This window comes from Cololabis saira, chromosome 18 (genome assembly GCF_033807715.1).
Source record: "Cololabis saira isolate AMF1-May2022 chromosome 18, fColSai1.1, whole genome shotgun sequence".
In the NCBI taxonomy this organism is placed as follows: Eukaryota; Metazoa; Chordata; class Actinopteri; order Beloniformes; family Belonidae; genus Cololabis; species Cololabis saira.
The window spans coordinates 19,033,334-19,156,427 of record NC_084604.1 but is presented as its reverse complement, the minus strand read 5'-3'; the positions used below and the strand labels follow the sequence as shown (position 1 = coordinate 19,156,427).

Here is a 123,094-nt window from a genome sequence, read left to right as displayed (position 1 = left end):
CAGATAATTTGTGCTGATTACAAATAATATAATATATTACAAATAATAGCACTGACCAAAACACCAGCAGAAATACTGCAGGAATGACATAGCAGCAGTTAAATGCAGCCTTCTGTAAGCTTTAAATATCCACTGGGCTTACATCAAATACATCAAAACACAACAATAAAAAACAGTTTTCTGAACTTATCAATATGACTCTGTCCTTCACAGGATAAGTAAAATGGATCACTGCAAAAACTCAAAATCTTAACAAGAATATTTGTCTTATTTCTAGTTAAAATGTCTAATTTTAGTAAAAAAAACTCATTACACTTAAAACAAGACTCATCACTGGAAAAAACAATTTTCACCTGTTTCAAGTAGATTTTCACTTAAAATAAGTACAAAAATCTGCCAGTGGAACAAGATTTATTTGCTTGTAATAAGAAGATAAATCTTGTCCCACTGGCAGATTTTTCTACTTATTTCAAGTGAAAATTTACTTGAAACACGTGAAAATTGTCAAATAAGTTATTTTTCTGGTGATGACTCTAAATGTTGAAATAGCAGTAAAACCACATTCATTGATGGAATGACATAAGGGATGGAAAGGGGGGATGATTTTGACCGTTTTTATTTCAGGGGGGATGCCATCCCCCCTCATCCCCCCTCAACTCGAGTACTGGTTATAGATCCTCCAGCACAAAAGCCATCAGTGCCCCAGAAAACCCACAACCATGAATCAGTTTATGTTTGGAATGAGGCATTTTTATGTCAAGATTAGGCGGATGGTTTGTGTTTTTTTGCTCTTCAGAAAATGAGTTTACATAAACAAACCTGTACATATTGGAGGTTTTTGTAATGTGATCACAATCAGTTATGATAACTATTGTATGTTCCTTAAATATGAACCAATAAAGGAAAGATAAGACAAGTTTGTATAGCACAATTCAACACAAGGTAATTCAAAGTGCTTTACATCAACATTAAAAGCGGCAAGACATAATTAAACAGTAAATAACAAATAAAATTAAATAAAATGATAAGAAAGGAGGTAAAATAATAAAAAGCACAAGTTGTTAAAAAGTAAGCGGCAGTAGTACAGCAGGTAAGTATTTAATTTAAGAGTAGGCTTCAGTAAACAGTAATGTTTTAGGCCTGATTTAAAGGAACTGACAGTTGGAGCAGACCTCAGGTCTACAGGAAGTTTGTTCCACCGGTGAGGAGCAGAATAACTGAACGCTGCCTCACCTTGCTTGGTTCTTGTTCTTGGAACCACAACAAACCAGATCCAGATGAACCTCAGGGGTCTGGGAGCTTCATAGGAACTAACAGATCAACCATGTATTTTGGTCCAAGACCATCCAGTGCTTTGTAGACCAGCAGTAAGATTTTAAACTCTATCCTTTGACTCACTGGAAGCCAGTGTAGTGATTTCATGACCGGTGTTTGTAAGGACTCAGATATAGCCAACTGTTGCCACTCACAAGCATGCAAAGGCGTCTTTTCAAGTTATTTGTTTTATGAACATCTTCAACTTCGTAACTTCAATCCGCATCAATGGGCATCCCCTCTCTTATCAACCAGCAGTTGTTCACCTCTCCTCAATCAAGACTTGATTTACCCCCCACTGTCAAATGTTTAATAACTTGAATTTTCAGCTCTATGGCAGCACTAACAGCTAAGAAGTCATGTGGCTTTTTAAGTCCCGTTGCTGTGTCATTGTGGTTTGACCTTCAGCTGAGGGGTGTGCTGCCTTTTCAACTTTATCACATGAAGCACATGTCTCTTTTTTATTTTTGCTTAAATCTGATAAAGTTGACTTTTAATGAAGAGGCTAAATAATGTCTTTAACAAAAGGAGGCATGTATCTCACCCTGCACAAAAATCCTGTAAATATTCTAGTATCCTCATTCAGGTCCTTGCAGGGCACTAACTTTTAATTAAAGGCCCCCCCTAAAAAAATGCTAATTTATAGTGCATTATTTATTCACCAGGATCATTACACAGCGTAGAAACATGCATGCATGCACATTTAACAGTAAGGAGCTTTTGAGCCTTTGGTGATTAACAATCACGTTCAATTTCAAGCATAGCTGCTGGATAAACTTGGAATCTTCTGGTTTATCATATTATAGCACAGATACGTTAGCCACACGCTGACCAACAGGGCAATTGGCTCATAATGTTTTATGCGAAACAGAAAATACATCAAAATATTAAGGAACAACAAAACAAAAACAAGTAAAGAACATTTCAGAAAAAATAGAATAACATTTTGGAAAACTCCACATTTCACAAAAAATCTACAAAAGAGAATAAGAAAAGGTTTAACATAATTGGCTTATATTTTGTGAAATGCTGGACTTTATGTTCTGGTTTGTTTTTCTAAAATGTAAATAGAGCCACACGTATCGTCTGTGACACCAGGGTTTGCACAGGTATGGTTTTGAAGCCCAAATGGGAAAATGATGGTCAGTGTTGTCTTGTAAGGGGCTCCACTCAACTCCCAGTCAATCCGAAGTAGAAGAAGCCTGGGAGTTGGTTGCAATGGGCCTTTTTACCACAAGCTGGTTATTTTATCTTGGCTCTTGCCAACCTATGACGCTAACTAATGTTACATCATTCATTGTCAACTAACCGAGCACGAGTAATGATGGAGCATGTGGCTAACTTAGCCTGGTTTTATCATGCTACTACAACTATATACCGTGACATTTAAAATGTACCTCACGGCTACGCTTCAAGTTGGACATGATAGAAGTTCAAAACAATTACAAGCTCCGCCGATCCACATTGAAAGTGGCTGGAAACTTGAAGTACGTTACCATGTCGACTTCGACCCTGTCGGGTCTTTTTACCTTTCATGAAATCGATTGTTTTACATATGAAATTGATTTCACATCCACAAAAAGAGGGGTGAAAAAATACTTAGATGGTGTGGAAGTTGGCAGCACGGAGGGTTAGTGGTTAGCACTGTTGCCTCACAGCAAGAAGGTTCCTGGTTCAACTCCCTGGCCCGGTGAGAGTCTTTCTGTGTGGAGTTTGCATGTTCTCCCCGTGCTTGCGTGGGTTCCCTCCAGGTACTCCGGCTTCCTCCCACAGTCCAAAAATATGCATACTAGTTTAATTGATGATTTTAGATTGCCGCAGGTGTGAGTGTGCCTGGTTGTCTGTCTGTATATGTGTCCCTGTGATGGACTGGTGACCTGTCCAGGGTCAACCTGCCTCTCGCCTGTGATGAGCTGGGATAGGCTCCAGCAGACCCCTGTGACCCTGCACAGGATAAAACGGGTATAGAAAATGGATGGATGGATAGTGTGCAAGTTTAAAATCTTTCAACTTAAAAGAAATACCGTATTTTCTGGGATGCTGTGTTGAAACAGCATATTGGCAAAATTTCCTCAACAATAACGGGAATACAAATCAGCAAGCAATTTAGCAGTAGTGCTATCTACCGCCATCAGTTGGTTTGCTCACTGATTCGGCTTGCAGCCAGTAGAAAAAAAGTAGATGAATGCACATGTGTCTGTAGACCCGCATACTGACATTAGTGTTTTGTTTTGTTTTATTTTTTACATTATACACAGGAGTATCTCTTTCCTGTTTGACACATTTGAAGTATCCGTTTCAAGACTGAAGAAATAACAGTTGTAATAAAACACAAGCAAATGATTTACAACCTAAAATGTGGTTTATTTGGTTTTTGACATTAACAAATACCTAAAAATATAGTTGAGATTACCTGTTATTTTCCAAGATAAAGTTGTTTTTAGGTTAAATGAACACTGACACATAAATCATAACAGTAGAAGGTGAGGTTTGTCGTCCTCTACGCAAGCACATCCTCTTCACTCTGAAAATAACTCGAATAAATTACCTAGTAGGCTCCGTCCAGTTAAATCTGTCACATTTTTTGACATTTTGAGATTTCTTTCTTTATGCATTTTCTTGCAAAATAATAGAAATATATTTTTTCAAGAGTGGACATATTTTCATGGGAGGCACAAAGCTGAAGCTGAAGATGTCTCACTTTTTGTTGTTGGTGGAAATAGACACTGTTAAAGTGTGTGGTATGTGTCGAGGTAGCGCCTCCACATGCTATAAAATGCTTCCAGAACACTCTGTTGGTCAAAAATGAGGCGGCTATCTGCTTCGTTCATTTAGTCCGAATACACCTTAAGCTAACCTGCTGCATGTAGTAACATATTGGCTGTGCAAGTATAACAGGGGTAATAATCTCTTCAGTGCCAGAGGAAAATGTCAAACCACTCATTGAACAGTTGACTGCAACCTTGGCTTGAGATTAAAAAGAACACACCAGTGCTGGAAGACCTGTGAGACTACAGAGCTGCAGAGCACAAGCTGTCCCTGCTGCTTCCAGGCCTGCTGCAGGTCCCCTCTTCTCCCTGGATAACAGACAGGAAAGCACAGTTTGGCAAAGCTGAAACTTCATCTTGACTGTGTACCACTGCCACTTCTCTCCACTTAAGCAAAAGCAGCATGTAAGGGTCAAAACCCTGACAATCTTCTGCAGACCAAGGTTATGTAGGATCAGTACCGTCCCTGCCAGTACAGTACAAGGCAGCCCTCCAAAATCATTAACTGTCATTTCCAAGAAGCATCCAAGATACTGTGTGAGGGGTGAGTGTGGAGGGCATTGCAGGTCATTAGTTGGGGCTTTCTGAATCTGTCGCCAGGTCTCATCTTTATCCTCCAGATTGTGTCTTCTGCATGCACACATACACATCACCGTGTGTGACTCATGCCCCTGCTAAGGGATTAGTCCCCTCCAGGCCTCAACCCATACAGCAGGCAGGCAATCGGGGAGCAGTGCCAGGGCCTGCTTACAGAGATTTAGCCACTGCTTTAGACTTGCTGTCTCCATCAAACTTACGCAGCCTTTCTTTGCCTTCCTCCAGTGAACGACAGCGGATCTGCAGCAGAGACGGCGAGGGGTGTTTTCATGTTGGCAGATGTCAAAATGAGCAGCCGGAGAAATGTTAATATGTGTTTTGATGTAAATGCCAAATATGTATCATGTCCTTCCAGTGGAGATCACTAATTACCTGATGTCAAGTGCCGTAAAAATGATTGTTACACAACAATTGGCAGTGCTCACTTCAGCTTCAACATCATGATTATTCCTGGTTTAATGCAATAGTTAAGATCCAGTCTGAACAAGCATGACGGCAAAACTATGGCTCATTCTACATAATGTTCTTGTGATTGTGAAGAGAATTAGGGAATTTCTTTTTGTTAGATTGCCTGGTTATGCGTCAATTTAACCAGCGTACTTGATGCATTTTCTTTTTAAAACCTCCAGAGTTTCATATCTAAGCTATGGTGCTTAGAAGTAATTGATTAAAAAGAGCTTCTATTAATATTGGTGTATTGTAAAGTTTTAAAATTCAAGTTCTATTAGGTTATTCATATAAACTCATATGTGAACAACTTAACTTTAAGATTAAACTGTTTTCATGTTCAAAGTTGACCTCATTAATGCAAAATCCATCAAGTTACTGTATTAAATCTTTTGATCATACTTCATTGATCTTCATCAGCAGCTGGAGTTTACCCACTTTTTTACATGCCATGTACTTTTGCTTTTGAAATAGTAAGAAAAACATTAAATGTAAGCAATTAGATGTAAGTAAACATGCCTAGATACTCCTGTGTGACAAGCATCACTGAGTCAAACGTACTGTCTTTACAAGTCTTCTCTGTTTGTGTGAAGAGTTTGTGTTTTTAACTAAAGAAGATGCAAAAAATTCTGAGGGCAGACCAAAAGCACAATTCTGATAGTTAGGATCCTTAAATAATTCTGTTTGAGGATTTCTGCACCATTTGTAATTCAGCTCTGCTGATGAAGATCTGGTGATGCAATATTTTTAATAAAAGTCTCTGATCCAGTGGTTGTGGGGATGAGAACTGGATGGATGGATGGATGGATGGATGGATGGATGGATGGATGGATGGATGGATGGATGGATGGATGGATGGATGGATGGATGGATGGATGGATGGATGGATGGATGGATGGATGGATGGATGGATGGATGGATGGATGGATGCAAGTTTGCACGGATGGGCGGATGGGTGGATGGGCGGCAGACGGATGGATGGATCCTTTTTGCTATTACCCAGAGTTTGGAACAGAATTTGTAAGATTGATCATGAATTCTTTGTCATGTGTATCATGTGAGGACTTCCTCACTCCACTGACTCATAATCCCGCTCCTCAACATGTGACCGTGGTTATAAAAGAATACCTAGGAAGTGCTGCTCGTCATATGACTGAATATATTCACATCCCCGTCCTCTCATCAGGACTGTGATCTTTAAAGAACAACTAAAACGCTATGTTAATCCCACGGCCGACTGTATGGGAATCCCCTCTCCTGCCTTACACTTGCTCATTAGCACTTTGGTCGTATTGCCACAGAACCACAGCTTAAATCCATTTAAGGTCAGTCTGTTTTGTCTTATTCAAACAATAAAAAGGGAACAAATATGAGCTAGATTACTGCATGTCTTTTAAAAGTTTGCACACAATACTATAGGATATCCTATGTATAAATTATGTTTTTGATCAATTGTCATTATACTGAGCCATGAATAGAAATGACTTTACATTGTTGCTCTGTAAGCATATAATTAATGTTCACAGAAACCTATTATTTTCCTCAGCCTGCCAACCGCGATGGAGCCGGTTTGAGTGATCAGTCTGAACCAATGGTACAGTACAAACTTTGTATGCACACGCACACACACACACACACACACACACACACACAAAATTGCTGATTTTACTCCTTGCAAAAGCATCTCAGTCGAGTGCAGTAAATAATAAAATATTCATCGTGAGTGTTGAGCGTTCTTTGGCAGCTCTGCAGCTTTATTTGTGTGCCTGCTCAGGTGTGAAGAGTAAACAGGGCAGAATCAAGCAACACAAAGTTCTATCCGTGTTTTCTGGAGGAAACAGTCACCTCTCCTGCTCATTTCATCTACCGGGACATGAAAACTCATCGGCATAGTCGTCAACAGCAAAAAGTAAGGCAGCCATCCCCTGACATACATTGTTTTGTAATGCATGCAATAAGGGCTTATATGCTCCAGAAAGCCCCAAATTGATCATTTATGTGTGTTTCATGCTTGCTGAGTTCAATTTATTGCCTTGCCTCTTGAAAAATGAGTTACATAATCCATAATAGGTGTTTAAGTAGAGGATAGGTACTGCCTGACTTATTCCTAATAAAGAGGGAAAGCTGCCTCTAAATATTTGGTTTTTAACCTCTGTGACAATGTTAGGGGCTTCTCCATCTTCTGTGGAACCCCATGAACTGTCACTGAAAACTCCAGAAACACTTCTGAAGTCACGTTTAAACTAAGTTCTAGGATGGAATTTCATTCCCACAGGGTGTTCATGTTCTTTTGTCCACCCACTTTACATGTTATATAACATTAAACCTGCTTTCTCCATTGTAGAGAAAATATCTTCTGAGTATTAATGCAACATTTCACTCAGTCATTTGATGGTAATCACGCTATATCCTAATCTTTTTCAATTTTCTCAGACAAACAGATTTATCAGTTTTAATTACTTCGGAAAATTTGTTGTTTATTTATCATCACACTAGTATTCAGATATCAATTGAACTTTTTTGGATGCTTTTTTTTCAAAGCATCAGAGCAGTGTGAAACAGAATTACATTAAATTATATACACAGAAAGCAAGGGGGTTATTTCAGACAGAGACTTAACCTTTTGTAATATGCTGCACATAAATATCTTCATTATTCTTTTGTCTTCAGGGCAGAAAAGAAACAGCAGACAGGCAAAGAGCAACCTTTTCCCCCTTGAAAAGCAGAGGGAGAGTCCCATTCAGACTGACTGCAATGGCTGTCCCAGCAGAAACATGCAGCACATCATTCTGGGAGATAGCGTCAGAGCTGTAGAGGCAGGCCGTGAAGTCTGTATCAATGCGGGCAGCAGTGCTCTGAAACAAGTGGGGCTGATTCTCTTAGTCAATTATTCACCTGAAGATGGGGTAGGAGGGAAGCTGCAATGAAGTCAGCCCACCAGCACATTTCCCTGCTGTGTGATTTCATCATCCTGCTCACCTCCTTACTGGACACCAAAATTACAGGCACTGAGTGGGAGGTTCAGGAGTAGGAGTTGTTAATGTTATAGCCGAGGCGTGGAATGTCCTTTGGATGAAACCTCTCAGAAATGTTCTCCATCACTTTTCATCAGCCTACTAGTCATGAAGAGAGCTCAGTTTGCATGCATGTGGCTCCGCTTGGCATTTATGCATGTTACACTGAGATCTTTACAGCAGAGAAATTAGAATAAGCCTAGGCTTGTGGTCAAAGCCTGGGCAAGTTGTAGACATTAACAAATCTGACTTGTATAACAACAGCAGTTAAAGCTGCGATTCCTTTTACAGGTAAGAACATAACATAGTATGTTCAATTTGATATGACAGAACACATATCAAAATTCTTGATTTATTCAATTGAAACCAGACGATTTCTATTCATCTCATTTTTGCTCTGCTTCTTTTAAAAAGGGCCTCCTGTGAATCCAACAACCTGCGTTAAGAGCAACTAAAGTGCCAGTTAAGATCTGAAGCCTTGAATTCAAACTGAGCCCAGGTCAACAGCGTAAGGACATTTCAAATCACAGCACAAGGCTCACTAATAATATGACGCAACATTCAAATATGTTCCTCTCAAAGAAACAGTGCACAGTTTATGAGTTTATGCACATCTCGCAGTTTCTTAATAGGTTCATCAAGTAACTCTAGGTCAGGGCTATTCAATTGGCGGCCCGCGGGCCACATGCGGCCCGCCAGGAGCTTTTATGTGGCCCCTGGTCATTTTTCAAAAAAGGGGGTGTTTGTTGAAATTTATTTATTTATTTATTTTTTTTTTTTTAATAATAGTGATGCACCGAATGTTCGGCCGAAAATAGCAAAAAAAAACACTTTCGGTGTTCGATGGAATAAGTGGGTCAAAAACCGAACAGTTAATAACAGCTAACAGATACAGGCAGACACACAGGCAGACAGACATGCCAGGAATGCGTTCACACAAGGTGCGATTTTTATTACTTTGCATTTCAGATGGAACTTCTAAGCCTCCTATAATTCGTGATTGTTTTGTTTTGCTGATATAATGCACAGATGTGTCATTAATAAAGGAGCTTATGGTTAATATTTTGGTTGCTTATTTATAACATCAAACTGGCTACTATGGACTAAAATGGCTGTGCTCAATGCTTAATATAATATTCAAATAAGGAAATCTTGGTGGAAAGTGGTGCTTTGTCATTATGGCGTGTTTTATTAAAAGTAGGTCAATATCAATTTCATTAAGTTTGCACAATGCATGGTTTCAAAATGAACTTGCATTCAAAATAATATTTCTTTATCTGAATATTATATTTAACATTCACAATTACTAAATCTGGAGACAATTAATACATAATTCATATGTAAACTAGATATATTCAAATGTATAATACAAATGTATTATATATACATAAGTCTTCGTCTTTGAGTGCAAAATACATTTTGAAAACCCCCACATTTTCAAATTGTGCGGCCCTCTCCATACAGTCCTTTTGCAGATGTGGCCCCCGGCCGAATCTAGTTGAATACCCCTGCTCTAGGTGGACGTAAGGCTGCAGCACAAACCAGGCCAGTGTAGCAGCAAAAAGCGACCTGATCAGGGCACATCAACCTTGCAAGGAGGTAAAATCCCTGTGAGAGTTTGATTGATTGCATTTCTTTTCAGCAGTGCCAACTGCATTTCCAATTAGTTGCATGCTTATTATTATATTTGTGAGTAATTTTATTTAGGAAGTTATGTGCAGTGTGAAAGTACACTTTTACACTGCACAATGCGTAGTCAGCAAGCTTTTTTTTTTCTTTTATAAGTAATATTAGTTACAAAATGAAAGAATGGTGGGCCCAACAGAGGTCCCATTGTCTGCAAACTTCTTTGGTTGTTAGGTTACCACCTCCGGGCATTGCTTTTTTTAACCGTAAGTCTTACATTGAAGGGAAAAATAAAAGAACCTGCTTTGTTTCTCGGTTCTGTTCTGTTGTGAGTTCTATTGAGTCCTTTTGCAACTGAAAACTGTCTTTTGTGTTTCTCAACCAGCTAAAATGTAGTTATTTAATTATAGGTTCAAAACATGGATGAGAGGGAGTTTTTCTCCAAGGTATTACTACCTAACACGGACACTCACTACTTTATTAGGTATACCAAGTGTACATTATAAAGTGACGGATGAGTGTAAATTTAGATCTAATTTAAATGTATTAATATTTCATATAATATGTGTTAATTATGGAACTATACTCACCGGCCACTTTATTAGGTACACCTGTCCAACTGCTCGTTTACGCAAATTTCTAATCAGCCAATCACATGGCAGCAACTCAAGGCATTTAGGCATGTATTCATGGTCAAGACGATCTGCTGCAGATCAAACCAGCATCAGAATGGGGAAAAAGGTGATTTAAGTGACTTTGAATGTGGCATGGTTGTTGGTGCAAGACGGGCTGGTCTGAGTATTTCAGAAACTGCTGATCTACTGGAATTTTCACGCAACCATCTCTAGGGGTTGACAGAGAATGGTCCCAAAAAGAAAAATATCCAGTGAGCGGCACTTCTGTGGGCACAAATGCCTTGTTGATGCCAGAGGTCAGAGGAGAATGGCCAGACTGGTTGGAGCTGATAGAAAGGCAACAGTAACTCAGATAACCACTCGTTACAACCGAGGTTTGCAGAAGAGCATCTCTGAACACACAACACGTCGAATCTTGAGGTGGATGGTCTACAGCAGCAGAAGACCACACCGGGTGCCACTCCTGTCAGCTAAGAACAGGAAACTGAGGCTACAATTCACACAGGCTCAACAAAACTGGACAACAGAGGATTGGAAAAATGTTGCCTGGTCTGATGAGTCTCGATTTCTACTGCGACATTCGGATGGTCGGGTCAGAATTGGGTGTCAACAACATGAAAACATGAATCCATCCTGCCTTGTGTCAACGGTTCAGGCTGGTGCTGGTGGTGTGATGGTGTGGGGGATATTTTCCTGGCACACTTTGGGTCCATTAATACCAACTGAGCATCGTGTCAACGCCACAGCCTACCTGAGTATTGTTGCTGACCATGTCCTTCCATTTATGACCACAGTGAACCATCTTCTGATGCTACATCCAGCAGGATAACGTGCCATGTCATAAAGAATCATCTCAGACTGGTTTCTTGAACATGACAATGAGTTCACTACTCAAATGGCCTCCACAGTCACCAGATCTCAACCCAATAGAGCACTTTTGGGATGTGGTAGAACAGGAGATTCACATCATGGATGTGCAGCCGACAAATCTGCAGCAACTCCGTGATGCATCATGTCAATATGGACCAAACTCTCTGAGGAATGTTTCCAGTACTTTGTTGAATCAATGCCACGTAGGATTAAGGCAGTTTTGAAGGAAAAAGGGGGTCCAACCCGGTACTAGCAAGGTGTATATAATAAAGTGACCATTAAGTGTTTGTTGGTTGTGTGCTGCCAACAAGGAGCTATTAGGACATAATACTTGTGGCCGCTTGGATGGATGTCTGTAAACAGAACTGTGCCTACTCGCCTAAGTCTACACAGAAGTACTTCACATTAACTCCCTTACTCTGGAGGAGGATATGTCACTTGCTCCTATATTGACAAAACTATTAGCCTGTTGTTTGGTAATCAAATCTATTTCAAATAACAGAATGGATCACGGGATCCATGTTTGGACCATCTTTTTTCAAATCTTGGTGACATTTAAAGCACAAGTTGAAAAAGAAATTATAACAAAACATATTGTGAACATCTTTTCACCAGTTATAATCGTTTTTTTTAAATCCTTATCAACAGAAAAATGCTTGCAAGCATGTTAAGTCTTAAGCCAGTCAGGCCTGAGGTATTTCTCACAACTTAAACATTTTTGTGACCTAAATCTGGCTAAAGTCTCACGTCTAAAGCAAAACATAATGTGTGAGAAGGCTTTAGGGCTATTTAAGATCTAATATCGACTTATTTCCCATAGTTTGGCAATATATGGATTAGATTTTTCTTTAATCTGTGCTACAAGCTAAAGCAAAGAGGAAAATCTGGTCTGCCTGACACCACTCATAGAATTACCTTCTGAACTCAACTGGTTTATGATAAACTGTTATAAGTCACTTCTGTGAATTCACACTTCTCAGCATGACTGCTGCTTGTTTTTATGTCAACATCATTCCCTGGAGATGATTCATGAACTTATCACATGGACCTATGGCATGCCCGAGCCGTCCTGAGTTGAGCGGAGAGGTCTGCAGGGGTAAACACGGGGAGCTAATCTTCATTTTGTTGTCTGGGCTTGAATTAATCACTGGCAGGGTCGCCTCACAGCTCTCAAGGTGGTGTCAGCCGTGTCACGTCCGATAATGCCGGGTCTTTCTGATGTGCTGAGTGGGGAGAGCGGGCCAGCCAGGATGCTTTCTGCTGACTGGCTGCAGCCTGTGTGCAGTGTGCTAACAGGCTGATATAGTGCCCCCGTCCGAGGGCTTGTTTCCTGATCCCGCTGCATGCATTGCCTCCAGTTACCGACAGCTAACTGGTCAGGTTTGTTTTGCTCTGGGAGAAGAATGTGCCGTTTGTACTGGAGCCAAGCAAAACAATCTCATGTGATCTGTCTTAAGAAAACAGTCACACGCACATGATCATTAAGACGTCCACATGTCTCAGTGAGGGACTCAACCAGGATCAGCTCGAACCATGAATGTGCCCAACAAAAAGCATTGTTTCATCAAATAGGCAACATGGCAGCTGCTGTTTTGTGGACTGTGGATAATCTGGCAGCAAGTGCCTTCATGGATTTGTGCTACTGAGCATTCCTGCTTTGTGGATGAGTGTGAAGAGCAAGTTGCATAAGAGGATCACCTCTGTAATGGTGTAATTCAGGATTCCAGCTCAGCAGGGTCTTTCTATGTGAGTCTTGAAAAGTGGGTATATAGACACAAGTGGTTCCTATACTGACAGACCATTACCGCAAGAGCATGCATTAGGAGTTATCTGAGGTATTCACAAACTTAAAAACTGTAATTCTGCACATACTTTTATTCTAAATGAATGGTGCAACATTTCTTGAAAAAAAACCCATCTATCTCTTAACACACACACACACACACACACACACACACACACACACACACACACACACACACACACACACACGCACACACACACACTCTTATATTAAAGAAGCTTCCAAATGCAATATACTCAAGTGTGGGATCACTTTCCTGCTCATATGTGCTGTGACTGGCAAGTAACGGTGCATGCCAGTGAAAATAGGCCAAACCTGTAAACATTAAGTTCATGGAAATTAAAATGGTTTTCACGGAGCCCCTGGGATAAGCATTGCTTCATAGTTAAATGAAAACAGCACTAGAGCATCTGCAGTCCACCTCTCCCTCCATTCTCACCAATAACTTCCTCTAAGACATTAGAATCCCCACCCTGAAAACATTTCTTCTTTCACGTTCTTTTTATCTTATCTTTGTTTTTCTTTATGTACCATTCTTCAATACATTTCTTCTTTCACGTTCTTTTTATTTTATCTTTGTTTTTCTTTATGTACCATTCTTCATGCAATTGTGAGCTCGGTGTGGAGATGGGGCTGTTGATTTGTTTTTGTGGGTACTATGTATGCTGTTTGAGTCCTGGCAGCTCCAGGGTTTGTTTTTCTCCCCAAAAAGGGCCATGGTTCTGAACATCAGCTGGGAGGGACTCATTTTCCCTCGTCTTATGTAGGTGTCTGCTACAATTCATGTCATTTCACTTGTTGGTAAATCCTGCTTAACACTACCTTGATCTATCTTGATTGTAACATTGTTTTCATAGTGTTTAAGTTTAACATTTTTGAATTTGAATTTTTAGCTTGTTTGAATGGTGGAAATGTTGCTCCTTAAACACTTCATGACTGATCACATTGAAAGTATCGGTTGCTCAAACCATGGCGATCATATCAGCAAGTTACATCTCAAAAATGATGAGAACTAATTCAGACTGAGTTATGTTAAGTTGGCCTGAAATTTTATGTAGACTACAAATACATCACTGAGGAGCCCTGTATCAACAAAAACCTTAAACACATGCATATGTTCCCTGTGATCATGCACAAGATGCAAAATGGTCAGGTTTTTTATTGTGAGAGTGGGCACTGCAAACTTTTATCACCTTTAGGAGCACTGGGGCTCTAGTTTGAAGATACCAGAGTATTTACCTTTACGACAGACTGGACTGGAGATGCAACACTGACGCTCTGCACGAAGGCGGAGAGCAGACTGCACTGATCAGCTGCAGATCTTACTTCAAGTCTGAGATGGAGAGTGTACATTTATCCGTAGTCATCTGTGCAGTTCAACTGCACAAAAGAAGAAACACACTCTGAAAATGCCTTCCAGCTTCATTTCCAGCAGCGATGTTTTTACAATGCAGTCAAGCACACACAAATTGGCAAGAGGAGTCAAATGCATGCTGTCTTACAAGCTCCCAAAACAGGACGAACCTTTGTCTGACCGTGAGTTTCCCAAAGAGAGGACAATTGAAGTAGCCGGTAAACTGTGCCTATATGTTTTAATTAAATAATTCAGTGTCTGGCCCTTTGTTTTCTTTAACTGTGTGGAAAAACAAACGTTTCTTCTGAAATGGAAGGAGAAGACAGCTGCGCTTCCTCTGATTGCTGCCAATAAAGTAGGCAGTGGGTGCTGGACTTGAAAGAAACTAAACTTGAAGATTCCACAAAGCGGTGAAAGCAGCACGCCAAAAAATGTCGATGCAAGACAGGCTCAGTTACAAATTACCATCTTTTATTGTGAACGCTGACGCGTTTTGGCCGGAGCCTTCTTCAGAGCAAATTACAATGACACAAACAATGTGAGTCAGTCTTTTCTAGACAACAGATAACTGTCACCACCAGTTTCCCAAAGAGAGGACAATTGAAGTAGCCGTTAAACTGTGCCTATATGTTTTAATTAAATAATTCAGTGTGTGGCCCTTTGTCTTCTTTAACTGTGTGAAAAACAAATGTTTCTTCTGAAACCTCTGTTATAAAATCAAAGCAATGTGTTCAAATTCAAGTGTGTTATTAATTTACCACAATAGAATCACATGTTATAACTGTAAATTATAAATATATAGCTGATGTATAACTAAGATATCTGTGTTTTCTTCAGATAGATCATTTGTAAATGTACATGTGCCAGGTGGAAAGTATGGCTTTCAGTCTGCTTTACTTTTAGCCTTTTCCCCTAATAAACTGAGTCAAAACAGAAGCAGGTTTATTTTTCAACCATATCATTTGAAAGAATGACAATAACAGAAGATTGGTTAAAAACTTAATCTGAGCTACTTTGAATTGTGTGTTTTTTTTTGTTTTATATCATTTACTTTTCTTCTTGCTCTTCAGAATTAGACAACTGGTTACACCAATGGATTTTGGGTTTTATTACTTTTTGTTGACAGTCTTGTAATTGGGATCATTTTGATGGTACCAACAACAGGATGACACTTCTTTTTGCAAAAAAAAAGCTTTATTTGTAATTGGCTCTGCAAATACATTTCCAGTATTATTTTTATTTCAATAACGTCCACATAGCAGCAACGGCTCTATGAACTTTCACATTAATAGACAAGATGATTCTGAAGCAAATTTCATCCCCTCAAAACTAAAACTGCACCAAAAAATGCAGCATAAGATCTACATCTGTTGCATCCACTTGTTGACATCTTAAGGGAATCATTTTCCACATTACCAACAGATAGTGGCGGGTTCCAAGGGGAAGTATCTTCATTTCAATATCAAATCTTTTAAAATCAGCCTTAGGATTTCATTGTTGTTTCAAACACTAAGTTAAGAAGATGCGGGTCATGCGGATCGTGTGATTTAATGTTATTTTTTCAAGCTGTCGACCAATTGTCATGACGTCAAAGGGTTTGTTATTTATTTGCAACCTGTGCTTAATCTCAGAAACAGTTAAAAAAAAACATCAACATGATGTCCATTTGGGCAAAGTGACAGGTCCATTTATAGAGCAGGACATTATGGGATCTTTGTGCCTTGCGCTATGTTTGAATATTGTGCGGTTTCATAGAAATTTGTCCCCTTTTCACATTATTACTCTGATGTCACTGGCATTAAATGGTCTGCTTAGTGAAGGGACCAGGAATTCAAAAGGGATTAAATTCATTCATCCTCCAATCCACAGAGATGAATGGATATGCACAGCTAAGATGCTCTCTCTTTGAGTGCAGCCTTGTGCCAGTGAGTACAGTGTGAAAGGCACACGGTGGTCACCCTGGAGCCAGGTTATGGAATTATGATGTGGCGTAGTCCGACAGGCTGGCAGGAGCCGACACTTGTGGAGTTGAAAGCAGGTCTCTCGGTGGCCTCGAGGGGGCAGAGTGGCCCCTTTGCCCTCAGGGTGGTTCTGCCCTGCGCCATGGGCTTAGCTGCTCGTTACATTAAAACAGGAGCTTCTGTGACAGAGTCAGCATTATGAAAGCTAAGAGGATTAGCTGATGGACATTTCTGGCGTTGCCGCTCAATTATCAAAATGAAAAGCAGTGACTGGGCAGAGCTGGCATGCTCTGTGGCACAGAAGAGCTCCTCCTCATCTACACTAACTCCCTCTCTCATCTTCTGTCACTGGTTACTTAAGTTCAAGGGGGGGGAGGGGGTGGACATATAAATAAGGGCATCACTAGTATGTTCCTGAACATCAGTGTTTGTGTGTGAGGGAGAGAGTGAGTCATGGATTAAAAAAGAGCATTTAAATTTTAATGTTTCTTAAGTGCAAAACTGTACGTTATGCAACGTTATAGAAGCAGGCCCGCACGTCATCCAGCCAACCGTGTTCAAGCCTAATTCCTCAAACCATCTCCATGGCATACACGCACACACCCTTACATTTGATGTCACTACTCGAGAGACCCCCCCCCTCCACCTCAACTTGGCTTCACATGCCATCACAGTGGGAGGAGCCTCCACAACAATCACAGCAGGCTCTGGGATCGTGTGATGTTGCAGAAGATGGGGGTGATGAGGTTTGCTTTGCTGTATCGGTAGAAGGGGCATTCCAAAGCTGCCCGTGTTAAGGATCTGCCCCAGGGATTCACACAACATTGCAAAGGTAATCAGCCGGGGCAGAGTGCCACCACGGCTACGGCGGAGGCACCACGCCAGCCAGGACAGCCTGATTCCCCCCATCCGTCCCCAACACTCCCCTCTTATCAACCAACTTCCTAAGACAGCAGTTCAGCAGCATTTGGGCACAGCAGAGGTGAGACGTTACGCCCTTGTGTGCCCGGGAAAAATAAGGAAAGCTGCTACAGTGGTTGACCGAGTCCTAAATCAACACCCAGGGAGGCAAACCTTTTTTTAAAATGTTCTTTGAAAGAGAGCTTTGCTTAAATTATTATGAGTGCTTTCGTCTTATTTTAGTACAGCACGCCGAGTTCCGTCAATCCCAGTCGTCACTTCAGGGACTGTGGCATCTCATCTCTGTATTACAGATGGCCCAGCTGCATGTGCAGATTTGATACAGGTATTCAGAGGCTTAGGGTGCATCTGAAAAATGTCTCCATCTGGTGTCACCGCAGTAACCGCTTCACACAGTAGGACATTTGCATTGAAATACAAGAACACACGCAACACATATTCTAATATAAACAGGGGTAGAACCTGAGATTACATATCACACTCTGTCAAAAGGATTTACTTTTCCACTCAGTTACTTAGCTTCAGGCCTCCATCTCCTTTGACTGTTGATTTGACAGTGTTGAATAAGCTGGTTTCTCTCCATTCAGATTCTCCTCTCCAAATCGCATGCTATTCTGTTTCAAATGCAGGTGGACCGCTGAGTTTTGACCTGAGGAACTGGTCCTTCTGTTGTCCCATGTGCTTGTGGAGGAGTCGTTTAGCGTCTCCTGTACTACAATATTAGAGGTTTGTGCACACTTAACTGGACCGGACTATGGATTCAACACAGCTCATGTTGTGTTTAAGTGTTCTGTCCTCCTACTATGAAGCGGTTTTTCTTGAGGGTGTTAGGATTGAAGTGCACCAGGGGATTGTGTTTAAAGATGAAGAATCAAACCCCCAAATTCAATGCTTAAATCTAAAGCCAAAAAATAGTGTTCAAATTCATTAAGGATCAGTAAGTGTGGACAAGCCGAGAGAAAGACATGACGCACCAAATCTGGAAAAAAAAAAAAGGTTTTAATGACATAAGGAAGGGCAAAAGGCATTCCTAAACAATACAGCCATACGAGTGGGACTTTCAGAAATGAGAACCTCATGGATGTCGTCTGCTCACATGGGGGAGGTCTGCTCAGGTGAAGCAGCTGCCTTTCACTTTACGGAGGGTAAACTAACAATTAAAAAACGTTGCGTGGAAAAAAGGGAAAATGTACAGAGGTGGCGGTGGAACAGCTGGGGCAGAGGCACACTCTTTCTCCTGGGTAAAGTTTGTCTCCTTGTAAAAAACTGTCTCTGTGTAGCTGTGGTGTGCTCTGCATTGTCGTCTGCTGCTGCTGCTGCTGCTATACAACAGCGTACTGCTGATACAGCAGCTCGCGGATCTTATAGTAGTCATCACACAGGCAGCCTTCCAGACCGATGCGTCCAGCCTCCGTCTGGACAGAAAGCACAAAGATGCACAGGTCATCTACATCCTCGAGCAACAAGACTGCACCTTTAAACAAAGACAAATAAGCCGTGTGCAGCCTCATGCAGAATACTGGTCTGCAGACTAAGTGCAGTATTTTCTCTCTTCCTTCCTGCAGACTTTGTTTTGTGCATCTGACGAATCCATTTAAAGCAATTCCATTTAAATAGCACACAAACACACATGCTCTTCTTTAACAGCATCCTCTCTCTTTGATATCAGTTTCTGTCTTTTTTGGAGGGTTGCATCTATTTTAAGTTCTTGTCAATTATGCAAGTTGTTGTTGGTGTCCTTGCTGGCTGCACCTTTACTCAAGTGTACCCTCTGATTATTCTCTTTTTCTTGTTTTGTCTTTTATCAGAGGTGAAATGTTTTCATTTGCCACTGTTTTTTTTAAATATCCTGCTTCAGCAGGCTGTTTGTTTCTCCGTGTGCAGAAATTTAAGCCTTATAAAATAGACTGAATTTTTTATTATTATTATTATTATTATTATTAAATATTTTTGGGGGTTCTAGTGGCCCTTTATTCAAGTTGCAGACAGGAAGGGGGTAGAGAGAGAATGGGGATGACATGCAGCAAAGGTGCGCAGGCTGGGATTCAAACCTGCGACCGCTGCAGGAGGACTGTAGCCTCAGTACATGAGCCGCTTGCTTAACCCACTACGCCACCGAGCGGCTCGAGACTGAATTTTTAAATTACAACACTACCAAGTTCTTTTTATGAACTATGGAAAATATTTAAGTAATTATTCCACCACATCACGCAAATTCCACATAGAGGACAATTAAAACAATCTCTCTTAAGAGAGGAAAATTCCCATTTCTAAAGTGTGTTGCTGCAAGCTGCGTTGTCTTTGACTCTTCACTGAGCTGCTGTGGTTTTTATGGCATCTATAATAATTTACTCACTTTTATGAGAGGTATCGCATCCTCAGGATGCACAATCCATCACAAAACCAAGGGAGAAGCTCACTAAGTGGCAATGCTTTACAGCATGTCTCATGGGGGCAGTTTTCTGCCGTGCATCTCAACATCTGTCGCACTCTGGGAAGGAACATTCAGTGTGGCTGTTACTTTGACACATGACTTGAACTGTAAAGCTTTGGAAGGTGTCGTAGGGATATATGCATTTGATTTAAGTCTTTTACCTCAAACACGTCCTATACACATACAGTTTATCAACTATTCTTCTCTATCTTTTGTTTTTGATATAAATAAATATGATACAAAGGCAGAAGCTCCACAGTCAACATTTTTAATTTTAGTTGGGAGGAAAAAAGAAAAAACAAGAAAAAAAACTCAGTTTTTTCTTCTTTTTTTTTATTTAAAGCACTATTTTATTTTTATTCGACCACTGTTGAAAATGTGTTTTATATTAAAACAAAAGGGACTGGTCTTTGTTGACATGTGATGCACAGCAGCTTTAATTGGCTTCTTTTTACCTCCTGGTTGGAATGCAGCAGTTCTCAGTCCATTTTAAATGAGCTTTGACCCAGAGAAGACGGTGGATTTCTGGGATAATTTCAACATATGGTTTCTGCTATGCATGACAGAGCTTTAACCTGGATTTGCGGATGGCACAGTTTTTGAAACCTATGCCCATCTTTCTTTCTTTTTTATTTAAATTTGTATAACTTTTTTTAAAAACAACAACTATGTTGGTGCATATGTTTTGTGATGGCCACAGAAGGAAGGACACTCACCCTGCGGACGGCCACCAAGTTGTTGCACACCAGCACTCCTCCCACAAACTCGGCCTGGATTCCCTCTCTCAGCAAGACCTGCTTGAAGTCCGACAGCCGAGGCTCGTTGATGAACACGGCCTGATGCCCCGTAATCTGCACAGAGAGAGGAGAGTGGCTATGGATGGACTGTCTGACCTGTTGGAGCTGTTTGGACAATGAGAATCACATCCAAATCTTCTCTCAAGAATCAGAGTCTCATTAGAGCCATTTCCACCAGAACAAAGGGAGATTGGTTCTGGATCGGTCTCAGATAGTGTTCTTGACATGATGACTAAACTTAAAACATTGGAAATCTTAACAACACCTAAACCATAAGTGAGAGGTTTACTAACATTAAACAGAATAGAGAATAAGTAGTCATTAAGATAATCGTCTAACACTTCTGCTGAATTCCTAAAGAAGTCTGAAGGTTCAATTTGGAAAGGTTTGGAGAACTTAAGGAGAATATTTTAATGTTGTGTCAAAAATGTGAAACGAGAAAATTGGTTTCATGATCATCTAAATCGAGAAAATTAAAAAGAAAGACATTTTTAGAGCTCATTATTAAGCTGTAATGGTGAAACAATTAGTTTTAAACCAGCTGAGATCTTGTATGCAACTTACAATACTGCTAATGACCCTAAAATAAAAAAAAGATATACTTTTAAGTGTATCAAATAATCCCAGTTAGCGATTAAATGAATAATTGGGCAAATTTGTAGTTTTCTGTATAAGTAATAGAGCAGAAAAATGTATTAATATGGGGGAAAAAAATAACACATTAGAAAGAGTGGAGTGAATATTTAATCTTACTGTGGACAAATGTTTAAGCTGAAAAATGACTCCAGTTTCTAATCTAAAAAAACTGTCAGGCAATCATTTATCACTGCAACACATCCTCATAACCCACCTCATTTGAAGGCAGTGGCTCCAGCGTGGGAGTGACATCGCTCTCATCGGACACCTCCTTCTCATCTTCTCCGAACAGATTCTTCATGGCGCGCTGTGCTGCCACCGCTGTGGCGCTGTGGTCGATGCCAAGATCGGGAGCCACCTCCATGGGCACTTCGCCGTCTTCCTCCTCGTCTTTCACACCCTCCTCCAGCATCACGCCGGTATCCACCTTCACTACGCGCATGTCGAGCACACCGTCAATCCAGGCGAGCTCCGTGTCTTTGGCCTTGCAGAACTGCAGAGAGCTCACCAACGAGTCTTTCAGCCGCACCTTTAACACAGAGAGATGGGACAGAATGAAGACAACGAGTCTGAAAATAAATCAAGCTATTATTGTTCGTACACTTTACTGAAAAGAGATACTCTACTAAACTACACCAAGCAGCAGGCTTCAGTGAGGCTGACCTGGTAGATATGTGTCTCACTGGTGGCGTCAATAGTTTCCTGCAGTTTGGGTGTGTAGACTTTAATGTCTTTGCTGAAAGCTTTGCAGGATTCAGCCAAGTCCAGACTGGCTTCAGGTGGGCCATGGACCACTACAAGCTGCCTGGGTTTCATCTGATTAATAATCTTCTTTATGGAGTCGCCATCAGAGCGACCTTCATAGTCTATGTACATTATCCTTGCTCTGTAAAAAAAGAAAATGGTGAAATGGTAAACGGTAGGCAATCGATGCACTGCACTTCCAAGTTAGAAGGCAACGACTTCCACCCGGATGTTGCAGACATTTAAATATGATGTACTCTAATTATAAAAGCTTAAATGTCATGATTACTGACTTTATTTCCAGACTTTCTACACTTGAAATGCATTTGGTGGGGAGTACAGACAGATCCTGGTCCATGGGTTCATCTCCGTTGGTCAACCCAGCTTCCAGTTTACTCTTCTCATCTTCAGTGGCTTGCAGTTCAGGAACCAGAAAGTCCTCGAGCCTTTGAAAGCACCATATGAGTTAAGTGATAATGATGGGAGACGATTCTTGGCCTCTACAATCTCATGTTCACACTTCAGTACCTGATTACTTCTCCGTACTCGTCCCATTTGATTCTCTCCTCGTGTGTGGGGAACATGGGATATGACTTTTTGGCTTGTTTGAAGAAGCTGCCTTTGCGGCTGCCCTCTCCCTTCATCATCAAGTCGTGATGCTTGGTTTTCACCACAGCTGGCTGATCCAGATCGTCGTCTATGTCGCTCTCATCACTGGAATCCACATCCACCCTGTAAATCCATAAAATAAATCTTAACTGTATGGAGCAGATTCATTTATCCAAGAGAAAGCACATTTTTGCTCAACAACAGAGGTAAGCAGTTATCACTCATCTACATTCCCATTCACACATTTACATTTCAATAAGACGTTCCTGATTTTCAATCAGGAATCATAATTAATCAATGTAGTTCTTTGCAGTTTCAGTTAACTGACCATGATGAACATAACTGAAAAGAAAGTTTCCCCATTAAAAACAAATAAATACAAAAAAAAAATCAAAAAAATCTGAGCCCCAAATCCCCATTTTCTGGGTCTCAATTATTAACAGTGACAAGAATCTTGGTAACTGGGACAAAGTTAAAGACAATCAACTACTGCAAAAGGAGTACATTGTAATCCCTTGTTTTACTGCAAGGTGAAAGGAAGCAGGGGGCGTTGGTTTTGCAAATGACGCACTCAGGTTGTTCTGAGCCTAGAAGTGAACATAGATATTACTTTGTGGATTATTATATGGATGTTAAGGCGTCATCTCTATGTGACGTTCACATGTATTGATTCAAATTAAAGAGGTACTCAAGGAACTCAAATACAGTAAAGCTATGAGTCGAAGCAGAGGAAGACCAGCGTTCAAAGACTGAACCAGAACAGTATTTCTTCTTTTTTGTTAACCTTTCTTTCAGGCACAGCACATTTTTCAGCACAGGAAAAGATCTTACGCCACACCACCCAAAAATGCCTGTTTGTCACTGCCACCTCTTTTATGCACTACTATCGTGTTAAACTAATAAGGTGATTAGGATGCAGCGCACTGACAGAAGAACATTGAACTCTTCTGCTTGTAGAAGTCTAAATTCAGGATAATAAGTTCATGGTTAAACATAAAAATATGTGTACAGGATGATATACTTAAACGCTAAGAACTCTCACCTGTAAGGATTTGTCATATTAGAGACTGTACTAAAGCTTTCAAGCAAATCTCCATATTTAACTGCTCATTAGAGTTTGGGTTTCGGGGTGTGGTAGTCAAAGTAGTCAGTGGGGCGAGTGGAGCCATTCAAATTGATCCTTTTGTTTTTATTATTTGCAGATAATTCGTGTCTGTATGTTTTTTTTTTTTTTTTTGGGGTCAACTGTTGAACTTAACTGAGAGGATCCAGTTTTTTTCGCCATTAAGTGGATTGTAGGAGGAAAAGGGGAGTGTCAAGCTTATGGCTTCATTACTAAGGAATCTACCGGTACACTGCTAGTCACTATATGTTAATACATACCGTATGTATTTTTAATGTATTGAGTGAAAATGAATACATTTTACATGGCACACTAGTGTGTCACAGTGGTCAAAAACAGTGCACTTAAAGACACCTCTGGTGTTCCTGCACCCCTGCTCACTGATAAAACTTTAACATAACATGCGACAATGTCACATGGTATGTTAATATGCAACATATTTATCAAGACTTTGAAAAATGTCCATATTAGCGTGGATGAAATTGATTCCAAAGGTGAGTTTAATTATCATATAATCAATTATCAGCTGCCCCTTCAACAATACTACAATAGTGACAAATGAACTAAATTAGTTGGATGACCTGCTGCACCCCTAATGGTACGTCAGCTGTAATGTGTGTGTCAGGTCAAAATAGAAACCATTTTATCTGCTTTACTTCCTCTTTAATATAAACAAACCTCCCACATGAAGTCATCAACAGCCTCAAGAGAAAAAAATAAACTAGCATGAGAGGAAAAATGTCAGCTTTTAGATTAGTCAGTAAGGATGGATATCCCAAATGCAGTTTCCATAATTGTAAAGCCAGGACTCTAATTTGTGTTTAAACCTCAAGTTATAAAACATTTGAGTCTTATGAAGAAAGAAAAACTTACTTTGCCTCATACTGGCACCCTGTGGAATTAAACTGGGACTGTCTTTTTGTTTGTTTGTCCCAATTAATATTTTATACCACCAATTAAGGAGAAGTAGAGCACTTATTTTTTTTATCTTTTTTTTAATCTCAGCATTCAGTCTTTGTCCATTTCTATTTGCACTTACTCTTTTGCTTGTTCCATTTTTTTAGCAGCTTCTTTCTTGATTTTGTCCTTTTCGAGATATTCCTCCAGTTCCTTGCCTTCCAGCTTCACTCTCTTCCTGACCTGTTACAGTAAGGAGACAAAAGCATGAATATGGGTCAAATGATCCTATGACAAATTCACAAGTGTGGCATGGAAGCAAGACATGGGAGTTTCCTTTCGGAAAAATGTTTTAAAATAAATGAAGAAATGGGTTTCAGCTCTTGGTTAGCGCAAAATGAATTTGCAATTGCAGGTCTTACCTCCAGATCCAGCATCTTTTCTCCAGGATTGTCGATGAGGTAGCGGCCCAAGGTCCCAGGTGTTGTGCGGTAAGTTAGGATGATGGAATTCTTGCCATTTTGACACCACTGGATAAAAAGTTCTCTGGAAAATCCAGACTCAAGGTCTGGCTGGCTGCACAGAACCACTTTGGGACTAGGAACCCGGGACAGGTCCGCCAGACTGTGGCACAAGGTCAAATGTCGAAACTGGAAGGGATTGTTTCTTTTGTCCTCAAAGCACCTCATGAGTTTGTCACTCATCCACTCCACCTACAGATAATCGGTAATGTATTGGTCATTATGCCTGCATGTAGCACAGCACTTAATTTTCTACTATTGGAAAGTAAAACAAGTTTTAAGAAAACAGTGACTGATACCTGTGACTTGGAAAATTCAACCACGTTGTAGCTGACGTTGTTGAGCAGAGCGAGCGGGTAAGCCCCCAGCCCAGCATCCTTTGTTCTCCAAATTTGGTCCAGGAGCTGCGCCAACTCCAGTACACGCCCAGCCGTATCCACGGCAATAAGGACGTTTCCATCACCACGCAGGGTCTCCATTACATTGGCTGTGAGAGGAAAAAGGAGAAATGTATGTGTAAATAATTCAACACATTTTCATTTCCTGTTTTAAGGAAGACCTGCACGTAGCCTTTAGCAGCAGAGGAAATGTGGTTATGCTCTACAATATCTGATTTTTTTGTTTTATTATTTAAACTATCATTATCTTAACTGCATATGCTATCTACATTTACATGGTTGTGTACTTTTTTTACTCACTCAGCAGCTGCTCATCTCTTTGTTTGCGACGTGGCTGCACATATGTGGCATTGAAGGAATCAGTAATAAGTAAGGATGGACGACTAATGCTCTCCAAAATGCAGCCGTTGAGGTGACTAAAAGAGATTTAAGCAAATTCACAATCTAAGACGTAAACCACAAACATGTTACCTTTTTAAATGTATGTTTTTAATCTATTTACATTTCTCTTTTGTGGTTGAAGTCCACAGCATATATAATCTCCTCCTCGCCATCCTTGACAATTTTCCAAATGGTGCCGCCAATCATATGTCCAGCTGGAAGGGGAGTGATGGAAAGGCCGTGCCCTTTTCCTGTTAGGTAAAATGGAAAGATAAAAACAACAACACATCATTTTTATGTACCCTTCATAAATCCATGAGTCTCCTCTCCTGAGCTGTGACAGACGTCAGAAAACTCACCTTTCAAATTGACAATCTGAGAGTATTTCAGCTGCTGGATTTTATCAAAAGCACTGTCCACATCATCGAGCGTGAAGAGTTTGAAATCTTCACTGTTGTTTCGAGACTTGAGTGAATGGAAAGAAAGGGGGGTTGAGAAAGCACTAGCATTATTGTGAAAAAACAAAGAAAGAAAAAGCTGTTAACAGAAATAACATCTGCATGCATTACCATACCTGGTATAAATCATACATGAACATCTGCCCCATCTTGTAGACAGGAATCGTGGCATAGATTGTACAGTTTAAACCTAATTTGCCCACAGCATAAGGCAGGGCTCCCAGGTGTATGGGGTCAGGGTGGGAAAGAAGAACTGCATCCACCTGATGAACGTATCTGGAAAAGAAAAATGAAAGCAACACTTGTTTAACACAGGACAAACTCTTAGAAAACAACAATAAACAAGGTAATGTCATCTACACAATTCACAACATATTTGTGAGAGAAAACATGTGGATTGTTGAATTGTATGTAACGCAAAGGTGATTCAAATTGTTGATCCCTTTTGGGGGACATTTGTGATGAGAAGATCTTAGAAGATAGTGTTTTTACATGTAAAAGCCCCATTACCAATCAAGTTGGGATGTCGTGTGGAATTTAAATAAGAACAGAATGCAATCATTTGAAAATCACAGCACTCCGTTCAAAGTCTCTGACAGTATGGGCATGCATTGGTGACTATACACCAATGCATGCCAAAGGGTACATCAATGCAGAAATGCATGTAAAGGTTTTGGAGCAACTTTCTTTCCCACCCAGACAATATTGTATTCAGGGAGGGCATTGCATCTTTCAGCAACACAATACCCATCGCAAAAGCATAGCAATACAGTGGAACAGTTCAAGTGAAAGACCAAATAAGATAATGAAAACCCCAGAATTGTTGAGCAACTTTAATCCTATAAATGAGGCCAAATTACTCTGCAAAACTGGCCAGTTCTTAAACATCTATATATAGTCCATGGGCCAGACCAGATATCAGTACCACTCAAAGTCACAAAACTTGCTTATCATTTTTGAAAATATCCATGTCTGTAGATGCTATTGTGGTATGATAACCCTTCCTGAGTGGCAGCTGGATCATCCTGTATTTGCATAATAAAGACCAGTTTGTGACATCAGCCTAGTGGCTGTTATAGTTTCATAGGAGCCTAATGATGATCTTCTAGTTTAAGGCTCACAATGACCTGTAACAATGATATAGTATGGGGTATATTATACATTTCCTGAATCCGTATGGTCCTGTGAGTATTCCAGTTTTTGTATTTTGTGTCTCTGTTGTTCCTAGATGACACAGGGCTAAAAGATAGTATATCATTTAGGCTAAAACTGTGTGTTGTTTATAGTTGAAAGAGCTGCAGTGACCTCTATGTTGGTCAGAAAGATTCACATCTTAGCTTGAATGAATGCTTAGAAGGTCCCCTTTGAAATGATACCAAAGACAATATTGTGAAACATTGACAGATAACCTGTACATGAGTCTAAACCAGGATATGCACCAGCATCTAAAATGTAATTTTCTGAAGGGGGTGGGTAACTTCATGAGCTGATAACTATGATCCAGCTGCCACTCAGGAAGGGTTATCATACCAAAATATCAGCTATAGACACGGCCGATTATCTAATTCGATATTCATAATTTTATTAATAATCGGTATCGAGCATGTTGAAGGATGTTCAACATGCTCAAACTTAAGTAAACTTAAGTAAATATTTGCACTTAAAAAAACAACCTGTGCAGCCATTTTCACAACCTGTACTGTTTGGTTGTTTGTCATGTGTACTAGTTAGCTTACTGTTACTACCTCCAAGTAGGCACTTGCTGTGGTTTGGGTCTGGGAATTGGGAGTATTGTGCCTGACTGTTCTAAAATTGAGGCTGTTATTCCTCTTAATTTGTAATTTTTTATAGGCAGCTTTTTTATTTTATGTAAAGAGAAAATTCACTTAATGTTATTTTTAATAACTGAAATGCTGCTTGTTTTGTTTGATGTTCCATAATTTGCACTTTTGATGTGTGAGCCGTGCGAAGTGAATATGACTGTCCTTCCTAGTTAAAGCAATAAATTGCTCACCATTCATTTAAATTAATTCTTGTATTGAAATGTGTTTTCTCCCAAAAAGGTAAAAAAGGGTAATAATCGTATCGGCTGATATCGGCTATCGGTCTTTTTGATTTCCCCCTAATCGGTGATCGAAATAATCGAAAAAAAGGCTGATCGGTCGGACACTAATAGACATGGATCTTTTCAAAAATCACAAGTAAGTTTGGTCACCTTGAGTGGTACTGACAAGTGAAATTTTGGGTTCTGGCCCCTGGACTACTGTTGTAAAAGAAGAGAGGGTCAGCTTGCCCTCTGCCACAACGTTGAGACTGTAGCTGCCACACATTAAAATAAAGAAGACATTAAAACAATCAGAAGACAGTGATCAGTCCTACCGCTTCATGGCATCGATGACGTCCATGGAGAAGTTCTCGTCCCAGCCGCAGTCCAGCAGGAAGCGGAACTCATCCACCTGCAGCAGGTAACACAGGGCGGACTCCTCATGGACCCCTGACACGGCTGTTAACTTGATAATGGACGTCATGTTTTTCTTCAGGTGTCACGCTGAAGGCACAGTTGGAGTTGGTGTTATTTTCAGCATATAAACAAACAACCCACTTTAGCGTTGACTTCTCTCATTCATTTAAATTTAACACGTATGCCATCACATGTATAGTTTAAGAGTACATTACATGGACCACTGAAAAAGCACCTGTATAATACTGATCTTTAACTGGGTTATCGTTGCTAAATCGAACAATAACTCAAGATAAACTAATTGTGTTTCCAGCCACAGCTCGCTGTTAGCGAGTTACCCGAGCAACATGTCTATTTAACACGCCACAAGCGGTTTGGCTGGTAAAGATAATAGGCAATGTAACGTGGCACATACCATTTAATACACAACAATGCAAAGTATCCTTCAGTGGAATAAAATAGCAGCAGAATGGAATATTTATGCGTCTATTGGCAAAACATGTTGGTTAGCCACTTCGAGCACAACACACTGGATGAGCAGACATGTCTGCCGCGCGTCACGGGTCAAAGGTCACCGGGATGTACCACGTGGTGGGATCAGCTAATATCAGCTAACTACCTAATGTCTAAAACGCCAAATAAAATATATTTTACGATATTTTCTGAATAATAATACTTGTAAAAATATTTTGTTACTATATACAATAACCAACTGCGTATGGGAAGATAATAATAGTGTTGTTTGGTTCATAAACCGACACCTCTTCTTTCTGCAGTTGGTATGTTCCTACGTCCTTTACTTGCTTGTGTGAGGAGCTAAAGGTGCGCAGCTCGGTGGAAACATCAGGTACGTATTTAGATATCCCAGAGAGTTTCTGTCTTTTTTGTTTTATTTCGAGTGCTTTAAAATGTTTAGTCTGTTAAAACAAAAAAAGAGGCACCTAATCAGCAAGGTTTCTAAGCAAAGCTCTGCACTAGTCGCTAATGCTCGTTAGCTGCCAGGCTGGTAGGTTTGTCTTTTACAAAGAGTGACAATGACTTTCTGCTGCATTTAGCTTGATTTGTTGGTATTCTCATTTTATTTGGAGTGTCAATGCTATTGCTTGGTAGAGCTGAACATGCCAACAATATTGTCCCCTATATAGTTCATCTGTGGCAACAAGGACGTGACTGGAGAACTGTTCATTTGGTTTTCCTGTCAATTACAGTTCATTGCATCCAAACGATAAGTTCAGAAAGCCAATCAATAATGTTAAATATTAACTGTCATGCAACCAATCAACTTCAGCTGAAAACGTTGAAAAAGTTTTTAACCTAAAAGTGGGCTAAAGAGTATACAGGACTGTCTCATAAAATTAGAATATTGTGATTAAGTTCTTTATTTTCTGTAATGCAATTTAAAAAAAAAAAAAAAAAAACTAAAATGTCATACATTTTGGATTCATTACAAATTAACTGAAATATTGCAAGCCTTTTACTATTTTAATATTGCTGATTATGGCTTAAAGTTTAAAATTAAGATTCCCAGAATATTCTAATTTTTTTAGATAGGATATTTGAGTTTTCTTAAGTTGTAAGCCATGATCAGCAATATTAAAATAATAAAAGGCTTGCAATATTTCAGTTGATTTGTAATGAATCCAGAATGGATGACATTTTTGCATTACAGAAAATAAAGGACTTTATCACAATATTCTAATTTTCTGAGACAGTCCTGTAGATCGGAGTCGGTGTAATCGACTGATATTTGGTGGATGATTTCAAACAAGATTAGATTAGATTCATTTATTGTACCCTTGGGTAAATCTGGTTTACAGTGAGTGATTCATCTCAGATTCCACATTTTGTTAAGTCCCTTTCTAATGACTTAATGCTCATTGACTTAATTGCAGTTCTGTCAATGGAAATCCTACCTCAGAACCCAGCTAGAAAACAAATGACAGACTTTTGCTTCTTTCTGCAGGAACAATGGTCAACTTTGCAGCAGCTGCCCGCCAGTACTGGGTACACTTATTTGTTCCAACGGGCTTCGTGATCGGGTGGTACCTTGACAAACTTAATGATCAGAAGTTGACAGCTTTCAGAAACAAGAGCCTATTGTATAAAAGGTGAGAAATCATAATCACCCCTCGATTTGAAAAAGCTAACTTAAATCTCTTTATGGGGTCACGTTTGCTACAGTGTTCCCACTTTCCCACAGTTTGAGCAAACCGTCATGCTTTAAAGGCATCACAAAGTTTACTTATACAGAGAATGCATGCAAAGGTGCAACGCCGTAAAGAATTATGCAATTTGATTGCAGCCACAAAAAAGAAACAGTTACAAATCTTTGAAATACTTTTTTTGTGTAGCCTTAAAGGAACATTCAGGAATTACATCAACCCTCGGTTTATTAATAGACTGCATTGAGCGTAAACTGTGTAGGGACCAAAATTACATGAATTGATGTGGTTTTGAGTTATACTTCATATAAGGCAAGTAGTGACAGAAGAATAAATAGCTATTTTGAGCCTTGGTAAAAACGCGACATTGTTACAACACTTGAGTGATGGTGTGGACAGGGTCACTACAGATCAACTACGGTCATTTTAACAAGCAGGCCTTTTTTAAAGACGTGTCTGGTATTGTTGTCAACTGGGCAACGATCAGCTAAACTATTTGTACAAGTCACAAATTTAAATACACTTCAATAATCTTTTTAAGATTCAAATTCCATTCGTGTCAATTTTCACAGTGAACAATGAACACCAAAAAACATCACTGTTAAGAATCTTGTTTTTGATAATGATCATAAACATTCCACCCAGAATCTGAACACCGTTTTTAAATTCCTTTTACCAAAATGCACACAATTCATTGAAGACATCTCTATAATATCTAAACTTATGTCTGGACACAATTTCATGAAACCTCAACTTTTTTTTTTTTTTTTTTTCTGTAGGGAGCTGAAGCCTGGTGAGGAAGTCACCTGGAGCTAGACGTTTCCCTGGTTTGGAAGTCCTGTCACCTGTGGTGTGAATGAAAGATGGATGGTCCTCAAATCACATTTTTAAGGAGAATCCTGTACCTCTTCCTTTGAGTTGTATCAACCAATAATAAATATGCCCTTTGTCATCAAAACGACCTGGCATTTACTTCTTTTCAACTTAACTTTTAATGACAAACAAGGTCAATTGAAAGGTGTCCAAGAACTATAGTCATGAATTCAGTTCCAGAAAAGCCAATTAAGACCACCTACGTGAATTTCCCCACTGAGGGATGAATAAAGGAATATCTAATCTAATCTAGTTGAAATAAACCAAGAAACTTGCTCTGAAAAGAATTTTTGCATTAAAGATCTTGTTTTATACGAAAGTTCAGTTTGTGTCACAGAAGAATTGAATGATTACAAAGTGTCTTCAGTGTGGATAATCCCCTTCTCAAAAAGTAGTTCAGCCAAAGCGATCTGGGGAGAAAAAGAAAAGTCAATTTAAACTCAGAACTTCATTAATGCAGAGGCTCCCTGACTGTTGGTGTGCAGTTTTACAAACATAGTTGGATTGTCCTGTTAACTAAAGTATTGCATATAAAACGGAGCAGCACTGAGTGAATGTGGAACCTACCCTGTCCTGGGAAGAGTCGCACGGCAAACTTCCTACCGTCACAAAGTTGGGATACGAGTGAATCAGAAACTCGATGGCGTCTGTGTGCTAAAAGAACACGCAAAGCAGACTCAATCAGTGGGAAGAAGACAAACCGTGAGACCTGAAGCACAAATCTCCAAATCTTTACCTCTGTTTGCATTTCCACGCTCTTGGGCTCCTCTTTGTGGTACACTCTGGAGTTGCCTGTTGTGTAATACAGATGAACGGCATCTCCACTACTGCATAACCTGCAAGACAGAAATGCTGTGAGCCAAATCATTTGCGTTAATGCTTCGACTGGTTATTGAAGCATAAACACAATGTTAAACTAAGCTAATATCCATCTTACCTGGCACAACCTGCTCGAATAATTCTGATTCGAGTCTGAGTGGTAATGTGAATACCCACATCCTTCATTTTTCCACCTTTCCACCTCACTGGTGCTCCTAGAACACTGCTGGCCTGCTCATCTGGGGGTGATGGCGTATACTAATTAGCATTCACAGATGAAAATCTCACGCTGTCATTTCAAGCAATACTTTCTTCTTCCCACCACATACCTGGGGTGAGCATGGGAGGCAGGCAGTCGTGGAGGAAATCTTTGGCTTTCTGATCCACAGCAGCATCCACTGGGGCGTAATTTGGTAGTTTTTTCATCAGCTTCTCGATGCGGGAAAAGAATTTGACCCTACGCGAGTCCTCCTACATGGACATAGTTTCAGTCGTTAGAAGGTAAGTGACCACTAGTGATCAATAAATGAACACTACTTGAGTAATAATTACGCTGTCAGAATGCTGCACTCCCATGTATGTCAAGTAGTCCAGAGGTAAACCCTGCCTGTACTCCACGTCCTCCTCCATCGCGATTTCTAAAGCTGCAGACACAACCTGGAAAATGAGGCAGTAAAAGTGTGACGACCTTTTTGACCAGATATCCTCAACTTCAGGAGAACGTGTTTATGAACCCCCCCCACAAAAAACACCGGAAACGTGACTGTTTTCTAGGGAATGTAAACTAAAACACTCTATTTTTCTTCCTAAAAATAAACAAAAAACGAAATTAAATGAATTAATATCTGAGGACAAAAAAAGCCCCATTTTCTTCATACATTCTTGAATTAGGAGTCATGGTTACTCAGAAGATGTGTACCTGAAAGATGAAAGCATTCAGGTTTAAATGGGTTAAAAAGATAAAAACCAGGGTTTTATGAATCACTCATATAAGACTGCAATAAATGAAGGTCAAGCACCCAGATAAACCATTTCTGTAAAGTCCCTCAGGTGTTTAACTCAAGTACTGCAGCATCTGCTACAACTCTGCCATGGATGTTCAGCTTTTTAGGAATTATGGAAGTCCTGACTTTAAACCAGGAGTTCCTACAATTTTAGCTTTTCATCTTTGAATGGATGAAGTTAGGCATTCTCTGTCAAAGCGATGCAACTGTATAACATGCTTGAGCTGAGTTAGAGTATGAAATCAGCTGAAGATAAGGCTGAGTTTCCCGCTTTTCAGTATTGACTCCCGACTCTGGAAGTAAACTCAAGGATCTTCTATGCATCGTCAGATTCAAACAGTTTCTGAACATCTGCCCATCGTTACACACTGAACATCCAAACAACATCCTTATTTACATCAAGACGTCATCCATACGGAAGCCTAAAAAGAATCAGTTCCTTATCTTAAAAACTAAGAAGCATTCCCTATGTATCACCTTATGGAGCAGATCTCCCCAGCTGTTCTTCTGGTACGAGGAGATGGTGACGTGCAGAGAGTGTGCGTCTGGTAAGCAGTTGCCCTGATGGATGAATCCGCGAGGAAAGTAGAGGAGATCCCCAGCTTCCACCACCACATCCAGGACTGGCTTCCCGATGTCCGACTGCTTGAAGTTTGCTGGAGAGGGACAGGGAGGAGTTACGTCGGACAAATGTCTGCTATGATGTTTGTACACAAGAGTTGTACAATCAAAATTATAGGTTTTTAAGTAAAAATCTGTTAAAAATAAAAAACATTTAAGCAAACTGCAGCAACATTTTCAGTACAAGAGCATTATAATCAATCATAAATTTTACTCACGGCTTGAAAACACAGGCAAGACCTCCTCGTCTGACCTAAGAAAGGAAAAAAAAAAAATGGATTTAATTTTTAAAGTTTTTTCTTTAGTAACAGTTTTGTCCAACAGTGGGTTTTACTGAGAGTTACAAGTCAGTTACATTTAATTACCTTTTCTTACACTGTATATATTTTCCACAGAATAAAATACACTCCTACATGTGTGACATGTTGATACAGTCTGGGAAGATTTGGACTTCTTCCTCAGACTTTCTAATGTAACCAATTTATGCTCATGATTTGATGTCTAAAATTAAACTGTTGAATAAATCAGGCGAGCGTCATTAGTTTTATGAGGTTAATGCATCAAAAAAAGTGAATCTGGTGCTTTTCGACAAGAGCCCCTCCATCAGCGTTTCACCTTGGGTTGTACACTCGCCAGTGTTTCTTTCCCTCCAGCTGGACCACAAAGGCCTCGATGTCGTCGTAATGCGGAGCAAAGCCTTGTGTTCCAGGTGGCGTCAGGTATCTGGGTAACAGAAATCAAAACATTTAATCGTAAATACTTTTGTTGGCAGAATGTCATCCCCAACACTCACACGTTGGCTCCTGCCATACTGCCAAACTGCTCCTGGAGGATGGACAGCACGTTCCACACGGTGGAGGAGAAGGCCTGAGGATTCAGCATGCGGAGGGAGCAGCCACTCTGGAAAAGAGATTGAAAAAAAAAAATACAGATGTTATACGAGTTAATTACAGGCTTATATACACAAGCATACATGGATATTACACCCCCCCCCCCCCAAAAAAAGACCCCTCACACACTAACTGTTATATTTTAAACGAGCTCTGTAGGTTCACGCCAAACTGCCATTAATTAAAATGTGACTGATTAAAACCAGATAAAAGTCAGTTGCTATTGATTTAATTTCCTTGAATGTTTGAGGTTGCCGAAGAAGTGAGCAAAGAAACTTAAATTACTGAGTACTAATCAGGTGAGGGGTAGAAAATAATATCAAAGGCACTCGGAACACTATCAAAACCATCATCAGTCAGTGGAGATATTGGAGCACCAGAGACTTTGCAAAGATCAGCATGACTCTCCCAAGGAACTGTGATTCCTTGGGTGCGACTCCTGAACCATCTCCTGTGATCTGGTCTGATGAGACAAAGGTGGAGTTTTTTGAGGGGTTTCTTTTGGACCTTAATTATAAGAAGGTACGTTTGGTGTAATGCCAAAACAGAGCATCATCCAAGGAACATCATACTGACAGTGAAGCACGGTGGAGGTAGCATCCTGCTTTAAGGCTGTGTGTCTTGAGGTAGGTTAGCAGTGTTGTGCATGAACGAGTTCAAATGAACGCGTTCATTTGAACGTTGAACTGAAAGCAACACATTTGCAAATAAAGAACTTGAACGTGAACTTGTTCATTCTGCAGATCACAAACTGGAATTTGAACTGTTCAGATTATGTGAGTTTCAGCTTCACTGTTTAGGTTCAATTATTACGGAATACATTTCACCAGCGGGCAGCGCACACATTTAAAATACTCGACGAGACGACGACTTCACACTACATTACCCACAATGCAGTGCACACTAGCATAACAACGGGCACCAGCTCCATGGCAACAGTGGCCCGAGCCCGGTGCAGTGTTTACATGACCAGTGAAGAGAGGGACGTTGCGGACTAGATGTGTGAAGTTAATAGAGACTTATTCACAAAGACTCAATGCTTTTATAAAAACGAAAGAGAGCTTCCAGAAAGTGTTAATTGGAAGGAGTGTTTGGATTTCTGCACCCAGGCTGTGGTACAGTTTCTTTAAAGCATTCAGAGTAAATACTTATTTATACTCTCTCCCTCCATCAACATCAATTGAACATTTGAAAGGACGATGAATGCATGATGTTTGTTATTTTAATAAAAAAATGTCCGCTGCACACATGCTTATAAATCTGAAACCTACTTTCATACACTTGGTCTTTGTCTCGACCTTTCTTGTTCAGCTAAGTGCTAAATAATACATTAGTCTCTAATTTGACATGCTCAGAATGCATATTTATTTCTGCTTTAATGGGACTTTAATGACCCCGGCAGAAAAAGTGAATGCAGTTAATTTGCTGCAAAGGGCCCAATTATTTTGAATGTATTCAGGATTCAAAATATCAGTGCAGTCTTAATTAGGAATAACGACACACAAGTCTGTAAAACAGAGGCTGCACCCTCACCTCATAGAAGTCCCACACAGTAAACGGCAGCGCTCTGCCAGGAGGATTTTGCGTTTCCCTCTTGCCATTAGTGTAGCTTGTGACATCCAGGTTTACCCCAAACTGAACATCCTCCTGTTAGAAACCCCCCGAGAAAACAACATACTCTGTATGAATCATTTGTTATGGAGTTAAATTTCAAACAGCTTTTATGAAATAATTCACAAAAAAATATATAATCTCAAATCTATGAAATTAGAGGCTTAAAAAAGTTGATATTCTCAGTCAGTGATAAACCCATCATCAGAATAACGCTTTACCAACCTTGTAATAACAAGAGTGAATCTGAACTGCTAAAAAGTGTTAAGCAGAGAGCATTTCTTGTAATAAAAACAGGTAGAATTCATTTATTCAAATGATTTACAAAATTAAATTGTTTAAAAGACACAGGGAAACAACAATAACAATAATACCTCTCTCAATATGCGATCAAACTCTTCCGTGGAGAACAGTCCTTTGTAGTAATTTGGATCATTGCGTTGAACAAAGATGGGCTTCTTTTCCCATGTATCCCTTTGGGAAGGGGGAGATAAGACATTACCCAGTTAATTAATAGTTTAGCAACAAGGAAAGGGAATCAAATCAAGCAGATCAAGCAGTGGATTATACGTTTGTTTTTTTTCTAAGATAGCATGGACAGTTTATACAATCAACAGTTTGCACATGTCAATTTTAGATTAAAAGCTTGTGTTTGGATTTGTCTTTGTGTCCTGACGCACAACACAAGGTGCTCAGGGATGGCTTGAGAGGCATCTGTGAGTACAGCTGGGAAATCAACTCTGACCTGTGCAGGTCTCACCAAGGGTGTGCAGTTTTGCTCACCGATGATTGAACACACAGAAGGGGACAATTACCTGAAAAAGGGCTTGGCAGGAATGGGACTGATGAGCCACTGAAACAGCTTGCTGGCTCTGTCCCTGCTGTTGTTGACTGTTGCCAGCTCAGCCAGTGCAGCATGCAAAGACTCTCCCTCTTCACAATCTTCCACCTCCTGCTTGTAAACACAGAAGAACACAACAGGGTTTTTTAAGGCTTGAAAAAACTAAACAACTGCGTTTATGGTACACACACATAAGCAGGTACACACGTTTCCATTCGTCTCTGCGTTCATCGTCTCCTCTTTCACAGTATCAGCTCTTTGTGCAGCCTTGAGAAGCTTCTTTCGCGTCTTCTTTTTCTGGGCTTTATTTTTGGCTTTGGATACATTGGCGTTAACAGCTGTAACTTCTTTCTCCCTTTTCTGCTTCACTGCAACCTGACGAAAAAAACACGAGAACATGAACTCAAACAGGAAAGAGGTCAGATAGAAGAGCATGCTGTGTTCAAAATAAGCTTTCACAGGAAGACAATAAGTCCGCTTCTACCGAATCATGTGAAAACCTTGTACCTGTGGAGGGGGCTTCTTAACGGGAGGAGGCAGGGCAGGCTGGAAACTCTGATAAAGCTCAAAAGCAGACATGTGTTTTCTCTCCATTTTTGTTTTAAGCTGAAACGACACCAGCATGCAAGTGCTGAGCTTTCTTCTTCTTCTACGGCTAGTTGGGTACATTCCTTCTCTCACAGATTCACTAGCGCCCCCTACAGTGCTACGCTGTCAGCTGCAGCCCAAGGACGTCCTCCTTTATGCATTCACTGAATGTTTCAAAGTAGCTACATTTACGCGAAAAAAAGAAAAACGGCACTTTGTGTAAAATCAAATTAAATTAAATTAAATTAAATTAAATTAAATTAAATTAAATTAAATTAAATTTAAAACAACTATTTAATAGAAAATAATGGCACTTTTACAAAAAAATTAGGGCATTAAGGCAAGGAGTCTTGGTTTTATTTGAAGCCTAAATGCTTTCAGATTATTAGAAATATATATAATTATTTTCCAAGAACATAACAATACAAATTATTTTAATGTATGTATTTTCCCCATGTGTTTCAAAACCAAAATAGTTCAACCAAAAATAAAATAAAACTGAATAAAAAGGATGCCAGTGTGAAATCTGGAAATATTGTATTGGTTTACTGTAGGTCAGGGGTTCAAGGTGACCTTTTCCATTTCAACTCCTAAATTGTGGAATTTGTTGCTGTTGCATAAGACAGGCTTTTTCCTTGGCCTCTATATTTTCATGTTGATTTAATTTTTCTAACTTGTGTTTTTGTCTTGTACTTTTATTCATGCTTTTATTTGTGGGTTTTGCTTTAAAAAAAATATTATTCTTTTATTTAGTTTATTCTTATGTATTTTAGTCCTATGTTCAGCACTTTGATCAGTAGTTGCTGTTTTTTAAAATACTTTATAAATAAAGTTCACTTTGACTACCGTGGTGAAGTGTACAAGAAACCAAATAAATCAATACATAAAAAACACATATTTGACAAATGTTCTTTCTTTTCCATGAACATAACAATACCAATTATTTTAATGTATGTATTTTACCCATGTGTTTCAAAACCAAAATAGTTAAACCAAAAATAAAATAAAACTAAATAAAAAGGATGCCAGTGTGAAATCTGGAAATATTGTATTGGTTTACTGTAGGTCAGGGGTTCAAGGTGACCTTTTCCATTTCAACTCCTAAATTGTGGAATTTGTTGCTGTTGCATAAGACAGGCTTTTTCCTTGGCCTCTATATTTTCATGTTGATTTAATTTTTCTAACTTGTGTTTTTGTCTTGTACTTTTATTCGTGCTTTTATTTGTGGGTCTTGCTTTATTTGTTTTATTTCGTTTATTCTTATGTATTTTAGTCCTATGTTCAGCACTTTGATCAGTAGTTGCTGTTTTTTAAAATACTTTATAAATAAAGTTCACTTTGACTACCGTGGTGAAGTGTACAAGAAACCAAATAAATCAATACATAAAAACATACATATTTGACATTTTATTTAGTTTATTCTTATGTATTTTAGTCCTATGTTCAGCACTTTGATCAGTAGTTGCTGTTTTTTAAAATACTTTATAAATAATGTTCACTTTGACTACCGTGATTAAGTGTACAAGAAACCAAATAAATCAATACATAAAAAAACATACATATTTGACAGATTTTCTTTCTTTAAGAAAAATATATAAATTAGGTTTCTGTTTACAGCACTGTCTCAGAAAATTAGAATATTGTGATACAGTTCTTTATTTTCTTTAATGCAATTTAAAAACAAAAATGTCATACATTCGGGATTCATTACAAATCAACTGAAATATTGCAAGCCTTTTATTATTTTAATATTGCTGATTATGGTTTACAGTTTAAGATTAAGATTCCCAGAATATTCTAATTTTTTGAGATAGGATATTTGAGTTTTCTTAAGCTGTAAGCCATGATCATCAATATTAAAATAATAAAAGGCTTGCAATATTTCCGTTGATTTGTAATGAATCCAGAATGTATGACATTTTTGTTTTTGTAATTGCATTAGCCTACAGAAAATCACAATATTCTAATTTTCTGAGACAGTCCTGTATATCTCTTTGCTCAGATACGTAAACATTACCCACACTGAACAGCAGGGGGCGCCGTTTCACCATTTTCCGCAGTGTGTTTTAAACGGCGACATGGTTTCCCACAATGCTTTGCAGTGTGCAGTCGCTGATGTTTGTGCAGCTCCAACAATGCAGCTTTTAATGGTGCTGTGAGCATTGCAACAGCGCAGGCTTGTCGGGACACGAGCAGTCCTTCACATTGGACACCCGACACACCGCTTGACGTCCGTCCAGCCTCCCGGGCGGCTCCGCCGCGGACACCGGGACGTCTCCAGCCTCCCGCCGGGGTGAGTAGCCCCGTCTTGTTGTGGCCACCGCTGGTTAGCCAGCTGGCTAACTTAAGGCTGATTTATGGTTCCGCGTTAAATCGACGCAGAGCCTACGCCGTAGGCTCTGCGTCGATTTAACGCAGAAGCATAATTCAGGCTTTATACCCCCGTGTGTCCCCCCCACCTCCTGCTCTCACTTCCCACCGCCACATTATGACCTGCCGCCGTGATTCTGTGCGAGGAGATGGACTTGGAGACAGTTTGGTGAATTTCTGCAGGTTGCTTTGCATTGATTCCCAGCAGCTGTGGTTGGTGCTGCTGTGCCGTGACGTGTCTGGAGATCAGTGCAAGGAAATGCAGCATGCACCCCTACAAACTACCCTATTTCAGTATTGGTCACTCTCATTTCCCCCCAAAACCTGTCCTTGTAGCTGAAAGATCCTTGTGTTGGTTTGTCTGGTGCGCCATAAGAAAACCAGTGAACAGAATCAAATGTTAATACAAGCTTTTATTATATCATGCACAAGGTTTTCCAGCCGGAGGTACACTTTTCTCAAACCACATCGGTAGGAGAGAAATGCACCTTGTGGTCATCAAACCAGTTATATTTATTTTGAAAAAGGGAGGTGTTTTGTAGTTTAATTTAGTTTATTTCGGTCATGACATCACTAAAAAAAAAAGAATAAAAATGACAACAAGAAAACTAATACTGTTCAAAGAAAACATTACAAAAAAATTCCAATATACAAATACCGTCTAGACCGAAAAAGGTGTAGGCTGAAGCAAAGCTTATTTGCCTACCCTCAAAAAGATTAATTAAAGTAATGAAATGAAAGCAAGAAGTAAGAGAAAAGACTGACAGTAAAACACATTGCCTATCTGGGGATAACCAAATTTCCTCAAGAAATAAAAACAATTAAAAATAAAGGTGCAGTCTACATGTTACCTTCATCCTTAAAAAATCAAATCACTAATTGAATAAATACCCAACTCAACATAGCAAGCATCACCACTCATTAATTTGATATAAAGAAATCATCCTTCTTTTCAAAGTTTTTTTTGAGGTGTTTTGTACGTTATAGGAGCCGATGTTGAACCTTATCTGGGAGGTCAACTGCAGTGAAAGAAACTTAAACATGTCACACTTTCAGCCATATATTTTCTGTTGTCTATCTCTAATCCGACTTGCCAACCCAGAAAAGACCTACGACAACCAAAACCCAGAGAAAAACAGGAGGGGACCCATCAATATTAAACATCCGTTCCTCTTCACCTAAAGAAGAACTCAGCTAATCAGTCTGGTCATAAAAACAGGAGGTGGTTCTGCACTGAGAGCAACCATCAGTGTGGAATCTTATAGAAAAAACCCTCATACTTTTAACATTTTCATAAAATGCCTAACGTAGCGATAGACTGTTTTAAAACAAACAAAAACCTGACACTTGAATGTCGACCTGCAACATGCTGGTTGTCAAATACACATGAATCAGAGAGAGGTTGTATTTGGTGTTTCACATTAGACTCGGTGAATGTGTGTTTACAAAAAAAGACCCCTACGTAATTACGAGGTGGTGAACTAATGATAGTGCAACCTTCTGTAAATATGTGTCACAAAACCAAGAATGCAAGTTTAATCAAGTGATCAGATGTGAGGCTGAAGATGCCACCAGGTGTTGAGCTTTTAAGAAGACGTGTCAGTAAGCAGCAGACCTGTTTCTGTTCACATTTTAAGATCACGGTTAGCCACTTCATCACTGCTTGGGTTGTAGTCCTGAAACTGGGAGGTCACTTCATTTGAAATTATACATAAATTGACTTTTGTTTTAGTTGTCAGGAATCACTTCTAATGAAAAGTGTGGCGCTGTGGTTAAAATGACAGGCATACATGTCTTTATTACTGTTTATACTGCAAGATTTAGGGTCCAGGTCAATCCCACTTTCCTGTTCTGCAAGATATCTTCTTTTGAAATCAGCATTAAAGGTTTGAGTTGCTTGCTTCGAAGGCACAAAAAATAAAAATGCAGCATGTTGTGTGGGAACAACATGACAGGTTGTATTATATTTGAGTTTTTTTGTTGCACCAGTGGCTTTAAGCACCTAAATAAGTGCTTTCAAGCATTTTTGTGATATGTCTCCCTTTAAGGCTTAGCACCCCACCGTTCTTTTATGTACATGACACAAGGGTGATTTAGTTAAATCAGTTGGAAACTTATACATAGTGGGCTGAGAATGTCAGAGATTATAGTTGATTACAGGTTATACTCTCTGATTCAGTATCTGGAACAAAGCTGCTGAGCACTTGTATATGCAGTCTCGTATCTGATGAGAAAGCAGCAAAGTTAGTGTGTCAAGCACAAATGATAGTTTCAATTTGATAGCAGCTTTTATTTCCATTTATTGTTAGAGTTTGTGTGTGTGTGTGTGAATAAATAACAGCAGTATGGAATTTCAGGGTTTCTACATTGACCAAAATGGGTTTGTGATAATCATAATAGGTGAGAAACTAAGACAGATTTTATATTTGGACATCTGGGTAAAATTAAAAAAATATATGAAAAAGTTACCAAGGTGCTGTTTTTGTAACTAGAACATATTATTTTTTATGATTCAGCTGGACATTGGTGTGAATTATCAAACACTGCACAGAGCAGCCTGTACTCCTCTATGGACAGGAGTATTGATCGTTTTCCTCAGGAGAGTCACTGCCACACTTTCCCTGAACGATTTCTTTTCCTTGTGGTCACATTTGGTAGCAATCACCATCTGCAATGACACGCATCAATGGTCAAATCAACATTTCATTATGGGAGAAGTTGCTTTTGATATGGTGCACATGTTAAACATTTGACTGATGTGTTTTTATTTGCCTGCCTTTAGAAGCTGTTCTTGTAGCAGGATTTTGTCAGCACAGAAAAGACAGCTTTTAGGGATTTGGAGTTTGTATGTGCTTTCTGATTTAAAACCTCAAAGTTGGGTACTTTTGACTAAAATCAGAAGGCTAGTTTGAGTCCAGCAGGACAGCAGGTTGGATTTATGTGAAGCCTCTTTTGTAAACTATAATTAGCCATAAGCTCACCTGGTTTGATGAATAAGGACGGGATCACAATTTCACTTCAACATTATTGAATAGTAGTTTTACATTTGGACATGTGTTTAATTAGAGCCTGGCAGATATAGGTGTTTGCAGCAGAGATAGTTAGACATAATGGTATAATATATATACGGTATTCATATAAAGAAAATAAGTCTGTGTGTTTTCAAAGACATCATATTAAGAGATATTTCTCTCGTGTTTTTTACCTGTTTAGTTGTTGTATATGCATACATGTATGGTGAGATGAACTAGTCATTACAGCTTCATGATAAATGACGAAAATTATTAGTTGCTGAAATTGTTGCGTCAACATGTCTCATAAAACAACACAAATGTCAAGGACAAACGTGTCTCTACCCCTCGGAGGGGGATCCTAATTTGTCATTGTAATGCACTGTAGGAAGTGCAGGGGACAGTATAGTTTGCATTTAATCTGCTGCAATGATCCATAATCATACTTTCGGACTATATAATTACTAGCCAAAATCCAGGACATCCCCCATACGTTCCCTGAAGTGTGGTTTTGAAGCCTCCTTTTCCTTCTACTTTGCTGCTAGATGTTGCAAACGGGGGAACTGGCTAACCGCAAGTAGCCGGTAGAGGAACTGGCCCTTTTCTCTCTCTTTTTTTTTTTTTTGTGTTTGCTTCAATCCAGAAGTCCAATTTTTAGCGCTTGGTTGAACTCCTACTAGAGATGCAACAATTTCTATTTTCTTGGTCGATACTGATATCCGATTTTCTTTATGGTCTTGGGATTCCAATTTTGGCCAATTTTGATTTTTTTTTTTTGTTTAATCCATGAACTGTAATTAACGAAAATAGCAGAGGCTATAGGACAAGTTTTGTTTTTAGTCTTTGTAAGCTTTATAACACTTAACCCTTTTGATGCAGTGATGTTTTCAGCACTTGATTTGGTTAATTCTCCCGATTGTTTGGGTTATTGATTATTCCATGGATTATTTTCTAGCTTTTAAGATGTAAAAATTGCTATTTTTCTGTGTATGATTTCCAAACTTTTACATCAAATACAGACTTTGTTCTAAGTCATTATAAAAACAAAAAAGAGGTTTTTGCTTTTACTGTATTCTGATGTTTTTAGTGATACCATCCTTTAAAAAACTAAACAAGAAAGCCCCACAGATTTCTCAGGGCTGTGCATGTATTGCATTTACTGGTTAAAAAAGAAAACTGATCACCTATAGCGAAATATTCCAATTCCAATCACCTGCTGATCAGTCTGTGCATCTTTACTCATACAAGTTGTGGTAGAATAAGCACAGCAGATTTACCGTAACAGTATTGATATTTTTCTAGCATTTTTACCCACCTCAAGTCAAGTATCAATGATGTTATTATCATTTATCAATGAAGTAAGCTGCCACTTTGATATGATGACATTTGATTCAACTGTCAGAGGTAATTGTACTAATATGCACTTTTTAAAGAAAATCAGCCTGAAGTGGGTCCATCACAAAGGCTGTTGCCACGATGAGAACCTGGCAGGTGGGAGATGCATCTGCTAATATCACATGAGGCACATGTGACTTGCAGTGCTCCTGTAAATCGGTGGCTTGACATGATGCATGAAGGTCTTGAAGCCATGTCTGCTGGTTGCTTTCCTCCCTCTGCGTGAGCTGAGAACAACATCTGTGACAAACCAATTTTCCTCACAACTCCACTGACACGCACCTGATGTGATAGATTTTTGTTTTGGGAATTTAAGATCTGCTATCCTTTGTTATATTTCACATTGGGGTTGTAATTTATTAGTTCTCTCCTTACAGTTTTTTTCTGAACACGTGAGCCCCATATATTCTAGTTCCCTTTCTGGCAGGAAAGCTGTGGAAACAAGGACATTGAAGAGTTACTGGCTTGCTCCTGTAAGAAGTAATGACCTTGAGGATCACATCTTTCTCCCTTTACATTTATTTTTGGCGGCATTTCCACAGAGTACACCACCTCACACGCACTGACAGCTGCGATAGGCTCTAGGCCCTCTGGGATCCTGAAGAAAATGAAGCGAATTTAGAAAATGTTTGGATAGATTTATTTTTGTCACCCTCCAATACAACCCAACAGATGTATGTCCTGCAATGTGGAAAATCCCTGCACACATTTATAGCTGTTTATAAAGCTAATTTGATGATAATCAGCCAACACTGGCGTTGTTGCAGACTGCACAAAGAATGAGTCCACACTGCAAGATGAAGTGAATTTCATCCAGATTAGCAAGCTTGGTGTGCTTGCTTTCCCTTTTCTGTAAAAAGTTATGATCTCTTGCTGGTATTGTAGCATCTCTCCGTTCAATGTGGTAAGGTTTGAATGACTTGAACTTGGAGACTTAAGCATTGTTAGACATGCACACTAACCTTGTAGCTAGGGCTGGGCGATATGGCCTTTTATTAACATTGTGATATTTTTAGGCCATTTCACGATACACGATATATATCTCGATATTTTGCCTTAGCCTTGAATTAACACTTTGATGCCTACAATCACACTAGTATCATGATTCTATATGTCTACATTAAAACATTCTTGTTCATACTGAATGTTTATACTGAATGTTAATATATGCTAATTTTAAACTTTCACGCAAAAAGGGGGAATAAGTCAAATTTACCAAAACTGTATTTATTAAACAGTTACTAAGCAGTGAGTGGCACAAACATAAAAAGTGTAATTTCAAAACAGAACGAGCATGTTGCATCTCTCTGACTCCCCGCCTGAAGATCATCTGCTAAGAACATGTTCTGGTCCTGGTTTTACCAGGATGAGCTGCTCTCGAGCAGGAGGGGCCCCTTAGAGCACCTTTTATATTAAGACTAATGTAGGTGTGGGGACTGCAATGTTTCATCCTCTCCTCCTTTACTTTGCATCACTTTCACTTACTTTTAGAAATATGTCGTCGTATAGTATTGTTTGACTTTGTTTCTATGATAGTGAATGATTTCATGTGGTCATATTTAAGCAACACTAGGTGACGTTTCTCAGCTCTGGAAGAGAAAGGCTCGGCACTGAGCAGATAGTTGGAGCTGCGGAGGGTGGTGACGTCAGAAATAGTCCCGGCTCAGCCCGGTTAGAACCTCGCCAGAATGTTTACAGAAAAAGTATCTGCTTGGAGCTGCTCTACCCGCCTCAGCCCCTAGTGCAAAAGCGCAAGACAGGGCCGTGGCGGGTAGAAGCGAGCTGAGGTGGGACTAGTGCAAAAGTGCCATTATAGTTCTTGTTTCAGTTGTTTCCATAGCGACATCTCAAGCAGAATGGATGGACTGATTTGATCAGAGTGAATGTAAGGCAAAATAATTGGCATCATAGCTTAATTTAACATGAGTAACTAACTTTTGGAGACTGAGGTTAGGTGGGATTGATCCAGTCAGTTGTCTGGTTAACACTGGCTATGTTTACTGGCCTAGCAAAGGTTCAGGACAGGTGCCCATGACACAGGTTTCTGTCTCCGGAAAGGGGCAGTTGAATGTCAGATCAACAGATATGTCACAGTGCTGGAGTGACACCCCTTGAATTGCAAAAGTTTACCTGAATTGCTTTTTTTTTGCTGATGAAAACTCAGAAAACGTAGGGGGAAATGGGGAGGATCAGTTGTGCTATTGATTGAATCAAAAGCCTTTGCAAGAAGCCAGGGTCACCTTGAAACAAACTGTGTGAAGATAAAATGAGGGGGAAAAAAAGCAGAGAAGAGAGCCAAATGGATAGCTGTAATTCAGGCAACTGCAGATGAGATCTAGAAATGCAGATTTGCAGTTTTGTGTCTGGTGTGTTACTTTTATTCGGTAATTTTTGTCCAATATGATTAAGCAATATGATTATGCCCTGGATCTTAGCACATCAGAATCTGTATTTAAATACACTTATTTCTGATGCAAAGTTGTACATTTTAATATGGAATTAAATAGGGGTGAATTTATATAAAGCACAAAAAAAAATTTAAATCCACCTGCCGTGGTACAAAATGATCAGTTAAAGTCATCAACATTGGAAGTGGATTGAAAACACACGTTATGAAAAACATTTCAGTCAATCAATCAAAACTTTATTTATGAAGCGCTTTAACATGCCATAAGACAACCACAGTGCTTTACATTTGGATGAAAATACAACTTAATAAAACCATAAAATACAAATAAAAGCTGTAAGCAAAGTCACTAAAAATAAACTATACAATAAACAATTGAAGTTGTTGACGTCTGTATATCGCTAAAACCACTCGGCTGCATGTCCTTAAGAGGAGGTTCATGGACACTGAAGAGAAGCTGCAGTTCACTCCAGCCGGAGTTGTTGACCCCAAGCAAGTTATAAACTCCACGTTTATAACCTACATTTTCTATAATAGGGAAAAAAGTTATGCATAGCAGCAAATAACTATTCGAATTTTTTACAGTGACAATTAAAAAAAAAAAAAAAAATTTTAAAAAAGCAAAAAAAGTTTTGTGTATTGAAACAATCGGATAATTAAAGTTCTTCCAAAAAATTGGAACTGACAAAAGTGTTATCAGCAGGTCATACTCACTGAAAAAAATCAGAATGTCAAGGAAATTAAAGCTTGTTTGCCATTTGGGGATAACAATATTCAGGATGACATTAACCTTTTGATTGCAGTCCTAATCTCTGAATTTAGTCAGATAAAAAGGTCACAGATGCTTGATTGTTAATTGGTGCATGTTGGTGATGAGGTTTTGGATGAATCATGGAATGTTACAGGTTTTTTCTGTGAACTTGAATTCTATTTAGAAAGTAACATCTTGTACTGAATGTTTATTGCATAACAGAACATTGTTTTGTTTTGATTTGTTGTGCACAAAGCAAGCTAAATCAATGGCGTGAGTGAAATTACTGTCAAGAACAGAAGCAGATGCACCAGATTGTAGTTGCGTGAGAGAACCAAATATTGAGAAAACAGAGCAATTGCAGGACTGGCATTATAGATGCACCAATCCTAGGAATTCTCAGCTCATTCATTTCCAGGGAACAATCTTTTCTTTCATAGAAACATCATACCATACCCTGTTGAATTTTATTTGTCATCCATCACCACCACCCTCAAGTTAAGAACCATAATTGACTTTGTTTTGGTACATTCGATTTCCTGTCTCTCCTTTTTACCTCAAAAATGACATCAAAAAATTGCACTGTTGCTAAGGCATCACTTTTCCTTTTTCTACATTTGATTTATCCATGGGTCAGTGTTCCCTGGACATTTCCACTGCTTGTTGTCATTAACACACTAAGTTCAAACCCAGTGCATTTGAAAAAGTGAAAGGCCTTTAACAACGTGAGTTAAAGTTTGAGAGTACCTAACAATGACACTCAGATAGAATCATTTTTGGGGTGTTTCACTCCAATAATTCTTTCACATCAAGGGCTAATCACTTTGGCCCTCTTCCCACAATCCATCAGTGTCTGGAGGACGAAGCTTGCAGGGTTCCAACAGCTGTTGTCAGGCCGAGTTAATCTGTTATGGTTTATGCCAGCCTGTGCGCGAGGGAGAGAAGAACAACTCTCAGGAGGACGCAGCGAGCAGGCATGCTGCTGCTGCTATAGTGAGATAACAAGAGGATTTGGAAGTTAGTGGAACTGGATTTTAGCGCTTTCCTGTTAGTTTGGTTGTTTTCCACACATGTTCTTTTATTTGTAAAGAAGGGGAAATCAGATTTCACTATGCATGTTTTGAAGGATTTTATGAATTTAATATATTGTCATGTTAATGAAGGGAAAAGGACAAAGTCAAAGACAAAAAATCGGGGATGAATTTTCATGTATAATTCACACTTTTATTAAATAAAATACATTTCTAAATCTACATAATATTTGAGATAAGGACTCGTTCTTTGTCTCAGTTTCATTTTTTTTTAGCTCAGTGTATATATATTTCTTTATCCTCTGATTTTAACACACAGAGATCGTGTGATTATAAAAATGAATATAACTTTGACAAAAATACTTTTAAAGGCATAAGACATGTAAGTGCAGTTATCTCCAGCTGAATCTGGTCACATGATTGACTTCAGTTTTAGTGGCATTTAATTGCTTGTTTTTGAAATTGAAACCACAGTCTCTTCAAAGCTATCACAAATATCTTCAAATATACCGACAATCCTTTCAAAATATCAGACAGCCGACATCATCAAAGAGCTATTGTCTGTGTTGACAATCATCGTATTCAGGGGGCAAAGACAGTACCCGATGGATTTACTTCAGCCGGATGTTGTTTTCTGTGCCATCATTGTGGTTTACTAACTAGTCCTACTTCTCTGGTTTGACCCAATTGCTGATACCGAGCGGCTGGCACAGAGTGGTGTTGATGCTGGGAGAGACCTCACAATTGCACTCAGTCACCAAAGCAAATATTTGGAGTCACACTTCCATTTGCAGCCTGCTAGGAGCTCACAACTTTCTGAGGGCAGATGGAGGGGAAAGGCACGCCAAATCACTTCCTCTGGCATTTAGGGTTGAAATTCCATGCAGAGAAAGGGGGTCGAACCCACCAGGAATCCTTAAAAAGTATACTTAAGTTGCAAATTTCCCAAGTATGGTTGGGGATACGAGCAGTGGCTTTATTCCTTTAAGCTCTGTTACAGCAAAGGGCACTCACATGAAACCTCAACTAATGTCTGACAAACCTCTGTTTGCAGTGGAAACAGATTTGAAACATTTGTTCAGTCACAGAACTTTGGATGTGTGTGTGTAATAACAAATGGCAGCAGCTGCTGGTGGTACCAAAGTGTCAACACAACTGCTGAAGTCTCACATGTTGACAGATGATCACCATCTCACGCTGCTACAGTGGCTTTGTGATTCAGGGAAACATTCTCATTATATTTTTGATTATAATAATCAGTGTTGCAAATGACTACAATCTACACTGCATATTGTTAATGATGCGCAAAATTAGTTCAGTCTTACGGATCATGATTATGCTGCATGTAGGCATCAACATATTTGAAATAAAAATATGTAGTGAAATAATGCGAAGTTCAGTCGTTTTCTCAGGATAAGGTTGAAAGTGAAATGAAGGTTTATGGTGTGATTGTACTCTTGACTCTGACCTTGTATTTTCATATTTTAATTACTAAGGATAATCCAAATCAGAGCAAATCTTAATTCCCCGTTTTTGAATAATTGTACTCATCCGCACAGTAAAAGTACAAGTACTTTTTCTGTAGTTGTGTATATAGTTTTGGTGCCTGGACTCACATTTACTTTAAAAAACTGAAAATATATATATATATATATTTTTTTTTTTTTTAAAGTTCTGATCAAAACCCGTCACTTTACTTGACATTTTTCTGTCTGAGCAGATTTGCAGATTGATGTTACATCAGAGCTCCAGCACATGGAGCAGAACAGAAATTCCTCATCTTTAAATCCAGTCAACCAAGTCATGCAGCATTCCCTGTATCTCAGATATGGAAAATTAGGTATTTTAGCCATACTTAACTATTAACGCCAAATATCCACCAGCTCTTACACATTTAACCAAAGAAGAAAATTAGCTAGTGATGCTCTAATAGTACTTTCTCTTCACAGTTGGAGTCAGAAACTCCGATTTCCTGCTTGTCTGTGAATCCTATACCATTTCTACATTACAGAAACAAGACATAACTCTGTTCCCCGTATGAGTGACGGTTCTTATCGTTAGCTTCTGGAGGCTCAACTAAGCACAGAAAAATGGCCTGGCAGTGAAGTCCGAGGCTTATCCAGCCCAAATGTGACAGAAACATTCTGATGCGATGTGGCCAGCTGGCTTGTCGTTACATATATTTGTTATAAGAACAAACGGGGCCAGTTCAACACATGAGCAGAGGTGATGGCTGAAATATAGATCAGTACTGGCTGCCTGTGGCCAAACTGTAGACAAGAGAAATGCAGCTTTGTTGGAATTAAATTGTTTGAAGTATTACTGAACTAAGACAAGGCACTTCCTGTACGAGGACAGGCGTGGACCAGAGTTGAGGGGCTACAAAAAGAGGATTCAATTCATAGTTGAAAAGGGAGTAGTTGGGCTGAATGTCACTGACATTTCATCAAGACCCCAGGAAACTTGTGAACAAAGGGGACCATTTCTTATTTAAATTGCATTTTTCTGTTTTTATAGGCTCCAGTAGACCTCTGTGACCCTGAATAAGATGAAGCGGGAATTAAAAATGGATGGATATAAGCTTTTATTAAAGAGATGATGACAGCAAAGACGAGATAAAGATTCATGACATTTAAATCTTTTGTTTATTCAGATCCAGGCCAGCAAAGTGGTGCATAAAGGTTGTAAAGCAGAATAAAGAGTAGATGTCATGTGTAGGCAGAAGAGAACAGCAAAAGTTCTTATACACAGCCGTTTCAAGGCAAGACTTCATTCGTCATTTAGGTGTCTCCAAACCTGATGTGTGTATGTAACCCCCGATGGCAGCCTAAAATCAGATCTTTTGAGTCTTCATGAAGTTCCAGAGGAAAACACCAGTGGCTTCCTAAGGAGATTTCTTTTTTTTTTTTTTATTTTGTTTTGCACTGATATGACACATGACTATTATGTCCACCAGAGGTTACAACAAGAGTGCAAAATATAAAAACGCCTTGGACTTTAGAACATGTCGTGCAGCAAAAAGTGGAAGGGATTTGTGGAGAAGGGACTGATCACACAGGTGGTTGGCAGAGAGGTTGCTTGTACTCAACAGTGACATTAACATTTGAATGGCAAAAATAATTTTGAATCCTGGATTAGTAAAATCAAATCACCAGTAAGGGCACGTCTCTTTTTATAAAACTGAATTTCTACTCATTGGCACCAAATCCATCCTACAAAAATTTGTAATTTCTCTATTTCTATTGACAGGTCCTCAGTTTACCCCTCTCCCAGTGTAACCTCATATCAATAATGTCACCCGTTCAGCCTATTTCCACCTATGCAAAACCTCCCGTCTCTGTTCATCCCTTTTCCCTACAAGTACTGCCGTTCTGGTTCATAGCCTAGTCACGTCTCATCTTGATTATTGTAACTTTCTTCTGTTTGGTCTACCCGTCAAGTCCATCCATAAACTGCAACTGATTCAGAAATCTGCCCTCCGCATCGTTGCCAGAACCCCCCCCCCCCTTGAGTCGTATAACACCTGTCTCAGCTCCACTAGCGTCCTGTCAAATTCTGTATCATGTTTAAGATCCTGCTCCTCACCTTCATGGTCACCAACCCCCTCCACCTCAACACACCCACCCATACTCCCAGGTCTTTCTCTGCCATCCAGCTCACTCAACCATTCGCTCATTTGACCACCATGGTTGGAGAGCCTCAATTCACCCCATCTATGCTTATGAGTCCGGTCACTTTTCTCACAGTTCTGCATCATTCACTTTCTAATGTAATAGAGTATGTTCAGTTTCCACATTGTTAACAAAACTGACATTTGGAAGTAAATATCAGCTTTTATAATTAATAACCCACATTATTTTGTGTGAAGTATGAACATAGGTGATAATTGTGAGGCATGGAAGGATCATATAGGTTAACTGACAAAAAAAAAAAAAAAAAAGACCCAACGCTCTTTAGAAACCATCAGGGTGTCACAAGTACAAGTCTGATTTGACCACATTAACATCTACTCAGATCAGTGATATACTTTTCTGACACAAATGCGACATGTTTTTATTCAGACGTTTCTAAAATGTATGTTATAAGATCAGTTGTCTGAAGAAATTGAACTCGTTTCAGTTTTATGAAGTGCGAAAGACACAAGGACCCGGGGCCTCATGTACAAAGACTTGCATGGATTTCCTACTGAAACATGGCTTACGCTTAAATTCAGAAAACGTCCTACGCACAAAAAAATCCAGATGTATGAAACTGTGCGTAGGCATGAATCCAAGCACATTTCCTTTGTACATCCCAATCAACGTGGAATTGAGCGCACATGTAGGAGTACCAGACTCCTCCCTGTCCACGCCTCCATTTAAATATGCAAATGTATTTAAATAGGCCCTCGAGGGCCGGTTTCCCTGTTTAATTGCACCATGATACAAGGAGCTGTGTCATCAACAGAACTATCCAGACTTTGATGACAAGCTGCTGACGATCATTAATTAGAATCAGGTGTGTTAAAGCAGTGAAACATCTAAACATGCAGGACACCGGTCCTTCTGGGATTCAGTTTGACACCTGTGACATATTTTTATTTTTTTTTTATATTCTTTATTTCATTCAAAAAAATAAAATAATTCAATACAAATACAAATGTTCTTAACTCGTGAATGAAAAGCAAGCAGAAAGAAGAAGAATCTTATCTGATCTGCCCCTTTTTCCAAGAAATAACTTCACAAATAACATAAATTAATCGTATAATCTGTACATTAATGGAATGAAAATGCTTCCTGTTAACGTACACATATTCATCCAGTGATGGTGCTTTTATAGCAATGTGTGTGCAGTCGATAGCTCCGATTACATTAGGAAAACCGGCTAAATATTCTTTCTTTTCTTACTGCGCCATTTGCGATATCTTCTAACACTGCCAAAGCTGCCATTGTTGTTAACGGTATTTCTGCACCACTTTGCACATGGTTTTATATCCACTCGTCTAATTGCAGACAGTTGAATGTGTTAATTGTTCATCAGTGTGTCTCTGATGTGCACATCACTCTGAGAGGTAATTGTTTTCACATTATTAACAGTTTCCCAGCATCACCACTAAGTGTCGCCAACGGACCAATAGCTGTGGAAACGTGCGTACGCCAGCCATGAAGTTGGTGTCGGGCACCGCACATTTCCACGGTCATTTCACTCTTGATTCATCTGAACGTTTGCGTGGAAAAGGGCGTACGCCATGTTTTTGTGCGTACGCACCCTTTGTACATGAGGCCCCCGGTGTATGTTGGAGTAAACCTACGGTACTCTTGACCAGGTTTACTTCCGTCAGTTACTAGTGATGGACCGAATGTTTGGTAACCGAAATTGTTCGGCCGAAAATAGCAAAAAAACACTTTCGGTGTTTGGTGGAATAAGTGAAGAAAAAAAAAACGAATAATTAATAACGACGTGTTTAGATGATGCAATCGAACAGCGTGGAGTGAGGGGCGAGCGGTGTTAAATGCAGCAAACATGTCAGCATGTCAGAACTTGGATGTGGGGAAAAAGCAGAGGACACGAGAAATGATCCAGGCTGAGTTGGATTTGGGAAAGCCGCTTGGTGATGGAGACGGTCATGGGACGCACCGCGCAGGAGATCGGGGAGAGAGCGCAGAGAAAAGGGCCCGTACTACAGATGCGGTGCGCGAACCCTCACTGTCTGATATGTTTGAGATCCTCCAAGAAAATAACCCAGATGCCAGGCAGATGACAAGCGCAACCGCTCAACAGTTAGATGGTTATCTGTCAGAAGTCCCCATCCCCAGGAGCGATAACCCTTGGAGGACCAATCAAGGCCGCTTGAAAGGGATTGAGATTTTTGATTTATGCAATGGTGGAAAAATTGGCAAAATAAATGAAAAACTGCAAAGAACCATTGTTCGGTATTTTATTCGGCCAAGTGTTTATTATTATTTTCGGTTTCAGCCACAAATTTTCATTTCGGTGCATCACTATCAGTTACCACGGTAACAAATTCCGAGTATGAGTTACCTCGGTCTTAAATCGGCTCGATGAACCCTCTTGCTCAGGGTTAAATAAAGCTGACCCAGTACTATTCTCTAAATACGGAGTCGGGGTTTGCTGGATGCTGTGACTTACTGTACGTATTGTAATTCTTTCGTTCTGTGAGTGAGATGTATTTTGACGAGTTGACAGTATTACATCCTGGTGCAACAGCTGTGTACGAAATCTATTGATGGAAGTGTAATTTCTTTGGATATTAGTTATTTAAAAATTCGGACCTGCTGACTCCAAAGTTTTCATGGCCCATATCCTAATTATTTTATGTAACATTTTGAAACAAGCCTTCACCCCTTTTTAATCGACCTACAGTACTCAAGCTGAGATGACTTTGACAATAGCCCATGGAAACTTTGACCTGTCATTGATAATTTTGGGATAATGCCAGGATTCCTTTTTAATATGAATTGAATGTATTGTCTATATCAACATGCATACTGTACAGCAATGCGTGAACACACATTGTCATATTCCCATCTAGAAGGCAGAGTATTGTCTTTTGTTTTTCCCCTGTCTTATTGTATAACACTGAGCTGCCATAAGTCTCGTAGTAGTTTTACGGCTGGATTCACTTTTTCCCAGATAAAGTGTGATTGTATCACATGCAACTAATTAAGGTCGGGAGTTTTCTTTAAAACTGTGATATCTCTGGCGGTGAAATGTCCTGAGCGCTTAATTAATTTAAATCTGGAGAGCTGTTACAAGACCATGCATCTGGGTGGACAAATGGAGTCAACATTTTTTCAAGCTATTTTTTTTGCGTAACTGTAACGACTGATTTGAGAGCATTAACATAACAGATTGCTGTGTAAGCCACAGAGAAAAATGAGAGGTAGATATCCTACGGCTGGTTTCAGTTTGTAGTTCTGTGAGCAGCATGATGGTCTGTAATTAGGTTTTTGGTGGTGAACAGTTCAGTTAAGTTACATGCATTCAAGTTTTTTCAATATAGGTTACTTTTTCAAGTTTTCATTCTCCCCTCAGTCATGTAGAAGACCAAGAAATCCCCTTTTTTACAGATGAGTGAGGTTTGGCCTGACCACAGCTTGGTCTTGAACATACAAACCATTGACTTTGCCCCACATGTGCACAAAGCGAAAATTTTAGTTGATTTAACTTTCCTCTGAAATTCAACTTGAAGTAATATTGTCTGAAAAGATGCAATTTCTTCAGCTCAGATAAAAGCTTCCACATCCCTGATAAACCTCTAAATAAATCTAGATAAGCTGGTGAGATCAGTTATTTCTAGGTTTAGAAAGCAACTTTCAGGTCATGAACAATGAATGCACCCAGAAATATCACATAGCTTTATGTTTGTGATTACGTGTTCCACTCCTGAAACAATTTTCTTTTATCTCCATGAAAGAGGAATTTCATCAGTCTGTCACAACTGATGACAGACTGTTTGCCTTGTTGTTAAAGTCAAAACAGCTCAAATCCAATTCACTTGTGTGTACACAGACAAGTTTTAGTGTGACACCATGACATGCAAGAGAATATTAGAGAAAATAATGGAAATGCTCTCCAGACTGACTTTTTAGGAAGACCTTTAGTAATTGAGACATTCGTCCTAAGAATGCATATCGCACTGCACAGCACGTCATTAACAATGCAGCTCGTAAGTAGATACAGCTATAAAATCTACACGCATGACCGGGCCATTGAGAAAAAGGAAATACCAGGGAAAATTGTCAAATGCTGCTTTTTATACTGCATCAAGAAGTATTAGTTTTACATCTTGCCTGACGTCCCCTCAGAGGAAAATCTATCTTAGGCATCTGTTTCTCAGCAATGCAACATCAGAGCTTGACATGAACACATTTATTTCTTCTTATTCCTGTCCTCCATTGACTGGCAAATTCTGACTATAGGGGGGTTTATTTATTTTTCAGTACATTTTGGTACATAGAGAATCCGACTCTGGCTTTCTGGTGGAACTATAATCAAGAGAAAATGGCAAAACTAGCTGCATGTTTTCCCTCTTTGTTCTCTTATTTTGTTTTTTTTAAATATTTTTGGGAAAATCAATCATACAGTACTCTTTCTGGTAAATAAGGGTCAAATGTAAAAGAAAAGTCTTAACATATGTCCTAAGAGATTTTTGGAAGCCGAGGCTCTTTAGAAAGTAAATGACCTGTGTGCCGAACAGCGAGGCGGTCTCGTCTGTCCGTATGTCCGCTCTGACTCTAATTGGCTGTCACATTGTCAATTCTCACTAACCCAGCGAGGCACTTTCCTCCTCTCTACCCTGCGGGGCAACTCGTGCTGCGGCAGCTGAGGCGCCATTTACAGATTAGGACTTCAGTTCCTACAAAGCTAGTCTGATGCATTTTGTTTATCCAAGCCCTTGCGGACACATTGCTGAAGATCTTCACAGATTGTAGGACATTATCAGTGCTGTAATGCATACATTTGTCGGTTGATTTAACCTCAACTGACTCTGGGAAGATGAACTTGTGTGATCCTGTGTGCACAAAGGCGCATGTTTTTGAATTTCTCTCCTGTGTAATCTGTCATATTGCAGGAGCTTTGGAAGTTGGAAGGCACCCAGGCCCATCTGTCATTATGAACTCATTCCTTCCCCCCTCTCTTTCCATGGTTATCGCTCTGTCTCTTTTTTGCGTTTATCTACATCTTTGTCTTTTTCTGTGTGTGTAAAACGGTATTTTGCAGAGTAATAAATATACACCTGTGTGATGTTTGTTTGCAAACAAGATTTTCCGTCTACCTCGGCACATCTTTTTTCAACTTTTTTTTTTTCTTAACATACCCATGCTACTATAAAGGTCAGTACGCCTACATGTTTTTTTTAACAGAGTAGGAGAGGATTGTTATGAAGGGCAGACCTAATTCTTCCTGCTCTGAGTCATCATCGCCCCAGTGCTCCTTATATTCATAACGACCCCATTGTCATAAGTTAAGTTTTATCGGCTCATAAAAAAAGGAGCAGGAAGCCCCCGTTGGGCTCTTTTCCGAGCAACTGATGTGAAGTGTTATTCAAACATTACTTAACAAAAATGGTAAATCTGAATCAGGAAGGGAAAGTATTTTAGCCGTTTCGAGATTTATTCTTTGTGGATAATTTTAAAGTATTTCGCCTGAAAAGTCTGCGACGTACATTACTTGGTTAAAAAAATAAAACAAAAAACATCACCATGTGGATTTAACAAAGCAAATGTGTAAGAGCTTCACAGTAATGTTTAAAAGTAAGAGCTTTTCCACGTATACAATGCAAAGATGTCTTAAGGTATTTGGACTAAACAGCTGTGGAGCCCCAAGAAAGTCCCTCATTAGTGAGATCAACTGAAGAAAAAATGCTTTAGTTTGCCAGGATACATAAAGATTGAACTCTGGAGCAATTAAAAAAAGATTATGTGGTCTGATTATTGCAGATTTACCCTGTTCCAGAGTGATGTGCAAATGGGGGTAAGAAGAACAGTGGAAGAATTGATGCTCCATAACTAATGCCATTATACATAGTGCGTGTCATGCAAGCCTCTGGGGGCCGTGTTATACTATAGGTTTCTTCAGTTGGTCAAGTGTAAATTCAGCAAAAAATATGGTCAGTTGATTACCTGAATGCTGAATGACCAGGTTTTTTCATCCTCCTCCCTCATGGTGCAGCAATACTCCAGGATGACATTGCCCAGATTCATTAGGATCAAATAATAAAAGAGACATTCAGGGAGTGTGAGACACCATTTTCATGCACCTTAGAGTCCAGCCCTTAACCCCTTACGAGTCTTTGGGATGTTCTGGAGCGAACTTTACATAGTAGACTTTACACAGCAAGAGTAATGATTGCAACACAACGCAGAAATACATAGATTTGACACTGTGAAAGATTATCAAAATATTATCTTAAATGTGTGCTGTGATCAAAGCTATAGGTTCTCCAACAGAATATTAGTATCCTGGACTTTTTTTTTTTTTTTTTTTTTTTTTTAAGCCTAGGCAGCGTATGGAAGACTATAATTTGCCAAAATTAAGTGTGTGTGTGTGTGTGTGTGTGTGTGTGTGTGTGTGTGTGTGTGTGTGTGTGTGTGTGTGTGTGTGTGTGTGTGTGTGTGTGTGTGTGTGTGTGTGTGTGTGTGTGTGTGTGTGTGTGTGTGTGTGTGTGTGTGTGTGTGTGTGTGTGTGTGTGTGTGTGTGTGTGTGTGTAAAATCTATCCGATACCTGAGCTTTGGGTATCTGCTGATGCTGAGTTGTGTTCCGATACTGGTTTAGTTTATTTTTTGTAATAGAGATTTTTTCAGTTAATATTAGATTAATTAAAAAAAAGTATCTAAATGTTGTCTCTGTTTAAATAAAGAGCAGTACGAGTTGCATTACCCACCTGAGAAACCGTACTACAGCTCCAGATGTTATGGTTATGCAGTGAAATCCAACATCTATGACCAACAGGGGCCCATCATCCAAGACACAGTTTTGTCCATCACTGCTCTGGTTTCAGTCTGGAAACTGCAGCCTGGCACAACGAGTGTGTCTGCTTTAGTGGTATGATATATCCAACCTAAAATAGCAATATTGCTTATATAATGGTAATGCTAGACTGCTATCCCAGTCTAACGACTCATGTGCTGCTTCAGAATTTCCAAGACTGGATAGAATAACTACCTGTTCTGGATTTTAGAGCAACAAAGGATAATTGGATTTCTAATTTACAAAGTGACGTGGTATTGGATGGTGTATACACGTAAATACTCACAGATACTGAGAAACTTATTTTTGTCAGTATCTGTGCGTATTTCTGATACTAGTATCAGAACAACTCTACATCAAACTGAAAGTATTACATCCTGGTGCAACAGCTGTGTAAGAAATCTATTGATGGAAGTGTAATTTCTTCTTTGCATATTAGTTATTTAAAAATTCGGAACTGCTGACTCCAAAGTTTTCATGGCCCATATCCTAATTATTTTATGTTTTGAAACAAGCCTTCACCCTGTTTTACTCGACCTACTCAAGCTGAGATGACTTTGACAATAGCCCCGACCATGGAAACTTTGACCTGTCATTGATAATTTTGGTATAGTGCCAGGATTCCTTTTTAATATGAATTGAATGTATTGTCTATATCACCATGCATACTGAAGATGAGCTGTAGTTGTTCCCAATAACATATAAGATAGCATAAGCGGCTGGTTTGTTGCTCAGGTCTTTTACATATGATTTACCTGCATCCCTAGTCAGCGCATCTTCACATTGAATCTGCTCAACAGAGGGATGGGGTTTTTATTACCTGATAAAAATTTGTCATCCATTCTTTGATGGCTGTTCTACTGTTGCTTATTCTGGCCTCACAGGAATAACGGGAGGCAGACTTTGCCATCACCTTCATTTACACTGAAGAACTTCATGGGGCCAACATGTTAGTACGTATGTGTCCTGGCATCTGTGATGCTGCTGTCTGTGTCCCCGCGCCTCTGACATTGTGTCACCTTGTGTAAATTTAATTGAAATGGAGTTGTAAATATCTGACAAAGTCCTAATCAGTCACTGGCTGATGGAGCTGTAAATAGTCTCTGTGACTGTTGTCAATGGTTACTGACCAATCTGTGAGTAAGCATGCCTTTTTTTTATATAGGTTACTAAATTAGACTTTCCTTGCACGGTTCCAAAAATATTAAATTATGTTGTATTGGTATTTTCAATATTGTTCATTAAACAGATGACATTTCCTATCATTAAGCCTAACCTCTCTCGATGGAGATTAAATATATCAGGAACTTTTGGTTTCTTGGTCCACATATTGTTTGATCAGATGTTTCACACTAGGGCTGGATGATGGTAGCAAAGAAGAAAAGTACTTGAAATAGTTTAAGATTACGAAAATGATCTGAGTTGTGATATAAATGCACACAAAAACACTGTATATAAACAAATACTTAAGCATATGCTTTACTCTTAACATCGGCCCCAGACACTGATCAGAATAAAAGAGAAAAAATCATGGCATTATTACTTAAAAACAATTCACCTGACTATAACTTCTGTTTTAGCAATAAACCAGTTTAGTTGCATGGCTAAACAGTTAATTGATCATCTTAGCAACACCCCTCCCTGCCTTTGAAATGGATTCATACAAATCCAAAAACAAGTGCAATATTTTAAGTTCATCTACATGCACTTGTCTCACCTTTTTTCTATTTGCCTAATGTGTGGACAGAACATCTTTGCAGAATTAGGGGTTAAATGAATGTAATATAAAATAACCACCAATGTAAAGCACAAGGAACAATTTACAACAATGAACTTTAACTCAACTAGAAGTGAAGAACAGCACGCTTTGCAATGCCCTATATTGTATGTTAATACATACCATAATGGTGTGCGTGCGCTGCTGGCCATCAGTTCTTCTTTTCCCATGTTTTCCTCTCCTCTCTTTACCCTTAATCAGGCGAGAACATCTAAGGTAGTGAAGGTCCATCTGATTGTCGACACACTTTTGTTGACCTTTAGTTAGAATGTCGATGGCACATGGTTTTACAGGACAAGCCACTTTGAAATACAAAGTCTACCATTAACTGCAGTTCACACAAACTCTTGATTATTGATTTTCCACATGTTGATGTTGTGATAACGATACATTTTCAATATGCATTGCTGTCCACAAAGTTGGAATAAAATATATTTCACGTTTTGTCATGAAATGATTGCGAATTAAAAGTGGAAAGAGAAAAGTCATGTTTCTGAAGACAAACTTCCAACTTTATGGGCCACAGTGTGTTTTGATTTCTCATTTAATGCTGAGACAAAAAAGTAATTCTGATACTTTTTCTTTTACGTGGTTGTCACCGAATCTGTTCTCAGTCAAGTTGCATTCAGCTTAGATTGTTTATGTGAGTGTATTTTTCATCATATCACTCATCGTTTTTCCAGGTTTGTTTTGACTCACTCAGGTTTCTCAAAGCAAATATTTGCATAAGATTTTCATGTCTCTGTGGAAACATGCATATATATATATATATATATATATATATATATATATATATATATATATATACCCACACACTATTTCCGTTCTAATTCCATATCAAGTTTATGAAACAAAAAAGTTTGTAATTTCTGTGCATTGTTTTTTTTAACCTCTGTATTAAACTTGTGAAGTAGCCAGTCTTATTTACTGACTACACTTTTTTCTGACAGTTTTTTTTTTTTTTAAAGGGAACCCTGCATATTAAGACATGTAGGTCTTAAAAGATAAATGTTGGTATCAATTATAACAATGTGATATAAAAAACCTTGTTGATGTCTTCGTTTTTATAAAATTTGAAAATATAATTTAACATGTAGGTCGCCATTGTTTTTTACATTCTGGGTAGTACGTCACACGGTGGCCCCTGCTGGCCCCCGTCCACTGTTCTGACACCCAGAAACAGATGAAAACACAGCTAAACAGATGACGGCGCACCAGAAACACAGATGAAAACACAGCTGAACATTAAGGTGACGGCGCACCTACAAAAAAGTTAAATAAAATTTAAAAAAAGTGCAGCCCCATACAGCATGAACTATAAAAACACCATAAAACTCAGATAGACTAACAGACCACACGTTTCAATTAGCAGATAACCGATGCTACAATAAAAACCCCAGCCAGATCTGGCGTCATTAAATTAAATAAAGATGTTCTTGCCTATTTGAAGCGAAGTCTGCCCCTCCCGTTTCGTCAAAGTCCCGGGCCAGTTCCCTCAGCGTCGGGTCTGTCATCACCCAGCACCGAGGCCGGTTTTAGGGGGGAGAGGGGGGGGCTATGCCCACTCAAACGTGCATATTGCCCACCGGCGTCTCCATCCCGGCGGCAGTAGCGAGAGCGGAGAGCGGGTGGCGGAGCGCTGCGGGCTGTAGAGCCCCGGCTACGCAGGCTACGGCGTAGGCTACGCCGTCTACGCCGTAGGCTACGCCGTCTACGCCGTAGGCTACGCCGTCTACGCCGTAGGCTACGCCGTCTACGCCGTAGCCTAATGCACTGGTAAGATGCGCACAACATTGATCATTTTTGCAGATCTCCCGTGCATCACAGAACTTTGATCCAGTTTGCCTGAACCGAGACGTCTTATGGGCTCCCTCGTCAGCCTCCACGGCCGGGAGAGTGCTGCTCAACTATGTTTTAGATACCTGTCCCAGTTAAACTAATGGGGCTTATCTTCCCAGAGCCACCATCGTACGTCATCGCCCCCAGAATACATTGCGCAGGTAAAACATGGCGCCTCCCGCAGGTCAAAATATGTAATAAACATTGTAGATTTTTAAAGCAATTAGATTATTTTATGTGTTTCTAACAACATATTTTAGTACAAGAGAACAATTGTGGCTAATTAGGGACTACATGTCTTAATATGCAGGGTTCCCTTTAAATAAACTGATTGCCACAAAAACGGAGAGAGGGAGTGAATAAATGTTTCAAGTTTAGATTTTATCAGAATATTAGAAATTACTCAAATACTTGTTTCAGCACTGTAAATCTTTTTTTTTTTTTTTGTATATTTTATCTCAAAGTGCTCAGTATTAGCTTTGGTGGTTTTTTTATATTTTTTATCACAGATTTGTATTACAGTCACCTCTGCAGCTCCTCGGTTGAAAAAGTCCTTGAGATGCTCAGCCAGCCATCTGCAGATGAGCAGTGATCCATGGCTGCAACAGCTGCTCCCTTCACACAGCTCTCTGACCGTACCTTCCCCTGCTGATGCATGCATCTTTTTTTCCCCCATCACTTCCTCAGGGAATGCTGTTCTTCAATCTCTTCCAAGACTTCCCAGTTAATTATGGGAAGGATAGTCTGTAGGCACAACAAGGCTCTTTAATAGGAGTATTGCATCGGAGTAACCTCGAGTCCTCGGAGACATGGCGATTATTTAACTCTGCAGCATCTTCTCCAGAGGGCAGTCTTCATGCTGCAGCATGCAGGAACTGTGTACACTGAAATAATGTTGAGGCTTATTCATTTCACCTGTTATTAGTCATATCATTATTCAAGTGATTATCAGAACAAATGACTTTACTTGTTCTCTTACAAAAGGTGAGCAATTTTGTTTCAAGGGAAAAGATCTTGACAGCTGCATTGAGGGTTTCCAGGAAACGCTTCATGGTCATTTGGGGTTCATGAAATTTTTTTTTTTGTACTAATAGCAGCACAACTATGGCTCTGGTTTTCTCCTCCACCAGTCTGAAGATCGGTGGTTCTGTCCCAAAGCTTTTCACAGGCTGAAGTAAATTTAAATGGACATTTTTAACCTTTTTATTTAGGTTCCTAAAAGCACTTAATGTGTCAACTCAGTTCAGTTTATTTATATACAACCAAAACTCAAGAAAACAATGATATCAGGGCATTTTATTTAGACGTCAGTGTTCAAATCCAAGTCCAAAAAATACAGTCTAATTTAATGAATGACCGCCCTACTCGCTACAGTTATAATGTAAATGAATGTCAATTTGATCAATTTCTAAGTTATTCCAGTGCACTTCTGATGTATTTTAGAATTGGCTTTTACTTTATGCTTTTTGAATCAGGCGAATTCCACCTAATGTAATCTAAATGGAGCAAAATGCCTAAAAGGTTGTTGTTAGCTGACAGACTTTCAGTAACAGCATTTTATAGCTCTACATATTGCTTCAACCAAGCAACTATATCGTTGATATAAATATACCGTAAACCTACACATAAATATGTGAAGTTTGAGTCTACAGTCACCTCAATACACATTTTGCATATTTTTTTTGTTTTTTACTCTTTAATTTATGTTTGGCAATTATCTCTCACTGGGAGAGTCACTTGGCATCTGGACTGATGTTTTATTTACTATAATGATCTTTTTTGTGATTCATGTGGAATAACAACAGAAAATCACAGTTGTCGCCATGTTTATGCTGGAGGATTTACAGCCGTTCTCTCCAGTGCAGCCAAGTCGGTGCATGTACGCTGTGTAGCCAGTTGTTAATAATCGGTAATGAATTGCTAAGAGCTAGGTCGTTGGCACATCTTTAAACATTATGGGGCAGCTGTAATGCTTGTAATGCATCGTTACGCTTTATGTTGAGGCCAGATATTTGGTCCTTGTACGACAGAAATATTCTACATGTCTGTAATTTTACATTTATATTCTCTTAAACTGGAGCCGGTGAGGATGTGTTGACCGCTCTCAGGTCTTCAAATGGTGGCAGCAGTTTACCTACTGGTACTAGTATGGTACAAACTTTTATTCATATGCTCCCCATAATCAGAAAGGTCTGTTAAGGATAAGATATAAATCCGCATGTGGACTGTGACATGGATAAAGGATAAAGTCTTCCTTACATTAAATCATCAGTCTTTTTGGTAAACGATGGCAAGGAAGAAAAACGTGGTGTACGTCACCTATTTGACCATACGGTCCAAAAATAGCCAGAAAAGTGCCAACTCAACCACAAACTTGTCACATTAAGCATGAAATGCATCACCTGCAACATGCAGTTACTATAATTTCCCCCATAACATTAACTTCAAGTAGTGCATTAAAATCAGTTTAAATAGTGCTCCTGCCATGGGTGGAAAAAGTTAGCCCTGAGACCTGAAGCTGCTACAGCTGCTCCCCTCATACGAGTCTCAGACTCGTACACAGACCTTGAATTTATCAACTCCTGTTACGGCTGGATGTTATTTCTGTCTGAGCTCCATGTCTCTTCATAATTTCAAAGATGTGTCTGAAAGTGCTTCCAGTAAGCAGGGGGACTGTTCAAAGGTTTATTCACGCGCTCACGCTCTAACGTCTAGTAATCTGAAGGCAGCACCCCCCCATCCGTCAGGCTCTGCAGCTCAACACCTGCTGCTGCCATTCTTCTACTTCATGTGAATATATTGGTCTTGATGTTAATTACTTACCCATGCATCAGTCTATCTGCAAACATTAATAAACACATTCTTTTCCTTATCTTGAACAAGCTGTGGACTGGATCTTGATTGAAATTAATTCCGGTGTTGACTGCATCAGGTTTTATTCCTACAAATCTAATTAAAAGTGTGCTTAAGCGACACCACCTGGGTTATTCACAGGCCTCGGTATCGGTGAGTTGTCGTTGTTTGTTCCCTACTCTGAGTGGAGCAAAGGGTTTTCTCTTATCTGGGGCATCAGCTGCAGGCTTCTGCTTTTCCTTTCCCTCCGAGAAGACTACCGTATTTGTACATAACCCGTGAAATAATTGACAATGCCTGCAGCCATGCAGGTAAAGTTGCAAAGTGGACTCTGATAATACTGAGAGTGCAGGCTGTTTTTATAAGGTGAAGGCGAGGACAGGCATGCCAATATGTCTGAGTGCAAATCTTGTGTGTGGCTTACTCTTAGTGCCAGCTTAATCTTACAAGCGAGATGGCCCCATCAGCTGCCCTTTAACGTGCTTAACACCAAACCGTCCCGCAGCTCAGCGGTAGGTAATGACGGCATTATCGTCCATCCCCACAAAGTGAGTGTGGAGCGATCAATGCTTGCCCGTGTGTGTTCTCCGTGCAGACGGCAGCCAGATTAAAAGGACTGGCGGAGAGAAGACATTTTGCAGATTAGAAAACTGAAACTGAGGGATTGAGATTCATGTTTATCATCGTGTTTTTGCTCACTTTCCCAGAGGCAGCCACAGGCGAAGCTTTGAGCCAGTATGTTTTTGGCTCTAGATTAGGACTAGAGAACACATTTGCCAACATCTGTTTGCCATTACGGCTGCGACTCTGCCGGTCATGTGGTAATTAATCAGACTGCCATGATAGTTGCCCCTCAGTTGCATTTCTGCAAAACAGGATTTCTTTTAAATTTCTTTTTATGGATTTATATATTTATTTAGTGAAATCAGGCCTGTAGTTAACTTTGTAGCACCAGCATACCTTGTAATGCATGTCAATAGCAGTCCTCATTTGACTGGCTGCACCATGTTGCACCCGATATTTTACGGTGTGTTAAATTGATTATGTTGTGCCATTTTTGTAAATGCAAAGCTATCAAACTGACCTCATGCTGGTTACTGCTGGATTATACAGTTATTAAATATGTTACCTCTTAAATTACTTTTGATGACAGCTGAATGTACTGTTAATTTATCCTTTCACCTTTGACCATATTTTTCTAACTCTCCAGGTTATCATTATTCAAGCACAAACATTTTTGATTTAAGTTCCTGAGTTTTAATGCATTCATTCAGTGGAGGACGTGATCAAGGGCCATTTTTTTCTTTTTTTCTTCTTTTTTTCTTGTCATGTAATAATCAAAATGATCAATTGAGAAAATTATTGGGAAATCCATAATTCTAAAAGATTTATTTGTTTCCTCATATAAAATCATTCCAGACTAACATGCATACAGACTGCTGTTACTACCATAAGTTAAAACAACCAACTGAGGGAAAGTAGCAGCACAATATCGGTCACTGTCGGCAAGATGAAATCACATTCCTCTCTTTCGCTCTCTCTTTGCCTCTCTCTCTCACACACACACACACACACACACACACACACACACACACACACACACACACACACACACACACACACACACACACACACACACACACACACACACACTGCAAAGTGCTGTTCTTTAGAAGAAAGTGCGGTGTTGTCATCTCTAAACATCAGAAATGCCAGTCACATGGAAGCAGGCAGACATGATCACGTAACACACAGAAGGAACAGTATGAAAGAGAGGTTTTCTTCTTTTTTTAATTTGGGTTATATCATTTTCTTCTATGATCTTAGCAGACAGTAATGGCAGCATTACAACAGGGGCTTGCATTTACCAGTAGCTCAGGGAAAAAAATGCTTTTTAAGGGGAGCTGGTATGTTGCTGAAAGGTAAACACTGCATTATTCAAGTCTCTGAATGAGTCGATCCAAACCAAATTGTCAGGGCTCACGCTTAATTGGTTTAAGTTCGGCATTGTATTTGATGAAGACTGTTGGGCACTTGGCCCATCAGTTGACATCCACATGAGTTGTGGTAACAGTTTGAGCTCAAACATAAGAACAGCTGCTGTTTTAAACAAATAAGTGAAATGTGGTAATATTTAGATTATGATTGAAACATTTTTCAGAGACTTTTGAAAAGGAGACTCTGTAATTGCCAGTGTTAATAATTATGGCTTAAAGCTTTTTGAAAACATCCGCACAAAGGAAGGGAAAAAAGCAGCTCCTAAAATGTTGATTTCTTTTCTTTCTTTATATTTTCAAGCAGCTTCATTAATGCAAGGTGAAAGTGGGTTGGTAAACAGCATGTATATGTGGTTATTGTTACTTTGATCTGAAGGCCTCAGGGACGTCTTGAAAAATGAAGTAATATCACTGCACCACTTGGCAGCAGAAGTTGCAGCTGGTTTCTTGATGCGAGTCTGAGCCTTTTCCTGAACTGAACCACTGCAGATGATGCTGCATCATTTTCTGGGATGGACTGTTATCAAGGATGCTCAGTAATTTGAGTCAGTGATGAGGTCAGGACTGCAGGGGGAGACCTTTAATGAGATTTGCTTTGTGTCGGCTCGCCGAATGTGTGGCTCTCCAGCGAACGCTCGCTATAGTTTATCGCTTTGTGTGGCATAAGAAAGTACATTTTGAAAGAGAAATGGAAAACTGTAACACTCACGTTTAGCATGTTTATTGTTTTTCTTATCTGACTCGGGGAAAGATGACTGCTACATGGCTTGGTTTTGTAAAATTTGAGAACTGTATTTAAAAATGACAGTTAAGAGCAACTCATGAGCACCACTCGAAAAAGAAAAATCAGTTAAAAGCTTTCAATAGTCAAACAGCTAGTCTTTCATTCTTATTACAGATAACCATATCCTCTGATTTTGTTCGTTTATTTATCTATTTTTTATGTTTACTTTCTTTCAGGTTTCTATCTTAAGAATAGAAGATGTGGATGGCTTAGGTGCTCAAGGAACTCACAAAGAAGAATTTGAAGATGAGCACAACGGAAATGGCAACAACTCCGAGCAGTTTCGTTGACCTGTGACCAGCCATGTCATCCCTGCGCCACTCATCGAGGGAGAACCCCTCTTCCAGTGCAGGACTGTGTCCTTTCATAAATTTGGAAGAATAGTCGAACCCCACAATAGAAATGGCAACGGCTTCTGTGAGCTACGACACGTCAGACTACATATTAGAGTACAGGTGAGGCTCAGCCTGTACCCACAGCACCCGTAAGACTCTAAGCAGCTGCAGATGTCTTCTGCAGAAAGAAAGAGTCAAAGCTTTGATGATTTAGTATCCATTCCACTGCCTTACTGACAAGGTCGATCATGGCTGCTGCTGCTGCTTCCCATAGCAACGGTTCCTTGGTGAGGCGAGGAACAGACTAAGAGGGTCAACAATGCAGCGAAACGGTGGTGGAGTGGGCATCGGAGGCCAGCCGTGGGTGTTCCGGCGCGTACGTCTCACATGGCTCAGTTTCATGCTCTTTTTCATCTTGGTCTTCTTCCCACTCATTGCTCATTACTACCTCACTACAATTGATGAAGCTGGGGGTCCTGATAAACGCATCTTTGGGCCGCGGCCCGGCGGTGAACTCTGCGAGGCCAAACACGTACAGGACCTGTGTCGCATCCGTGAGTCTGTCAGCGAGGAGCTGCTGCAGCTAGAGGCAAAGAGGCAAGAACTCAACGGGGAGATCGCACGGCTCAACCTCCGGATCGAGGCTTGCAAGCGCAGTATTGACAGTGCCAAGCAGGACCTGCTGCAGCTGAAGAACGTTATCAGCCAAACAGAGCATTCCTATAAAGAACTGATGGCCCAGAACCAGCCCAAGCTGTCTTTACCTGTCAGGCTGCTGCCAGACAAGGAAGACCCAGGGTTACCACCACCCAAGTCTGCGCGCTCCTGCCGCCTGCGCTCTTGCTTTGACTATGCCCGCTGTCCCCTTACCTCCGGCTTTCCTGTGTATGTCTATGACACTGGCTCATATCCATGGGGGGACTATGTTGACCCACTGGTGAAGCAGGCTTTCGCTGCATCTGTAAAGAGCAACATTTATGTAACGAATAACCCCAGCATTGCTTGTCTCTATCTAGTACTCGTAGGAGAGCTACTGGAATCGTCCTCCTCCCCTCTGCCACCTCCCTCGGAGCTGGAGAAGCAACTGAAAGCTCTTCCTTACTGGAGATCAGATGGACACAATCATGTGCTTGTGCATCTTTCTAGAAAGTCTATGACACAGAACTTCCTTTATAATGTGAGCACAGGACGAGCAGCAGTTGCACAGTCCACCTTCCTGGACCAGCAGTATCGCGAGGGCTTCGACATGGTCGTGTCCCCCCTGGTTCATGCGCTCTCAGAACCCAACTTTTTGGAAGTGCCACCTCAAGTTCCCATAAAGAGGAAGTACCTATTCACTTTTCAGGGTGAGAGGGTGGAGTCCCTGAGGAGCAGCTTGCAGGAGGTGCCCCCTCAGTCTTTCGAGGAGGAAATAGAGGGAGATCCACCAGCTGATTACGATGATCGGATCATTGGCACCTTAAAAGCGGTACAAGACAGCCATCTAGATCAGGTGCTGGTTGAGTTCACCTGCAAAAACCCAAGGCCAAGTTTGCCGACAGAGTGGGCTATTTGTGGGGACAGAGAGGAAAGGCTGGAGGTGCTAAAGGCTTCTACTTTTGCCCTGGTAATCTCCCCAGGGGATGGACAATTGGTGGCCTCAGCAGGCTGTGCCATGAGGCTGTTTGAAGCCTTAGAAGTAGGGGCCATCCCTGTTGTGTTGGGAGACCACTCCAAACTACCCTATCACCAGTTTATCCGCTGGAGTGAAGCTGCCATTATAGTCCCCAAACCCCGTGTGACAGAGCTTCATTTCCTGCTGCGCAGCTTGTCAGACAATGACATGCTGGCTATGAGACGTCAGGGACGCTTCCTGTGGGAAACTTACTTCTCAACCTCAGAGAATGTACTTGGCACCATCCTGGCCAGTATCAGAACCAGCATCCAGATTCCTGCTGCACCCATAAAAGATGAACCAGCTCACGAGATTCCTCATAAAGCCGGAAAATTGGCAGGAACTGACGCCAACCTAGCTGACAATGGGGATCTTGATCTGGGTCCAGTAGAGACGGAGCCCCCCTACGCCTCTCCTCGCTTCCTCCGTAACTTCACTTACACGGCCGTAGACACCTACAGATCATGGAACCGAGCCCCGGGGCCCTTCCATCTGTTTCCTCACACCCCTCTGGACCCTGTGTTGCCCTCCGAAGCCAAGTTCCTTGGCTCTGGTACCGGTTTCAGACCTATTGGTGGAGGCACAGGAGGCTCTGGGAAGGAATTCCAGGCTGCCCTGGGTGGGAACGTGCCCCGGGAACAGTTCACTGTAGTGATGCTGACTTATGAAAGGGAGGAGGTGCTGATGAACTCACTGGAGAGGTTGAATGGGCTGCCGTACCTTAACAAGGTAGTGGTGGTGTGGAATTCACCCAAGCCTCCTTCAGAAGACCTGCTGTGGCCAGATATTGGACTGCCTATTGTGGTGAGTGCATAACAAAAATATTTTTATTCTAAAACTTAACATTCATTTTTGTAAACAATGTATTTTTTAAGTGCATATTTTATTCCTTTGTCTGGAAAGTTCAAAAGTTTCACATATCTATGAAGTCCCAAAGATGTTTGCTGATGCTGTTTGGATTTGAGTCATTTGAGTCTCTATTATGCAAGCGTCTCAGTGCGTTACTAGCAGCTTCACGGAAAAGGCCAGAGAAGGGTGATGACCATGAATAATGCAATTTGCACTTTTTAAAGAAGGCTGAACATTCAAATATTGATGTGGTTTACATTTGCCCCGTTTGCTTCTGTCACTTGTTGGGTGCAAACTGAAGTAATGAGCAGTGATATTCACTGCTGGTAGATAATCTTGTCCAGTGTCAGTGCCACTTTGCTACTACCACTCTATTCCTTTGGATATCTGTCAGTTAAGTGTCAATATTGCTTTCTACAACTTAAAATCTTTATTAGTCAGCAGATGACTTTTGTTTTTCCCCTTCGGGGTTTGCAATCCTGCTCTGACTTGGGCGATTGAGATGGAAACTTATTCAAAATTTGATCAGATCTTCAACTAAGTCAAAATACACATTGCACCCAACACAAATATGTAAAGGTTTTCATGTCAATTGAATACATTCATTAAACATTAAAAGCATGGAGGAGTGGATTTTCTTTTTCTGAAGCCATTCTGTGGTGGATTTACTCTAATGCTTATGGCCACTGTCCTGGGGCATCACCCAACCAGCCACCCTGCTAATAATTTGTGAGATATTTTACCAAGTTTTCCCTGAGGCAGCAAAGCCAGCCTCAGGCCTCAGCTCCCTCCACTCTACGTCACTGTAGGGATTGTTTTATTTTGCACCATTACTAGCTCCTATGCTCTTCTAGATGAACTGGTCCAAAAGCTTTGAGGTTTTAGATCAAACTTCAGGTTTTGGGGCTTCTTTTGTTCGTGGTGCTCTGCCATGGACAGCCTGCTTGTTCATTTACTTATGAACAGATGTGTTTGCCAGCTCCAGTGATGTCTTCAACTCTTAAGGGGTTTATAGTGGTTTCTTCTTTACCTCATAAAGGATTATGCATTGTGCCTTTGGAGTCATCTTGGCTGTGCGCCCGCGTCTAGGAACAGTAGCTGCAGCACTTAACTGTCTCCATTTGTAGACGGTGTGTCAGACTTTAGACTGATGGATGGTGAGACACTTGGAGATAACACTGCGTCCCTTTCCAGCCGTGTGCTTCTAAATAATTGTGTATTAAGCCTAAGTATTTGGATAGTGATACTTTTTATGATTTTTGTCTTCACACACTATCACAATTAATATAAAATAAAAACATTCAAGAAGTCAATCAAAGGGTTAGACTTCAGCTTTTGTTTAAGAGGTTTCACAATAATATAGCATTTGTCATGTAGGAATTACCTCTATTTTAAAATGAATACCCTATTTTCAGTGACTAATGTATTTTGATAAGTGATTGAAAAGAAGTTGTTGGTGATCCATTCAAGACAAATGAAGCACATAAAAGGTCTGGACTTGATATCTGGTGTCAGTTGTGCAATTACTGTATGTTTGATCACATCTTGGCCTTAGCCAATCAGACCCATTTATAAAGTAGTGCTGTCAGGCGATTAAAAGAATGTATCTAATTAATTACAGGATTTATAATTAATCTCATTAATCGCATTTTAATCTCATATCTCCTAAAGGTCCCCAAATAAAGAATTTGAATTCTAGGACATTGCAAAATTGCAGTGCATGACTAATCAATTGAATACACTAAGAAGAGAAGATTTGAAATCCACATTTTTATTGGTGAATTGTGTTTCATAAATTAAATTCAAAAGAAAAAGCTCAAGCACATCAGCAAACCAATTAGGCCAGGTGTATTATTCAAAAATGCAATACAAATACAGTTAAATAAAATTCAGAAATAAAATAAGGCTGAGTCTCAAATAGGCACTTAAGCGGACTCTCAATTCAAAAATAAAACTAAAGCTGACTCAATACAACAATTCAAATACTAGTACCTGTAAAGTTTACAGTGGAACTTGTCCGGACATGTTTAGCGTTTAAATGATAATTCAGGCCGGAGCAGCTAGGATAGGAAAATTATTTTTTTTACAAAATATACAAATCACAGCGTTTTTGTTGATAGTCCCGTCTTCTTTCTTTTTATACATAAACTTGCCTTTCAAAGGCCCTAGCAAAGATTTGCTGGCCTCGCTCCCCTGAGTGTCCAGGTCTGTCACTGCTTTGTTTGTTTGACTAGCAACGCAGGTGGGAAGTGACCTGCCACTGCCAAGTGGCCTACGGGTCCCTCAATGGGCCAAATTTAAAACGCTCGTGCATTTTGCCACTCATGAATTGCATTAATTTTCATAAGGCGTTAATTGGCAGTGTAATGAATTAATCTAATTAATGCGCTAAACTGACAGCCCTAGTATAAAGGCAAAATGATAAAAACTGTCCGTCTAAATACTTCAGGAATCTCCTTTTTTGCAAGAAATAATTTCATTAATAGGATTCTGGGTGTGTAAACTACCGACTACAATTAGATTTAGTTGAAGTAAATTGTTTTTGTGTTCACTTGTTTTTGTTTTTTTAATCCTGCAGCATTATGAACATTTTATAATTGCTTCGGTTATCAGCTTAAGCACATTGTGTTTGGCTATTATTGTTGCATAATAACTGCTGTGATTATACCAGGTACAAAAGAGTTAAAGGTGTTTGACATCCTGCTTCATGTTAGTAAAGGCTGACATCTTCAGTCAGATGTACCTCTGTTCAGTGTGAAGGAATAATTTAAATGTCGCACATGTTGCCATCTGCTCCTTTGCAAAGCTCTGTCTTGCTCACGCCTGCAGGTTATTCGCACAGAGAAGAATAGCCTCAACAACCGCTTCCTTCCCTGGGACGCCGTGGAAACCGAAGCCATCCTGTCCATAGATGACGACGCTCACCTCCGCCATGACGAGATCATGTTTGGGTTTAGGTCAGTGACATTCTGAGAGGTTTTTGTTTTCCTTCTATTCTTGTGTCAGACTCTTATCTCACTTATATATTTCGACAATCTGGAATAAAAACTCAGCTGTAGTGTATCCTACTTCTCTCAGAGGGATTTCAGTTGCGTCTGCATCATGACAGGAGTTCAGATGCACACCATATGTGAAATGATGAGGTTGTGAGAAGCATGTAGTAGATCTGGAAGACAGAACCATGTAAAGCCATAAAACGGAGCAGGGATACATCAATACATCTTTGCTGCAACAGAAAGCACTGTGGTTGCTGACATTCTTTAAGTTTGGAGCCTTCAGCATATTTCTGAAATGCTGTCAGCATCTCCACATATCAGACAGCACGAGGTGATTTAAATATGAAGGCTATGTTTAAAACAATTAAAAGATCAAGCATGCTGTTAAAGTTGTCTTCCGCACCACCTCCTCCCGACTTCTATATGACTTTTGTGCTCTAGCAGCTTGTCCAGACAGGAAAAGCTCTGTGTGTGCACACATGTATGCGTGCAAGGTCATTTGTGATAAATTACCTCTTGCCCTCCAAGAATTAACCAGGAATGTTTCCTTGATTCCACACCAGCCCAATGGACATTACGCTGCAGCTGACTGTGTTAGACACTTGAGTGGTTTCACATGAACCCCTTAGGGACATTAGAGATTTAATGGAACTTCTGGGTCTGAGGGAAACGTTCCAAGTATGTCGCGTGAGAAACGGAAACACTGAACTGATCTACAGCATCTGTAAAAGTGAGCCAAGAGTGATGTTTTTGATTTGAACTGATATCTTAAAAAAAAAAAAAACTAATAGAAGATGCAGTGGATATTTGATGTCTTTTCTTGTCACACTGCATACAAGTTTTAAATGGTTGGATTTTAACTGGTGGCATATGAACAGACAGTCACTTAAAGCTGAAATTAATGACTATGAGAAAGTATCAAATATCTTTGATATGTAAAATATTTTGTTTATTTGCTTACTTTTGGTTCAAATTAAGAGCTCTTGTTTGTTTTACTGTTGGGCGGTGTCTCAGAGTGTGGCGTGAGGCCAGGGATCGCATTGTGGGTTTCCCTGGGAGGTATCACGCGTGGGACGTCAACCATCAGTCCTGGCTCTACAACTCCAACTACTCCTGTGAGCTCTCCATGGTCCTAACAGGAGCCGCCTTCTTCCACAAGGTACGACCCAGACAGAACCCTCTGAAAGCCACAAGTCTGTCTCAGCCCCGCCACTGACACTATCCTTCTACGTATTTGTGTCCTTGCAGTACTACGCGTACCTGTACTCCTACGTGATGCCACAGGCCATCAGGGACATGGTGGACGAGTACATAAACTGCGAGGACATCGCCATGAACTTCCTGGTCTCTCACATCACCCGCAAACCACCCATCAAGGTGAGGGAGGGAGCATGTAGATTGACCACGCTCAGCTCGGCACCTGCAAGATGTCGCATCTCCCTCAAGCTCGGTGTATTTTTTTTAAATCTTTGCCTGCTTCGTCTTACCATTACTCAAACTGGCATATTCAATACGCTCAATATGCTGCACACAAATTATAAATCAAAAACAAGATCGAATTGTTGCGTTACGCCCCAGTTTTCTCCTGGATTTTTATTGGAAGGACATTTATTACTGAAGAGCATGATTATGGCTGAACAAATAATTATAGCAATCAGGCCCTGAGAGTTGTTGAAAATGTCACGGCAGCCCTGAGTTTAAGTCCTGTCTGATTTAGTGGGGGTGTTGATATTCAGGTGTTTCAGCTGAAAATGAACAATGGCCATGAAGAGTGCAGCCATGACAACACTTTGCTGTGAGGAATAAGCCTGATGTATATCGTCACGTTTCCACTTTTAACAGTTTGAACTTTACAGACTCGTGCTCCTAGAATAATGATTTACAAATCTCCTGAGGGATCATTATAATGATTTGTGTAATCCTGGCTGGAGAGCAGTAGACCGCTCCACGTCAAAGACGAAGCTCCTAATGCAAGTGTAAAATTTGATGGTGTCTGAAAGTAGCGCCAGCTGTAATTTGCCAGTCACATACGGCCAAGTATTTGATGCATACAAGTGTCTGAACACCCTTGAATCCCATATACTGCAGGACAAGGGCTGCAAACAAAGATTTGGGCATCTTGGATAGCGAGCACTCAGCAAGACTACCACTGCTAATAATTAAGATGCTTTCAGGTCTTGTTTGGGGGATTTTCACCTATCTTTGCTGCAGAGAGATTTTTGGGCCGTCTTGCTCAAACTGATCTCGTTAAGCCTGTGCTGCCGCGTTCAATACAGATGCTAAGTCTGCCCTGCCACTTTCAGTCCTCCCTGAATCCAGTTTTCTGTCTGACAACTTTAATCTTTTCCATTTTTGTTATAATCCAAAACACAAGTAGCTTTATATGAAAACATTGATCCATAAATCTGTTTTAACTAACAAAAATTAGTTTTCTGCAGCATATTATAGACTCTTTTCTCTGTCACAAGGATGGAAAAAATCTCTTAACAGAAATTGCACGTTTTTGTTTATTTGTTTTTTTTCAATGGTCATGTTTTGCCAGAAATGCACAATTAGATACAACTGTAGAAGAAAAACCACTTCAGTCTTTTTTTTTTTTTTGGATCAGTTTATCACAGTGCTGAAACGTTGCCGAGGAGCATGTGAGAAATAAACTTGCCTCGTGACGGCTTTTATCGATAAGCAGTATCAGTGTCAGTTTCGATAAAATCCTAACACCCATTCTCTAATTATGAGGTTCATAAAAGACGACGATGGATTGCAAAACGAATTTACTGTCTTTGTTTTATCTCAGGTGACCTCGCGCTGGACCTTCCGCTGCCCCGGCTGCCCGCAGGCTCTATCACACGACGACTCGCATTTCCACGAGCGCCACAAGTGCATCAACTTCTTTGTCAAGGTGTACGGCTACATGCCGCTGTTGTACACACAGTTCCGTGTGGACTCTGTGCTGTTTAAGACTCGTTTACCCCACGATAAAACCAAGTGCTTCAAGTTCATCTAGTGTGGGGCGTCTCAGCAGAAAAACCAAAAGCAGAGTGGATTGAAGGACTGGAAGCGGTGTAAAGACGATCGCAGCTTCCACTAAATGCAGTGATGGAGATGGATGTGTGGTCTGCAGGACAAATGCAGAATCTGCTGAGGTGGATAGACCAGTTAACCCGAACATCTGCTGGTCCTGCTGGTCTGTTCCACAAATCAGCTAAAATTCAAACAGCGGAAACTGAAAGAGATTAAATGCTCAGAAAAGAAGCCTTTGCAGCAGACGCCACTCCTCCTTCATGCTCTTCAATCATGGTCAACCATCAACCACTACATGTCATTTGCACCGCTCACCTGCCCGCCGAGGAAGGGAGGCAGTTTTACAGTGTACAGAAACATTACCCAGGCATGGAGATGAGTAACTGACAAACAGATGCCAACAAACTAGTGGTTTCAGCTGAGAGCAATTTACAGTTACAAACTGTACTTATGTTAGAGAAGAAGCACTGACGGGCAGATGTATTTTATTGAACTTTCATTTTTTTTTTTTTTTTTTTTAAATGATGTTTAAATGTGCAAATCTATTTGGAGTCAACATTTTTCCAGGACCTCTGCCTGTGGGAGATCAGAATCATGTTTAACCAGCATGAAGCGCACGAGAGGGAATTCACTTCAGCAGTCACCATAATGCCTCGACTCTGTCATGAAAACCAGCCATCGTTTTGTCACGTTGCTACGCTCACATGATCTGCACTTTGTGCGTGTGTAAAACCTTTTTTTTTTTTTTTTTTTTTTAAATCCTACGGGGTGTTAATACTTTGTAAAGTGGGTTTAAGTAGTCATGCTCAGATGTGATAATATTGACCAAATATTATCTGCTTTGTTGGAGTTTGCTGGAGTCCTGAGTCAAAAACCACAGCTGCCAGAATCAACAAAATGCTCTAATTATGCAGAATGTAGAGTTGGGAATCTGGTGAAACTAGGATGACATTTGGTGAATGCACCTGTTTGTTTTCTGGTGGAGATGGATACATTTTCCAGTTGGGTTGTTAAATCTAAAACCTCAAAAATGGTTCAGGTAAGACGAGGAGAAGCTGTCAGGACCCTGTCCGAAACTAACAAATATAAACTAGTAGCACCTCTGCAGCTCGCCAATTAATGCATTATATCTCATTTTATGATGGAGGTGATTCATTCTATCAGTCTTTGGAGGCTCTGAAGCAGTTGCCAGGCAACAGGCCAAGACTCCTTGAAGTTAATAGTCCCAGTCATACAATAATCCAGCACACAACCACTCATAAACTCACGAGTTGTCTCTTTTATTATATCAGTGGTAACAGCAAATGACTTCTAATGTGTTTAATATTTCAGATTTCTTTTAAACATCTATGCACTAAGAGATTGGTGTCAGTCCTCATCTAAATCTCCACCAGAAAGCAAATGCACACGTTTTTTTTCTTTACTTTTTTTTTTAAACATGCAGCCATAACGGGCTTTGCAGGTCAAGTATTAGACACATTCCACCCCGTTCATGTTGTCCCTCGTTGTAAAGCTCACACAGACAGAAATACCACTTTATCATGTAACCATATTGGTTCATTTAGTCTTTAACCTTGATGAATGTTTTTTTTTTTTTTTTTTTTGCCAAACAGGTACAGTGTCTGCAGCTTTTTTTTAAGCATTAATTTGCAGAATTCTTGCTAAAATGACGCAGTCTGGTACACCCATGTGGTACTTAAGTCAAACTACTGGAGCCTAATCCATCATGTATGTATTATAAATCCAGAATCCTTCATTTGACTGTCTTTAATTTATGTAATCTGAACAAAAGACAGTGGCCCCCCCACCCATCCACAATAGTTTTCTGTGAGGATGCTTTTAAAAAACACACAATTTCACAAGTAGATGGATCCTGTATATTTATTGAATATATTATTGAAGATTTTTTTTTTTTTAAATGGGTGAGACATGCAATAAAAAGATAAGACATTGTAGTTTATTATTCCAAATCAAACAGACTTGAACCTAAAGGAGCCATCTTGTTATCTTCATTGCCAATGAAAAGTATTTTGGTGCCTCTGAATGTGGGGTGGGGGAGGAGGAATCTCCACCGTCTCCGCTGGCTCCGTCTACTCTGCATTCCCTCCCAGTGAAATAAAGATGCCTGATCAGGCCTGTTTACCCCAGAGGGATAAAACCAGGAGCCATATTCTTAATTAGTTTGTTGTGAATTGACCAGAACAAATCCTCATTTCATCTTTATCTTGCAGTCGCAAATTTGAAAAACCAGCCAGACGTCTAACCTCCTCATCACATCGCAGAACTTTTATTGGAACTCCCGGGCCTTCGGTACTGCCCGTTTCTCTCCGAACAAGTCCTCGGGGCCGGGTTCGGGGTCAGCTGGTGGTCCTACCGTACATCTTCAGTGATCTGTGGCTCAGTGCAGAGAAGATTTGAAGGCTGCAGTCACCCTGTAGAATGTAAAGAGCAGTGGTGGAATGCTGGGCGACCATGGGCCACCGGCAGCACTGCTTGTTCTGTACCAGACGACAACGTTAAACGTCCCGTTGAAAGCTAAATTATTGGAAATAAAAACTCAACATTGTTTCCAAGAAAAGAAAAACAAAATCAAGAGTCTTGTGTCTGTTGAAATTTGAATAGATTGGGACATTACTGGGGGAAATGTTGAAGATTCACATCCTTCAAGGACCACACACATTCTGTTTACATCTCAATATTACAAAAAATAACAGGTTGCAGCTCTTTCAATCAGTGGAGAAAATTATATTTCCCACTTCACAAGGGACGGCTGTCATTTCCTGGATGGAACCAGTTGCCAAGCAACCGGAACATATTTTAACGCAAAAGAAATAGTCCCAGGGCACAACTTGTTGCATAAATAATACATAAAAGTTGTAGTGCAAGTTGGCTGTTTCACTAAATTCACTGGCTACTGCCTCCAACTGGAAACAAAAGTCGAATCTTAACTGGAAGAAAAGTGAACAGCCCCCCCGAAATGCCCCCGATTTCCCATCAATGGGTGTCAAACAGAATCTGACCGTGTGATGCAAGCTCAGAAGAAGCTGCTCCCTCTCAACATACCGTGCAACAGTACTTAGTGGGAGCGTCAGACATCTGGTTCTCATTAAGTCTCGCAATGTCTTTCAAAGAATTAGATTGTATTTTAAGGGAGTCTGTCCCAATGCAAGACACAGACGGGAAGAGGTGTGGCGGCAGTAACCTTCACCCAGATGGAGGCCTCAAACCTGACATCAGTTGGAGACAGAGAAAAGGGCATCCTACACCTCTCTGGATGGGGCTGGCTGGGAGAGGGTTGCATTTGTATCCCTGAAGCTCGGGTGTGTCTGTGGTTGACTTATCTCTAACCTCGGGGGGGTTGTGGCTCGTCGTGACTCATATCTGTTTTTGCAAATCTAGAGATGATGCAGGTCCAGTATAACCAAAACTTTATTTGCTATATTTTGGTTTTGTTTTATGCAACAATACATTCAACATTCCCCTTAAAATGAGAAAAAAAAATATGACATCTCTGTACTGTATTTATTTTCTCTCCCTCTACAACTCAGTTTGCAGCAAACAGCTGAGGCTGTCATCGGCGCTGCCTCAAAGACAGCCAAGTTTATTGGACTGTGAAGTCTTGCATATTCCTCCTCAGCGGGAAGCACCATGTTTCTACATGAATGAACATGGCTGAGTTGTCAGAAGGCTGAACGGTGAAACAGGCTCAATCTGTCCCACGCAGGGAGGAGAACTGTACTTTGATACCTACAGGCATGCAGTCTTCTGTCTTCTGTTCATTTTTGTAAGAAAGTCACACAGGAAGAAAGAAGTGCATTCTTCTTGTTTGAAGTGGCATCCGATGCATAGTATACTCAAGTTATGCAAGACCACGATATAAAGACAGATCTGTGTGTGATACCGACACTACTGGTAAAACACAACCGAGGACATGAAAGAGGAGACCAATGAATAGATCTTGCATAATGTTGTGCATGTAAACGTACTGTACAAAAGCGGAGCTTGTAAGCATAGCTGCAGCATGTTGTAGGCCTTTTTTTTTTTCTTTTTTTTTTTTTAACAGTCCTCTCATTGCATTCTCTTTTGTCAGTGGCTACGACTGGTACAGAAATGTCTGGTATGCTGGTGGCAGCTGAAGCCCAGAAGGAAGAGAAAGGAAGGTCCGCCAGTCCTGGACCGAGCTCTTTGGTCCGAGATTGAAAGAAAGGAATTGTTTGAGAGTGTCTTTACATTGTCCTGTAAACGGTTAGTGCACATGCAGAGTTCGCTGTGAACTGTTTCCCTCTGAACTCGCTCGTAATGATGCCGTCAGTCATTTCCAGCGCGGCAGTAAAAGGCCTGGAGCGGGAGTTGGACACCCCCACCTGTGAAGTCCGTGTGCCGAGACGTGGCCGATTAAAGGGCATTGATGCATTCTGGTGGTGAAGGCTGGGAAGCGATGCCCATCCTCATGCCTGAACGCAACACACACACAAGAATAAACATCTTGCAAGGGGCTTCCTGCTCTCCCCGAGCTGGAAGTCCACAGGAAGCTTTTGCTGCTCGGTCTTCATGAATCTCCTCCTATGTGTCGGTGAGAGTGTGCCAGTGGCAGACCTGTCCCTCCGCCTCCCTCATCTCCGCCCAGTGGACCTGCTGCTCCTCGCTGGTGCTGTTGAGACCCAGGGAGACCCAGCCCAGCCGCTCCCTGGGCCTCATGCTGCTCCGGCGGCAGAACACGGACACCACCAGCGACACCTCGGACAGCTGGAAGAGCGCCACCTGGAACACGAACGTCTCCTTGTAGGTGGGGTTGGGCTGGCCGCGGCACACGGCCGTCTTGCACTTGGACATCTCCTTCCCCTTGGAGTCCAGCATGGTCAGCTTCACGTAGGTGTCTGAGAGGAGAGGCGGGACAGAAGTGAGGCAGCGCCATCAAGTGGCAGGAAATAAACACTGCAGTGAACAGAAGGGAATTTCCACTAAGTCTGAAAGATGTTATTTATTTTATGTAAATAATCATATGGGCACTTTTTTATTTTAACCATTTTCACCTCTTTAAAGAGGAGACGGGTCTCCCTTTTGAGACAAAACTGGGAGTCTGTGCTCAGCTGAAAGGAAATTAGATACAACTTTGCATTTTTTGGGGGGGAGTAGAAATATTAGAAACACTTTCATGCAGAAGTAGAGTTTAAAAGTAACCATTATATTAATTGGTGTTTGGATTGCAAATGAGATGGTTTCAAAAAGGCCTGATATTCTCTGCTGCCTTACCTCTCATTATATACAACTGTCCCCCAACGAAGTGTTTCACACAACAAAACAGACCGTCTGCGGCAGACACACACCACGGCGCACACAACAGTGAAAACAAGAAAGAGAGGCAGTTTAAAGAGTGAGATACACACAAGATCATCAGCGTGAAAGGAAACTCTGACATGCAGCTTTCTGGTAGGGATGCCCCGATACCGCTCTCATATACTCGTACGGGAGATGTTGAGCCGCCCCGCGGCTCCCCGGGTGAGTGTGCAGCCTGGCGGCGGAGCAGCCGCTGCTGCTCAACTAGCTGTTCCGCTTAGCCGCTAGTCGGCTAAGCTTAGCGTGGTGATGAGAATAGAGTGATAACGATTGAGTGAGACTGGCAGCGCCGTTTCAGGAAAGATAGCGACAATTAATGCCAGCGGGATGTCAGCAGCGTGGACATATTTCAAAAATAATGGACGTCGACAGAAGCAAGGCAGACTGAAGCTACTGATGCTAAGGTGTCAAGAGGAGGAAAAAGAAAACGTTTAATACCAGCAACTTGATAAAACATCTCAAGGCGCATCATAAAGCTGAGTATACAGAGTTTGCTAATGCTACTGCAAGACCACAATAGCCAACATTAGCTCAGGTTCTGCAAAAGCGACAGACAATGGCAAGAGACAAACCCACGGGCCGTGTTGGAGCTGAGTTTTGTTTAAAATAGTTATTCTACTCATTTTATTTATTTTTATTGAATTTATCTGTTGGAAATAAAACCTGTCTTCCAATTCATTGCATTTTTCATTGCATTTTGAGCCTAGTTATTTTTGTGGTAGAAGTATTGTATCGGTACTCGGTATCGGCAAGTACACAAATACTCGTACTTATACTCAATGTGAAAAAAATGGTATCGGGGAATCCCTACTTTATGGTTATTAAAAAGTCAATAATAAAGAACAATTTGATGACGCGTGCTGCTGGGAGCATCGGCCCTGTCATCAGGGAGGAGAACGTCACTGCACCGAAAATGTACAGCAAGCTGGGAGAAAAAGAAATGAAAGCAGCTTCTGCACTTACTGACGGGTTTATCAGACGCCGTGGTTTTGAAGTGGCTTCCCTGGATGACCTCAGCCGATAGCTGTCCCGTGGAAGAGTTATAGATGAGACCCAGGAGGATCTCTGGCAAGGACGAGTCTTCGGTGGAGCGGTAGGACAGAGCTGCCGCGCTGCGAGAGACGCTCACCAGAGAGCCGCAGCCCTGGCGAGACAAGAGACAAATCGCACGTGTCTGCAACTGAAGTCACCGAGGTGCGACGATAGAAATTCACAGTGTTTTCTCACTGGGAGCTCGGAGCCGGGCTCCAGGGTGACGGGGAGGGCGATTTTCCCCTGCAGGTTCAGCTTGGTCAGGTAGAACACCTTCTCTCCCAGGACCTTCTCTTTTTTCATCCGCTTGATGCTGTACAGGCGGAACCGGACCGCGCACTGCCCCAGGGCCTCCTGCTCCACCCGGGAAAACTTAAACGTCTCCGTGAAGACGGGACACGGGCCCTTCTGCACGCCCGTCTTGGCCCTTTGCTTCTTGGTGGGCAGAAGGACCAGGTGGACCTGCCAGGAGATGTTGCCCGTCTGTTTGAGAGTGGGGATGTCCGTGGCGGCCGTCACCGTGACGGCCAGCCACTGCTCGCCTGAGTCGTACTCGAAGGCGACGTCCAGCGTGCCGTACTTGGCGAGGGGCTCAGGCTCGTAGGCCGAAGGGAACAGAAGATCCTGAGTGCAGAAATAAGAAAAAAGAGGGTTTCTATTTGCCCTCGTCAGAGTTCACAAGGGGAAAACGGCTCAGACACAGAAAAGCTGGGCAGAGATGACGTCTGTAACCCACCTCTGGGCCCAGAACGGCAGTGCTGTCGCTGGGAATATCCTCCTCGCAGCCTTTGTTGAGGTAGCTCTCAGTGTCCTGCTCCACGCTGGCCTCGCTGGAGCAGCGGGGGCTGTCGCAGCGCCGTGGGAACGACGTCCTCCTGGCCCCTCGCTCTGAGCGGGAACGAGAGGTCCTGCATCCCCCTGAGCTCTTGTCCTGGTAGGGAGGAGGCTGGAGCTCGCTGACGGAGGACTCTCTCTTCATCCGCTGGATGGTGTTGACCGCTGTCACAACGGAGATGAAGAGACATACAGAGAGGAGTAATATGAAATGGGACAAAGGTTACAATGGGGTTGCTGCTGGAAGAGTCAGGTTAACCTTCTTAAACTAAACAGGACTCACTGAACTCTTTATTTTTTATTTTGCAAAGTTGTGTTTTGAATTCTTGAGTTATTTCCAAAGTTTGAACATTTAATGTATTATTTCCCTGTATATCATTTTCCTTAGCCTCACTGAAATGATGAAAAAGCACATTTCAAATATGTCACTTAAAAGTGTAACAACAAACAAAGTTTTTATATTTGTTTTCTTTTTTACCCTCTGTGTGCTGAGTTGTATAAGACAATAAAGTTGAGTCTAAGTCAAAGTCTAAGACCCCGTCCACACGTAGCCGGATATCTGCGGATATCTGCTAAACCGGAGATATTTTCCTACGTTTTGACCTGTCATCCACATGAAAACGCAAATAAACAAAGGTTTAAAAAAACTCCGGGCAAAGTGAAGATTTTGGAAAACTCTGTTTATGTAGATGCGTGTAGACACACACAACCGGAGTTTTGCTTTTTCGAACGTCACATTATGCGCCAAAACAACAACAAATCTGCTCTGACGTGCGCCTTTTGTTTACTACAGAACTACAGATGATCCAGCATCTGTTCTCCAAGCTATTTATTAAATAAATGGTCTCTGGTCTTGACCACCGCTTACTGCGTTACACCGACACAGAGCCTACGCCGTAGGGTACGCGGCGACGCGCACCCTACGCCGTACCCTACGGCGTAGGCTACGGCGTAGGGCTGCGTCGATAACGCGGCAGCTCCGTGGCGGGACACGGGGGGGAGAAGGAGACGCGCCTGCCGCGGAGAAGCGGAGGTGCAGCTTCCCCGGGAGCCGCAGATGATCTACAGGTTTGAAATGCTTATGAATGTAGTCGAAAACGCAGATCTTCGGTTACGTGTGGAAGGGGTTTTTTTTTTAAAACGATGTAATGTGGATGCAAATTTTTTTATAAACGGAGGGGGGAAATATTCGGTTTTAAAAATACCCGGCTACGTGTGGACGGGGTCTAAGTCTGACGATAATGTGCTTTCTCTTGACAATAGTTAAACATCTGAAGCTAAAGCCAGCGGCCAGTTAGCTTTGTCCAGTTGCTAGGTTACGGTTGTCGTGTCAACTGTAACCTCACGACACTTAGTGAGCTTAAGAGATGATAGAAGTTTGTAACGTCGGGACAAACAGCTTAGACGCCGTTTCCAGTCTTTGAGCAGACCCATAGTCCTAGTCTCCAGTTACAGGATGCCATTACACTTCTATTTCATCCCACAATGCCATTACACTTCTATTTCATCCCACAAGCAAATAAGGATAGAAAATAGGCTTTATATTCCTGTAATGGAGAAAAGCCACTAGATGCTTCCCACGCTGTTTAGGGGTCTATGGACGTACCATCATTTGAAACCAAAGCCGTAAACTACTGTATACTTCCTGTCACCGTACTAACTGTGCCATGTCTAATTCACTCTGCGTGTCTTGTGTTCGCTTGTAAAAATATTGCTCATCGGGGTGAAATGAGACACGTGCTCTCACCGTGGTCGCTGGAGGCCTCACTGCTGTACCCCCCCTGCCCGTTGGACTCTTGGCTCTTGCTGCTCCACGCCGACTTTGTGTTCTCCTGTTTCATACCCTCGGGGCTTTTTTCTTCTTCGCTCTCTGATACGACTCCATCTGCACAGGACACGTGCACACTCACGTTCAGAAACTGCATCTGCAGCACCAACCGTGCAATATGTTTAGAAGTGAGAGAGCGTCAAAGTGCAGCTGCTGGAACTGGGACACGGCGCTCGAAAATGGTGAAAGTGGAAGAGAAGATCCAAAGTTTGCAGAGAGGTAGCACACACTCTAACCTTGCTTTGCTTTCTTTTTCTTTTTGCTTTTCTTCTCTTTGTCCTTCGTCTTCTTCTCCAAAGCCTTTTCAGATTTCTTTGAACTGTCCGTTGAGCCGTTTCCTTTCTTCCTACCGGACTTCTTCTTCTTTGTTGTAGAAGATCCGGACAGCTCAGCCTCTTCCTCGTTGTCTGCCTCCCTCCCAGCGCCGTCCTCCACCTCTTCCTCCTCCTCTCCATCCTTCTGCTTTGATATCCTGGTGTCAGTTTCACAGCCAGGTGAATGAGGATTTTTATCCCACTCATCACTTCTTTGCTGAGCAGCTAACTTCTCTTCATTCCCATTTTTATTTCTGTCTTTTCCTTCGCTGTTGTCTGTTGTCTCTTCAACAGCCTCTTTTTGCTCTTCCTCTTTAAATTCTTCTTGCTCTCTCTGAACCTTGGCCTCTTTCTCCAACTGCTTTGCTCTCCTCTCTCTTTTCCTCTGTTCTCTCTTCTCCTGTTGCTCCTTCTCTTCCATTTTCCTTCTTTCTTCTTCCTCTAACTCAGCTTCTGTCTTTTTAACTCGCCAACATCCATCCTTCCACTCCCATTCCTGCTGACTCTGACTGTGCTCTCCTGCTGTTGCATCGCTGCCTTGGTTGTTTTTTGAGCCTGCACTACCAGCGTCCGCGTCTCGAGGCATCTGCCAGATGCTTTTACTACTAGCCCTTCCTTCTTGCGCGGCGGCGCCCTGACCCGGCTCCTGGCCACCGCCGTTCTCCACGTCCTCCTCCTCCTGCACCTTGTTCATGATGGTAGTGACCTGCTCAGTCAGCTGGTCGCTCACAGCGTACGTGACATCGCTGACCGCGTTGGCCAGGTCATCCACGCGGCTGGTGACTGAGTCCAGGATGGAAGAAATGTTGACAGATGGGAGAGTTGGCTGGAAGCTCTTGAAAAAGGCCATCTCTCCGTCAGGGATCCTGTGGCACGCTGACCACCAGATTAGCTCATCAGAAGCACTGACACGGAAACGTGGTTGTTAGCTGGGTTGGGCGCCAGCATCACAGCTTGTACTGAGATGCAAATACACACCAATATGCTGATAGTAAAGATTACACTTAGCACGACTGATGATTACATGTACTATAAAACATTCATAGTATCACATTTCCTCTTAAAAGGAACTGATTATGCCTTTTACAACAACCAACACAATTACTGGAAGTCTTGATGACATTTCTTTGACATGAATTGCTCTAAACACTACAACGCCTCTCTTTTTAGCCACGTCTTTGGCCTCTGTTCATATTATCCAGTTTAAGTGGGTGGAGGCGGTCAATCAACTCCCCCCCACCTTTCTTCTTTGTAAAATCTGCTTCTGAGGCAGATCAAATATAGCATGATGTGAAATTGGATGGATATAGAGATGTTGACTCTGGATAATTATACTCCGATCATGGATCTGTGACTTAACAATAACCTGCAAATCTGAACTTCTCACTCAAACACATCATTTTCAATTTGGTAGTAGCTTCAGTCACACAAATATATGCATTCAAGCAAGGATACATCTTTTTTGCTTCAACATATGACAAGAGAGTCTCCAAGGCACTCTCACCTGGCAAAAGTATCTTTATATACACATCAGTGTATAACCAACAGACAGAAACACAATTCTACATGCTTAAAGTTTTCTTCCTAATTGGCTGAAAGATAAATGTCCCATATGGGCAGTTCCAGAGGGGGAGGAGAGTTTGTGATCAAGACAAGGTTTCTGAACATAAATCCAAAGAAATGATGTCAAGGTTTGTAGAACAGGGATATAAGAACACTACTCTCCGAAAAGCCTATAGTCGAGCAAAGCAAACTGATGAAGATAGACCATTATTTGCCACTATGTTCAGTACAGAGGCGGAACAAATTAAACAAACTATAAGAAAGAACTGGGGTATTATTGATAGTGACAGTCTGTTAAGCCAGATCTTTCCTGATCCACCTCAGGTAAGCTTCAGAAGATGTCCTTCTCTGCAAGATAAACTAGTCCATCACTGTGCAAACCAAAGCTTTCCAGGATGTAGCCTCCCAATAAACCAGTGTTTCTCAATCCTGGTCCTCGTGGGCCCCTGTCCTGCATGTTTTAGATGTTTCCCTGTTTCAGCACACCGTGATACAAGTACCTGTGTCATCAACAGAGCTGTGCAGACCTTGGTGACAAGCTAATGAGGACCTTTAATTAGAATCAGGTGTGTTGGTGCAGGGAAACATCTAAAACATGCAGGACACCGGCCCACGAGGACCAGGATTGAGAAACACTGCAATAAACAATGTATGATTAATTACTTCATAAACTGCAAAACCACATTTGTTATTTATAGATTGGAGCACCGTGTGTGCAATGTGTTTTATGTTGTAAAAACTAAACAGCCCCTACAAGCCAGACTGGCTGAACACAAATATGCGATCTGCAGAGGCAACATGAATTAGCCAATGGCAGGACACACCGTAGCAGTGACGCGCCCACTTTACAGGCTTGTGGGATTGATCACATCCCACTGTCCTTGAGAAAAGGTGATAGACAGAGGCAGCTGAATCAGAAGGAGACATTTGGGGTATTTAAATTGCAGGCCACTAAACATCCAGGCCTAAATGAAGACCTGGACTTTCGTGTTTTTCTTTGATTATTTGTCTGTTTGTTTATCTACTGTCTGTTCTCTGCATGGTTTGCTTTGAACCTGGATGTATTAAATCCTGCCCCATGTACTGTATTCATGCATGTATGTGTGACATTCACTGTAATGTATGTACGATGTTTATGTCTCACTGTTTAGTAAGGATGACACCTGCCGGATGTTTCATGTACCGAACCTTGTATCCTGACCAGCACATCTGCTCGGTGGAGGTTTCTGATTGGTGGCTTTAGATCTGAAGAACCTCTCCTTACCTGTGAGAAATGTTTGACTCCTTGTTTGCCGAAACGCATTGGAGTTTTTTAGAGGTTTATGTAACCAAGTCGCTACAATAAAGGCTTTTTAACTTTTGCCAGATCAGAGTGCATTGGAGTTTCTCCTGTTTTTTCATCTGAATTTTCCCATCCAAAGAGCACCTCAAACGAACCACTTCTGAGTCCAAAAAGCGCTCCTAGACATACATCTTTGTGATATGTCAGTTTTAAATGCTTTCTCACACTGCTTCAGTAAGTAGCTACTTGAACAAGCTTTGCCCTCATCGATGACGTAGCAATTCCTTGCAGCCTTTCTATGTAGCAGTACCACTGTTGACCACACGTGGGGGGGGGATAGATCTGTTGTACTGACAAACAAGCCATTAAAAATACTGTCCTCATCACTGGGGCCAGTCTGCCACATGTTGTAATACCATTTTGTCCCACTAGAGGGACACTGATTGTGACTGACGCTTAACTTTTTTTAATATGCTCCCCCCTGTGCTCAGAAGTGGTATTGCTACATAGAGTAGGTTTAAACTTTTAAGGAATAGAAAGAAGAGTACAGGCTCCCAGAGTGCCTGAAGCAAGACGAATGCATTTCTATTTCCTATACAATATTAGACAACATCATTTCTGCTGTACTCTTGTTGTACACTTGGCTTTGGTTTGCAATTTATGCCACTAGATGTCACCATATCTTCCATACTATGCCTTTAATTGATTTCTAAATCATTACAATATCTTTTATTTACCTTTTTATGCCACTTTCCCAATTACCTGAAGGTTCTTTAGATATTCATACAAATAAACTGTATCTATGTGGTTCGCACACTTTTACATAAATGTAGCTGAAATAACCAGCAGAACTTCAAGCGATGTTGTTGTTAAAATCAAAGCTAAATATAAAATCCTCTTCATGCGTGTGTATGTATGTGTGCTGTGTACCTTTATGGTCGTTCTTACAGCCACTGAGATGTGACAGATTGTCGGGACTCTCCGCAGACAGTTTGTTGCTGAGGTAAAGAAAACAGAGAGCCATCAGCGCCATGAATGCTGCAATGGAAGAGAGGACACCCAGAAGCTCAGGAGAGACTGAGGAGGAGGAGACCGGAGGTGAAGAGGGAAGGAAGAGCAGAGAAAAAGAGAAAACCAAAAATTAGAGCAACATGAGTAATAATGATTGCAGAGATATGTAGAAATTCCATTTTCAAATCAGATTATCTAATTTTTTCAAGATAATAATTAAAAATGCCCCATTGGCTGTAGACACACACACACACACACACACACACACACACACACACACACACACACACACACACACACACACACACACACACACACACACACACACACACACACACACACACACACGAACACACAAATGATTACAAGCTAAAAATAAAAAATAATTAATAAAATAAAGTTGAAAGGCTGTGAACAAACAGCTTTGATGACAGACATTGTTTTGCTTGATGATAGGCATCTGACATTAGAGTAAAACTTTAATTTATACTTGACAGGAGGATAATTAGCCGTTGTACTTTTAAACAGCCGGCGCTCTCTCCACTTCAAAGGCATACCAGATATAATCCACAGAGCTGTATGTAGGCCAGGCATACTTCATGTATCCATCCAGCTCTGTGCTATTTTTATGAGAGCCTCAAAGGAACTGAGTGGAGCAGAAAAATAGACTCAGTAAAGCTAGAGAAAAAAAACACATCATGTCTGCATTTAAGATACTCTGATACAGACACCACCGCAGAGTAATGAGCTGCAGAAAAAAGGGAAACGGGTTTACAATGAAACATTTCCAGGGATCATATTCCTCAGTAAAAAAGCTGCAAAACAAAGGACACGGCAGGTGACGTTTTCAGCCTCAACACGTAATACAGCTGTGATGAAGCTTGAGCCCAGAGCTACATAGGCCTTCACAAACAATTAACTATTGTTTTTATTACTTTTGCTGGCTCTGTACCTCCTCACAGATATTTTATCACCATGAACATGAACCATGACAGGCTTCTGAAACGTTTGACTGTTCTAAAAATTTCAATCTGCGAGCACTGGGCTGAAATAAAGATCTGAAAGGCCAATGTTGTCGTTTTTAGCTTCCATTTTCTGATTGACACTTCCTGTTTTATTTGATAATAACATTTTTTAGCTGGCACACCTGTCCAGCACCTGTTTTAGGGCTGTTCATTACTCCAAACCAAAGTTAAAGTTGCATAGAGACTCCCGTCTGTTCACTTGTAAGTTTCCAGACTTCAGGGAGTCTTTGCACTCCGTAATAAAGCTTTCTGGTCTTTTATTCTTCCTCATTTTTGGGTTTCTTCTCCCTTCACCGGATTTCCTGACAGTTTCCTTGTGTGTTTTTCTTTTGAACACTGAATTGGATTTGTGCCTTTTTTAACATCTTTTGCAAGTTTTGGTTTCTATGTTGACCGATTCTACTCTGCTAGATAAATTGTCATTGATCATCTTCACAAAAGGTCTGAAGGAGATTTTTTTGTTTTTTATAATTAATTACTTCTACCTGCAAACCCATTTCTCTATTTTGTGTCTTCTCTCTTTCCTTTATCCTCCTTTCGTGACCCAGAAACCAATCTCAGCAGTACATACTGACGAATGTCTAATTGCTGTTATGCAGAGACATCCTGCAAGTCTGATGATGAAATCGACTGCAGTCGTGGAGGACCACCGGAGAAACCGCCCACAGGCTCACAGGCCGTTCCCGACACTGCATCAGCTGCACATACGATACCGTACGCAGCATGTACAGCTCGTCCAGCGGTGGTCGCTGGTGCAAAGCTTGCTGCCATCAACGTGGTCATGCCATCGCTTTGCTTTAGCTGTAGTGGCCCACTGCATTATGGGACATAGTATGTCAGGTGGACTGCTCAGTTTCAGGATGGACATTTTTCCTGAACAAACAGTCCATCACAGTACCATTCACATACTGCAGATTATGTTATTGTTCTCATGAAGCACTTTTTGAGTTTTGTCAAAATCTCACAGAAGGTGGCGGTGCACAGTTTTGAAAATATCAATAGAGATAGAGAGAAGCAGAAGAAACCACGTAGGACTAAGGCCCCGTCCCAATACTCCCCCTCGCCCTCGTTTTCATCACTTCCCCTAAATTTTGCGCGTTCCAGTGAGGGTAGTGGTGTCCCAATTCCTCTTTTCACCTAGGGGGAGTGGAGAAAACAAGGGCGAGTGGCTCTGAATTGTCCCTTCAGAGCGAGGGTTTTGGGATCCACACTCGCTGATCTAGGGACCATAAAATTTCCCAGAATGCTTTTCGTCGTCATTTGCCGACTGAATCCAAAAAAAAACATGGCGGACATTTCTTATTTTTTAGTGAATAAAAATCTAAATTTTGAGTTAGTTTCTGCATAAAAATTAGTTTTCATTACATTTCTAGCGAGAAATATATATTTTACTTTCATAATATTCACTCAGTGAATGAACATAATCCCTTTTTTGGCCGTTGTTCGCGAAGATCGCGCCGGAATAAAGGCTGTTAGATTACGCCGTAGGCTACGTAACCTACGCCGTAGGCTACGTAAACTACGGCGTAGGCTACGTAACCTACGCCGTAGGCTACGTAAACTATGGCGTAGGCTACGTAACCTACGGCGTAGGCTACGTAACCTACGCCGTAGGCTACGTAAACTACGCCGTAGGCTACGTAAACTACGCCGTAGGCTACGTAAACTATGGCGTAGGCTACGTAACCTACGCCGTAGGCTCTGCGTCGATTTGACTCGCCGACCGAGGGCAAACAGGCAGACTCGTCTCAGATTGTGACCGAGGGAGCAAGCATTTTTTTGTGAGAAATAGAGAGAAATAATCCTGTGACTCGTCAGATTTGTTTTGGATGTTTCTGATATAATAGTTTTCAGAAACCACAAAGCTGTTATCTGGGTAATTTACACACTTTCAGATAAAGCTGAAGTTAAGATAGCGGAGCTGATTTATGGTTCCGCGTTAAATCGACGCAGAGCCTACGGCGTAGGTTACGCGGCGACGCGCGCCGTACCCTACGCCGTAGGCTCTGCGTCGATTTAACGCGGAACCATAAATCAGCTCCTCTCATATTTTAAAATTTAATATTGCCAACTTCCGTCACATTAGGAACTCCCTATCTTTAGAAGCAGCTAAATCCTATTTTAATGCCATGATTTTATCCCATATTTTTTACTGTTTGTCTTCATGGTCTCAGGCCAGATCATCAGTTTTAAACCCTCTTAGATCTTTGCACAATCAGGCTTTGAAAATTCTTGATAGAAAGCCACAACGTTTCCATCATTGCCACATATTGTTAAAACTTAAGCTTTGATAATTTAATCAGGTACTCCAATATCCGCCTGGTACACAAAATCCTGCACGATGCTGCCCCACCCCCCCTAAAGGCCTATGTTCAGCCACGCTCTCAATCGACCAGTAGAGTGCTAAGGTCTGTCACCAGGGGTGAGTGCAAAGTTCCAAAAAGGAAGTCCACCTTTTCTCAATCAGCTTTTTCATATAAAGCTATTAAGGAATGGAATGGGCTCCCGGACAATCTAATGAACATGGCTGACTTCCATAGTTTTTCTAGGGCCGTCAAAAAGTGGCTTTTGGATAGTCAGTCCTGTTCTCATTGACAATACCGTACGGGTATTTGGCCATCCGATGGTTCCTTTTGTGGGTACCATCTGATGGCATTTGGATTTTCTGATTTATTTATCTTGACCCAACCTTATTTTAGGTTCAATTATTCTAATCTATGTTATTTTAATCAGTCTGTGTTTTGTACTTGCACTAAGTGCTTTAAATGTTAACCTTTTATTGTGGTTTCAGGACATTGTACAGTAGTCTGTTTCTTGTATTTGTATTTGAACACTGTCATTGTAAACCCTAATGTGTAGTATTTATGTTTGTCAAGGACTACAGATGGAAATTAGCTTGTGGCTAACTCTGGTGCAGCCATCTTTTTAATGTACCTGCACATTGTCCTTTAAATAAATAAATAAATAAATAAATAAAAGCTCCGGAGCCGGCAGTCAGGCAGAAATCCCGACATTTTCAGATCAAATTTCTTAACAGGCGTTATTTGGATAAACTGAGCCCAGTTTGGGGATCTTAACGGTTACTTTTACCCCTGAAAAAATATTAAAACTTAATAAAGTGGCATATTAACAGCGCTACAGCTGAAATTAAAACAGCTTTTGGCTCTCAGCTTCCTGATCAGGGTAGGGATGAAAACGAGGGGGAGTATTGGGACAGGCCCCTGGGCCAAGTGCCCTAGATTTCAAGTGCCCTAAAATCTGCCCCTTCTTTTTTAGGGGCTAGTGAAGAAAAGTAGGGGGATTATTGGGATTGGGCCTAACAGTTTCATTTTCAGAAGAGTAACTGTGATATCTAAATAGGCAGGACACACTGATCTTGTGTTATAAATTATATTAAAAATGAATAAATATGTCATCACAAACACCTTTAATGTTCATCTTACAGACACGCTGCATCAAGTCGGCTGCAAAGAAGCAACAGTTAGATGATGTGGAGTTTGACATTGGTTGAAAGTGAACACAAGGATGCTTCAGTTCCCTAAATGCCTGCTAACCCTTCAAGGACAAGGAAATTAATCCTGAACTGTTTGTGCTTGCAACAGTATAGTAATCACTTGAAGGCATTCTTGTTTTAGGGTATTTCTCACAATTTTCTCACATTTTGTGGAATTATTGACAAAACAGATGATGAACGTCAGTTCAAACATTAAGCCAAAGGATTTAAACAAATGGCCTTCGGTGAAGCTGCTGAGCATGCGAGACGAGGCTCTGGCTCTGACAGGAGCTCAACCTGATTCAACAAAGTGAAAGCTGATGTCTCCTTGAGCACACAACTCAAAATGGAAAAGAGCAAAAGAGAGGTATACCTAAACAAATGTTCTGTATGCAGAATGGGTTTATTATGGACAGAGTTGCCTCGCCATGGCAACAGGCAAAGGATCACTGCTACATCCAGAACCAGCCTGCTGCACACTCTCCCAAAATAACAAACACTAAGTTCCCACGACTGGCACCAGAGGTGGAGGCTTACCTTCTCTAAATGAATATCTTCTTTAAATCCGGCTGTTCAAAGGAAAAAAAAGAAAAAAAAAAAAAGCTATCGATAGTAAATAACTAATGAGGAAGAAGAAACAAATATCCGTCCCTGAAGTAATCCAACAAGTCATAAATCCCTCCCATTTGGTTCGGCTCTACACTTGCTAGGCTCTTGCATCCCCTCTCTCTGCCGACAGCAGTGCTGGTTGAGTAAGAATGACCTCTGCAGCCACGGGCACGGCAGCCATCTGCCCAAAACCTCTGGCTTATGGCCCCATGTCCTGTTATATCATACATGGTGCTGCTCTGTACATGTCAACAACAGCTGAATAATTTAGAACGACTGAGGTAACCTGATCGTCAATGTACACTGGAAAGCGGTGCAGTGTAGCAAGCTGGCCTATAAAACAATCCTCCTCTCTCTTTTTTTTTTCTAATAGTGATGCCAGTCTCACCCGGGAGAGCCTGATATTTCTGTTAACACCTCAGCAGGTTGTGTTGGATCCTTCATCCATCTTTAATGTGGGCTTTCGCAGCATATCAGAATAAATGGGGAAAACGTGTATCAATAAATCTGTTTTCGAGAGCTTCTGAAGTTGAACTGAAGTCTGATTTGAGTCTCAGGATTCAGTCTTCAGTAAGCTGCCAAGCAAACATGGAAACTCGGCCACTGATTCCTTATCAGGCGGTAACAGAAATCCCTAATGACCTCAGGGGAAGTGTGAGCTTTCTCCAGAGATTTTTACCTCAAATAATATATTCAGAAAGTAATTACTGTCTTTAATCAAGATGGATATCAAGATAGACATACTGGCTAAAATGTCCCCACTGTTAATCAGGAAGTTGGGAGGGTTTTTTTTTTTTTTTTTTACATATGGAGCTCTGAAACGAAACAAAACCTCAACACTGAATAAATCATGCACACACAGCTGCCCTGTCACACTAACTTGATATGTCATGTATAATTGACACAGAAACATTGCATTTTTGAGGTCTATATGAAAAGTAAATAGCATTTATTCATCTATTCTTAAAACTTCACGGAAAAACATGAAGGTTTGAGAGTGCAAAAATGTTTGGATTCATCAGTGTTTATGAGTCATGAAGTCAAACAGGAGGAAAATGTGCTCCAGCACTTGTTTTTTTAGACACGCTGAGACACATCCTGTATATTTACAAGGAAACGGGGGCTGGTTTTGACACGGTCTTACCTCGTCTGGCACAGATCAGCTCATGAGCACCACAGTTCCTCCCCCCTGCTGCAAGGCAGATGCATGAAAAGTAAGAGGTCAGAGGTTAAAAAAGAAAAATCTAAATGAAAAACAAACATAATTCTCTGCTCTGCCCTCAGGTTAAAGGAGCCGACAGAGCTGTATGTCAGCAAACATAAAGGTGGAGGATCTCTACAAGATCTCTGGCTTCTTCTTACAATCTACAAACACGGAAGGCTGATTGGTGATTCCAGATCACCCACAGGATTCAGTGAGCGAGGCTGATTATCTCATTTGTCTCTGTGTGGTTCTGTGATAGATTGGCGACCTTTGTCACCCTGTTTTCTTTTTGCTGGTATTGGAGCTCGTCTCAGCTGGAACAGGCTCCCCTGCCATCCTGATTTGATTTCCTTAATTTGATATCTTTATTCATTTGAGGCCATGATATTTCCAGAACAAAAGGCGTCGATATCAAAATCAAGAAAGTTGTATGTTCCCAGGAGATGAAGACATCCCTTTGGTCAAGATCAGTTGGAGTTAGAAAATGAATGGCGTTTTTTTTTTTCTAACTGGAACATCTTATTTATTACAAGTAAATATAACTGAACTGTTAGGTAGAATGATCCCTTATTTATTACATTTTCCATGATATGTTGGATTGTTGACTCAATAAAGAATACCATCTCTCATATGACACACTCCTACACTTCACGGCTTTGACATTTATTTATTTCTCTCATCTCTTCAGTATTAAATGATTCGGGCGTCTACAGCAGTTAGGAATGTAAAAAGAGTATCTCTTGACTCTGAACGTTTGAGGAGATTAAACGTAAGAAGTGTTTTAATTATGTAATCATTCTCAAACATTTACCACGCTTATCTTAAATTAGGGAAACTATGTTTTATCCTGGTCAAATTTCTCCCATAATATGAGAAAAAAAAAAGGTTGTGAGGTGTAAAAAGCTTCTGACTAGGTAACAACGTACTGAGTTACACAAGATGAATGTACTTTATAGAGTTTGTAGCAGCTTTTTAAAGTCATATGACCTCTTCCCTTAAAATCTAGGTATCTTTAAAAGAGTCTTTAAAAGAGTCTCTACTCACAGCAACAGCGGTGAAAATTGAGTCTTCTCTTCTCCACAAAAAAGTCTATTAAAAAAAATCAGGGTGTCGCATTTATAATAGCTAAATAGTAAATGAGCATCATAAGGATTGAGCTTCCAGAGCCATAAAAAACAGCCATGATGTCACAACCCAGCCGATATTATTAAAGAATGGCCACTACAGCTCTGTGTGCACATGTAATGAGCATTTTCTTTACTTAAATTGTAGTTTGTTATACAAATGTGTTTGAATCTTTTCAAAGTTGAGCACCTCTCAGATTGCCACCGTTTGGGCTGAGGATGCAAACTATTATTTCTAATTACCAGTAGATGTCACAGGGTCATATATATGAAAATTAGCAGTGTACTTATCAAAAAGTGCAGTAAGACATATCTGCTGGATCCTTTCAAAATGAAGGGATACTGTATATTTAATGAATACTGTTATTTGTGTTTGTGTTACTAATTTCAATTATGTGTTTTCTGTCTAAACAACACATAACTATTTTAACAACATGAAACTAAAACAAAAAGAATCATGTGAGTAATAGTAAGTACCCCCATGATTCAAACGCTTGTAGACCCACTTTAAGAAGCAATTAGTGAAGTAACCATGTCCTATATGACTTTATCAGTCTTTCACATTCAGTACGTTTACATGCACGAACAGAAAGTCGAATTGTTGCCTTGATCCGACCAACATTGAATTTTTAAAAGCCATGTATACACCTTAGTCGGGCCGAACTGAAACTCTTGAGATCGAGCTTTTAGTTCCAAACAATGTGGTCCTAATCCGAGTTATTCCTTCATGTATACGCAACCCACGCTTAGCCGAGCTAGTGACTCCCCCTTGAGCATGAGCGGGAATAATAACAGTCACGGCATCACAACAACACGGCAACAGAAGAAGAAGAGGGAGACTCTGTGTGCATCTTACCTGCAACATGAGCTTGGTATGAACAAAATTTACAGAGCTGCTGCATCATTAGCATCCATATTTTTCGCATGTTGTTGTCCTCCCTCGTGCTTGTTTAGTAATTGTACCAGAAGAACGCCAATGCGAAAGTGCTTGTAGGGCCACCTAGTAATCACTCAATAATCAATTGTCTTCTTGTGCATGTATACTTGGATTTTTCCAGTTTAATACATTGTTGCCAACGGCTTGATTTAGATGTGCATGTAACCGCACTGTTTTTTGTTCATAAATGTTGGCGTGTTCTTCTTTGCAGCATTGCCTTAGTTTCCTTAGGTTTTGGGGCATTCACCTTAAGGTCTGGACTTTGACTAGGCTATTCTAAGACATTTTATTTTTTCAGCTGATGGGCTTCAGATCTTTGTCCTGTGGCAATTTACATCCTGTATTTCAACCAAGGTGAAGCTGTTGGACAGTTGGCTTCATATCTGCCGCTGGAGTACTCTGACTTGCAGAGGAGTTCATGATTGACTAGTTGACTAAAAGGTCTCCAGGTCCTTTTGCGGCAACCACCAAATAGGAGCTACGGCGACGGATTTTGACGCAATTATCTCTCTTCTGCAACAAGCCAAAACCCTGCCGTGTTTACCAGGCTTTAAATATTTAACGTGGTTGGTGAGGCATACTGTACAGGGTTTGCATTTCCCTGAACATTGCATATTCAGACTTTGCAGTAAATTAGCTGGGAAGTCCATTTGAGAAGATTGTCAACTGTTTTACCGGTAAGTGAATAATCCTTCTTCCTGTTCAACACTGAACTCCAAACTGTTTGTAAAAGCTTTTATGAATATTTACAGACTGATATGCAGCAACAGTACTTCTCAAAGACTAATGCTTATGCCTTACCCTCTTGGCATTGTGCTAACACACAACTGAATGTATCAGACTAGTGTGCTTTTAAGGAGGTATGAAAACCTGCTGATGGTCAGTGAAGTGCAGCTCCTCTGTGCTTACGACTATGGTCTGCAAACAGATACGGTTCAATCATTATAATCATTATTTTCTTAACATGTTACTGTCATACTAAATAACTGTGACCGATTCTTTGGCCTGATGACAGGGTACGTCATCCTCTCATTGATGTGAAAGGATGCGGTTCCAGCGGCGTTTACTCAACTTTTTCTTCGGTAGTTCTAATAGCACCTGATTTCATCTTCTCAAAAACTAAGTAGTTTCCTTATTTATGTATCTCTCAAATTCAGCATTGTTAAATTATTTAGAGTGACTGAATTAGTATAATAATGCGTGTCCCTTCTTCGAAGTCTCTGTAGAGGTGCCACACACGTACAACCAACATGATCAGAAAATCCTCACACTTCTCACTCGGTTACAGAATGGAGAGATGGCCCTCACATACACACCCGGTCTCTCAATTTTCATGCCTTTTTCTCTACCCCAGGAGGTGGAAAAAAAGAGGTTATTGGATTTTCGCCTTTCCAGAAAGTGGCTCTTACATACAGGCACAGAGGACGGCAAAAGAGGGAAATATTCTGCAAACAAACGCCAGTATGTAAGGGCCTACAGATTGATGACTACTGGCACATGGCTCACGTTAAAGAAGCACAAAGGAACTTACAACACTGTCTAAGGTTTACTTTTGGTTGGTCTTTTCCATCATGACTTTCTTAAGCATCTTGAGTGGACTTTGCCATGTCTGCGGGGCCCCCGAGTTAGTTTAATCTCTGTAGATGTGTGACGTACAGCCATAAGAGATATGATATACCCTAAGCCTTAGGGCCTAAGGGAAGCAGAAACTTGGTAGATAGCAGACATGAAAGATCGCATCAGCAAGTCGATGAGTTGTAAAAGTTAAAATCAGAGGTGTCAAGTAACGAAGTACAAATACTTTGTTACCTTACTTAAGTAGAAATTTTGGTTATCTATACTTCACTGGAGTAATTATTTTTCAGACGACTTTTTACTTTTACTCCTTACATTTTCACGCATTTATCTGTACTTTTTACTCCTTACATTTTAAAAACAGCCTCGTTACTCTATTTCATTTCGGCCTTTAAAAAAAACTATCCAGTTAAATTGCTCCATCCGGATAGAGTGAATTTGGTTGTGGTTGTTTCAGATGTTCTTGTCCAGTTTTGTTCTTACATCCGTTCCCTCAGATTCCTGCAACTAAACTTGGATGTACATTCCAATAAAGGTTAGGATAAATGATAACATGCCTCTGAAGTTTGACTTTTCGCACCATTACAATACTTATAGGCAACTAGTCATCATATCTCCTGCTCTCTGAAACACATGTTAATGCTCAATAGTACACATATATGGTTTTTTAATATATTTGCATTATACTAAGATGCATTAATTTTCAATGGCTTTTGTCCTTAAGGGCTTTTTCCCCCTTACATTACTTTTACTTTTATACTTTAAGTAGTTTTGAAACCAGTACTTTTATACTTTTACTTGAGTAAAAAACTTGAGTTGATACTTCAACTTCTACAGGAGTATTTTTAAACTCTAGTATCTATACTTCTACCTGAGAAATGAATGTGAATACTTTTGACACATCTGGTTAAAATATATTCCTTCAAATGAAAAACTGACATTTTAACGTTTTTCTTGACTTAATTTTTTTTTTTTTAAATAATGGTTCAGTTTATGTTTTTCATGTAATGTTGTATACCCCTACTACTAAGTTACAATCAGATGTTTTTATTATGGTACCAAACAGTACCGACGCAGGATTAAAAGACTGACCTACAATTTGCGCATGAATGTACCTGTTATTGCTTATCTGGGATGATAAAATGTCTCATTAAAGTTATTAAAAGCTAGAAACGAAATAAAAGTCAGAAATACCACAGTGTAGTGAGAAGGAAAAAAATTAATTTACGAGTACCATCTAGTTAAAGATGAAAAAAGCCAATTCCCTGCTGCCTCAGTACCTGCTGAAAGGTGCTCTTTACTCCGCGAGCGCCGACGCACGCAAGGCTGCACGTGACATAATCAGATCACTGTCCACAACGGGACAAGGCACCTGTCTTTAAAACACACAACCGTCTCTATGCAGACAAATACATTTGTTGCGCATTTTAACAGGAGATTATCAATACATGACACCAAGAGAGAACGTCCAGACAAAAGCTAAATGGTTTGTACAAACGATATATATTTTTGTCTCCTTAAGTGTATTGGTACACCGTATTCATCCGCTGGTGGATCTAGTTTCTTATCAGCACCCTAACAAAGTAACAGCCAAAGACTCCAAACACAAGAAATACTAAGATTTTGGGGGAAATATATTAAAATAAATAACTATTAAGTATGTATTTCTTTTTACTGGCGTATAAAAAACGTGATTGCCAGTTAAAGCCCCGGAAGTGTCTCTGAGCCAATGTTTACTTGCTCGTCACTTCACGTGCGCATCCCACGCTCACAACCGTCCTGCATCAGAATCCGCATCACAGCATCACAGCAGCCGCTGCCATGACGACCGGCCCTGCGGTACCCTTCACTCTCACACTACCTGAGACAAGAAAACACACTCGGCGAATAGTCATCTTATCTTTTGAGCCGGGATTCTTACTCTGCCCCGGGTAAAGTTTAAGAGTCCAGCTGGACGGCCGAGACCGAGTACTTACCGTCTATCGCCATGATGCTCCGTCCCGGACTCTACCAAGTGCGAGGGGGGCGTGATGGAGGGAGGTCATTCATGTGTCTGTGCGGAGGAAAGACGCCGTGTTGGCATTTGAAGTTTCAGTGGGAGAATCTCTGAGGTATTGACATTTAGGCAAGGCAAGGCAAGGCAAGTTTATTTATATAGCACAATTCAACACAAGGTGATTCAAGGTGCTTTACATCGACATTAAAAGCAGCAAGACATAATTGTACAGTAAATAAAATTATGAGAAAATTAGGTAAAATAATAAATAAAATGATAAGAAAAGAAGTAAAATAATAAAAAGCACAAGCTGTTAAAAATAAAAATAAGGGCAGTAGAGTACAGCAGTTAAGTATTTAATTTAAGAGTAAGCTTGAGTAAACAGTAATGTTTTTAACCCTGATTTAAAGGACAGTTGGAGCAGACCTCAGATCTTCAGGAAGTTTGTTCCACAGGAACAGAATAGGAGCAGAATAACTGAACTGCCTCACCTTGCTTGGTTCTGGTTCTTGGGAACCACAACAAACCAGATCCAGATGAACCTCAGGGGTCTGGGAGCTTCATAGGGAACTAACAAATAATCAAAATGTTCTTAGACGGTAATGATGATAAATATTTGGTAACCTATAGGCCTGTACAGGTATGGAAGAGTATTAGGGCCAGGCAGGAGAAAAATAAAAATAATATTTTAGAGGAGGAAGATTTTTTTTTCATTATGCACTTCGAGAAAAAAGCCGAAATGCCGAGAAAAATGTCGAAATGTGGAGATTAATGTTGAAGTACAATTTCGAGAAAAAAGTCGAAATGTTGAGAAAAAAGTCAAAATTTCGTAAATAAAGTTGAAATGTTGAGAAAAAAAGGCGAAAGTTTGACTTTATTCTTGAAATTGTATTTCAACATTAATCTCCACATTTCGACTTTTTTCTCAAAATTGTATATCAACATCAATCTCCACATTTCAACTTTTTTCTCGACATTTCGACTTTTTTCTCGAAATTGTACTTCAACATTAATCTCCACATTTGGACTTTTTTCTCGACATTTCGACTTTTTTCTCGAAGTGCACCATAAAAAAAAATCTTTCCCTCTCAAATATTTTTTCTCCTGCATGGTCCTAATACTCTTCCGTAGTACAGGTGACTGATGTGTGGTGTACAGTATGATGGTGCCTAACATCATGGCCTATTTATTTTAAAACTATAACATTTTGTATAATTATTTTTTATTTATATTTCATATGGGACTATATTGTTTATTAAGACTTTAGAGGACTAGTTCCACTCACTAAAGTGGTCCAATTAATTGACTCATCTTTTCTAGCAACTTTCTGCAAAAAACATGGAATCCCCATGATTTTGAATCAAATGTTTAATAACAAAAAATAAAAAAAAAATACTTCCAGTTCACAAAAGCCAATCATGAGGAGAAAGAAATCGAGGACCGTAACGTTGCCCGGATCGGCGTCACCGGGGCCCCTCCCTGGAGCCAGGCCTGGGGTTGGGGCTTGCCGGCGAGCGCCTGGTGGCCGGGTCTTTGCCCGTGGGACCCGGCCGGGCTCAGCCCAAAACGGCGACGTGGGCCCGCCTTTCCGTAGGCCCACCACCCGCAGGAAGGTCCATGAGAGCCCGGTGCCATGTGGACTGGGTAGCAGTCGTGGCGGGGTGCCTCGACGACCCAATCCGTGGACCAAAACCCTCTCAGTAGGGACATGGAATGTCACCTCACTGGGGGGGAAGGAGCCGGAGCTTGTGCGTGAGGTTGAGAGATACCGGCTAGAGATAGTCGGGCTCACCTCCACACATAGCTTGGGCTCTGGAACCCAGCTCCTTGAAAGGGGCTGGACCCTCCACTACTCTGGAGTTGCCCAGGGTGAGAGGCGGCAAGCTGGTGTGGGCTTGTTTATAGCCCCTCAGCTCAGTTGCCATGTGTTGGAGTTCACCCCGGTGAACGAGAGGGTCGCTTCCCTGCGCCTTCGGGTTGGGAAAAGGTCTCTCACTGTTGTTTGTGCCTAAGGACCGAACAGCAGTGCGGAGTACCCGGCCTTCTTGGGGTCCCTGGGAGGAGTAATGGATAGTGCTCCAACAGGCGACTCCATTGTTCTACTGGGGGACTTCAACGCTCACGTGGGTAATGACAGTGATACCTGGAGAGGCGTGATTGGGAGGAACGGCCTCCCCGATCTGAACCCGAGCGGTGTTTTGTTGTTGGACTTCTGTGCTAGTCACAGTTTGTCCATAACGAACACCATGTTCAAGCATAAGAGTGTCCATCAGTGCAGGTGGCACCAGGACACCCTAATCCGGAGGTCAATGATCGACTTTGTTGTCGTTTCATCTGATCTTTGTCCGCATGTCTTGGACACTCTGGTGAAGAGAGGGGCTGAGCTGTCAACTGATCACCACCTGGTGGTGAGTTGGATGCGCTGGCGGAGGAGGAAGTTGGACAGACTGGGCAGACCCAAACGGATTGTGAGGGTCTGTTTGGAACGTCTGGCTGAGCCCTCTGTCAGGTACATATTCAGCTCTAATCTCCAAGAGAACTTCTCTCAGATCCCCGGGGAGGCGGGGGACATCAAGTCAGAGTGGACCATGTTGTCTGCCTCCATTGTCGACGCGGCGGCTCGAAGTTGTGGACGTAAGGTCTCCGGTGCCTGTCGTGGCGGCAATCCTAGAACCTGGTGGTGGACACCGGAAGTACAGGATGCCGTCAGACTGAAAAAGGAGTCCTACAAGGCTATGTTAGCCTGTGGGACTCCTGACGCAGTAGATAGGTACCGGCAGGCCAAGCGAGCCGCAGCTCGGGCAGTCCTGGAGATAAAAACTTTGGTCTGGGAGGAGTTTGGTGAGGCCATGGAAGAAGACTTTCAGTCGGCCTCGGGGAAAGTGAGTATGGAGTCCGGGGCCCTCTATTAAGGGCTGTCCGGTCTCTGCATGATCGGAGCAGGAGTCTGGTTCGCATTGATGGCAGTAGATCAGACTTGTTCCCGGTGCATGTTGAACTCCGGCAGGGCTGCCCTTTGTCACCGGTCCTGTTCATAATTTTTATGGACAGGATTTCTAGGCGCAGCCAGGGGCCGGAGGGGATCCGGTTTGGGAACCACAGGATTTTGTCTCTGCTTTTTGCGGATGATGTTGTCCTGTTGGCTTCATCGGACCGGGACCTTCAGCATGTGCTGGGGCGGTTTGAGGGTGAGTGCGACGTGGCAGGGATGAGAATCAGCACCTGCAAAACCGAGGCCATGGTTCTCCACCGGGAAAGGGTGGCGAACTTCCTGGTTCAAAAGCAATTAAAAATTATATTTTGTGGCTGGACGACGCTCTGGTTAAGGTCTGGTTAGGTTAATGCACCACTTATGATTGGTTAGTAGCGCTTGTGGTTTTTGCTAAAAATAATAATTTCACATCACTTACGCCACCTCCGTCGTCATGGCGACAGCAAACAACATGGTTAAATACTCAAATTTACGTTAAATACTAGAAAACACGGTTAAATACTCGCCGTCAAAATACTGTTAAAAATCATCAAAACACCATTAAAACACCATTAAAACACTGTTAAAACAGCGTTAAAAACATGCTTTTACAAACTGACAATACAAACAGTAACTTGCGCGTCAAAAACTCATAACTTAGCCACTATAATAAAGAAGAATATATAAATAATAATAATAATGTAATAATCAGGTTGCCGTCCAGCAACCAAAACGTTGCGATTTCACATTATTCAAACGTTGCAGTTTCACATTATTCTGGTGAGATCTGAAACAACTTCGCAACAACGAGCAAGCGAGTGATTACATTCACTGATTAAATATTATGAAAGTAAAATATATATTTCTCGCTAGAAATGTAGTCAAAATGCATTTTTATGCAGAAACTAACTCAAAATATTGATTTGTTTCACTAAAAAATGAGAAATGTCTGCCATGTTTTTTGGTGTCACGGCCAGAATCTTGAAAGTCACGTGACTTGGACGCAAAACGAATAGTCAGAAAAATGTAACAGTTATACAATTCAAGGGCTATTATTGTTACCCCTCTACGTTTTTGCACTTTGGACCAACGTAGGCAGGGTACGTTTTTATGTGAGACTGGGTTGGATAAGACTGTACCATTATTATTACCAGTCTATTGCATGTTGATGGTATAGAGTCTACTATAATAATGTGCTTTTTGAGTCCTTTCCACATTGCATATAATTGTATTTGACACTTTTCTTCAGTTTTTACAAATTAGTGAAACATTTTATAGTTTCTTACGGAAGAAAACCAAACCACCCCTCCCTGTAGATGAAAGTGAGTGAGGATGAATTACGATTTAGTGATGAAGAAAACAAGCAGTTTGCAACCCAGCAAAAAGGACGATGGAGACAGTGAGAATGATGATTGGCAGGCAACATCTCTGCAGACCCCTCACACCCCGGACACAGTCTGTTTGAACTCCTCCCCTCTGGACGGCGCTACAGAGCTCTGTAGCTAAAACCTCCAGACACAGAGACAGTTTCTTCCCCCAAGCTGTTGCTCTGATGAACTCTCATCACTCAGAGAGTCAGAGTAATCAACCACTGTGCAATAATAACAATAACAATAACAATAATAATAATAATAATAATAATAATAATAATAATAATAATAATAATAATAATAATAATAATAATAATAACCTCAATCATATGCTCTAACAATGCAGTGTCAGAGTAATCAATCACTGTGCAATAATAATAATAATAATAATAATAACCACAATCATATGCTGTAACAATGCACCTTTCAATAACCCTACCTCATACTGCTGAGCCTTTCACTTTAAAAAAAAAATGTATATAATAAGAGCTGTCATTTGTCTATTTAATGTACAGTGAGCGAAAATAACCGAGTCAAATTCCCTGCCTGTCTTTGTTTGACCTGACTTGGCCAATAAACCTGATTCTGATTCTGAAGACTATGAGCCAGAGAATGAGGGCAGAGGAGACAGTGAGGACAGAGGAGACAGGGAGGATGAAAGTGCAGTTACAATTCACTGTGGGTGAAAATATCTTTAAATTTGTTTTTAACCTTTAACTGAGTTGCATTGTTATCTATCAATGATTCTGGTGACTGTTTAGACTACAACTTGAGTTGTTAAGTTAAGGGTTTTACAATTATAAACCAAACTTTCTTGTTTTCATTCATTTCCACTACCATACAGTGCCATACGGCAACATTTACAAACTAAAGAAAAAGGGTTTTGATTGTTTACTTGGTATTTTCCAACTGGCATCAGAGCCCCCCACCCAGAGCAGTGGATAAAACAGAGTGGTGACACTTCCATTTTTCCTTCCTTTTCAATTTTTAAATTCATACATTTAATAGGCCAAAACATTGCACAGTGGTTTAAACACTGCGGCAGTAGATCACATTTCTGATTGACTGAGAGCACTGCAGTTGTTAAATAATAAAATTAAACCTCCAAAATACAACTTGCCTAATAAATTGTGAACAAAGTGTAGATGAATACTTTGTAGTGGTGTGTATATTTAATTTACACTTTTATTTTGTTGCCATTGATGAATATATAGACATTAAGATAGTGAATGCTCGGATGCTAGATTACTTTTTCTCACTCCTCTTTCTGTCTCCCACAGGTTTGGTTGATGTGCACAGAGGATATTGCTAGAGGATATTGTAATTAAGCTAAATTTTACACCGGATACGCCTCTTTTTTTTCAAATTGTTCCCCTTTGGAGAAATCAGAGTGGGTCAAACACTACACTGATTACATATTAAAGGTTTAATGGTCCATCCTGCCCCTTAGCAGGAAATGGCATCAGGCACTTTTCAGAGTATTCTAATAAAATATATGCTCATATTCTCTGTAAGTGTGTAAAAGGAGCTTGTGTTCCACTGTAAGAAATGTAGGACATTTGGTAGCCCCACCTTTGTTCTGCTGTCCTAGTGCAGGAATACAGTCTCTGTTAAACAAAATTGTTCTTCCGTAATGACAAACATATTTTTCTGTGATTTAAGAGCCTTCATACATTGTCGTTTAATTATTTTACTTGTTCTCACAGACACTTGCTCTTATTGTCACATTCATCATTTAAATACACAAGATTGTATTTGTGCCTCCCCAGCAGACTGCAGCATAAAACAACACACTTGACACCACAGACTGATAAACATCTGCAGCATCGTACTACAGATAAATAGATCTGGATCATAAAATATTTAACTGAAAACAATCATTGTCCAATGTAAGGGAGTATTAATACATTGCTTACATTAATCTTCTGTAGCTACACAAGAGATGCATTGCGCCAGATTACAGTTCAGTGGCTAATTTATCTGCAACCCATGTCTTGTCTAATAACACTTTTAGTTGTCATCCAGCCATTCAATACACGTGACTGACATTGATGTATTCACAGTGATTCAATGTCAGCTGTAAATGTACCTGTGTGCGGATTATTTTAATATTTACCGTTCAAAAGTGAGCTCACTGCTGTCTGTCCCATAGACCAGTGCTTCCTAAACTTTTTTTTGCCAGGCCCCCCTTTTGTACAGTACATAACAGAATTTTCGAGCCCCCCCCTCGACCCCAACACAGACACACACATCTTTTGCATTCAAATGCGACTGCAATTTATTTCATATATTGAACATATGTGCGAAAAAACTGTCCATCTCTGTAAAAATAGATTTTCAACCTGACCAGCTCACAGAGATTGAAACAACAACAATACAAACAGGAGCCAAAATCTGAACATTTGCTCTACAAAAATTACACCTTTAATCCCCACATCTTTTCAGTGATGTGAGTGGGCTTGCTTCATGTGTGCAACACATTTCTTTTTTTCCTTTTTACTGTACAATACAGTATGCATTACTTTCAACATATTTTTTTCCAAAAATAACTCCCTAATAGCTCCCTGAGGGGAAAAAAACAGCAGCAACAGCTAAACAAATAATCAAAATTTCAACAATTGCTCTGCAAAAATATCAGCTTTAATCCCCACACCTTTTCAGTGAGTGGGATGGGCTTGCTTCATGTTACAGATCCTCCCAAACCGGGTTGCAGGTGAGAGATTACCACATGCATAGTCTATAAAATATGCTTGTATGTGGCCTGTATAGAATATAGTTCCAGGATTGTTGGAAATGTTTTTGTATTTTGTGTCATACATTAATGTAACTTTGTTCACTGTTGATTATGGCACATTCATTGACAAGAAATTTTCACACTGGCACTCCATGTCAAAAAGGTTGCCGACCCCTGGTCTATGGCATACAGTGGTCCTCAACCTTTTTTCAGTGATGTACCCCCTGTGAAATATTTTTTCAGCCAAGTACCCCCTAACCAGCGCAAAGCACTTTTAGTTGTAAAAAAAATACCTAAAACAGAGCACTGTGCCATCAGTAACTGATTTATTAAACATAAAAATATTGCTGCTACGCTTCAACCACGACTCCATCATTGGTCCAAGTGATTGACAGGTGAAGCCAGGTGGCATTTGACAGGTTAGGTGGAACCATCCTGGTGTGGGGGAGACTAAGTTTTAGGATAATAAGTTGAATAGCCTACTCCTGAAGATAAAATAATTTTATGAATTTAGACTTATATTTTCCTCAATTATTTATGAAATGTTTATTTTTAAAGGATTTTTGCATGGATGCTACTTTTTAAATATATGTATATTTTAAAATCTCACGTACCCCCTGTAGTGCCTTCACGTACCCCCAGGGGTACACGTACCCCCATTTGAGAACCACTTGAGAATCTATGGCATAGACTAACATGACAGCAGCTTTGTTTTGGAACTTTCGGGGTTTCCATGAACCACGTGACCGCTCTGGCGGCGAGAACCAAAGTTGTCGCCACTCTGTTTTCTGCACCGCTCTGGTATTTTCCTCCGGATCCCCGCATGGCTCCCTGACTGCCTACGTCATGACGCATAGACACGCCCACGGGGTGTTCCTCCTTGCTACATTTCCGTGTAAGTTTTATAATTTTACAATTGCCTAGCTTTACTGTACTCTCCTTCTTCTTCAGGCTGTCACACACCCTGAAGCTTCTAATATGAGTGAAATAAAGTTAGAGGAGGCGGCCGCAGCCGAAACTAAGGGCGAGGAAGAGCAGGACTGGGTTGCAGCCAAAGCCTTTTTCGACAACCTCAAAACTAAAGTACCAAGACCGGTGAGTATCTCAGACGTGTTAATGACTTAACGACTTGGTGTTTTAGCTGATTCGGGAGTTGCATAGCGTCTGGGAAGAAAACACTCCTAGAGTAGTGTTCATTTCTCTGTTTGTGTTAGTGTTTGTCCATTTCCCTGCCCTAAGGTCTGCTCCAACAGTGCCCTCTTTCAAAAGCAGACTAAAAACTTTTGTTAAAATGGAAATCTAGTTGTTATTGTTGTTTTTCTCTTCACATACTTTTATCTGTTTCTGTTATTGTAAACCTGTAATTTTGTTTGTTTATGTATTTGAGCACATTGAGTCCATGCTCATCATGTGAAATGTGCTTTATAAATAAATGTGCCTTGCCTTGCCTTTCATCCCCCCAGCCCAAGCCCCGGTATGCCGTGACCATCGCCGTGTCCTCTCGCACCCTCTTCAACATGGTCGCGGAGAGGAAGGTCTACGAGGACCAGGGTCTGGAGAAGTACGTGGCTTTTCAGGTGGAAAATGAAGACGATCCCCTGAAGCCGGGAGCTGCTTTCCCCTTCGTGAAGGTACGGCACACCTGAGCCTGCTGCAGAGTCTCAGCAGGGCGTAGCTCTGTGGATGAACATCAGCATGTACAGTAACACCCGCATGAACAAATATCTCTGTTAGAGTTCAGTGACTGAGCTCAAGGTCTTGTCACACCAGGAGCCACACCTGTTGAGCAGGTATTTTGCTTTTATTACAGTAGAACTTCCTTGCAGTTGAAAGAAAACAAAACAAGATTAAAGCTGCAAGCAGTGATGAACGGGCCCTCGCACTCATGGCTGCCACGCCCCCCCCCCCCCCCCCCCCCCGGGTCACCCCCCCATTCCTAGGTCAATAATACTATAAAAAGTGCCTTTGCTGTTGTCACATAAAACTCAACTTATCATCATAAGCATGTCAGAAATGACACCATCCACGATGAAGGTTAAGGACTCTAAACCAGATCCAATGACACCACCCACATGTCTGTATCACAACCCGTTCAAAAGTTATAGCAGAAAATAGGGACTATCAAATATGGACCAATCAGATGAACGGGGGGGGCGCGCTTTTTGGCGTCTATCGTCGCCACGGTAACGCTTTTGACTGAGAAAAATAATGCCCATCGTCGCAGGATGGAGACACACATTTTGATGTATAACACACCTGGGTGCACGTTACGGTTCAGGCTCTGAAGCAGCTGAAGGAATGGCATAAATTGCGCCAAAATTACACGATTAATTCAAAATGGCCGACTTCCTGTTCGGTTTCGGCCATGGCGCCAAGAGACTTTTCTTTAAGTTGCGACATGATACAGGTGTGTACCGATTTTCGTGCATGTACGTCAAACCGTATTGTGGGGCTTGAGGCACGAAGTTTTCTAGGGGGCGCAAAACAAAAAAATTATTATAGTTACATACAAACTCTGAAATCATATCATATTTCAACAGGATAAGCCAACAGTGCTCTGAAAAATGAGACGCTTTATTGTCTGTCACTTAGCTTGTACCCCACTGGCTTTTTAACAACTGTTATGATAATCAGTGTGAGTGCAGTTTATGATGCATTAGTCATCCCTCACAGTCGGAAACGTCTCAGTTTGACTGTAAACCAGACCACATGGAGGGATCATAGCCTTTATTTTTTCCTCTGTCATTGTTTTTTGTTTTTTTCTCTTTTATAAAGTCACAATATAAAATCCTCTGGATTTGATCAGATCCTAAAGTCAGGTAACGTCATAATGAGTCATCATACCATTTTTTAGAGAGAGAGAAAAGAGGCTTTCTTCTGGTAACGTTTCCAGTCAAGCCGTTTCAGTGTAGTTTTCTTTTTCCGCACTTGTAGAAATGTAGGCACTCTCACTGAAAATTGCCCTCTACCCCTGTGAAGCTTGGTTATTGGCTTGAATGTTTTCCACTTCTAAATAACTTTCATCACTGTAGAATAATGGACTCTAAACGGCTACAAAGAGCATTATAAGCTATTCCAAACAGTTTGAGAGGAACATTTGGTTCTTTAAGGTTACTGCTGATTTCCTTCCTCTTTAGCATTGTGTTAACTCACACTTGAATGCTCCCATGAACAAAATGTCATAAATGTGGCTTTGTGTGAAGCGGGGCCACCCCCAGGCTGTGATTGGAGGAGCTGTCAACCGGAGAGGTGAAAACTTGTAAACTGCCTTGTGAGCTGCAGGGGGGGCCGAAGGAGTGGATGTGTTTCTCAAATTACTGAGTTTATGTAATCATATCAGAAAATAGTGGTAACGGCAGCAAAAATAAACGTACCAACTGCAACTTTAGGTGGAGTGTCATCTTTTTTACAGGCAGTGATGAATGTCAACTCTCGACTGAGGGAGCTCTACCCAGACAGCGAGGAGCTGTTTGACATCGTCCTGATGACCAACAACCATGCCCAAGTCGGCATGCGCCTCATAAACAGTATTAACCACTACGGTACGCTGCATCCTCAACCAAACATTGCTGACTGTGTAACAAGGTGACGTCTCACCTCATCTCATCATCTCAGTGCCATAACAGATAAAAGAAGAGCAGCACTCTGTACAGAAATGAACAGTAGTGTATTTAGAACGACATTTCTGTCTTTTTACATCTCTAATGTTTTTTTTTCCCTTCAGGTTTGACCATAGAGAGGTTCTGCATGACAGGAGGGAAAAGTCCTATAGGTTACTTGAAGGCCTACATGACAAATCTTTACCTCTCTAAAGATTCAAATAAAGTCACAGAGGCCATAGAGGAAGGTAAGAGTTACATTACTGTAAAACTTTGCTCGTGTTTTGAGCTGTCTTAATCAATTACATAGAAATCCTATATTTGCTTACCAAATGCTTGCACTTGTTTGCACAAATGTAAAGTTAATATAACAGACATTTGAGGATTGAGATTTCCAACCACGTCTCTTTTCTATCAGGCATTGCTGCAGCCACAATGTTCATGCCAGAAAAAGAGATGGACCTGTGCCAAACCCAGCTGAGAGTGGCGTTTGACGGCGACGCCGTCCTCTTCTCAGACGAGTCAGAGATCATTGTAAAGAAACATGGACTCGACACTTTCTTTGAACATGAGAAGCAGTTCGAGAATAAACCTCTGGCTCAGGTAACGGGGACATTTGATGCAGCTTCTGTTGTTCCTCATAAAATGATGAATTTATTGTTGTTTTTTTAATAACTAATTGATATGTCAGCTTGATAAATATATTATCTATATTTATAAACTCAGTTTGTAAATCTGTTTAAATCGGTTTAACCCAAAACAAAAGCACCTTCTTCTGATTCTGTTGATATTTTGCATTAATCGCAATTTTCCTATTGAGATCTGTTAAATGGATTTAATTTGATGCTCTTAATTCCTTCAGGGCCCGCTGAAGTGTTTTCTGGAGGCCCTCGGGAAGCTCCAGAGAAAATTCTACGCCAAGAACGAGCGTATGAACTGCCCCATCCGAACCTTCCTGGTCACGGCCCGCAGTGCCGCCAGCTCTGGCGCGCGCGTCCTGAAGACGCTCCGCAGCTGGGGCCTGGAAATCGACGAGGCCCTCTTCCTCGCCGGGGCTCCCAAAGGGCCTTTGTTGGAGAAGATCAAACCGCACATCTTCTTCGATGACCAGATGTTCCACATCGAGGGAGCCAAGGAACTGGGAACCATATCTGCACACGTCCCCTATGGAATCGGACAGAAGTACCACAAGGGGAAACTGATCGTGCAGCCTGAGAAGAAAGAGTAACCTCCGAATGATTAAAACACACAATAAGCAGTTTTGTCCCCTGCACTGGAAGAGTTTCTCTCCAGACCAGATTAATATGATGAGGGAAAGTGAGCCACTAAAAAAAAGTTACGCCAATAATTTTGAGGTGAATTGGTTCTAAAGCCTTTAAGGTTTTCTAGTATTCCCTTTATGAAAAGATATACTGAAGGAGATATAAACAACATAGTGTTTCACTTGATACCGTAGCGAAAGAAACCTGTTGGCATTTTTTCTGACCTTTTAAAAAGCTCACAGAGAGATTAAAAAAAAAGGATCTCTTTTTTTACTCCAGTTTATTTCATTTTCTTTGTATTCACCTTATATCATTTATAAAGGCTCTGGCTTTTATTTGGATTTCAGTTTTATGTAGGCAGCTTTTTTTTTGCAGATCTAATGAAAATAAAACAGCAGCCAGATCAAAGTGGCCACTTCATCATCATGGAAATGTTCTCGCACTTTTAATGGGACACATTTATATTTTGAAAGGGAGTTTTACTCTCAGGGTATTTAAAGGAACACTGATCTGTTTTTTTTTTTTTTAATGTTACTGTTCTTGCTTTTGATGTGCACAAACCTTTTTGCATGTGTCGCGTGGGAATTTTCACACTTTGCTTCTGCTTTTTATATCGGACTAAATGCAAATATATGTTTGCAGATTGCATGTTTCATACTGCAGAACAATCCAGTGATTTGCACACTTGAAAACAAGGAGTTGCATAGTTACATTTACCTGTCAAATGCTGGTCATTTCTCTGTATTTTGAACTGATTGTAACTGGCATTGTGGGAAGACAATGACTCAAGTTTTGCACCATTCAAAGCCACCAAATGTGTTTCAGTCATATGTTAAGTCATATTTGATAACATAATCCAGCCATCCATTTTCTACGCCTGCTGAACACTGTACAGGTGTACAGGTGTACAGGTGTACAGGGTCACGGGGTTGCAGAGCCCATCTCAGCTTATTTGCTAACATTGTTGCTAAAATTACTGCACAATTTTTTTCTATATTTATAGGATTTATGCTGTTTTATATACATGTAGTGTGTGTCATTTATATAAAATAATATTGTGTTTTGGAATATATTGTTGGAGTTTGAAAGTTTAAAAGAGAAAAACAAGTGTGATGTGCGTCCAAAATATAGATCACTATTTTATTTTTAATCAAACCCGGCTCGTGAAACACTCATCGTGATCGCCTACGCTGTTCAATAGGGAGGCATGTTTTAGAAATTAAAGGGTTAAATAAATTAGTACAACTGATTTATGTTAACTTGTCCACCCAATGTTTGTGTTTCATTTTATTTTATTTTTTTATTTTAAGTGTGCATGAATAAAATCTTAATCACTCTCTTAATCTCAATCTTAATCTTAATCACTAGCTGAACATTCAGGTCAATAACACATACTTAAAAATGACTACATTTTAGGCACATTTAATTTGCAAGTTTAATTTGTTTAGATGATTCTTCTAAATTGTCCACGGGTGTGAGTGTGAGTGTGCACGGTTGTTGGTCCCTGTGACAGTTGCAGAGGGAGCGCAACAGAAGACACAGAGCTCCCAGTTCATTTATGTCCTGAAAAAGGAGTTTGGAGAAATCCTGTCACAACCCCGAATACATCTTAAGTTTTCAAGTTGAGTTAAAACTTTGTTGATTCCTGCTCTTGCTTAAGCTCACCAATGACTGATTCTTAACTTAACTGGGTTAAAATTAAACCTAAAAGTAAACTGAAATATATAGTATACTAAAAAGATTTTGCTGAATATTCAACAGCAATCGTATTCGTAATCATCATTTTTAGTCAAAGTTTTTCACATTTTGTATCATTATAAAGATTCAGTCAAAAAATACTTCTCTTTCAACCACATTTGTTTTTTGTTTTTAATGTGTATTTTGCTGACTGTGACCAGCCACAACGTTCATGCCAGACAAAAATACGGACCGTGTTTTGTCACCTGCACTGGAAAAGTTTCTCTCCAGATAAGATTCATTTGATAAGGGAAAGTGAGCCACTAAAATGTAGATAAACAACACTTTTAACAAGTTTTAGTTCCTGAATTGGTTTTCTTGTACTTCCTTAAAAAAACATATAATTAATGTGATATTAACATCAAGAATATTATTAACTACAGCACAGTGTTTTCACTTAATTCTGTTGAGGAAGAGGAACCTGCTGTCATTTATTCTGACCTTTTACAAGGCTCACTGTGAGATAAAATTATCTCCTTTTTAATCTAGTTTCTATATTTTTCTTTGAATGCACTTTATGTTATTTAGATCAGATTAGATTAGATATACTTTATTTATCCCACACCGGGAAATGTACTTGTCACAGCAGCAACAGTATAATATACATACAATAAATAAAGAAATACAGACATTTATTAGGTTTTTTTTTAGTTTTTTTTCTATATATATTTTTATCCAGGTTTTTTCCCCATTTTATCACCCAGTGCTCCTACCTAACAGTCCTGGGCATTTCCATCCTCTACCAACCCCGGGAGGGCCCTGCACTGAGCTCAGGTCTCCTCCTTAACCTGAGGAGTGAGCAGGCAACATCTTTCACCAGACAGGGTGGGGTTTCTCCGGCCGGACGTAGCGCGTGGAAGGATCACGTTATTCCAGCCGGATCCTCCCCACCCCATCTGGCTCCCCGGTTGGCCAGAGGGGGCATGTATAGCCCAGGACTGTGTGCATGTTTTTGTGAGGGTAGCTCCCATTAGCTACCCAGGGGAACACGGGGAGAACATGCAAACTCCACACAGAAAGATCCTTTTATTTATCCATTTATTAGGGGTTTTGACTTGTTTGTGGCTTTTTTTTTGTTCCTGTTGATCCTGTTGATGTGCACAACCAACATAAAACACTTACATGTGTTGTATTTATATGAAAAAATCTATTGTATGAATTTAAGACTAATTTAGGAACCCCAAATATAGATAATCTTGGCTAATGACTACAGTGACCTCCAACACTCATAGCAATTCCTTTTGCTGTCCAATAGAAACCACATTTTTTAAACAAAGGATGGAATAACAAAGTATAAATGACTTTTCTTTTGTTTCCGTGTACACCCAACGTTTGTGCACAAATAAAATCTGGATGACTTTCATGAATGAAATCTGAATCCCTCTTTTCTTGTTTTATACAAATACAATTACATGACCATATTGACCAAAATCCACAAGTTCTTTTCTATCTGCCTTCTTTTGTTCTCCTGAATCTAAATGTGAATTTTGTTAATTTAATATTTTTTAGATGAAAGGTGTGAGGTCATTCTCCACCTCAGCTCTTTGAACATGTGAGCAGCAGATGGCGCTATAGAGCTGTAACTGCTCCCATCCTGTGTGTGTGTGTGTGTGTGTGTGTGTGTGTGTGTGTGTGTGTGTGTGTGTGTGTGTGTGTGTGTGTGTGTGTGTGTGTGTGTGTGTGTGTGTGTGTGTGTGTGTGGAGGGGGGTATATTTCAGGTTTAACAGCTCAGTCTGTTCAGCTTGTGCCAAAGGAGGCGACTCTTATCTTAGATGTGCAACATAAACGCAGCCACGCAGAGGCGCTCCTGTTAAGGTGGACTGGGATCTAACAGAGAAAGAGGGGGGGTCTATCTCTCACTAATGTTTATGTTTTCCAAACTACTCTATATGGTGAATAGACAAAGGGGATAATATCATCACACACCATCCTATGATGCTTTGAAAGATGGATAGAAAGATGGAAAGATAATTTACTTTTTTCATTATAACTGAGCTCCCTCTTGGCCTATTTTACACGTTCCAAAATACCCATACCAAGAGCAGCAAGAATATAAAATACAAATCATTTGGTTCTCTCTGAATTGTAGGCTACTGGAAGTTAAAAAGCTATCCTAAAGCTCCCAAAGGATCTGAGAGTTAGCCTCAGACACAAACAATACATAGTATGCAATGCATAGACTGGTGTTTGTTAGTAAAGTCAGTTTTTCAGTATTTCTGTCTTGATGGAAAAAAAGTAGCCAGATTTTTCCTTAATATCCAAAATCAACTTCTCCAACAGCCTGATTAAAGAAAAAAAAAAAGCAAAACAACAAACAAAACAAAAATAACAAAAACCAAAGCACACAGCTTTGGTTTCTATAGTTACATTTGACCTCCATAAAACCTGTATGGAAGAGGAATTGTTATCTAGACAGGTGCTGTAGCAGAAGCTTGGGTGGAGTTCATGAAACTTAATGTGAATCGCTCTGAAGCAACAAAAGTCTTTATACAGCTGTTTCCACCTGTCCTGGCATGTGAACGGACTGAGGTTTCCACCGAGGATTATTAACAACACATACCTAAAGCATGAATTTCAGGTTTCTGCAATATTTAATGTTACAACAGGTTGACATCTTATTTCAGACACAGTTTTGTTCTCTTGAGTAGAGTAAATCATGAAAATGCATTATTGTGTGTCACAAAATCATGAAAACATAATCCTGGGCTTCACTTATAGATTCTGCTGGTGAGTTGTACGTCTTGTCAGCGAAGCGTCTTTGCATTGAGCCTCGGTTCTGTCAGGAATCAGAATGAGTGCTTCCCTGGGATGTGGGACCGACCGGCAGTTGCCATGGATACTCGGTGCTGACAGCACGAGAACTGTGGAGGCTTGTTGAAGATATAATTAATAACAAAGGATTAGAGGCAAAGGTAGCATGGGGCTCAATATGAGAAAGCTCATCACACAGTTACTATAATTGGCATCCTGTGTGTGTGTGTGTGTGTGTGTGTGTGTGTGTGTGTGTGTGTGTGTGTGTGTGTGTGTGTGTGTGTGTGTGTGTGTGTGTGTGTGTGTGTGTGTGTGTGTGCCACTAGAAAAGTTTGTTGAAAAAAACACACTCTTACTCTCTGCTGCATTTATCTTCTTGACAAGCAATTTGCTCTGAATGTGTGCTCTTGGTTGGCGTTTCAGAATGTCTTCCGAAAGTAATTCTTTTTGGACCAACAGAACCGGGCCGGTGCCTCAATGCTGGTTTTGGATATCTCAGGAACATTTATTTGACATCATTAGAAAGCTGATATTTGTTTCATGAACGGTGACTCCAACGCTCATAAATTTGACCTGTTGTCTAAATAAAGTAGAGACAAAGAGTAAATCATTTGTAGCCACATTAGTGTCGCCTCCAGTGTTTAACAAAATGAATCGTAATCTTTCTTTTGACATATTAGCTGAAGTTCTTTGTTGCGCTTTCCAAAACCTAAGCAATACATCTTTTGTGCTCATTATCCTTTTAAGCCATAATCTTAAATTGAAAAGTGATATAAATCAAACCTAGCCCTTAAATGCACATACATTCTTCTTTTAAATAAATGAAGGAATGGGCAGACGATAAGAAGAAGAAGAGTATACCGTGAACAGATAGTGGGACATTTATCATGCACTTGAGAAGACATCAACATATAAATCCCTCACATGGCAGTGTGGGAATTTGAATTAAAAATGTCAAAAAGGAGTGGATAAGTGGTTTGCACCATTGACTCATAGCAAAAAGGTTCCTGGTTTGACTTTTTGTGTATTTTTGAATGTTCTTCCCATACTTTAGTGGGATTTATCTTGGTAATCTGGGTTCTTATTGCAGTCTAAACACATGTTTGTCAGGTTAAATGGTGATTATAACTTGTCCTAGGATTACGTTTGAGAGTGTATTGTGGTTTGTATATATCTGGTCCTGCGGTGGAGCTCCTTTCTGACAAATCCATAAACGACCATGTGTTACTGTCATTGTTCATAGACGTCTCCTAAATGCCCGCTATAGACCTGTTTCAGCTTAATGAAGGGGGGGGAGACAGAGAGGACCTTGAAGTTTGTGGAACTACACCATGACCAGGTTACATCCACAGAGTTACTACAGATTCTGAATCAGTCTTGTGTTCATTCTCGTTCTTTCTGGGGTTTTCTGGGGTTTAAGTCATCTCACTAATGGAAATCCCTGATTTTACCCTCATTCAGAGCTTCGAAAGTTGGTTTTGTTTATACGAAGCCTTTCTGAAATCATTCTGTTTTCTTTTAGGATGTGTATCTTTTTGGGATACCTGCACCTTTTGTTTTCAGTTTTCATTTATATCCCACCACCCTGCAAACCCTGATACACTAAACTTTTCACCACAAATTTTTAATATTTATTATTTTGGAGAATAATTGTTTCACTTAATTGGCAGTGCTTTGTCCGCTAATGTTGTTTGGTATTTTATTTAAATGCAAAGTAAAAGGTACAATTTTTCCTGCAAAAATGTTATGATGATAACAACGAACCCTTTTTTCAATGAAGTTTGGCATCTTGCTGGTGCACGTGCATGCTCAGCACTAATTTGCCTCAACTTCTTAGCCGTGAAGACTGTCAACACTCGTGGTAACACCTCATTGAATCGGCTGTGTGATGCTTCAATCCCCATTTGTTGTGTGAGGAAGGTGTTGGAGCACACGCGGTGTTATGACAGGCTGTTGACTGAACACTGTGGTACGATAACTACATGTATTGAGGTCAGCTGGTCCCCTCTTCAGTAGCATGTAGAAAACATTGTTCTTACATGCTTTTCGAACTCATCAGCAACAGACCTGCAGACTGAGATACTGCAAATTTAAAATCTTCATATAGGCAGGGCATGTTTATACTCCCCGAGTCTGTGATGAGGCACAAAGCTTATCAAAACCAAACCATGGACTGTTGTTTTATTTTTTTTACTTTTAGTCCACATTAACACATTGCCTGCAGACACAAATGCTCCTATGCCATTGTGTTATGTATTATGTGCTTCTGTAATTGCTGTCTGACTGAAATTATTGTGCATCTTATTGTATGCTCTGAGGGGATCCCAGAAAACTATCCCTGTACGTCCACAATGAACCAGCCTTTATTCAATTTAGACTCTTCTCATTTGATTGCACAGAGAGGTTCTCTAAAAGCGAACCTAGAGCTTCAACACCCCATCGGCACACTTTTTCTTATTCTTTTTCTTTCTTGGCTTACCATAAGTACATTTGTACCTTCACCTGCTCCTTGTCACCAGCATCTTAGAAGTACCGGTACATCTCTGCTGCGTTTTAGCTAAGAGTTCAACTTCTCTTTCCAATAGGCCCCACAGATACTGTCCGTCTAGTCAACGTTTCGCATGGAACTGTGAGGACAGATGGCAAAATAGAGTGCCATAGTAACAGCTGACAGCTAAGCGGCACATAGCCATACAACTTCACGGCCAGAACTGATCAGCTGTGGTATTTAGTGTGCTCCGCAGGCTTAGTGAGGGATGCAGAACACGGCCCCTGCAGAGCCTCCGACCAGCCGGACAGTGACACAACACGCCAGCGAGGGAAAGCAACCACTGAGCAAGCAAGCATCCCCAATTATCTCCACCTCTGCACTTGTAGCAGAAATCCATTTCAGCACCATTACCTCTGGGCAAGCATGGCCTGACAGTCTCTCCCGTCAGGGCGATACTTCTAAATTGGCTCCCACCCTTCTCCTCCTCCTGAGATTGAAAAGAGATTATTAAAGACATTCATCACAGACGAGGCCTGAGCATGTCTGGAAAGTCTGAAAATTGTGAAAAATGGCTACATTTTGTTGAGGGGCCTACTGAAAGAGGGAAAAGAGAGAAAATGATACAGATATGGCACCGAAAGCTCGCCACTCCTTTATGCTGCCACACAGTGAGGCACCAGGGCTGGGTCAGACGGGCTTGTAGCAGTAGGAAGGGTGTGGGGCCCAATCCGAGGGAGCGCACGCGCACAACGGGGCGCCCAGTCATGGCTTAAACCCTTTATACAGGCTGTGCCGCTAATGATACCCCTGGAGACCAAAACAGTCTGGCTTCTACATGTGAAGATGCACCATATAGAATATAGTTCATGACTGATCCAAGTCTGTTACTGGGCAAAAAGGCCGAACTGAGGGCAAGCTCTTCTGTCCTATCCTCAGACACCACACTACATCATAATTACTTGGAAAAGTTGCCATGTTTGACACTGAACTGAGTGGTATGAACAAGTTATTTAACTTGAACATATGCTTAGGGTCACAGTTGAACTTTTAAAGACTCCCAGGACCTCTTTCAGTGTTCTGTATTTTATTTCTGTCAAGCTGGTCCGACTCTCTTACTCTCCTCCCAGGCTCACACTAACAACGGTTTTATTGATGCTGTTACGCAACTATCTGAATATTGATGAACAGCAGAGTGACAGTATGCACATATGAACACAGGGTAAGCTGTGCTCATATGGAGCGAATTGCAAGCATATTCGACAATGTTGAAAAAATGATGAAGAAATTCTAT

General features: G+C 40.6%; 6 protein-coding genes across 6 annotated transcripts; 3 read left to right on the top strand and 3 right to left on the bottom strand.

Annotated features, from left to right (window-relative positions):
- Positions 1-18,295: 18,295 nt before the first annotated feature.
- cpsf2 (cleavage and polyadenylation specific factor 2) lies at positions 18,296-29,320 on the bottom strand. Its single transcript, XM_061706906.1, has 15 exons — positions 29,186-29,320; positions 28,689-28,857; positions 26,426-26,585; positions 26,211-26,316; positions 25,973-26,102; positions 25,771-25,886; positions 25,372-25,559; positions 24,974-25,264; positions 24,694-24,794; positions 22,451-22,654; positions 22,216-22,368; positions 21,842-22,064; positions 21,393-21,707; positions 20,462-20,596; positions 18,296-18,726 (listed from the first exon to the last, which is right to left on the bottom strand). Exons 2-15 carry the CDS (start codon positions 28,835-28,837, stop codon positions 18,634-18,636), a joined length of 2,364 nt encoding a protein of 787 aa, XP_061562890.1. The 5' UTR covers positions 28,838-28,857; positions 29,186-29,320; the 3' UTR covers positions 18,296-18,633.
- Positions 29,321-29,481: 161 nt separating this feature from the next.
- Positions 29,482-31,890, top strand: LOC133464848 (NADH dehydrogenase [ubiquinone] 1 beta subcomplex subunit 1-like). Its single transcript, XM_061747035.1, has 3 exons — positions 29,482-29,617; positions 30,734-30,878; positions 31,712-31,890. The coding sequence occupies exons 2-3, from the start codon at positions 30,739-30,741 to the stop codon at positions 31,746-31,748; spliced, it is 177 nt and encodes a 58-aa protein (XP_061603019.1). The 5' UTR covers positions 29,482-29,617; positions 30,734-30,738; the 3' UTR covers positions 31,749-31,890.
- A 200-nt stretch (positions 31,891-32,090) lies between these two features.
- On the bottom strand, positions 32,091-38,232 carry riox1 (ribosomal oxygenase 1). The gene is made up of 15 exons (XM_061747036.1): positions 38,099-38,232; positions 37,799-37,966; positions 37,566-37,705; positions 37,125-37,224; positions 36,673-36,786; positions 35,043-35,149; positions 34,865-34,972; positions 34,468-34,502; positions 34,106-34,284; positions 33,177-33,281; positions 32,954-33,095; positions 32,743-32,863; positions 32,542-32,641; positions 32,373-32,459; positions 32,091-32,215 (listed from the first exon to the last, which is right to left on the bottom strand). The coding sequence occupies exons 1-15, from the start codon at positions 38,213-38,215 to the stop codon at positions 32,156-32,158; spliced, it is 1,683 nt and encodes a 560-aa protein (XP_061603020.1). The 5' UTR covers positions 38,216-38,232; the 3' UTR covers positions 32,091-32,155.
- A 2,064-nt stretch (positions 38,233-40,296) lies between these two features.
- Positions 40,297-80,691, top strand: extl3 (exostosin-like glycosyltransferase 3). Its single transcript, XM_061746507.1, has 6 exons — positions 40,297-40,472; positions 69,045-71,661; positions 74,536-74,663; positions 75,717-75,861; positions 75,951-76,079; positions 77,497-80,691. Exons 2-6 carry the CDS (start codon positions 69,523-69,525, stop codon positions 77,704-77,706), a joined length of 2,751 nt encoding a protein of 916 aa, XP_061602491.1. The 5' UTR covers positions 40,297-40,472; positions 69,045-69,522; the 3' UTR covers positions 77,707-80,691.
- syt14b (synaptotagmin XIVb) lies at positions 79,597-102,881 on the bottom strand. Its single transcript, XM_061746508.1, has 9 exons — positions 102,868-102,881; positions 97,196-97,243; positions 90,844-90,990; positions 86,674-86,811; positions 84,829-85,091; positions 84,288-84,716; positions 84,024-84,204; positions 82,977-83,033; positions 79,597-82,600 (listed from the first exon to the last, which is right to left on the bottom strand). Exons 1-9 carry the CDS (start codon positions 102,878-102,880, stop codon positions 82,287-82,289), a joined length of 1,590 nt encoding a protein of 529 aa, XP_061602492.1. The 5' UTR covers position 102,881; the 3' UTR covers positions 79,597-82,286.
- A 7,951-nt stretch (positions 102,882-110,832) lies between these two features.
- On the top strand, positions 110,833-115,912 carry LOC133464411 (cytosolic 5'-nucleotidase 1A-like). The gene is made up of 6 exons (XM_061746360.1): positions 110,833-111,057; positions 111,426-111,593; positions 113,375-113,504; positions 113,687-113,809; positions 113,980-114,164; positions 114,424-115,912. Exons 1-6 carry the CDS (start codon positions 110,941-110,943, stop codon positions 114,787-114,789), a joined length of 1,089 nt encoding a protein of 362 aa, XP_061602344.1. The 5' UTR covers positions 110,833-110,940; the 3' UTR covers positions 114,790-115,912.
- The last annotated feature ends 7,182 nt before the right edge of the window (positions 115,913-123,094 follow it).

What these genes read in the sequence shown, in the direction of transcription:
- cpsf2 (XM_061706906.1), bottom strand. Translation starts at nt 28,837, where the DNA reads ATGACGTCCATTATCAAGTTAACAGCCGTGTCAGGGGTCCATGAGGAG. An exon ending in TTCAACCACAAAAGAGAAAT is followed by an intron (nt 25,887 to 25,972) that starts GTAAATAGATTA and finishes AATCTCTTTTAG; the next exon opens with TCACCTCAACGGCTGCATTT. An exon ending in GTGAGACACATATCTACCAG is followed by an intron (nt 21,708 to 21,841) that starts GTCAGCCTCACT and finishes TCTGTGTTAAAG; the next exon opens with GTGCGGCTGAAAGACTCGTT.
- LOC133464848 (XM_061747035.1), top strand. Translation starts at nt 30,739, where the DNA reads ATGGTCAACTTTGCAGCAGCTGCCCGCCAGTACTGGGTACACTTATTT. An exon ending in AAGAGCCTATTGTATAAAAG is followed by an intron (nt 30,879 to 31,711) that starts GTGAGAAATCAT and finishes TTTTTTCTGTAG; the next exon opens with GGAGCTGAAGCCTGGTGAGG.
- riox1 (XM_061747036.1), bottom strand. Translation starts at nt 38,215, where the DNA reads ATGCTGGTGTCGTTTCAGCTTAAAACAAAAATGGAGAGAAAACACATG. An exon ending in ATTCGAGCAGGTTGTGCCAG is followed by an intron (nt 32,642 to 32,742) that starts GTAAGATGGATA and finishes TCTGTCTTGCAG; the next exon opens with GTTATGCAGTAGTGGAGATG. An exon ending in GCGTGGAAATGCAAACAGAG is followed by an intron (nt 32,460 to 32,541) that starts GTAAAGATTTGG and finishes GTGTTCTTTTAG; the next exon opens with CACACAGACGCCATCGAGTT.
- extl3 (XM_061746507.1), top strand. Translation starts at nt 69,523, where the DNA reads ATGCAGCGAAACGGTGGTGGAGTGGGCATCGGAGGCCAGCCGTGGGTG. An exon ending in GAGATCATGTTTGGGTTTAG is followed by an intron (nt 74,664 to 75,716) that starts GTCAGTGACATT and finishes GCGGTGTCTCAG; the next exon opens with AGTGTGGCGTGAGGCCAGGG. An exon ending in GAGCCGCCTTCTTCCACAAG is followed by an intron (nt 75,862 to 75,950) that starts GTACGACCCAGA and finishes GTGTCCTTGCAG; the next exon opens with TACTACGCGTACCTGTACTC.
- syt14b (XM_061746508.1), bottom strand. An exon ending in GCTGATCTGTGCCAGACGAG is followed by an intron (nt 90,991 to 97,195) that starts GTAAGACCGTGT and finishes CCTCCTCCTCAG; the next exon opens with TCTCTCCTGAGCTTCTGGGT. An exon ending in ACAGTTGTATATAATGAGAG is followed by an intron (nt 82,601 to 82,976) that starts GTAAGGCAGCAG and finishes CTCTCCTCTCAG; the next exon opens with ACACCTACGTGAAGCTGACC.
- LOC133464411 (XM_061746360.1), top strand. Translation starts at nt 110,941, where the DNA reads ATGAGTGAAATAAAGTTAGAGGAGGCGGCCGCAGCCGAAACTAAGGGC. An exon ending in AAACTAAAGTACCAAGACCG is followed by an intron (nt 111,058 to 111,425) that starts GTGAGTATCTCA and finishes TCATCCCCCCAG; the next exon opens with CCCAAGCCCCGGTATGCCGT. An exon ending in AGAATAAACCTCTGGCTCAG is followed by an intron (nt 114,165 to 114,423) that starts GTAACGGGGACA and finishes TAATTCCTTCAG; the next exon opens with GGCCCGCTGAAGTGTTTTCT.